We start from the raw sequence: 142,583 nt of genomic DNA on the forward strand, positions 1-142,583 counted from the left end.
GTCTTCTCTGCAGAACCTCTCAAGCTCTGTCAGGTTGGATGAGGAGCATCACTGCACAGCTTTTTTCAGGTCTTTCCAGAGATGTTCGATCGGGTTCAAGTCCGGGCTCTGGCTTGGCCACTCAAGGAAATTCAGAGACTTTTTCCGGAGCCACTCCTGCGTTGTCTTGGCTGTGTGCTTAGGGTCGCTGTCTTGTTGAAAGGTGAACCTTCACCCCAGTCTGAGGTCCTGATTGCTCCGGAGCAGGTTTTCATCCCGAGTGACGCAGTGGGATGCAGTGCCTTCACCAATAAATTGGTCCACATGGAAAACTAAAGGCATAGAAACCATATATGACATGCTAATAGGAAATACATGACAGCTTTAAACAACTATTTTGGATTGACTAATGTAGATATTTTCTTTGTAACTTATTTCCCCCCAAAAATTAGCAATCTTGAGTGAATCCTATTTGAGTCAGAAAATGATATACATATGAAAGGTAAACTATACAAAACCTTGCAGAGAGCCTATCCAACTGACAATCTGACATTTCCACCCACTATATAGACTTTATTTTTTTCTATTGTGTTATTGACTGTATGCTTGTATTTTCCATGTGTAACTCTGTGTTGTTGTTTGTGTCGAACTGCTTTGCCTTATCTTGGCCAGGTCGCAGTTGTAAATGAGAACTTGTTCTCAACTAGACTATCGGGTTAAATAAAGGTGAAATAAAAACAAAAATAAAAATAAAAAATCTCTTAGAAAAAAATATAAACTCTTGGAACCAAGACTTAAAAAGAACTGATACTGGCTCAAGATGGAGGGCATGTTGGAACATAACAAACGAGATTACAGTTAAGGAAAATGTACGTTTTATCCAGTATAAATTAATGTAAGTAATTTATTACAAGAGACAAAATCCACAAATTCTACAGCACAATGGCAGGCAGAGTCATGTATTAAGTGTTAACCTAATAATTACTCAATAATCCATGTATTCTGTGGATGTTATAAAGTGACAAAGTTATGAGCAGGGTGTCAGAAGTATTACAATGTAAATGTACTTTTAACCTTTCTGTCTGCATATTTCAAGACTAGTGCTGAGCAATTAGTGCTTTTGGAGTTCGGTTAGATTATTAAAAAATTATCATGTTTTCGGTTTTGATTATTTTTCTAAAAATAAAATGTTATATGTGGGTTGAATACTGTAACAACACAGAATAAAACAATTCATAAAAGTCCCATGTTGGAAGTGACTGCTCGTTACTGTTTATCACTTATTAACCATCATTTATTTACATTACTTTAGGCCTACTTTCATGAAATAAATTGTTTAAAAACTGAAAAATAACCGAAATATCGGTTAATGGATCAGCACTATAATCACTATAATCAAGATATGGCATTTGAGGGTGCAGTGACATACCATATGGGTTGGATGATACTTTCCTCGTCAATCATCATTAAAAAACATATACTTAAAAACTGGAAATCAACCAATCCTCCGTCATTAACGCATTTGTATTATCTAAAAATGTAAAGTGCGTGGGCTATGGAAAGGAACACAATTGTGCAGTTTGAGGCCATGTGGCTTAAAGTGACGCAGGCACTGGAGATGTGGGTGTGTGCTAGCTAGTGGGTCTGGGCAGGTGTGATGTAGTTGATGTTTGTATAATGTTGTCGTTTGTATGTGTATGTTTTGTGTTGTTTATAAAATACACAATAAAATCTTGAAACAAAAAATAAAAGATCCAATAAAGGTATTTGACATCTGCGCTGGAATTAAAGCTTCTCTGTAGCATTTATCCATGACAGTTATATCTTAATGTAAGTTAGGCTAGTTGGTTAGCGAACAGGCTACCAAGAGCTGTATCTCATTCCCATCAGGTCCAGATTAAGGGTTTGGTTTGATCTCGGACTCGCCTGCTGGTTGGCTCCAAGGTCTCTCCAACCAATACCATCTTCCAGAACGATGATGAAGTTGGGTCTCCTGGTGCTGCTCCTGTCCCTGACTCCATTCTGACTCACTGTGTGGAACAGTAGTCCACAGAGCAGGGTCCCAGATAATAGGAGCATGGAGACACCCACTGTCATTCTGGTTCAAGACCTGGGAGAGTGACAGAGTAAGACAAGACAAAGAACTGATCAAACCTAAGGTCCCAAGAGACACTTTGTAGCAGCTTTGGGTTGAATCATTTAATATTAAAATGATCATGGTCAAGTGCAAAAACAGCACAGGATGAGGACTACTCAGACCCACTGCACACAGACTGCACTGTGACCGTTATCAGCTGGAGGGGGCTGCAGCAGACTGATATAGGACAGAGTTGACTGACTGTAACCCGATCCTCTTAACTCCTGTATTTCCTCATGATTGTCAGTGTCAGTGTGAGTGTGTATGTGTATGTGAGAGAGAGAGAGAGAGAGAGAGAGAGAGAGAGAGAGAGAGAGAGAGAGAGATTCTCACTGGTTTCACACAACATAAATTGAACAGCACACAGGGTTACTGTACAGCGCACAGGTAAGAGTTATGCAATACTAATTGAAGTAAACATTCTGTATCTGACTGAGAAGTATTGATTGAAAGGGAGCAACAAGTGAGCTGGCAAATAATATATCTAGAGTTATATACAATCTAAGTTGCCAGCAGCATGAATGAGTGGGTAGTTCAATGCGGTCATTCACAAACTTGTGCTACCTTTAAATTCAAGTTGTAATTGGAAACTGAGTCTCCGAAAGGGCCTTTCCTCTCCTCATCTCTCTTCTCCTTAAATCATCAAAATATAGGATAAGTGGAAGCAATATGTCAGAGACCAACCCAGGGGATTTGCATTCACCTGTGGTTCTTCGAGATCAGTCCACTAACGGTAAGGCATAAGGCAAGGAGCCTACAGCTCTGTTCTAGTATATTACCTTTTTGGACAGTTCCAAATTAAAAACCTTGTATAGCTCATTCATGAGGCCCAATAATCACCCCTGTAGCCTAGTTATAATCTAGTTATATTTTCATTGTGGTTAATTCTTTTCAATGTGGTTATTTTCACTAACATTAATTGGTGATTCAAATACTTGGACAGCTTATAGCTTACAGTTTATACTCAAATTGGTTAGGTGTGAAATATCTGAAGACTCTAGACAGCCCTAGAACAGGGCCCTTTTTGTAGTCGCGTGGATCAATTTCCAAAGACAAAACAATATATATACTTGTGTGGCCCCTACCCCTATCCCTGCTTTAGAATGTAGGATAACATGACATCATGAGCTAAGACAAGTATTGGTATTATTCTTTAGGCTAAGTCAAGTCTATAGTACTATCTGCTGTTGTCTTTCCTTTGACCATCTTTGGCTGATGGGTTGTCGACCCACACAGATCTATGCACACACACTTTTGATTAAAAGACAGAGACAGACAAGTCAGCACTGCAGAATGAGTAAAGAGAGTTGTGTTGGATGAGTTGCCAATGCCATAGGCTATTGACCAGAGATAGCATTGCTTATTCATTCATTGAGAAAAGGCTAACTGGATATGAGGACTGGCAATAAAGGCGGTGAGTGAGGCAGGTTTATGCGTGTGTGAACACATGATGGTTGTGTATTGACGTTGTGCTAAATAGCGCAGTAGCATTGATTAGGGTCCTTGATACGAAACAAACGTTGATATAGCAGACAGACAGCTGTCCTAAAAAGCCACATTGTTTCCGATGTAAGTAGCATCATAACATTGCCTGAAACGAGAATAGTTTGTTACTAACATATGAGATTGAGAACGATATTTAATATTGCCATTTTGCCATATAACCCACAGGTAACTATTAGTGCTGAGCGGTTAACCGACATCTATTTTTGGGGGGGCGGGGTTGACCGATATCGGTTCAATTACCTGTACTTCAATTCCATTTAGTTCCGTTTTTTTGTGAGCCTAAAGCCCCCTTTCTCTTGAGAGAAATCAAATCATTCACCAGAGAATGAAACGCTGGGCTGAAGGGAGTTTTAGTTTTCATTAAATAAATATTCCGCCTAGTTCAGCCCAGAAAAGTTGTAATTAACTACAATGACCATGATCCATTGCGCCTTATCCGGCTCGGACATAGATGGATACACTTTACGCCTAATAAATTAGGTTAGATACAGACAGAACGCATACAAGGAACAGATAGCATTCGATATGAATGTACACAACACAAGGAAGAAAGATATGGATAGAGACAGATCGTGAAATTATGCCTGAAGTACTTTGAAGAACTAGTAAAATGATTTAATCAGACAGCTCTGCAGGCTAGCCTAGCTAAATAGATGACAGTACAGTGTTGGGAGCAGAGAGAACGTTGTCTGGCCGTTTGGCAGCTACTTCCAGAGCAGCGATGTGATGATGACTTTTAAGGAATGAAAAATAATAGTCATCAAATAACAGCTAAGTAATATACACAACATAAATATTGTATTATTTCATAGTATTTTCCTATTTTCTATTGATGTCAACCCAATGTGGAACTGACAGAGACAATTTAATATTTTAAATGTTTTGGCAATTTAATGAATGTGAACTATTTTGGGCTTGGGAATTTCCATTAAAAAATTATACAATTATAATTTTTTAATGCATTTAATGTTTAAAAAATGTATCAAAATTGAAAACTGTGTTTATTTTCAATAATCAACCAACACCAAACCTACCTCAAAGAGCACTAATCACTCAGCACTAGTAAATGGAAATCAGTAATTGAATTACCGCTTTACGTGCACGACGACGCCAACAATGAGCGTTCACACATATGCTCACAGTTACCAGTGTTACAGTGGCGAGGGAAACTGCAGATCTTTTTTTTGCCCTTCATTAAGTATTCACACACCTTGGCATTTTCCACATTTAAAATTGATTCAATTGAGCCTTTTGTGTCACTGGCCTACAGACAATACCCTATAATGTGGAAGTGGAATAATCTTTTGTTCAAATTTTTCTAAACCAAAAAATGAAAAGCTGAAATGTTTTGTGTCAGTAAGTATTCAACCCCTTTGTTATGGTAAGCCTAAATATGTTCAGGAGTACAAATATGCTTAACAAGTCATATAATAAGTTGCATAGACTGAAATAATAGTTTAGCATAATTGTTTTAATGACTAACTCCTCTCTGTACCCCACATACAATTACAGTGCATTTGGAAAGCATTCAGTCCCCTTGACTTTTTCCACATTTTGTTACAGCGTTATTCTAAAATGTATTTAATAGTCCCCCCCCACCCCCCATCAATCTACACACAATACCCCATAATGACAAAGCAAAAACAGTTTTTTAGACATTTTTGCAAATGTATAAATAATAATAAAAAGCTAAAATACTGTACTTTGCTCCATTCATCTTTCCCTCGATCCTGACTAGTCTCCCAGTCCCTGCTGCTGAAAAACATCCCCACAGCATGATGCTGCCACCACCATGCTTCACCGTAGGGATGGTGCCATGTTTCCTCCAGATGTGACGCTGGACCAGAGAATCTTGTTTCTCATGATCAGAGTCCTTTAGGTGCCTCTTGGCAAACTCCAAGTTGGCTGTCATGTGCTTTTACTGAGTGGTTCCGTCTGGCCACTTTAACATAAAGGCAAGATTGGTGGAGTGCTACAGAGATGGTTGTCCTTCTGGAAGGTCTCCCATCTCCACAGAGGAACTCTAGACCTCTGTCAGAGTGACCATCAGGTTCTTGGTCACCTCCCTTACCAAGGCCCTTCTGCCCCCATTACTCAGTTTGGCTGGGCGGCCAGCTCTAGGAAGATTCTTGGTGGTCCCAAACTTCTTCCATTTAATAATGATGGAGGTCACTCTGTTCTTGGAGAACTTCAATGCTGCAGAAATGTTGTGGTACCCTTCCCCAGATCTGTGCCTCGACACAATCCTGTCTCTGAACTTTACAGACAATTCCTTCCACCTCATGGCTTGGATTTTCCTCTGACATGCACTGTCAACTGTGGGACCTTATATAGACAGGTATGTGCCCCCCCCCCCCCCCCCCCCCAATTATTATTATTTTTTTAAAATGTAACCTTTATTTAACTAGGCAAGTCAGTTAAGAACAAATTCTTATTTACAATGACGGCCTACCGGGGAACAGTGGGTTGTTCAGGGGCAGAACGACAGACTTTTACCGTGTCAGCTCGGGGATTCAATCCAGCAACCTTTCGGTTACTGGCCCAATGCTCTAACCACTGCCGCCCCAAATTGTCCAATCAATTGAATTTACCAAAGGTGGACTCCAATCAAGTTGTAGAAACATCTCAAGGATGATCAATGGAAACAGGATGTACCTGAGCTCAATTTCGAGTCTCATAGCAAAGGTTCTGAATACCTGCTTTCACTTCGTCATTATGGGTTATTTTGTGTAGATTGATGAGGGAAAAAATGTATTTAATTAATTTTAGAATAAGGCTGTAACTAACAAAAAGTGGAAAAAGTTACCTAAGGGCACCTACAGTGGGGCAAAAAAGTATTTAGTCAGCCACCAATTGTGCAAGTTCTCCCACTTAAAAAGATGAGAGAGGCCTGTCATTTTCATCATAGGTACACTTCAACTATGACAGACAAAATTAGATTTTTTTTCTCCAGAAAATCACATTGTAGGATTTTTTATGAATTCATTTGCAAATTATGGTGGAAAATAAGTATTTGGTCAATAACAAAAGTTTATCTCAATACTTTGTTATATACCCTTTGTTGGCAATGACAGAGGTCAAACATTTTCTGTAAGTCTTCACAAGGTTTTCACACACTGTTGCTGGTATTTTGGCCCATTCCTCCATGCAGATCTCCTCTAAAGCAGTGATGTTTTGGGGCTGTTGCTGGGCAACACGGACTTTCAACTCCCTCCAAAGATTTTCTATGGGCTTGAGATCTGGAGACTGGCTAGGCCACTCCAGGACCTTGAAATGCTTCTTACGAAGCCACTCCTTCGTTGCTCGGGCGGTGTGTTTGGGATCATTGTCATGCTGAAAGACCCAGACACGTTTCATCTTCAATGCCCTTGCTGATGGAAGGAGGTTTTCACTCAAAATCCATGGCCCCATTCATTCTTTCCTTTACACGGATCAGTCGTCCTGGTCCCTTTGCAGAAAAACAGCCCCAAAGAATTATGTTTCGACCCCCATGCTTCACAGTAGGTATGGTGTTCTTTGGATGCAACTCAGCATTCTTTGTCCTCCAAACACGACGAGTTGAGTTTTTACCAAAAAGTTATATTTTGGTTTCATCTGACCATATGACATTCTCCCAATCTTCTTCTGGATCATCCAAATGCTCTCTAGCAAACTTCAGACGGGCCTGGACATGTACTGGCTTAAGCAGGGGGACACGTCTGGCACTGCAGGATTTGAGTCTCTGGCGGCGTAGTGTGTTACTGATGGTAGGCTTTGTTACTTTGGTCCCAGCTCTCTGCGGGTCATTCACTAGGTCCCCCTGTGTGGTTCTGGGATTTTTGCTCACCGTTCTTGTGATCATTTTGACCCCACGGGGTGAGATCTTGCGTGGAGCCCCAGATCGAGGGAGATAATCAATGGTCTTGTATGTCTTCCATTTCCTAATAATTGCTCCCACAGTTGATTTCCTCAAACCAAGCTGCTTACCTATTGCAGATTCAGTCTTCCCAGCCTGGTGCAGGTCTACAATTTTGTTTCTGGTGTCCTTTGGTCTTTGGTCTTGGCCATAGTGGAGTTTGGAATGTGACTGTTTGAGGTTGTGGACAGGTGTCTTTTATACTGATAACAAGTTCAAACAGGTGCCATTAATACCGGTAACAAGTGGAGGACAGAGGAGCCTCTTAAAGAAGAAGTTACAGGTCTGTGAGAGACAGAAATCTTGCTTGTTTGTAGGTGACCAAATACTTATTGTCCACCATAATTTGCAAATAAATTCAGAAAAAATCCTACAATGTGATTTTCTGGATTTTTTTTCTAATTTTGTCTGTCATAGATGAAGTGTACCTATGATGGAAATTTCAGGCCTCTCTCATCTTTTTAAGTGGGAGAACTTGCACAATTGGTGGCTGACTAAATACTTTTTTGCCCCACTGTATTGGTAGATAGGTAAAAATAAAAGGCAGACATTGAATATCCATTTGAGAATGGCAAAGTTATTAATTACACTTTGGATGGTGTATCAATGAACCCAGTCACTACAAAGACACCGTCCTTCCTAACTCAATTTCCGGAGAGAAAGGAAACCAATGGTGAGGCCAATGGTAAATTTAAAACAGTTACAGAGTTTAATGATTGTTATTGGAGAAAACTCAGGATGGTTCAACAACATTGTAGTTACTCCACAATACTAACTTAATTGACAAAGTGAAAAGAAGCAATCCTGTACAAAATACAAATATTCCAAAACCTACATCCTGTTTGCAACAAGGCACTAAAGTAATACTGCAAAAAAATGTGGCAAATCAATTCACTTTTGTCCTGAATACAAAGTGTTATGAAAATCCAATACAACCATTACTGAGTACCACTCTCCATATTTTCAAGCATAAAAATAAAATACAAAAAATAAAAATCGTTAAGGACTTGGGAGTTTTTCAGGATAAAAAAGAAATGGAGCTAAGCACAGGCAAAATCCTAGAGTAAAACATGGTTCAGTCTGCTTTCCACCAGACACTAGGAGATTAATTCACCTTTCAGCAGGACAATAACCTTAAACACAAGGCCAAATCTACACTGATTTGGCAAACAATTGGCAATTGTTTGCCAAGAAGACAGTGAATGTTCCTGAGTGGCCAAGTTACAGTTTTGACTTACATTTACTTGAAAATCTATGGAAATACCTGAACATGGTTGTTTAGTAATGATCAACAACCAATGTGACAGAGCTTGAAGAATTTAGAAAATGATAATGGGCAGGTGTTGCACAATCCAGGTGTGGAAAGCTCTTGAGACTTACCCAGAAAGATTCACAGCTGATATTACTGCCAAAGGTGTTTCTACAAAGTGACTCAGGGGTGTGAATACCTATGTAAATGAGATATTTCTGTATTTCATTTTCAATAAATTTGCTAAAATAAAAATAAAAAATAACATTTTCACTGTCATTATGTGGTATTGTATGTAGATAGGAGAGATTATTATTTTTTGAATCAATTTTGAATTCAGGTTGTAACACAACAAAATTAGGAATAAATCAAGGGGTATGAATACTTTCTGAAGGCACTGTATATGTCCAACTTGTACAATATATTAACCTTATATCATAGCCTACTAATAACATTTGCATTATTAACTATGCATTTATTCTCTCTCCAATCCAAGGGGGGAATTATGGTGTAGACAATTTTTAGACGGGGGACATTACTTACTATGCCTCTCTTGAGTGGTATATGGAGGGATATTTTTAAAGACAGAATAAGTGGAAGGATAAGTCATCACCTTCATTAATTAATATATTTCCAGACAAATATTAAGAAGACACAAGATGAATACTGAGTTGTATTATAATGATGCAGACATGCATATTTATGTATTGTAAGACTGAGTTTTATTATAATGATGATCATAAATATTTACATATAAAAGCGTTTCTGCAATAGTACAGTTTGACATGGCTTTATGGTCTCTCTCGTGGGGTATTTTTGAAAACACGAAGTGGAAGGATAAGTCACCATCAGCAATCAAATTATTTCAAGGCAAATATTAAGAAGACACAAAAGAGGAAGACTGAGTACAATGATGCACATTCATATTTACATAGGATATCATCTACTAAGTTGATCATACAGTTTCTATTAAGTTTTGTAGTTTTCCTAGTTTACAGGTGGAAGACACACTTGGGGGACTGAGCTAAAAGATACCTTACAGTATATTTAGAGTCCTGATATTCAGTCTAACAAACAGCTGTCAGGGGAGACTCTATATTGAAACTGTAAATTAGGAGGTTGCTGATAGAGACTGGGCTTTTCTAGGAGTCAGACAGTAGCTGGGCTCTGAAGGTGGCTGACAGAGCCTGGATTGGAATTTGAAAGTCCGGGCTAAACTTGGAAGAAGGCAGACATTGGCTGGGCTCTGAAGGTGGCTGACAGAACGGGCTTGACCTGTCTAAGAGGCAGACAGTCTCGTTTTCCAATTGTTTCTTTTAGTAGCTGTCTTATGTTGTAGCAACTAAACTGTCCCTTAGTGGTAGAGCGTGCTCACTCCCTGGATGTTGTGTGCTCAAGGTTGTATTTGTTCTCAGTAGTTTTTTAAATTAGTATATATCTTTTTCCCCAATTTTGTGTTATCCAATTGCGATACAATTACGATCTTGTCTCATCGCTGCAACTCCCCAACGGGGCTCAGGAGAGGCAACAGTCGAGTCATGTGTCCTCTGAAACATGACCCGCCAAACCGCGCTTTTTTAACACCCGCCCACTTAACCCGGAAGCCAGCTGAACCAATGTGTCAGAGGAAACACTGTTCAATTGACGACCAAAGTCAGCATGCAGGTACCCGTTCCGCCACAAGGAGTCACTAGAGTGATGAGCCAAGTAAATGCCGCTACCTCGGCTGGGTCTGAGGTGCAGGAAGTGGAGATGAATTGGGTTGTTGGAGCAAATGTCTTATCTGCCTGGGCGTGGGGTATGTGGTGGCTGCCCACATCCAACCCGGCTCCTGAGCGATCTGTGGCCAGTTACTGGAGGCTACTTGAAGGGAGCGGTTCGGTGGGTACCCCCCGCTGCTTCTGTCTGCCTTGGTCAAGCACTGCTTGCCTCTCTTCCCAGACTTGGTAATGAAGGTCCGGTCCCACTGCTGTGATCCGGTCCTACGTGGACTTTCGAGACCGGGCTAGCTAAACGAGCGCTGCATAGCGTGTAGCCAGTTTGGCTAACTCGCAGAGGTGAGCTAGCTATTCTTGCCTACTCATTCTAGACTTATGTACACTCAGCTAGCACGTCAGAGTCTACAAACTCAGAATGCTCACGAGCTGCCGGCTACTATAGCGACACATCTGTAGTGGTGTGGAAATGATCCAACCATTATGTAGAAATGATGTTGAATTTAATAATAAACTACATTTATCAATCTGATTCCAATATTATGTGAATAAATGCAACAGGCCGTGTAAGTCTCTGGAGGATCTAGTCAAGGTAGCAAGCCTTGCATCACCTCTCAGTATGCATTTAATGAACATGTGTCTAACTTGCACCGTTATGCAATTATTAAGAGAGTAGATACAAATGGCCAATCCTGGCAACCAATGTTCGAGCATTAACTTATTGAGGCAAGCAGATCAGTGATTTCAAGGTGGAGCCCAAACATGTGCTATGCATAGTGTATATAACAATTACCAACAGACCTACTAAATTATAAACGATAGTCAAATAGTTACTCTGTAAAATGAGGAATGCATTTATTCAATTCAACTAATAACATTTATTAGGGATAATTATGAAAACACAGAGATGAAAGATCAGTGATTTTATAATAAAAAATATTGTATTGGTGAAATATTTGGGTAAGCCTGGCTTCTGTTGGCATCCATGAATACATATGCACGCATCATTGAGAGATTCTGCAGTGCAGAATATCCTAGTTATCACTGTGAAATAATCTGCTTTAACTAGATTGTTTCATTGTGCCATCTTAATGCCATGCAATGAATGGTCAAAGACAAACTTACATTTCTTTACAACAAGAAATTACACATCATTAATCTATCTTAACCTGAGCTTACTTTCTGATTCGGAACTTTGTGTTTGCAATGTTCTTGTTGCTCACTTGAGTCAAGCTGCGAAAAGAGGTAGAAGGCATTTTTGCAAAAGCTATTCTTTCAAGGAGGGGAGAGGGAGGGGCACACGAGAGGGGCGCATTCCATTCCAGAAGATACATGTGTTTTCTGAAATGGAATGAGGCCGGTCTTACTGCGGGGCAGGTGCTGGCATGGCTAAGGTTGCTGAGCAGCATACTGAAATTAGTGGGAGAAGGGTGTATAGACAGTGGGAGAGGGGCGTATAGACAGTGGGAGAGGGGCGTATAGACAGCGGGAGAGGGGCGTATAGACAGTGGGAGAGGGGCGTATAGACAGTGGGAGAGGGGCGTATAGACAGTGGGAGAGGGGCGTATAGACAGTGGGAGAGGGGCACATAGACAGTGGGCGAGGGGCACATAGACAGTGGGCGAGGGGCACATAGACAGTGGGAGAGGGGCGTATAGACAGTGGGAGAGGGGCGTATAGACAGTGGGAGAGGGGCGTATAGACAGTGGGAGAGAGGCGTATAGACAGTGGGAGAGGGGCACGTAGACAGTGGGAGAGGGGCACGTAGACAGTGGGAGAGGGGCACATAGACAGTGGGAGAGAGGCGTATAGACAGTGGGAGAGGGGCACATAGACAGTGGGAGAGAGGCGTACAGACAGTGGGAGAAGGGCACGTAGACAGTGGGAGAAGGGCACGTAGACAGTGGGAGAGAGGCGTATAGACAGTGGGAGAAGGGCACGTAGACAGTGGGAGAAGGGCACGTAGACAGTGGGAGAAGGGCACGTAGACAGTGGGAGAGGGGCGTATAGACAGTGGGAGAGGGGCGTATAGACAGTGGGAGAGGGGCGTATAGACAGTGGGAGAGGGGCGTATAGACAGTGGGAGAGGGGCACATAGACAGTGGGCGAGGGGCACATAGACAGTGGGCGAGGGGCACATAGACAGTGGGAGAGGGGCGTATAGACAGTGGGAGAGGGGCGTATAGACAGTGGGAGAGGGGCGTATAGACAGTGGGAGAGGGGCGTATAGACAGTGGGAGAGAGGCGTATAGACAGTGGGAGAGGGGCACGTAGACAGTGGGAGAGGGGCACGTAGACAGTGGGAGAGGGGCACATAGACAGTGGGAGAGAGGCGTATAGACAGTGGGAGAGGGGCACATAGACAGTGGGAGAGAGGCGTACAGACAGTGGGAGAAGGGCACGTAGACAGTGGGAGAAGGGCACGTAGACAGTGGGAGAGAGGCGTATAGACAGTGGGAGAAGGGCACGTAGACAGTGGGAGAAGGGCACGTAGACAGTGGGAGAAGGGCACGTAGACAGTGGGAGAGAGGCGTATAGACAGTGGGAGAGAGGCGTATAGAGAGTGGGAGAAGGGCACGTAGACAGTGGGAGAGGGGCGTATAGACAGTGGGAGAGGGGCGTATAGACAGTGGGAGAGGGGCACATAGACAGTGGGAGAGGGGCGTATAGACAGTGGGAGAGGGGCGTATAGACAGTGGGAGAGGGGCGTATAGACAGTGGGAGAGGGGTGTATAGACAGTGGGCGAGGGGCACATAGACAGTGGGAGAGGGGCGTATAGACAGTGGGAGAGGGGCACATAGACAGTGGGCGAGGGGCACATAGACAGTGGGAGAGGGGCGTATAGACAGTGGGAGAGGGGCGTATAGACAGTGGGAGAGGGGCGTATAGACAGTGGGAGAGAGGCGTATAGACAGTGGGAGAGGGGCACGTAGACAGTGGGAGAGGGGCACGTAGACAGTGGGAGAGGGGCACATAGACAGTGGGAGAGAGGCGTATAGACAGTGGGACAGGGGCACATAGACAGTGGGAGAGAGGCGCGTAGACAGTGGGAGAGGGGCGTATAGACAGTGGGAGAGGGGCGTATAGACAGTGGGAGAGGGGCGTATAGACAGTGGGAGAGGAGCGTATAGACAGTGGGAGAGGGGCACATAGACAGTGGGCGAGGGGCACATAGACAGTGGGAGAGGGGCGTATAGACAGTGGGAGAGGGGCGTATAGACAGTGGGAGAGAGGCGTATAGACAGTGGGAGAGGGGCACGTAGACAGTGGGAGAGGGGCACGTAGACAGTGGGAGAGGGGCACATAGACAGTGGGAGAGAGGCGTATAGACAGTGGGAGAGGGGCACATAGACAGTGGGAGAGAGGCGTACAGACAGTGGGAGAAGGGCACGTAGACAGTGGGAGAAGGGCACGTAGACAGTGGGAGAGAGGCGTATAGACAGTGGGAGAAGGGCACGTAGACAGTGGGAGAAGGGCACGTAGACAGTGGGAGAAGGGCACGTAGACAGTGGGAGAGAGGCGTATAGACAGTGGGAGAGAGGCGTATAGAGAGTGGGAGAAGGGCACGTAGACAGTGGGAGAGGGGCGTATAGACAGTGGGAGAGGGGCACATAGACAGTGGGAGAGGGGCGTATAGACAGTGGGAGAGGGGCGTATAGACAGTGGGAGAGGGGCGTATAGACAGTGGGAGAGGGGTGTATAGACAGTGGGCGAGGGGCACATAGACAGTGGGAGAGGGGCGTATAGACAGTGGGAGAGGGGCGTATAGACAGTGGGCGAGGGGCACATAGACAGTGGGAGAGGGGCGTATAGACAGTGGGAGAGGGGCGTATAGACAGTGGGAGAGGGGCGTATAGACAGTGGAAGAGAGGGGCGTATAGACAGTGGGCGAGGGGCACATAGACAGTGGGAGAGGGGCGTATAGACAGTGGGAGAGGGGCGTATAGACAGTGGGAGAGGGGCGTATAGACAGTGGAAGAGAGGCGTATAGACAGTGGGAGAGGGGCACGTAGACAGTGGGAGAGGGGCACGTAGACAGTGGGAGAGGGGCACATAGACAGTGGGAGAGAGGCGTATAGACAGTGGGAGAGGGGCACATAAACAGTGGGAGAGAGGCGTACAGACAGTGGGAGAAGGGCACGTAGACAGTGGGAGAAGGGCACGTAGACAGTGGGAGAGAGGCGTATAGACAGTGGGAGAGAGGCGTATAGAGAGTGGGAGAAGGGCACGTAGACAGTGGGAGAAGGGCATGTAGACAGTGGGAGAGAGGCGTATAGACAGTGGGAGACAGGCGTATAGACAGTGGGAGAAGGGCACGTAGACAGTGGGAGAGGGGCACGTAGACAGTGGGAGAAAGGCACGTAGACAGTGGGAGAGGGGCGTATAGACAGTGGGAGAGGGGCGTATAGACAGTGGGAGAGGGGCGTATAGACAGTGGGAGAGGGGCGTATAGACAGTGGGAGAGGGGCACATAGACAGTGGGAAAGGGGCGTATAGACAGTGGGAGAGGGGCTTATAGACAGTGGGAGAGGGGCTTATAGACACGGGGAGAGGGGCTTATAGACACGGGGAGAGGAGCTTATAGACAGTGGGAGAGGGGCCTATAGACACGGGGAGAGGGGCGTATAGACAGTGGGAGAGGGGCCTATAGACAGTGGGAGAGGGGCGTATAGACAGTGGGAGAGGGGCACATAGACAGTGGGAAAGTGGCGTATAGACAGTGGGAGAGGGGCTTATAGACAGTGGGAGAGGGGCTTATAGACACGGGGAGAGGGGCTTATAGACACGGGGAGAGGAGCTTATAGACAGTGGGAGAGGAGCTTATAGACAGTGGGAGAGGGGCACAAAGACAGTGGGAAAGGGGCGTATAGACAATGGCAGAGGGGCTTATAGACAGTGGGAGAGGGGCTTATAGACAGTGGGAGAGGGGCTTATAGACAGTGGGAGAGGGGCTTATAGACAGTGGGAGAGGGGCTTGACTTGACCTGGCTTCTGTTGGCATCCATGAATACATATGCACGCATCATTGAGAGATTCTGCAGTGCAGAATATCCTAGTTATCACTGTGAAATAATCTGCTTTAACTAGATTGTTTCATTGTGCCATCTTAATGCCATGCAATGAATGGTCAAAGACAAACTTACATTTCTTTACAACAAGAAATTACACATCATTAATCTATCTTAACCTGATCTTACTTTCTGATTCGGAACTTTGTGTTTGCAATGTTCTTGTTGCTCACTTGAGTCAAGCTGCGAAAAGAGGTAGAAGGCATTTTTGCAAAAGCTATTCTTTCAAGGAGGGGAGAAGGAGGGGCACACAAGAGGGGCGCATTCCATTCCAGAAAATACATGTGTTTTCTGAAATGGAATGAGGCCGGTCTTACTGCGGGGCAGGTGCTGGCATGGCTAAGGTTGCTGAGCAGCATACTGAAATTAGTGGGAGAAGGGTGTATAGACAGCGGGAGAGGGGCGTATAGACAGCGGGAGAGGGGCGTATAGACAGCGGGAGAGGGGCACATAGACAGTGGGAGAGGGGCATATAGACAGTGGGAGAATGGCATATAGACAGTGGGAGAGGGGCGTATAGACAGTGGGAGAGGGGCATATAGACAGTGGGAGAGGGGCACATAGACAGTGGGAGAGGGGCACATAGACAGTGGGCGAGGGGCACGTAGACAGTGGGCGAGGGGCACATAGACAGTGGGAGAGGGGCGTATAGACAGTGGGAGAGGGGCACATAGACAGTGGGAGTTGGGCGTATAGACAGTGGGAGAGGGGCGTATAGACAGTGTGAGAGGGGCGTATAGACAGTGGGAGAGGGGCACATAGACAGTGGGAGAGGGGCGTATAGACAGTGGGAGAGGGGTGTATAGACAGTGGGAGAGGGGTGTATAGACAGTGGGCGAGGTGCACATAGACAGTGGGAGAGGGGCGTACAGACAGTGGGAGAGGGGCATATAGACAGTGGGAGAGGGGCGTATAGACAGTGGGCGAGGGGCACATAGACAGTGGGAGAGGGGCGTATAGACAGTGGGAGAGGGGCGTATAGACAGTGGGAGAGGGGCGTATAGACAGTGGGAGAGAGGTGTATAGACAGTGGGAGAGAGGCGTATAGACAGTGGGAGAGGGGCACGTAGACAGTGGGAGAGGGGCACGTAGACAGTGGGAGAAAGGCACGTAGACAGTGGGAGAGGGGCGTATAGACAGTGGGAGAGGGGCCTATAGACAGTGGGAGAGGGGCACATAGACAGTGGGAAAGGGGCATATAGACAGTGGGAGAGGGGCTTATAGACAGTGGGAGAGGGGCTTATAGACAGTGGGAGAGGGGCGTATAGACAGTGGGAGAGGGACACAGAGAGTGGGAAAGGGGCGCATAGAGAGTGGGAAAGGGGCACATAGATCAAATCAAATCAAATCAAATGTATTTATATAGCCCTTCGTACATCAGCTGATATCTCAAAGTGCTGTACAGAAACCCAGCCTAAAACCCCAAACAGCAAGCAATGCAGGTGTAGAAGCACGGTGGCTAGGAAAAACTCCCTAGAAAGGCCAATACCTAGGAAGAAACCTAGAGAGGAACCAGGCTATGTGGGGTGGCCAGTCCTCTTCTGGCTGTGCCGGGTAGAGATTATAACAGAACATGGCCAAGATGTTAAAATGTTCATAAATGACCAGCATGGTCGAATAATAATAAGGCAGAACAGTTGAAACTGGAGCAGCAGCACAGTCAGGTGGAAGTTGAAACTGGAGCAGCAGCATGGCCAGGTGGACTGGGGACAGCAAGGAGTCATCATGTCAGGTAGTCCTGGGGCATGGTCCTAGGGCTCAGGTCAGTTGAAACTGGAACAGCAGCATGGCCAGGTGGACTGGGGACAGCAAGGAGGCATCATGTCAGGTAGTCCTGGGGCATGGTCCTAGGGCTCAGGTCCTCCGAGAGAGAGAAAGAAAGAGAGAAGGAGAGAATTAGAGAACGCACACTTAGATTCACACAGGACACCGAATAGGACAGGAGAAGTACTCCAGATATAACAAACTGACCCCAGCCCCCCGACACATAAACTACTGCAGCATAAATACTGGAGGCTGAGACAGGAGGGGGAGGGGGGCACATAGACAGTGGGAGGGGGGCACATAGACAGTTGGAGAGGGGCGCATAGACAGTGGGAGAGGGGCACAAAGACAGTGGGAGGGGGGCACATAGACAGTGGGAGAGGGGCGCATAGACAGTGGGAGAGGGGCGTATAGACAGTGGGAGAGACACATAGACAGTGGGAGAGGGGCACATAGACAGTGGGAGAGGGGCACATAGACAGTGGGAGGGGGGCACATAGACAGTGGGAGAGGGGCACATAGACAGTGGCAGAGGGACACATAGACAGTGGGAGAGGGGCACATAGACAGTGGGAGGGGGGCACATAGACAGTGGGAGAGGGGCACATAGACAGTGGGAGAGGGGCACATAGACAGTGGGTGAGGGGCACATAGACAATGGGTGAAGGGCGTATAGACAGTGGGTGAAGGGCGTAGAGACAGTGGGTGAAGGGCGTAGAGACAGTGGGTGAAATTATGTTGAATATAATAATAAACTACATTTATCAATCTGATTCCAATATTATGTGAATAAATGCAACAGGCCGTGTAAGTCTCTGGAGGATCTAGTCAAGGTAGCAAGCCTTGCATCACCTCTCAGTATGCATTTAATGAACATGTGTCTAACTTGCACCGTTATGCAATTATTAAGAGAGTAGATACAAATGGCCAATCCTGGCAACCAATGTTCGAGCATTAACTTATTGAGGCAAGCAGATCAGTGATTTCAAGGTGGAGCCCAAACATGTGCTATGCATAGTGTATATAACAATTACCAACAGACCTACTAAATTATAAACGATAGTCAAATAGTTACTCTGTAAAATGAGGAATGCATTTATTCAATTCAACTAATAACATTTATTAGGGATAATTATGAAAACACAGAGATGAAAGATCAGTGATTTTATAATAAAAAAGGTTGTATTGGTGAAATATTTGGGTAAGCCTGGCTTCTGTTGGCATCCATGAATACATATGCACGCATCATTGAGAGATTCTGCAGTGCAGAATATCCTAGTTATCACTGTGAAATAATCTGCTTTAACTAGATTGTTTCATTGTGCCATCTTAATGCCATGCAATGAATGGTCAAAGACAAACTTACATTTCTTTACAACAAGAAATTTCACATCATTAATCTATCTTAACCTGATCTTACTTTCTGATTCGGAACTTTGTGTTTGCAATGTTCTTGTTGCTCACTTGAGTCAAGCTGCGAAAAGAGGTAGAAGGCATTTTTGCAAAAGCTATTCTTTCAAGGAGGGGAGAAGGAGGGGCACACAAGAGGGGCGCATTCCATTCCAGAAGATACATGTGTTTTCTGAAATGGAATGAGGCCGGTCTTACTGTGGGGCAGGTCCTGGCATGGCTAAGGTTGCTGAGCAGCATACTGAAATTAGTGGGAGAAGGGTGTATAGACAGTGGGAGAGGGGCGTATAGACAGTGGCTGAAGGGCGTAGAGACAGTGGGTGAAGGGCATAGAGACAGTGGGTGAAGGGCGTAGAGACAGTGGGTGAAGGGCATAGAGACAGTGGGTGAAGGGCATAGAGACAGTGGGTGAAGTACATAGTGACAGTGGGTGAAGGACATAGAGACAGTGGGTGAAGGACATAGAGACAGTGGGTGAAGGACATAGAGACAGTGGGTGAAGGACATAGAGACAGTGGGTGAAGGACAGAGACAGTGGGTGAAGGGCATAGAGACAGTGGGTGAAGGGCGTAGAGACAGTGGGTGAAGGGCGTAGAGACAGGGGTGAGGCGTAGAGACAGTGGGTGAAGGGCGTAGAGACAGTGGGTGAAGGGCGTAGAGACAGTGGGTGAAGGGCGTAGAGACAGTGGGTGAAGGGCGTAGAGACAGTGGGTGAAGGGCGTAGAGACAGTGGGTGAAGGACATAGAGACAGTGGGTGAAGGACATAGAGACAGTGGGTGAAGGACATAGAGACAGTGGGTGAAGGACATAGAGACAGTGGGTGAAGGACATAGAGACAGTGGGTGAAGGACATAGAGACAGTGGGTGAAGGACATAGAGACAGTGGGTGATGGACATAGAGACAGTGGGTGAAGGGCATAGAGACAGTGGGTGAAGGGCATAGAGACTGTGGGTGAAGGGCATAGAGACAGTGGGTGAAGGGCATAGAGACAGTGGGTGAAGGGCATAGAGACAGTGGGTGAAGGGCGTAGAGACAGTGGGTGAAGGGCGTAGAGACAGTGGGTGAAGGGCGTAGAGACAGTGGGTGAAGGGAGTAGAGACAGTGGGTGAAGGACGTAGAGCTAGTGGGTGAAGGACGTAGAGACAGTGGGTGAAGGACATAGAGACAGTGGGTGAAGGACATAGAGACAGTGGGTGGAGGACATAGAGACAGTGGGTGAAGGACGTAGAGACAGTGGGTGAAGGACGTAGAGACAGTGGGTGAAGGGCATAGAGACAGTGGGTGAAGGACGTAGAGACAGTGGGTGAAGGGCATAGAGACAGTGGGTGAAGGGCATAGAGACAGTGGGTGAAGGGCATAGAGACAGTGGGTGAAGGGCATAGAGACAGTGGGTGAAGGGCATAGAGACAGTGGGTGGAGGACGTAGAGACAGTGGGTGAAGGGCGTAGAGACAGTGGGTGAAGGGCGTAGAGACAGTGGGTGAAGGGCGTAGAGACAGTGGGTGAAGGGCATAGAGACAGTGGGTGAAGGGCATAGAGACAGTGGGTGGAGGACGTAGAGACAGTGGGTGAAGGGCGTAGAGACAGTGGGTGAAGGACGTAGAGACAGTGGGTGAAGGGCGTAGAGACAGTGGGTGACGGGCGTAGAGACAGTGGGTGAAGGGCGTAGAGACAGTGGGTGGAGGACGTAGAGACAGTGGGTGAAGGGCGTAGAGACAGTGGGTGAAGGGCGTAGAGACAGTGGGTGAAGGGCGTAGAGACAGTGGGTGAAGGACGTAGAGACAGTGCAGCTGAGCGGAGGAGGTACATATCTCCCCTGCCAATTACAAGCATCATTTACTTTACTTTTCTATGAACTGTGATACCATTTCAAAAAAGGATTTATTGCCCACCTTCCCTACAGAATCGCATGCTCCATCCATGACAGTGTGGGGGTCCAGAGTGAAGCGCTGCATGGGGCCTATCGTCTACACGGCTCCCCCAGATGGTGGCTGGGGCTGGGTGGTGGCAGTCTCCTTCTTCCTGGTGGAAGTGTTCACCTACGGAGTCATCAAGAGCCTGGGCATCTTCCTCCAGGACCTAATGGGGGAGTTTGGGGAGAGCAACAGCCGAGTTTCTTGGATCATCTCCATCTGTGTCTTCGTCATGGCCTTCACTGGTGAGACTTGGGGCAGCGTCAGGGTCTAGGGCTGGGGTGTTTTTGGAGAGCTGCAGGGTGTGCGGGCATTTGTTACTGGCCCAGCACTGATTGAAATAATCAGATTTGTGCTAAGCTGAATCAATGCTGGGCTAGAACGACAGGCGCAGGAGCTCAAAATAAATGCTTTAAAAGGTGACAACACTGTGATAACACTCAGCTACAAAAGGTCAGATGCTCTAAAGTGTGCTAACCAGAGATACCTGTCCCGTTTCAGCTCCTCTCGCTTCTGTGATGACCAACCGGTTTGGCTTCCAGACAGTTGTTATGATTGGTGGACTCCTCGTCTCCATAGGAACCATCGCCAGTGGCTTCACCAAATCCATCAACGAGATGTACATCACCATCGGACTCGTTGCAGGTATTAGAAACACACACACACACAAAATTGACCATCACAACTGTCACAGTGCCAACAGTGTTTCACCAGTGTGCTTGTGTCCTCTTCCCTCCACAGGTCTGGGGTACTGTCTGACCTTCCTGCCCACCATTACTCTCCTGTCCCAGTACTTCTCCCACCGACGCTCCCTGGTCACAGCTGTCGCCTCCACAGGAGAGTCCTTCTCTGTGTTCGCGCTCGCCCCAGGTAAAAGGTCACAAGGGGACTTGAACACTCTGCTTACTAGCTAGCAAAGTTTAACATAAAAAACAGCTAATGTTTCAGTTTACCAACCTTCCCATTCTCTTAATCTTACTTCTCTCAATTGCTTTTTCATTTCACATTAACCCGCATTTAATTTTAGGATGGATTGCAAACCCTGAGCACCATTTGAAACACTCTCCTCTCTGTTCTCCCCTCTGCTCCTCAGCCTTCTCTGCTCTGAGGGACTGTATCGGCTGGCGTTACACCCTGGTGGTGATCGGAGCTCTACAGGGCATCATCATCATCTGTGGAGTTCTGCTAAGACCCATCATCATCAGACCTGGACCAGCCACAGAGACAGAAACTGATGGACTGGCTGACAAAGAGCTGAAGGCTCTGAACACAGAGGAGGAGTACTACAGTAAGGAGAGGTTGTACACTAAGGGCAGTTCATATGCTAAGGATGGGTCTTACACACTGCAGAGGGATAGCAAGCTGGCTCATCGTTACTCCCTGAGCTCTGGAGAGTCTGTAAACTCTGAAGTTCAGTCCCTCCATCACCAGGTCCTGGAGGACGGCAGTAAGGCAGGGGAGGAGATAGACGAGGAGGAGGCGTCTTCACAGAGGTGCTTAGGAAGCAAGGAGAAGGATGAGAAGCAGACACAAACACTATCCCCCCAGAAACTCCTTGACTTCTCCATGTTAAGAGAAGGCAGCTTCATCTGCTACGCTCTCTTCGGCCTTTTTGCCACATTGGGTTTCTTCGCCCCTCAGCTCTACATCATCGAACTGAGTGTGAACCGTGGCGTGATGCGTCACCGCGCCGCCCACATGCTCTCCGCCATGGCCTTTGCCGAGATCTTCGGCCGCCTCTCCATTGGTTGGGTGCTAGGCAGGAAGCTGTTCAGAGGCAGGAAGCCCCTGGTGCTGCTGGGATGTGTAGTTCTGCTGTGCCTGGTGCTGGTGGCCTTTACCCTGGTGTGGGAGTTCTGGGGCCTGGCCGTGTGTTGTGGGTTCTATGGCTTTTTTATAGGCACCGTGTCGTCGACACATATACCCATGCTGGCAGAGGAGGATGTGGTGGGCATAGAAAGGATGTCGTCAGCTGTGGGGGTCTATGTGTTTATACAAAGTTTCGCTGGGCTGGCGGGACCACCTCTGGGAGGTAAGAGATGCATTCAAATCTCTTTTTCACAGACCTCTGTCATGTCACGTCTCTTTTGCTCTCTCTGATATGTAGCATCAGTTTTATTTTCATTGTCATCAAAGGAAAATAACACAAACTTGCTTAATTTGTGCATCATTTTAATGAATGAGTTTGTTCACCATATACAATTTATATTGTGTTCTCTCAGGTGTTCTTGTGGACCTGACTCAGAACTACGGCTCAGCGTTCTACTCCTGTGCGGTGGGTATGAGTCTAGGGGCTGTGTTCCTGGGTCTGGTACGACCAGCCAAGAGAGGCCTGCTCTGCTGCTGCACAACCAGGCCTCAGAGCATTTCCTATTATTCTGTATGTAAATCCGAGACACTACATTTACTATGATATGTTACATTTCGTACGGTATGTATTCATTTGTGGAAGTTCATCATACATATCATATGATACAAATTACAATTCATATTTTATGTTATGAATTTGCAAAACGTATATGTTACGAAATCTCGCTAGGTGGCCAGATTGCTAACATTAGCTAGCTCGCTAACATTAGCTAGGCTAGGAGTTAGGGTTAGGGTTAAGATTTAGGGGTTAGGATAAATGGTTAAGGTTAGGGTTAGCTAAAATGGTTAAGGTTAGGTGAAGGGTTAGCTAAAATGGTTAGGGTTTTTACTTCCAGAAAAATACGAAGTGCTCTGAGACCAGGTTGTACAGCAGGAGGGGGCATCAGAACCTCCCAGAACCCATGCAGGTGGGGCCGGGGAACCCTGTACCTCAGCGAGAGGGGAAGGAGGCCCAGGACAGAGACAGTCCTCAGGACTACCTAGAAGTTAACCTTGATTTGGACCAGAAAACGTTACTGAAAAAGGCCAACAGATGACAATCTCTACTTGAAAAGACATCACAAAGGTCAGAAGGAAATCCCATAAGAGTCGGGTGAACTGAAGTCTCAGTTGAACTAGTGCTGATTGAGATAAATCAGACAAATGTTTGAATAAAGATGTAGACTGCCATGGACTATCTATCCTGTGATTTCAGATCTGGTTTTGGGTGTCTGGAGAGTGGCTCACACTGAACAAAGGAAATCCCAATCACGGCCGGTTATGATACAGCCTGAAATCGAACCAGGGTGTCTGTAGCGACGCTGAAATGCAGTGCCTTAGACCGCTGCGCCACACGGGAGCCCATGAACATGAACACACTGTTTTGGCTCATGGTATTGTAAGAGAGGATACAAATAATATGTAGATACATGAAGTCAGCTGTGAAGAAACAATAACACCATGACATCATGTTGTATTCAATTACTTTTTAAACGTCACTTTACATTTTTTAGACAAAGCAATCACTTGGTACTAATAAAAGATAAATATCACAATAATGTGTAAAGTCATTGAAGTGCTTTGAATAGAAATGTACATTCTAGGATCTTCCTCTCATCCTAGTGTATATTCATAAATCATATACATTTCCTGAGTGTGACCATTCTAGAATTTAGAGGTAAATCTGGAGATTCTATTATTTCACTTCATCCAGAATCTCCAGACACCTCCTGAGCCACTGTCTGAAGGTCTGGAAGGGCAGAGTGGGTTTGGGACAGTAGGGCTCAGAGTCTGACTAGGAGATAGTGGGCTGTCCAGGGCTAGCTGTTCCCCCCTTCTCTATCCATCGCAGCAAGGTCTGAGAGAGACGAGATATACAGTGTGTTTGGAAAGTATTCAGAACCCTTGACATTTCCCACATTTTGTTATGTTACAGCCTTATTCAAAAATGGATGAAAATGTTTTTTTCCCCTCATCAAACTACACACAATACCCCATAATGACAAAGCAAAAACTTTTTTAAATTGATGCAAATGCATAAAAAAACTGAAATATCACATTTACATAAGTATTCAGACCATTTACTCAGTACTTTGTTGAAGCACCTTTGGCAGTGTTTACAGCCTTGAGTCTTCTTGGGTATGATGCTACAAGCTTGGCACACCTTTGGGGAGTTTCTCACATTCTTCTCTGCAGATCCTCTCAATATCTGTCAGGTTGGATGGACAGCATTGCTGCACAGCTTTTTTCAGGTCTCTCCAGAGATGTTCGATCGGGTTCAAGTCCGGGCTCTGGCTGGGCCACTCAAGGACATTCAGAGACTTGTCCCGAAGCCACTCCTGCGTTGTCTTGGCTGTGTGCTTAGGGTCTTTGTCCTGTTGGAAGGTGAACCGTCGCCCCAGTCTGTGGTTCTGATCGCTTTGGAGCAGGTTTTCATCAAGGATCTCTCTGTATTTTGCACCGTTCTTCTTTGCCTCAACCCTGACTAGTCTCCCAGCTATACCGCTGAAAAACATTCCCACAGCATGATGCTGCCACCATCATGCTGCTGCCACCATGCTTCACCATAGGGATGATGCCAGGTTTTCTCCAGATGTGACATTTGCCATTCAGACCAAAGAGTTCAATCCTGGTTTCATCAGACCAGAGAGTCTGGTTTCTCATGGTGCATGGTCTTTAGGTGCATTTTGGCAAACTCCAAGCGGGCTGTCATGTGCCTTTTACTGAGGAGAGGCATCTGTCTGGCCACTACCATAAAGGCCAGATTGGTGGAGTGCTGCAGAGATGGTTGTCCTTCTGGAAGGATCTCCCATCTCCACATAGGAACTCTAGAGCACTGTCAGAGTGACCATCAGGTTCTTGGTCACCTCCCTGACCAAGGCCCTTCACCCTCGATTGGTTAGTTTGGCCAAGCAGCTAGGAAATGTCTTCCTGGTTCCAAACTTCTTCCATTTAACCCTCATGTTGTGTTTGTTTCATGTTTAATTAATTGTGTTAATACATATATTATCACCTTATGTTGTGTTAGATTTATCAACAGATTTATTTTATTTGATCAATTTTAGAATAAAGCTGTAACTTTGGAAAAAGTCAAGGGGTCTGAATACTTTCCGAAGGCACTGTAGCCACTCCAGAGTCACCCCATTACACTGTAGTATGGGAAATAGACTGGCTGAATGCTCCAGGTGGTTGGAACCCTGTATGACACACTGCATCCACTGGCAGTATTTCACCCCGAATATGTGCCCTATCTCATGGGTGACCATCTGGAACCAAACAGAGGAGGGATAGGCATAAATGTAGGGGATAAGACTGAACCAATAACAATCCATTTCTAGACAGGGCCAAAGATCAGACTTATGTTCAATAGGCCACCCTAGGACAATAGGGATTGATACTGAAACTGACACCATTTAATAACTCTGAGCTGGGTTGTAGCATGAACATTGCAAGGTGCTCGTGATAAGAGTGCTGTAGTAGCCCTTAAACACAGAGTAGTCTCCCCGACAAGGCCTGATACACGTAACTCCTGATGTAGAAGTTGTCGTCGTACCTGGCAAAGCTGAAAACTCCCATTCCTGCAGAAAGAAAATGTTCAGTCAATGTATCATTTTTGTTTGAGTAACATGCTGACCACACCGCCTGTGTTTGCGCGTGTGAGCGTTGCAAAATATATGTACACATTCACGTTATTCAATCATTTCATCCAAACTGCTTGTTTGGATGAAATGTCCTGCCTCTCCCATCTCCTCATTGGTTTTTAGGAGCATATACCCATGTGGGTGATTGAAAGATGAACTGAGGTCCACAGTCCAGTTGGTGCTGCTAATGCAACTTAAAGTTGGTTGTCAACTGCCATATAAAGTCTAAAGAAGAAGAAGACTGAAGAGAGATTACTAGAAACTAGGTTTCCCCTTTTATTTGTGGATTAATTGTCAGAGTAGAGAACACATGATTTTGTGTGATTCAAAATGGGTCAGAATTCTACAAAAATCTAGAAAAAAAAGGACCTTGTGCATTTCAGGTAAAATAAAACCCAATGTTTATATCCCAGGACAAAGTAGCTAGCAACAACAAGCTAGCTAGCTAAATGTCCATACATTTTCATGTGTTTAGACCTGTCCCCAAATAAATATATTGGTTCAGATATTTTTTTTGTTGATCGGGTCTGGTGTGGAAGGACAAAATCAACATGCGCGCAATAGCGCATTAGGATGCACTTGGGTGCCCAGTGTAGTCAGCATGTAAAGCACCACCTACTGGTATGTTAGAGTTAGAGTGAGAACAAGTTCAAGGAAAGCACCAGTCTCTCTGTAGTTGAATAAATGGTGATGATTTTGTCTGGATGCACACACCATGCCAGAGGGTCCCCAGGATTACATTTAAGGGAGTATTACAGATAACAACTTTCTTTACAGCTCTGGTGCAGTTCAAGCAATGGGATACCTCCATATTATAGGAATACAACTACATTCAAGTGTGTGTGTGTTTAATTACCTTCAGTGAGAGAGGCCCGTCCAAACACAAAGTTCCAGGAATCTTTGGGGTAGAGATCTATCACGGTGATGCCCATGATGCCGAAGGCATCATACGGTTTCCTCTTCTGAAGAAACCGCAGCAAATCCCCTGAAAGAAACAATGACAACCACCTTTCATTTATTTATTATTTTTATACCCACATCGGCCAGTTGAGGGCCTCATAACACCTGAGAAACCCCCCACAAAGCGGAACCCTGGCCCATGACCCGGTGTCGTGAGCTGGTTTCTCTCACCTGCGTGGATCTGTAGGTTGTGTGAACTGCTGTTGACCCTGAAGGCACAGTCTGTGGCAGCAACGGTAACTGGAGGCAACAGCTTAACCACCAGCCAATAATAGAAGGCCTGGCAGTAGTCCCTCAACCACCTCACGTACCGGCCTGTCCTCTGCCTCCCTAAAGGAGCCTGGGAAACAACACACACAGAGATGGGTAGCTGAATAGTACCACTCAATGTTTCACATTGCATTATTTCGGTGGAGAATCCTCTCCCATATAGCTCTGTGGCACACCAACTGTAAAATGTTGTCCTCTATTGGTTTCAATGGAACATGCTGGTGTTTGTACTCTAGCCCCGAATGCTGTGTGTGTGATCTTTGCACCTGACTCAGAAGGAAATAAAAAGTAGGAGATGCACTGGTAGTGTATGCCCTATTTGTGGTTCTTGTTCTGAGCACAGAGTGGCAAACTAGGTGCATGCACGCCTCTTTGCAAGAGGTTCAAGTCGTGCATGCTCTGTATTGGCTGCTACACTGCCTTTAACTGTGGCAGTTCAAAGATTCTATCTTTCATGACCTTTAGCTTTAGTTGAATCCATGTAGCTGCTCCCTTAACTCTGATTACTTACAGTAGCTGATGTGTGTGGCTCAACAGTAGTGGTCAGCTCAATCACCCACAAATGAGTTTGTTGTCCATGGTGCACCAGCTAATGGCATCTGAATGATTCACTGTTATTTTCAGAGGACTGCAGGGAAACTGTATCTCTGTAAAAAAGTATTAATAGGCCATAGAGCTTGAGAGACGGCTAAAACAGAAAGAGTGTGGACCCACCTACCGATGATCTGTAGGTAGATAGTACTGTGACCCTTGATGGGTTTGCTGCGGTAGGGGTTGCTATAGAAACTCTGGAAGTCCTGCGGCTCCTCTGGGTGCGAGTGGATCCAGTCCGAGTCAGAGTGCACAGTGATGGGCCGGAACAAGGACCCATCCCCCAGGCAGAGACACTCTTCCAGGAGCCTCCGCTCTTCTCGACTGTACTTATGGTAGCGATCAGTCAGGTCACAGCGGCTGGACAACAGGGCTGTGCGATGTGTCTCTGCGGGGTGCTGGATCACCTGCATCTGTGGAGCAGCCAGGGGAAGGTCAGGAGAATGTGACATACGGTGAGGTAAGAGTATGATGAAGTTGCCCAAAAGGCCTAGACACTGTAGCTCCCTCCTAATGGTATTGGTTAGAGGTTAATATCTGTACCTTGGGGCATCTTCCAGAGCCTTGTATGGCACAGGGACAGGTGAGAATAAGACTGAATTTACACAGGTTAGACAAAGTTTATGAGTGGGGCTGAGGCAAAATAAACTAAAAGCCTTCTGACATTCTTAATAAATATAGCATATTTGCTTTTTGTCTGTTGTCTTTAAGGTGAAGGACAAGTTTACAAATGAGGATTGTTTAAATAGTCCCTATAATTCCATACCTGGTGGAGGAATAAAAATAACTTCTAATGCCTCTTCATGCAACCACCAGTAACATCCATTCTTTTCATTCACAGGTAGATAGGATCACAGTGCATAACACTAGGGACCACACAATGCAGGCACATTCTGTTCCCATATAAAGTTTGAAAAATAACTTTCATCACAATAATGGAATTTCATAGAAAATATAAATATTTGTAGAACTAAAAGGTTGTTTACCTGCGACAAGTTAACAGGGTAACTGCCTCTCTGATAAGCAACATGTAGCCTACTGTAGAGTTTGCAGATGCGCAATCGGTAGGTTTCAGGTTATTGGATCGTTACGTCATCAAACGTCACGTTAACACTTTCAGCTGGGGCTTTTTGCTAGCAGCAGAACACTCGCTAGCTTGATCAGATTTTAGTATTGTATTCTTTCTGATCTGTCATCTCACCAATACCGAATGATAGTTTGACTGCTATCAAATACTACCAAAACTCGAGTTAAATTGACAGATTGGAGGAATCTCTCGCTTGTTTCGTTATAAGTTTAGCTGGTTAGCTAGCTAAAGTAGCTTATAGCTAAATAGTTTATAACGGCGGAAAGAGACGATGAGACGTTAACCGAGAAGTAACTTGTTTACTGACATAATCTGCATACATACTAGGATAGTGACAGTTAATGCTAAATTATCAAGACTAACCAGTCAATGGTTGTTTCCTTGCTAACCAAAGAAGCTGTTCAACAAGCTAACAACCAGATAAGATCAGAATGCCCTGACTGGTCGTGCGCGGAAAGCTCTGCTGTACGTACGAAAATAGATTTTTGCTCGACCAAAAGTTGTGAGGGAGAGGAGTCGTTCCTTTACATCCGAACGTGCTCAGAGTCTTCTTTGTAACCAAAACAACCCACTGACAATCGTCTGCCAAATGTTGACAGAAAACAGGTGAGTGTTTTTCTTACAAAAATACCTTATTTGTATTTAATGTATTTAATAAGGATCCTCATTAAATGTGTTCCCTCAGGCCACTACTCTACAACCACATATATACAATGCAAAATCCATGTGTGTGTGTCTCTTCAGTCCCTGCTGTTCCATAAGGTGTATATTTGTATTTAAAATTTAAAAAATCTGATTCTACTACCTGCATCAGTTAGCTGATGTGGAATGTAGCCATGACTCTATTTAGTAATGTGCGTCTTTCATAATCTGTTCTGGAGTTGGAAGAGACCTCTGGCGGCATGTCTTGTGGGGTATGCATGGGTGTCCAAGCTGTGTGCTAGTAGTTTAAACAGACACCCCTGTGCATTCAGCATGTCAACACTTCTTACAAAAACAAGTAATGATGAAGTCAATCTCTCCTCTACTTTGAGCCATAAGAGAATGACATGCATATTATTGTTAGCTCTCCGTGTACATTTAAGGGTCAACTGTGCTGCTCTGTTCTGAGCCAATTGTAATTTTCTTAAGACCCTTTTTGAGGCACCTCACCACATGACTGGACATTAGTACAGGTGCGACAACACTAGGGCCTGTAGGACCTGCCTTGTTGATAGTGTTGTAAAGAAGACAGAGCATCACTTTATTATGGACAGACTTCTCCCCCCACCTTAGCTACTGTGGAATCAAGATGTTTTGACCATGACAGTGACAATCCAGGGTTACTCTAAGAAGTTTATTCACCTCAACTTGCTACCTTTTTACGTTATTCTTTACAAGATTTAGTTGAGGTTTATGGTTTAGTGAATGATTTGTCCCAAATACAATACTTTACATTTAAAAAATATATATTTAGGACAATATATACTTTTGCCATCCATTCTGACTGCAGCTCTTTTTTAAGTCTTGAATTGATTTCACTTGCTGTAGTAGCTGATGTGTATAGTGTTGAGTCATCCGCATACATACACATTGGCTTTTCTCAAAGCCAATGAATGGCATGTCATTACTAAAGTTTGAAAAATGTAAGGGGCCTAGACAGCTGCTCTGGGGAATGCCTGATTCTACCTAGATTATGTTGGAGAGGCTTCCATTAAAGAACACACTCTTAGACAGGTAATTCTTTATCCACAATATAGCAGGGGTGTAAAGCCATATCACATACCTTTTTCCCGCAGCAGACTGATCGATAATGTCAAAAGCTGCACTGAAGTCTAACAAAACAACTCCCACAATCATTTTATAATCACTTTATCTTCCCTCCAGGCCTGAGGACACACACTTTCTTGTAGGCTTAGATTGAAGATATGGCAAATCGGAGTGGCAATATCGTCTGCTATTATCCTTAGTAAATTTCCATCGAAGTTGTCAGACCCAGGTGGCTTGTCATTGTTGCTAGACAACAGTAATTTTGTTCACATTTTCAAATTACAATGCTTGTCTTTCATATTTTGATCAGTTGTACTTGGATGTTTAGGGTCAGTGTTTGTTGCTGGCATGTCATGACTAAGTTAGCTAATCTTGCCAATTAAAAAATCATTAAAGTAGTTGGCAATATCAGTTGGTTTTGTGATGAATGATTCATCATTCATTCTGATTCAATGAATGATGGAGCGGAGTTGCCTTTTTGCCCAATATTTAATTGAAGGTACTCCAAAGTTGTTTTACTATCATTATTTATATAATTAATCTTTGTTTTATAGTATAGTTATTGAATTACCATTAACCTCGGTGGCCAGTGTTACATTTGTTAATGTCTCAAGTAGGCTAATTGATCTCTCTGCATATCAGTTTAACTTGAACAATATTTCACATGGTTGTTTTCTTCCCAGATAAGTTGTCATACTCATGGCTGAAAATTTGAGCACATGCCTGCTCCTATAACTATAATGCTGTGGCTGAGATAGCCTCTCTCTCTCCCACACACACACAATGCATTCGGAAAGTATTCAGACCTCTTGACTTTTTCCACATTTTGTTACCTTACAGCCTTATTCTAAAGTGGATTAAATAATTGGTTCCCCTCAATCAGCGCACACTACCCAATAATGACAAAGCAAAAACAGATTGATAATTCTTTGCAAATGTATTATAAATCAAAAACTGAAATATCACATGTATGTACAGTACCAGTCAAAAGTTTGGACACACCTACTCATTCAAGGGGTTTTCTTTATTTTTACTATAAAGTTCTCATTTACAATTGCGACCTGGCCAAGATAAAGCAAAGCAGTTCGACACATACAACGACACAGAGTTACACATGGAGTAAAACAAACATACAGTCAATAATACAGTATAAACAAGTCTATATACAATGTGAGCAAATGAGGTGAGAAGGGAGGTAAAGGCAAAAAAGGCCATGGTGGCAAAGCAAATACAATATAGCAAGTAAAACACTGGAATGGTAGTTTGCAATGGAAGAATGTGCAAAGTAGAAATAAAAATAATGGGGTGCAAAGGAGCAAAATAAATAAATAAAAATTAAATACAGTTGGGAAAGAGGTAGTTGTTTGGGCTAAATTATAGGTGGGCTATGTACAGGTGCAGTAATCTGTGAGCTGCTCTGACAGTTGGTGCTTAAAGCTAGTGAGGGAGATAAGTGTTTCCAGTTTGTAGTATGTACAGTGCCTTGCGAAAGTATTCGGCCCCCTTGAACTTTGCGACCTTTTGCCACATTTCAGGCTTCAAACATAAAGATATAAAACTGTATTTTTTTGTGAAGAATCAACAACAAGTGGGACACAATCATGAAGTGGAACGACATTTATTGGATATTTCAAACTTTTTTAACAAATCAAAAACTGAAAAATTGGGCTTGCAAAATTATTCAGCCCCCTTCAGTTAATACTTTGTAGCGCCACCTTTTGCTGCGATTACAGCTGTAAGTCGCTTGGGGTATGTCTCTATCAGTTTTGCACATCGAGAGACTGACATTTTTTCCCATTCCTCCTTGCAAAACAGCTCGAGCTCAGTGAGGTTGGATGGAGAGCATTTGTGAACAGCAGTTTTCAGTTCTTTCCACAGATTCTCGATTGGATTCAGGTCTGGACTTTGACTTGGCCATTCTAACACCTGGATATGTTTATTTTTGAACCATTCCATTGTAGATTTTGCTTTATGTTTTGGATCATTGTCTTGTTGGAAGACAAATCTCCGTCCCAGTCTCAGGTCTTTTGCAGACTCCATCAGGTTTTCTTCCAGAATGGTCCTGTATTTGGCTCCATCCATCTTCCCATCAATTTTAACCATCTTCCCTGTCCCTGCTGAAGAAAAGCAGGCCCAAACCATGATGCTGCCACCACCATGTTTGACAGTGGGGATGGTGTGTTCAGGGTGATGAGCTGTGTTGCTTTTACGCCAAACATAACGTTTTGCATTGTTGCCAAAAAGTTCAATTTTGGTTTCATCTGACCAGAGCACCTTCTTCCACATGTTTGGTGTGTCTCCCAGGTGGCTTGTGGCAAACTTTAAACAACACTTTTCATGGATATCTTTAAGAAATGGCTTTCTTCTTGCCACTCTTCCATAAAGGCCAGAATTGTGCAATATACGACTGATTGTTGTCCTATGGACAGAGTCTCCCACCTCAGCTGTAGATCTCTGCAGTTCATCCAGAGTGATCATGGGCCTCATCCAGAGTGATCATGGGCCTCTTGGCTGCAAAGTTTAGAGGGACGGCCAGGTCTTGGTAGATTTGCAGTGGTCTGATACTCCTTCCATTTCAATATTATTGCTTGCACAGTGCTCCTTGGGATGTTTAAAGCTTGGGAAATCTTTTTGTATCCATATCCGGCTTTAAACTTCTTCACAACAGTATCTCGGACCTGCCTGGTGTGTTCCTTGTTCTTCATGATGCTCTCTGCGCTTTTAAGGGACCTCTGAGACTATCACAGTGCAGGTGCATTTATACGGAGACTTGATTACACACAGGTGGATTGTATTTATCATCATTAGTCATTTAGGTCAACATTGGATCATTCAGAGATCCTCACTGAACTTCTGGAGAGAGTTTGCTGCACTGAAAGTAAAGGGGCTGAATATTTTTGCACGCCCAATTTTTCAGTTTTTGATTTGTTAGAAAAGTTTGAAATATCCAATAAATGTCGTTCCACTTCATGATTGTCGTTGATTCTTCACAAAAAAATACAGTTTTATATCTTTATGTTTGAAACCTGAAATGTGGCAAAAGGTCGCAAAGTTCAAGGGGGCCGAATACTTTCGCAAGGCACTGTATGTATTCCAGTATGTAGAATAATAGTGAACACAACAAAACTATGAAATAACACACATGGAATCATGTAGTATCCAAAAAAGTGTTAATTAAATCAAAATATATTTTATATTTTTCAAAGTATCCACCCTTTGCATTCCAAATAATATAAAATGTTATTTGTCACATACACATGGTTATTTTTAAAAATTTGTATTTATTTTACCTTTATTTAACTAGGCAAGTCAGTTAAGAACAAATTCTTATTTTCAACAACGGCCGGAACTGCCTTGTTCAGGGGCAGAACAACAGATTTGTACCTTGTCAGCTTGGGGATTTGAACTTGCAACCTTTCGGCTACTAGTCCAACACTCTAACCACTACGCTGCCGTTAGCCGATGTTATTGTGAGTGTAGCGAAATGCTTGTGCGTCTAGTTCCGACAGTGCAGCAATATCTAACATGTAATCTAACAATTCCACAACAACTACCTAACACACACACAAATCTAAGTAAAGGAATGGAATGAGAATATATACATAAATATATGGATGAGCAATGACAGAGTGGCATAGACAAGATGGTATAAAATATATTACTCATCTCATATGTATATACTGTAAGATATTATTATTATTATTAAAATGACTAGTGATCCATTTATTAAAGTGGTCAATAAGTTCAAGTCTGTATGTAGGCAGCAGCCTCTCTGTATTAGTGATCGTTGTTTCAGTCTGATGGCCTTGAATAATAAGCTGTTTTTCAGTCTCTTGGTCCCAGCTTTGATGCACCTGTACTGACCTCACCTTCTGGATGGTAGCGGGGGGTGAACATACACTGGCTCGAGTGGTTGTTGTCCTTGATGATCTTTTTGGCCTTCCTGTGACATCGGGTGCTGTAGGTGTCCTGGAGGGCAGGTAGATTGGCCATGGTGATGCGTTGTGCAGACCGCACCACCCTCTGGAGAGACTTGCGGTTGTGGGTGGTGCAGTTGCCGTACCCGGCAGTGATACAGCCCGTAAGGATGCTCTAAATTGTGCATCTGAAAGTTTGTGGGTTTTAGGTGACAAGCCAAATTTCTTCACCCTCCTGAGGTTGATGAGGCGCTGTTGCGCCTTCTTCACCACACTATCTGTGGGTGGATTTTGTGTTTCTTGGCCCACGCAAGTCTCTTCTTCTTATTGGTTTCTTTGCAACAATTTGACCATGAAGGCCTGATTCACGCAGTCTCCTCTGAAAAGTTGACGTTGAGATGTGTCTAATTGAAGTCTGAAGCATTTATTTGGGCTGCAATCTTAGGTGTAGTTAACTATAATGAACTTATATTCTGCAGCAGAGGTAACTCTGGGTCTTCCTTTCCTGTGGGTCTTCCTCATGAGACCCAATTTCATCATAGCGATTGGTTTTTGCGACTGCACTTGAAGAAACTTTCAAAGTTCTTGAAATGTTCCTGATTGACTGACCTTCATGTCTTAAAGTAAAAATGGACTGTTGTTTCTCTTTGATTATTTGAGCTGTTCTTGCCATAATATGGATTTGGTCTTTTACCAAATAGTGCTATCTTCTGTATACCACCCGTTAGTGACACACCGATATTACATTTTTGACCGATATCTGATATTTTCCTTAGCAAAAAAAACGAAACCGATAACACACATATGGACACAGCTGTCAGGAGGGGGGCACTGCATCTCAGTGCAGGAGGCGTCACTGCAGTCCCTGGTTCGAATCCAGGCTGTATCACATCTGGCCGTGATTGGGAGTCCCATAGGGCGGCACCCAATTGATTATTTTGTTGGCATTTACTTATGCCCCCATTACCAGTAAAGCAATCAACCTATTTCTTTCACTTACTTGCTGTGCTATTTTGTCGTTCATTTGTTCAGTCGTTTCATTCTCAACCAGGATTTCATCATGCATGTCAAGCAGTGAAGTTTCAGCTCTGTCTGTCCGTTGTGCCTCTTCCTCGGTGCGCACTGTCACTGTGTCCATTTCCATCTTGTCCAGCTGCGAATATAGCATTTCACGGAAACTCTGTTTCTTGTCTGCATTGAAGTAGCGGTCCTTGTACATAGCATCGAACATGGTGGCGACACAGTAAAGAGAGAATTCCGCCGAATCGCTTGTTCACAGCCTGAGTGGGCAGTTTTGTTGCTGGGGCAAACTGTTGTCAAGGGCAACTGTTTCATTTGCCAATGTGGGCCAGTAGGAACATCCACCTTGTCTGGAAAAGGGGCCATATTCACTCCATAGAAACTAGTCAGCACTAACGTCGCACACTAGCTGCTAGCTAACTGGTTAGCTTAACATTGGCAAAGTCAGAATAGGCGTGCGCACTCCAGTGTTGTGACAGAATCGGTGGCATTAGAATTAGAATACGAATACTACACTGAACAAAAATATAAATCAACATGAAAAGTGTTTGTTTCATCAGCTAAAAAAAAAAGATCCCAGAAATGTTCCATACACACATAAAGCTGATCTCAAATGTTATGCACATTTGTTTATATCCCTGTCAGTTTTTGTTGAGCAGGTGTTTCAATGTCATGACAGAGGGCATCGCGTCTGCTGCAGGTGCAGTTGATGAGCTTATTTCTCAAGTCAGTTGTTTGAATGGAGCTAGCTAGTGTATTCATGTTTCTAAATTTCAACCATGTTTTCAAATGCCATTGAAATGGCAGCAGTGGAATGACAACCAGCATATTCCTGAGCGTGCAATACGACTTTCCTCCGTACGAAATCCTCAACGACCCACTGTGCTGTCAGACTCCGCATGCTCATGGGGCTGATATCGCTGGTCCAAATGTCAGTCGTGAAGGTAATAGCAGTGACACCTATTACTGTGCAACTACAGTAGGGCAACATCTGAAAAATAGTACCAACATTTAAACAAAAGTGTACCGGTGCTCGACCAGTTGGCGAAAGCCAACATCACCCACGACAGAGAACGGCAATGAATTCCATTATCTTGGCTTTAATGGATTTCGCCTTTGAGTTGTCTCTCTGAAATGTTCTTACTCTTTCAAATGACTGCTCGATCCACACAGCAGACGTGGGCTAGGTTAGGAATGCTGTGTTACACGTGTAGTGCAACATTTTAAGTGGCATCATTATGTCATGTACCTACGTTATATACAAAGATGTTCTCTTCTATCTGTGTTATATAGGTATGCACGTCAGCTTTGACATCGGTTTTTCACATCAGCATTAAACTAGACATCGGGCCGATACCGATGTTGGCATTTTTAGCTTATGTCTGTCGATTCCGATATGTTCACCGATATATCGTGCATTCCTACCATCCATACCTTATCACAACACAACTGATTGGCTCAAACACATTAAGAAGGAAAGAAATTCCACAAATTAACTTTTAACAAGGCACACCTGCTAATTGAAATGCATTCAAGGTGACTACCTCATGAAGCTGGTTGAGAGAGTGCAAATAGTGTGAAACGCTGTTATCAAGGCAAAGGGTGGCTACTTTGAAGAGTCTCATAAAATATATTTAGATTTGTTTAACACTTTTTTGGGGGGTTACTACATGATTCCATATGTGTTATTTCATAGTTTTGATGTCTTAGTAAAAAATAAAGAAAAACCCTTCGATGAGCAGGTGTCCAACCTTTTGACTGGTACTGTAAGTATTCAGACCCTTTACTCAGTACTTTGTTAAAGCACCGTTGGCAGTGATTACACCTTCGAGTCTTCTTGGGTATGATGCTACAAGCTTGGCACACTTGTATTTGGGGAGTTTCTCCCATTCTTCTCTGCAGATCATCTCAAGCTCTGTCAGGCTGGATGGGGAACGTCGATGCACAGCTATTTTCAGGTGTCTCCAGAGAAGTTTGATCGGGTTCAAGTCCGGGCTCTGGCTGGGCTTTTAGGTGCCTTTTGGCAAACTCCAAGCGGGCTCTCATGTGCCTTTTACTGACGAGTGGCTTCCGTCTGGCCACTCTTGGTGGAGTGCTGCAGAGATGATTGTCCTTCTGAAAGGATCTCCCATCTCCACAGTGGAACTCTGGAGCTTTGTCAGTGACCATCCGGTTGTTGGTCACCTCCCTGACGGCCGGCCAGTTCTAGGGAAAAACACCTGGAATTTTGATTTAATCATTTTTAGAATAAGGCTGTAACGTAACAAAATGAGGAAAAAGTGAAGGTCTGAATACTTTCTGAATGCACTGTACACCCACTTTCTCAATATGGGCCTAATAAAATATGCCATTTAATAGAAGCTTTTATCCAAAGCAACTTACTGTATACATGTTATGTATGAGGGGCCCCAGCAGGAATCAAACTCAGTCCTTGGCATTGCAAGCACCATGCCCTATTGACTGAGCAACACAGGCACAAACTCACTCACTCACTCCCTCCCTCCCTGGCCTCTCTGTCACTGTGTACAGGAAGCGGCGGCGGGGTGGAGACAATGAGGGGGACCAGCTGGCGAAAAGGTCAGGAGGGGGACAGGAGGGTCACGCCCTGGTGTCCAAGCTGGGCCAAGATGTCTGGGACTCTGAGGTGACAGGACACACACACACACACACTTGTGATGGTTTGTGCAAAAAGTATTTTCTATAAGTCATTCCTGTTTTCTCTCTCTCTGCTCCAGTCATCCGGCAGTGACAGCAGTAGTGGTATCAGTAGTCCTGAGAGGGCAGGGGGAGGAGCCAGCACCAGCACATGTACACAGAGCCAGAAGAACTGCACTTCCCAGGGTCTCCTCAGTCCCTCGCAAGAAGACCCTTCAATTTCCTCGTTGAGTCTCTATGGCGGCAGCACTCCCTATGACCACATCAACAGTGTCCTGAGGGAGGCCCATTTCAGCAGTCTGCAGACCAGAGGTCAACCAGGATCTACGTGACCTCAACTCACCCCTGACCCCCGTTGCCCCAACTGGGCAAGGTCGGTTCAGGTAGAAGTTGCCCGTAGACTCAAATCTAGAATCAACTTACGTCAGATTTGTGTCTAGGAGCAACTTCAACCTATTGTCATCCATGACATGGCAGATGAGGATATACATCCTTTGGGCTCAGGGCCAAATCCATACCATCGTCCCTGTGCCGTACATCTTACATACATGAAGCACACCTACATATCCAATGGCCCGCCCACTGTGGTACTACTATATACAGTATGTATGTACTCCAGCACTTTACTGAGGGGGTCTACTGCTCTGTGCTAGTGTCCTTAAATGAGTGACTTCTTGTTGGACATTAACATCGCCACTGGTGCTATCTACTGACGGACATTTGTATGAGTGTCTAAAGTGCTTGCTGTATCCTAATTAATAAAGAGAAGCACTTTTCTGCCTGTTAATTTTTTGTCCAGGCCAATACTCATCATGCTGTTTGCTGAGTGTGAGTTGGTGTTGATTAGTCACTGTGGTTACCTTCATCCTCCCACCACAAAAAAATTAGGGGACCATGATTATACTCACTTGCACAGAAGTATTTTTTCTGTGACAACAGGCCACATTCTCCATTGTTCAGAATGTTCCAATGGAAATGAGCTTTTTGTTTCTCCCGTTCTTGATAGAGGAAACTGTTGAGTGTGAAAAACTCAGCATCATTGCAGTTCTTGACACAAACCGGTGCACCTGACACCTACCATACCCCGTTCAAAGGCACTTAAATCTTTTGTCTTGCCCATTCACCCTCTGAATGACACAATCCATGTCTAGGCTTAAAAATCCTTCTTTAACCTCTTCTCCCCTTCATCTTCACTGATTTATCAGGTAACATCAATAAGGGATCATAGTTTTCACCTTGTCAGTCTGTCATGGAACGAGCAGGTGTTAATGTTTTGTACACAGCGTATTTGTTAGGTAATTGACATCTGTGCTGCTCATGACTACCAAATGTTATTAGAATTGTATCTTACAATACCATTCGAATAACTTGAGTTGTACTTTTGTAATGTTAGTTAACCTGACCCAGAATTCCAGCCAAACTGACCAACTAAACAGCCTCTGGTAGAACACAAATCAAGGGTTTTTATAAGATACAGGACTGCATTGCAAGAATGTGTAGATACTAACCCTGGCTCACTTCCATTTAAAACATACCAAATTCCATGTATTTTCCAATAGAGAAAGTCAGGGAGATGTTTTCCCACTAGTGTGTAGGAGTCATTAGGTAGAAGTCTGCCTAAATGATTGACGCCACCTTTGAGCTGCTCTCATGTCTTAATTAAGCATGACTAATGCTGCCTTGGCCCGCTGTTGGTTTAACCACTATTTAAACAGACTGCTTTTCAATAGTGTTTTTTTGTCCTTTTTTAATTTTCCACATTCTTGTTAATTTGGCAATAGTTAAGAGTAAAGTGCATCTGGAACATCTTCAAAAGGACACATGAAAAGTAAGCATTGTCTCTTGAGAAAAATCAACAAAGTATCTCAATTAAATAACTTTACACACTGAACATTGTTTTCATGGAAAGAGACTCGTACACATGAATGTATTGTTCATATCATACATAATGAATTGTTCTTATCTGCTTGAAAAATTATATGTACACATTTAACAGTAACAATGCGCCCATATAAATTACGCTTTGTTTGTTCTTAAACTACCACTGCACAGACATTGTAGGCCTAAACAAACCAACAAGAGGATAATTACGGAACAGTTGAGACAACATATACTGCAGGCATTGAGGTGGACTTGGGGTATTGAAAACAGTATGGGTAATAATGGATAATGAAACCTTAACATTATAGTACAACAGACATGATGCCATAAGAACACAGATTTCCACACACCTATGGAATGTTTACCAACTAACTCAAAAGATCAAAACTAGTCCCTCATCTCTGCAAAAGCTTATTGAAAACCTTCAACATAGCGGTCACCTGGCTGATGTTTGATTGGATATTCCCCTAAATCTGCTCTCCACTCAAGGTGGAAAAGGCTTTAATGACTTTCATCAGGAGATGTAGATTACTGGATGTAAGTCCTAGGATGTAGGTTACCGTTTGTGGCCTGGGACGTAAATTACTCTGTCATTCCTGGGACGGCTAATCTGTGCACCTTACACCTCCCATGCCACACGCATGCCTAAACCAGTGTCATTAAGTCTGTTTGCCAATGTGTGTGTAAAACTGGATCTGTGTGTAGTAGAATCATCTGGAATTAGGTAGATCCGCCTTTCCTTACACAGACAAACGAAACACATGACCAGTATTACACGTAGCAGGTACAGTAGGCTTCTAGATTGAGAACATGATTCTCAATACGTCACAGACATCCATCCTAAGACTCAGTCTCAGACAGCCGGTCCTGGCATATCTCTAGAGGCAATTTGGCTGCTCCCCCTCCAAACACCTCCACATCACTGTCCAGCCAGGACACCACGTTCCCGGGGGTGTAGGAGGAACAGTTGGCCATGGTAAGGATGTCGGCTGGCTTCAGGACCTTGTCCCAGATGTTAACCTGGCTCAGCTCGCCCACAAAGGCCTGTGTGGCGTCAAAGCGCCCGCCCACCACGTCCTGTTGAGGCCATAAACAACAGGCCTCGTTAAAAACAACATATCACTGTGTGGACTGCCAGGCTGAGCCAGACAAACTTGACCTGTCTGGTCTATATTCGCTCTAAAAAAAATGTTCATTTATTTTCTCATGTAACTGATCTTTAGGATTTTTGTTAGCGATGGGGCTTTTCAAATTTGGTCTACACTCTAGAGCCTATAGCTCAGTACTCATAGTCATGGCTAAGAACCTGTACCATTCAAATCTGAAAACCTGATGTGCTTTTGTAAACCAAGAGTAAAATAGGCTAAATATTTCCCATACAAATATGTAATTGTGTATCCTACAGATAAGGGGCGCTAGTCAGCAGACTCACCTGTTCCTGCCCCAGTATGATGGCTCCTCCAGGCTTGATGCAGTGCCAGGGGGCCAGGTTATCCCCTGCCCCCAGCTTCTGACCATCCTGGTAGGCTTCCCACAGACCATCCCTGGTGGTCCAGGTGATACAGATGTGTTGCCACCTCCCATCACGCACTGATAGAGGCAGCTGAGCCACCTGGACAGGTAACATAGGAGAGGAGCGTAAGGTAGGTACAGATGCTTACAAACAGAAAGGAGAAATACACATTAGATTGAGGAAGGTTAGGATTTGGTAAAGCTGGTAAAAAAATTAAAATCAGCAACCGCATTAAAGCCAGATCTAATTTAAAACCGACTCCTGTCAATAACGGTAGGCTCTCCCACAGATCAGCGATACTGAGAATCACTGAGTCCTTGAGTCATTTAGAGTGCCCTTACCTTGTCATTGATGAGCAGCTCTATGGGGTTGTTGCCCCACTCCATGAGGACAATCTCATTGGCCTGTCCTGACACCCCATAGGAGAAGGGGGTGCCTATGCCAGGGCCGGCGCTGGACCGCAGCCACATGCACAGAGTGAAAGAGTACATCTCAGGAAGGCTCTTGGCCATGCGGCCGTACAGATAGTTAGTACGCAGGGGGAGGACCAGCTTAAACTGCTCGGGGGACTTGAACCCACTGCCACCTACAGAGAGAATAATGGGAGAGTTGTCTATGAAGTCACTTATACACAAATTACGAGAACAAAATGATAAGCCAACGTTTGTCAGATTTGATCTGAAGCCTCAGGTGTTTACTGCAGTGGGGTACAGTATGTGAGTGGCAGTGATTGGGTCAGTTAGTGGGATAGTTGATAGAATGAATGATTCATTGTGTTTACAATGTGTGAGTCTCCCGGTTTGTGCTGCAGGTGTGTACTACTGTCATCGGATTGTGTACACAGACATATGTTTGTGCGTATGTCTGTATGCGTCTGTCATATCTTTCCTTTTCCAGTGATTTACCTTTCTCCAGCTCATTGATCCTGGTCAGCAGGGAGTTGAGGGTGCTCTCTGTCTTCTGCCTGTGGGCTGTGGTCTCGTTGTAGAGCAGAGACTTCTCTTCTTCCAGGTTGTTGACCTTACTGAGCAGCTGTTTTTCCAGGTCTCCCAGCCTGTGCTGCAGCAGGTCTCGCAGCTCGCTGGGGAACAACGCTCCCGACATGTTTGCTCTCTGCTGCTGCTGCTGTGGGGACAAGATGGAGACGTCATTAGACAATTAAATAAGTGGAGACAATACAAGAACTATTAGTGACCATCTAGAATATTATAGGCTACAGGCCGCAGACAGTCTGTGGAGGTTGATAGACTTCAGGTCAATTTGTATTGAGGTCTGAGATGTGCTGCTTCCCGTCTCTTATGTTTGTCACCTATTTAATGTGTGTAATTTTCAAAGATCATTGGCTGAGTGGAAATCGGCTACACTGTGTGTAGGCTAGTATGTTATCAGAAGGCCCAGGAGTTGTTTTCCTGGCCACATGACTCTGGCCCCTTATTGTAACTCATGGAGAACATTGGGTCTCTCCAATTGTCTCACCAGTTTCCTAAGCCTGTTAATGCATAATGAGCTTAAACACCATCTACTGTGTGGTTTAGCTTGATACCGTCATGCATTTGTTTCCCAATGTACTTTTACTGCATGGCCTAATGGGGATTACCTGTGGTTCAGGAAGCTCTAAACTAACAGATGGTACTACACCTACACAAGCTAGGATTGGATTTACTGAACTTGTGTTTCGATCTGGAATGAAACAGCTCTGCAAGAGACCTAAATATCCCAAGAAACACATTATATCCTTGGTCATTTGAATGAGCTGCTTTTATTAAGAGCTGATGCATTTGTTGAGTAAGGTGACATAGGGACCTTAATCACTGGAAGGTAAAGGAGATAAAAGGCTCATCCATTTAGGGTATGCCTCCACATGGTGGCAAAAATAGAATATTATAGGCTACAGGCCAAAATGGGAGCAAATTTAATGGCCACAAAGTTGACCACAGCAACAGGTGTTCACTTTGGACAATCATGCAAGGGGCAACTATTTTAAACATTAGGCCTATTTCAGATGTATTTAAATCACACTGGTGACGATAATTTTCAGCACTCCCTTTCCATGATTTAGGAACCAAAGAGTAATTTATGGTTACTGTCCCGTGTCTTACCTCTAGGTTCTCCAGTCGGTCCTTCAGACTCTGCATGGTTTTACCGAGGTTGTCGATTGTATCATTGGGATCTCTGGGTAAATCTCCCATTGTGTTCTGATTATTTTTACTCCAAGATCCACCACTTTCATACTTCCCTTCCTCGGAGGCTGACTCGCAGAGGGAGAGCTTGGTGGTCAGCTCGTTTATGGTCCCAAGTTGGTTGACTATCGACTCTTTCTGTTGGAGAACCGTTTCACTGAGCTGCATGACTGTGTTCCTCAACACTTCCTCCTGAGCCGCCGTGTTTGGTTCGCGAACTACGGGGACCAAACAAGTGTCAGCGCCAATGGTCATGGCTCGGCATAGGAACCGGGCTCCCGTATCCGGATTGTCATCCTGTCCACGCACAAGCTTCTCATAGCCCAGGCCCAGTGCGTAAAAACACAACAATCTCAACAGAGATAACATACCAGGGCAGTATTTTGGTCGTTAATCTTTAGTGAAATAACGGGTGGCGCCTAACCGATTATTATGCCTTTCAAATCCGGTGCGTAAAACACGCCGAGAAAGCGGTAATCTACTCGGAATACCATAGTCAATCTCGAATTAAACGATATATATTGTTTCAAAACGTTATCATTCCATACAAAGTACAATTTTGAAAAGTAAAATGTAGGCGATGGTAAAACCACATGAGTCTGGGTTAACGCTCAAAGTTTCCATGCCTTCAATCCGCATTTAATGGTGCTTTAAGGACAGCGACCATGAGTTAAGAAGATTACTGTCAGATGTATGGCGCGATTGGATTGGTTGTAGTATGTTGCCATAACTACAGTCCGTATAGGTAGGTTCTGTATGATGGACAAGTCATTTTTGAGTTGTATCTAACTGGTACTGTATGATCATTGACCAATCATTCGAAATAGATGCTATAACAATGTCCAATATTCCATATCCTTATAAAAACTATAGTATTAAATAAATTAGGGAAAGGCTTCACACATATGGTTCAGATCCATCAAACACCAGTACTAAATGCTCAACTGGGATCACTGGTGAAAAGATAGGTAGGTGGGATTTCCACTAGATAGCCAATTTTGACTTCGTGACTCAGCTATATCGTAAAAATTCATGAAAACATAAATGAGCTTTATGGTCTTAATTTAAGGTTAGGCATAAGGTTACCAGTGTGGTTAAGGTTAGGGTTTAATGTTAGGTTGAAAATCATCAAACTTTAAGAAGAGAAATTGTAGAAATAGGCAGGCATTATAAATTTGTGGCTGTGGTAACTAGTGAGTACTCTGACACCACCAATGGAAAGATCCAGAACCGCCTGGCATATGATATACTAGACACTGAAAGGACGATGATGGAAAGGAGGAGAGCAAAGTTGATGGAATGATGAAAAGGGAGGTGAGTAGAGTTAACAAGGAAACAGATGTCTAACAGGACCAAATAAGGATATAAATTGTTGCTGTTTTAACATTGCCATCATGCACACCGATTAAGTCAGCCTGCCCTGGTCTCAAAGACATAGTACATGTAAATCCGGGACACTCAAATTAGTAAAAATGTGTTACAGTTTGGTATGGTTAAATAAGACGGAAGGTTTCTTATTAAGGCAAAAAACGGAGGGAGGTTGGTTGGGCATATAACGCGAACATCTAGCAACCCAAAGGTTGCGTGTTCAACTCTAATCACGGACAAGTTTAGCATGTTAGCTAATTAGTTACTTTTTAGCTAATTTGCAACTACTTAGCATGTTGTTAGCTAACCCTTTCCCTAACCTTAACTGCAACCCTTTAACCCAACTCATAACCTTATCCCTAACCCTAGCATAGAAAACGTTAGCCAGCTAAATAATGTTAGCCACCTAGGTAACGTTACCCACAACAAATTGGAATCATATCATACATTTTGAAAATTGGTAACCTATTCTACGTCTTGCGAATTCGTAACATATTGTATTACTTCCAAGTCCGTAACATATATGAATTGTACATCTTAACATATCATACGAAATGGGTGATGGACATCGACAAAATGAATACGTAACATATACTAAAAGGAGTGTCTCGAATTTACATACAGAACAATATAAAATGTTCTGAGACCAGGTTGGCCCTAAGAACACTTGGTGTCAACCAATGTTCATGATAAAGGATGTGCAGGTAAACAATTAGTAGCATCACCTTCGTGGTCTGACTAAAATCTGGAAGACAGTAGCATCTAAATAGCAGGACAGATGAGGAAGACGGGAAGCTCTGTACCACAGTGGGGTTGGCTTTTGATATGGCATCGAAACGGTCACTTAACAGCCAATTAGTGATTTGTGCTTTGCGTGTATACAGTACCGGTCAAGGGTTTTTCTTTATTTTCTACATTGTAGAATAGTGAAGACATCAACTGAAATAACACATCGTTTCCAAACCTGAATCATGTAGTACCCAAAAACTGTTAAACAAATTATAGTTTATATTTGAGATTCTTCAAAGTAGCCACTTTTCTACGGCTGGCCATGCTTTCCACCTGGCTACCCCTACCCCGGTCAACAGCACTGCACCCCCCACAGCAACTCACCCAAGCCTTCCCCATTTCTCCTTCTCCCAAATCCAGTCAGCTGATGTTCTGAAAGAGCTGCAAAATCTGGACCCCTACAAATCAGCCGGGCTAGACAATCTGGACCCTTTCTTTCAAAAATGATCTGCCGAAATTGTTGCCACCCCTATTACTAGCCTGGTCAACCTCTCTTTCGTGTCATCTGAGATTCCCAAAGATTGGAAAGCAGCTGCGTTAATCCCCCTCTTCAAAGCAGGGGACACTCTTGACCCAAACTGCTACAGACCTATATCTATCCTACCCTGCCTTTCTAAGGTCTTCGAAAGCCAAGTCAACCGACCATTTCGAATCTCACCATACCCTCTCTGCTATGCAATCTGGTTTCAGAGCTGGTCATGGGTGCACCTCAGCCACGCTCAAGGTCCTAAACGATATCTTCCTATTTCGCAACAAAGCATCCTTCACTCATGCTGCCAAACATACCCTTGTAAAACTGACCATCCTACCAATTCTCGACTTCGGCGATGTCATTTACAAAATAGCCTCCAATACAATACTCAACAAATTGGATGCAGTCTATCACAGTGCCATCCGTTTTGTGACCAAAGCCCCATATACTACCCACCATTGCAAACTGTACGCTCTCGTTGGCTGGCCCTCACTTCATACTCGTCACCAAACCCACTGGCTCCATGTCATCTACAAGACCCTGCTAGGTAAAGTCCCCCCTTATCTCAGCTCGCTGGTCACCATAGCATCACCAACCTGTAGCACGCGCTCCAGCAGGTATATCTCTCTTGTCACCCCCAAAACCAATTCTTTCTTTGGCCACCTCTCCTTCCAGTTCTCTGCAGCCAATGACTGGAACGAACTACAAAAATCTCTGAAACTGGAAACACTTATCTCCCTCACTAGCTTTAAGCACCAGCTGTCAGAGCAGCTCACAGATTACTGCATCTGTACGTAGCCCACCTATAATTTAGCCCAAACAACTACCTCTTTCCCTACTGTATTTATTTTATTTATTTATTTTGCTCCTTTGCACCCCATTATTTTTATTTCTACGTTGCACATTCTTCCACTGCAAATCTACCATTCCAGTGTCTTACCTGCTATATTGTATTTACTTTGCCACCATGGCCTTTTTTTGCCTTTACCTCCCTTATCTCACCTCATTTGCTCACATCGTGTATAGACTTGTTTCTACTGTATTATTGACTGTATGTTTGTTTTACTCCATGTGTAACTCTGTGTCGTTGTATGTGTCGAACTGCTTTGCTTTATCTTGGCCAGGTCGCAATTGTAAATGAGAACTTGTTCTCAACTTGCCTACCTGGTTAAATAAAGGTGTAATAAAATTAAAATAAATGAAAAAGAAGGTACGGTGGGATTCGAAATGGTCGGTGATATGTTTGTTAACTTGGCTTTCGAAGACCTTAGAATGGCAGGGTAGGATAGTTATAGGTCTGACAGGACTCTGCAGGCTATCTCTGCAGTAGATTGAAACTCCACCCCCTTTGGCAGTTCTATCTTGTCGGAAAGTGTTCTAGTTAGGGATGGAAATTTAAGGATTTTTGGTGCATTTATAGGACATGGGCTGCACTAGCAGGGCTGACATTTGACGAACTGACTTGTTGGAAAGGTGGCATCCTATGACGGTGCCATGTTGAAAGTCACTGAGCTCTTCAGTAAGGCCATTCTACTGTCAATGTTTGTCTATGGAGATTGCATGGCTGTGTGGCTGAAATGGCCAAATCCACTCATTTGAAGGGGTGTCCACATACCTTTGTGTATATATAGTGCATGTAACATATCATACTAATTTGACTGTCATGGAAATCCATTTACTATGTTACGTTTACCACTGAGTTCAGGTTGCAACCAGCTGGACATTTTTCAAGTCAGATTATGAGTTGAGCTGAGTACAATGTCACAATGATCTTCAGTCAAATATCTTTACAGTTCAACATCAATGTTAAAGCTGCAATATGCAACTTTTTGGGCGGCCTGACCAAATGCACATATAAATATATGAGTTATAGATTTGTCATTCGCATTGAAAGCAAGTCTATGAAGTCTGTTCTATGTGCACTATTTTTATGCTTCCCGTTCTTAAATTTCGTTTTTGTGTATTTTACTTTCGGTTTTGTACACCAGTTTCAAAAAGTTGAAAATACTATATTTTTGGTTATTGAAAATACATTTCACAGCGGTTTAGATGGTACAAAGATTCTTTGCACTTATTTTGTTTTGCAACAAAATGAAATTAGGCGAACTTTTAAAATTGTACCAACAGGAAATGGCAGAGTGATTTCTTCATAATCCATCTTTCAAGTTTGTCAATGTTACATAAAGCTCTATACACTTCGTCATATAAACACAGCTTTTCCCCGACTGCCCATCCAAGCCATGGCAGAGTGCTGTATGGGCCGGTCCTGCAGTAAAGCACATTTGTAGCTTGTGTGCTGATTTTAAAATGGACTGTCTACACCTCAATATTTTATATGTATGTCTACAGACATGCAAACTGAACTCTACATCGTTTGTATTCATATGCAAATATTGGGAATTAAATAGATATTAGACTAAATATGATAAATAGCTCATACAATGTAGTTGTGTGTTGTTTTGGTATCTCAAATATGTTTCACACTCTTATTTGACGTCCAACGCGGGATGGGCGGGGCTTAGGAGAAAGGAAGGTCTACCTCGGTAGCTCGGGCGGGGCTGTTCCTGAATAGTCAGTTGTCTCGAAAGGCACAGTGCGCTCTTCGGAACTTAATACAGATTTCATCCGGTTAGGAATGTAAATTGTTATGTAAGAGTTTGGTAAAAAAGAGAAGTAAAACGTGCATTTTTCATGACAGAGTCATAACCTGTCATTCCTACCTTGAATCATTCCTAAGGTAAGTTCGCTTTCTTTGACTGCATAACATCTAGTTGTTTTTCTCCTTTACATTGCCTTTGTTTTGTGTCAGTTTTAGGTTAATGTGGTCAAAGTTAATACATCAGAAAAAACGAATCATATTTATGCAGCATTCATACTCATAGTCAATCCTAAGCATATTCCTAGGTAGAAGTCACTTCATACTTAAACTTTTTCTAATACCTAAGTAGGTATTCCTGTGCCTTACCAGATACACCAGTAGCCTGAAGATATTGTTCTGCATATCCAAGCGTGCATTGTAAAACCTGTTGCCTAGACACTTTTGTTTTGAGTCTGTTTGTGGTTTGACCTGTAACTTGCGCTGGGGTCTCAGTAATAATTTTAATGACAGGTTTGTGATATCCTTTGGTGTCCTTGGAATAAGTGAACGATGTTACCCTCTCTGCAAAGTGCATCTCCAAGGTAATCGCCTCAGAAGCTCGCACGACACGTTGCTTACTGTAGCAAAATGGCTTCTATTAATTACAGTGCAGACAAAGGCTTTGAACAGTTGTGTGGTAGTTACTCAGTTGATGATGATAAAGATCACCACATAACTCTCACAGTGCCTTCAGAAAGTATTCACACCTCTTGACCTTTTCCACGTGTTGTTGTGTTACAGACTGAATTTAAAATGTATTTAATTTAGATTTTGTCACTAGCCCATAATGTGAAAGTAGAATTACATTTGTTGTCATTTTCACAAATTCATAAAAAATGTCAAGCTGAAATTTCGAGTCAATAAGTAAACTGAACAAAAACATAAACACAACATGTAAAGTGTTGATTTCATGAGCTGAAATAAAATATCCCAGACATGTTCCATACACACACAAATATTATTTCTCTCATTTTGTGCACAAATTTGTTTACATCCCTGTGAGTGAGCATTTCTCCTTTGCCAAGATGATCCATCCAACGGACAGACGTGGCATATCATAAGCTGATTAAACAGCATGATCATTACACAGGTGCACCTTGAGCTGGGGACAAAAGGCAACTCTAAGATGTGCAGTTTTGTCACACAACACAATGCCACAGATGTCTCAAGTTTTGAGAGAGCGTGCAATTGGCATGCTGACTGCAGGAATGGCCACCAGAGCTGTTGCCTGACGATTGAATGTTCATTTCTCTACCATAAGCCTCCAATGTCGTTTTAGAGAATTTGTCAGTATGTCCAACCGGCCTCACAACCACAGACCACGTGTAACCATGCCAGCCCAGGACCTCCACATCTGGCTTCTTCACCTGCGGGATCGTCTGAGACCAGCCACCCCACAGCTGATGAAACTGAGGCATATTTTTGTCTGTAATAAAGCCTTTTTGTGGAGAAAAACTAGTTCTGATTGGGTGGGCCTGTTTCCCAACTGACTCCACCCCTGCCCTGTCATGTGAAATCCATAGATTAGAGCCTAATTTATTTATTTCAAGTGACTGATTTCCGAACTGTAACTCAGTAAAATCGTTGAAATTGGTGCATGTTGCATTTAAAAAATAAATTTGTTCAGTATATTTAACCCCTTTTGTTATGGCAAGCCTAAATAATAAGTATTGACTCAGTCAATTTAATTCATTTTGAATTCAGGCTGTAACACAACATGTGGAATAAGTCAATAGGTATGAATACTAACTGAAGGCACTGTATTTGAGAGCTGTCATTCACTGGCATCTCACTATGGAGTACTTTCTCGGTCAGGGATGGGCAACTGGCCCCAGTTAGAATGGTAGAATTCACAAGGTGAAATTTGGTTGTGCATGAGTAGCTTTTCACTTGTTATGCCTGTCACTGACAGTCAGTCAATTATCCCATGTCAGCTACCATTTTTTAGATTGGTAAGTTAGCTGGAGAGACTATCTAAACTTCTAGTAATCATGATCATATTACCGACCAGGAAGCCCCCATTGATTTTGTTAGTCACTGTCATTCAGATATCATATTAAAAACTGCAAATATTTCTTCCCTCCCCATGGCAAAAATGTGTTGAATTATATATAGGAAATGAGTTACAGTATAAATTGCTGAATCTTCTCTCCGCCTCATGGCAAAATGAGTAGAATTACAGGAAATTAACTCAAACTTGTATTCTCTCTGCTGTCAAGAGGGGAACCAGTCAAATGTTTTGCCCGCAAGGTAGGGATGGGGGGGGCAACAAAATGTAACTTAGGGCCAGCTCTGTATTCATGTGGGAACGCAGACATGTGAACCACTGCGGCCCCTCATGATGAGTTCAGATTTTGTGGTCCCCACCCCGATCGAAGTGGCCGATCGCTGTTCCAGGTTATACACTGTTGGCTGACTTGTCTCTTCACCTCTGTAGACTCCCTCCCCTGCTGGACAGTCACAGTCGGTGTGAGGAGAATGATGAGACAATGAGTGACGTATCCATATCTAGTGCCCTACACTTAAGACCCCATAGTCAACTCAATTATCCAGAAGTCCTCAACCAGAGCAGGATGGCCAATAGAGAGCCACACGGCAGCCAAGAAGAACCACCGTCAAGATCCAGCCCAAACTGGCCACCCCAGGGCCTATGTGCTGGCTACAGCCCCCAGACTCCCTACCCCGGACAGGAAGAGATGTGTCTGAGTGCCCTGGACCACCAGAGGTACGCCTGGCTGAAATCCAGCTTTGACAACAGCAGGGACGGACGCACTGGAGGGCAATACTCAGACAGCCTGCCATCCTACTCATACCCACACTGTGTAGACTTTGCCAGTTGCCCAGTAGAGGAGGGCTATCATGACCAGGATAAATCCCACCACTCACTCCCTGGGCGATACAGCCCCAGCATCAGTAGCCTGGAGCAGCCATACTCTCTGCTCTCCTGCCCACCAGAGGCTGCTCTCCGCTACCCTTTCCTTCCCCCGTACCCTTACCCAACTCAGGGCCCGGTCTGCTGTGCACAGTGCCCTGCACAGGTGCTCGGAATGGGCCCTGTCCTACAGCTCGTTCCAAGGCCGAGTTACCACCGTCCACCCTACTATGGTGAGTTCCAGTCCCAGTCATATAGGGGGGTGGGTGTGTATGTACAACTATATTTAGTGTATTGAGTTGCACCCCCCTTTGGCCCTCTGAACAGCTTCAATTCGCCGGGCCATGGACACTGCAAGGTGTCTAAAGTATTCCACAGGAATGCTGACCCATGTTGACTCCAGTGCGTCCCACAGTTGTGTCAAGTTGGCTGGATGTCCTTTGGGTGGTGGACCATTCTTGATACACACGGGAAACTGTTGAGCTTGAAAAAAAACCCAGCAGTGTTGCAGTTCTTGACACAAACCAGTGCGCCTGGCACCTACTACCATACCCTTCTGTCTTGCCCATTCATCCTCTAAATGGCACACATCTCTAGGCTTAAAAAAATACCTCTTTAACCCGTCTCCCACTGCTTGAAGTGGATTTAACAGGTGACATTAATAAGGGATCATAGACTGACCAGGATAATCCAGGTGAAAACTATGTCATGGAAAGAGCAGGTGTTCTTAATGTTTGGACACTCAGTGTATGTCACAAGCATCCCAGGCCATATGTGGCATCCTATTCCTCAGAGGCACTCCTATTTTGGCCTTCCACCTCATAAAATGTTAGATCATCCACAGTGCATGCAGCAACATATTATGTCTATAAACAGGTTCCCATCCAACCTTTTTTATGTGAGTAAAGTACATGTCAGATAAAAATGTCATGACAGGCCTGATGGAAACGGAACATTTGACGGTAAACTTTCCAAATGTCGACAAAACGAAATACGCTAGACAAGGTGGGATCTTTTTGAGTCGGTAAAAATGTATATTGTGAGAAATAGTGATGGAGGTGCCTTATGATGGCTATTAGATCAATATTTGCACATATCGAAGTAAACTTGGAGTCATGTGTGGACATGGTGTGTGTGGTCCTCCCACTACGACTCCCCGCTACAGATTAAATAAATTATGATGAACTTCACAGGGTGGTGAAGGTGCTAGGTGATGAGCTTGATTCTCCTTTCCATTAAAACATTTTCTGGTGACAAGCTCATCGATGCTTTCCTGCCGTTTGACAAATAACAATAACCTTGCTCTTTTGCCCATAATAATCTCATCATGTAGTCCATACCTGCACTGTATCTGTGAGTTGTTGCCTAGAGTGCGTGTGCCAAGACCAGAGTGTGCACATTCGCTATATAACCCGGCAAAAATTGTGACAAAACCATTAGTAGAGTTGAAAATGCGATGGAAACCTATTTAACTTGTACTTTATTCGGTACATGGGAATTGAACCGCAAAAGTTACTTTCATGTGCACTACGTCATCAAGCACAGCCTCCGCAAACAAGTCAATTTGATGGAAACACATCTCTGGTGGGAAAATGCTGTTATTGTTTTATGTGGGTTTTAGAATATTCCCATGGAAGTTTGTCATCAATTGGATGGAAACCTAGCTAATGACAATTAAAATGATACTCTTTGTATGTATTTGTTACTATATATGTGTTTGTTACTATATATATATATGTGTGTGTGTAAGCATTTATGTCTACAAAAAAATGAGTACCAATCAAAAGTTTGGACACCTTCAAGGGTTTTTCTTTATTTTGACTATTGATGAGACTCCACTGGTCACTATGAAATTGTATTTGTCACATGCGCCGAATAAAACAGGTGTAGACATTACAGTGAAATGCTTACTTAGAAGCCCTTAACCAACAATGCAGTTTTAAGGAGAAAAAAAACGAAATATAACAAATTATTAAGGAGCAACAATAATGTCTTTATATTTACTATTTTCTACATTGTAGAATAATAGTGAAGACATCAAAACGGTGAAATAACACATATGGAATCATGTAGTAACCAAAAAAGTGTTAATCAAATCAAAATATATTTTAGATTGTTCAAAGTAGCCACCCTTTGCCTTGATGACAGCTTTGCAACACTCATAGCATTCTCTCAACCAACTTCACCTGAAATGCTTTTCCAACAGTTTTGAAGGAGTTCCCACATAGGCTGAGCACTTGTTGGTGGCTTTTCCTTCACTCTGCGGTGGAGGCCAGGTCATCTGATACAAAACTCCATCACTCTCCTTGGTCAAATAGCCCTTACACAGCCTGGAGGTGTGTTTTGAGTCACTGTCCTGTTGAAAAACAAATGATAGTCTCAATAAGCGCAAACCAGATGGGATGGCGTATCGCTGCAGAATGCTGTGGTAGCCATGCTGGTGAAGTGTGCCTTGAATTCTAAATCAATCACGGACAGTGTCACCAGCAAAGCACCATCACACCCCCTCCTTCTCCATGCTTCATGGTGGGAACCACACATGCGGAGATCATCTACTCTGCATCTCACAAAGACACGTCAGTTGGAACCAAAAATTTGGACTCATCAGACCAAAGGAATGGACAGTCTATTGTCCATTGCTCGTGTTTCTTGGCACAAGCAAGTCGATTCTTATTATTGGTGTCCTGTGGTAGTGGTTTCTTTGCAGCAATTCGACCATGAAGTCCTGATTTTAGACTGTCTTCCCTGAACAGTTGATGTCTGTAACTTACTCTGAAGCATTGTTTTTGGAATGCAATTTCTAAGGCTGATAACTAATGAACTTATCCTCCGCAGCAGAGGTAACTCTGGGTCTTCCTTTCCTGTGGGGGTCCTCATGAGAGACAGTTTCATCATAGCGCTTGATGGTTTTTTGCGACTGCACTTGAAGATACTTTCAAAGTTATTTAAATGTTCCTGATTGACTGACCATCATGTCTTAAACGAATGATGGACTGTTGTTTCTCTTTGCTTATTTCAGCTGTTCATGCCATAATATCGACTTGGTTTTTACCAAATAGGGCTATCTTTTACACTGCTGCTACTCTCTGTTTATCTTATATGCATAGTCACTTTAACAATACATTCATGTACATACTACCTGAATCAGCCTGACTAACCGCTGTCTGTATAGAGCCTTGCTACTCTTATTTTCAAATGTATTTTTGTTGTTTTATTTCTTTACCAACACACACACACTTTTTTTTCCTCCGCACTATTGGTTAGAGCCTGTAAGTAAGCATTTCACTGTAAGGTCTACTACACCTGTTGTATTCGGTGCACGTGACAAACTTTGATTTATCTTCTGTATACAACCCATACCTTGTCACAACACAACTGATTGGCTCAAACCTATTAAGAAGCAAAGAAGTTCCACAAATGAACTTTTAACAAGGCACACCTGTTAATTGAAATGCATTCCAGGTGACTACCTCATGAAGCTTATTGAGAGAATGCAAATGGTGTGCAAAGCTGTCATCAAGGCAAAGGGAGGCTACTTTGAAGAATGTCAGATATAAAATATATTGTGATGTGTTATTTCATAGTTTGTCTTCACTATTAGTCTACAATGTAAAAACCCTTGAATGAGTAGGTGTGTCCAAACTTTTGACTGGTACTATTTTTAAAATAAATAAATAAATATATATATATATATTGGTGTCATCAGGTCCGGACCACTGCAGACATCAAGATGCAGCTGGCACCACTCAAAGGTGAGTTGTCTAACTAACCCATCTTTTACATTTGTTTTTACAATGAAGGCCTACCAAAAGGCCTCCTGCGGGGACGGGGGCCTGGGATTAAAAATAAAAATAAATACAACGAATCCAATATAAATATAGCAAGGCAGCAACACATAACAACACAACATGATAGCAACACAACATAAAAAAACATGGTAGCAGCACAAAACATGGTACAAATATTATTGGGCACAGACAACAGCACAAAACATGGTACAAACATTATTGGGCACAGACAACAGCACAAAAGGCAAGAAGGTAGAGACAACAATACATCACACAAAGCAGCCACACCTGCTTTGAATGAAGAGATTGAGATAAAACTGCCCAGTTTGAATGTTTGTTGCAGCTCGTTCCAGTCACTAGCTGCAGCGAACTGAAAAGAGAAGTGACCCAGGGATGTGTGTGTTATGGGGACCTTTAACAGAATGTGACTGGCAGAACGGGTGTTGTATGAGGGCTGCAGTAGATAACTCAGGTAGGGGGGAGTGAGGTCTAAGAGGGTTTTATAAATAAGCATCAACCAGTGGGTCTTGCGGTGGGTTTACAGAGATGGCCAGTTTACAAAGGAGTATAGAGTGCAGTGATGTCTCCTACAAGGAGTAAAGGTGGCAAATCTGATGGCCGAATGGTAAAGAACATCTATCCGCTCGAGAGCACCCTTTCCTGCCGATCTATAAATTATGTCTCCGTAATCTAGTATGGGTAGGATGGTCATCTGAATCAGGGTTAGTTTTGTAGCTGAAGTGAAAGAGATTTAAATTTAGCCTGCAGCTTTGATATGTGCTGAGAGATGTACAGTGCACCATCTAGCCATACTCCCAAATACTTGTTTGAGGTGACTACCTCAAGCTCTAAACCCTCAGAGGTAGTAATCACACTTGTGGGGAGAGGGGCATTATTCTTACCAAACCACATGACCTTTGTTTTGGAGGTGTTCAGGACAAGGTTAAGGGCAGAGGAAGCTTGTTGGACACTAAGAAAGCTTTGTTGTAGAGCGTTTAACACAACATCTAGAGAAGGGCCAGCTGAGTATAAAACTATCATCTGTGTATAAATGGATGAGAGAGCTTCCTACTGCCTGAGCTATGTTGTTGATGTAAATTGAGAAGGGCGTGTGGCCAAGGATCGAGCCTTTGTGACAGGCAGTGGCTGAGACAGCAGATTTTCTGACATTATACACTGCACTCTTTGAGAGAAGTAGTTAGCAAACCAGGCCAAAGACCCCTCAGAGACACCAATGCTCCTTAGCCGGCCCACAATAATTAAATGGTCTACCGTATCAAAAGCTTTGGCCAAGTCAATAAAAATAGCCACACAATATTGCTTAGAATCAAGGGAAATGGTGACATCATTGAGGACCTTTTTAAAGTTGCAGTGACACATCCATAACCTGAGTGGAAACCAGATTGCATACCAGAGAGAATACTATAGACATCAAGAAAACCAGTCAGTTGATTATTGACAAGTTTTTCCAATACTTTTGATAAACAGGGAAAAATAGAAAAATGCCTATGACAGTTAGGATCAGCTTGATCTCCCCCTTTAAATAAAGGACAAACTGTGGCTGCCTTCTAAGCAAAGGGAACCTCCCCAGAAAGGAGACAGGCTTGGCGATGATAGGGGCAACAACCTTAAAGAAGAAAAGGTCTAAACCATCTGACCCAGATGTTTTTTGGGGGGGTCAAGTTTAAGGAGCTCCTTTAGGAACTCCAACTCAGTGACTGCCTGCAGGGAGAAATCTTGTAGCGGGGCAGGGGAAAAAGAGGGAGAAGCATCGGGAAAGGTCGCATTAGAAGGGGTGGGAGATGAGGAAATGTTAGACGGGTTCTGATGTTACAACTTCCCCTCAATGTTTTACTTCCTTGGTTACATTTTAAAAAACTGTCTTGTGTAAACGATGACATCTGCAACAATATCAAGCCATTTGAAGAGGATGATTTAAGGAATGCATACTGTAAATTCTTCAACAGAGAAGAGTTCTGACAATCTAATTATGTCAATTACATGTAATATACTCTATTTCCATTGGAACAGGCATGTGCTTCTTTTAATAATAACGTTTTCGGTTCCGGACTCTGCGTGCCACTGAAGTCGTACACAAACAGTACAGGCCGTAACACAGCGTTAGCTATAAGGTGGACACCACAGGAGGCTGGTAGGTGGAGCTATAGGAGGATGGGCTCATTGTAAAGAATGTAATTAATGGAACGGTATCAAACACATCAAACATATGGAAACCACACGTTTGACTCATTCCATTCCATCCATTACAATGAGCCCGTCCTCCCATAGCACCTCCCACCAGCCTCCACTGGTGAACACACATAATAGGTAATGGTTTAGTACAGACCAATAGACAAGGGTTCCAAGCAACCAAACAGAAAGTGGGAACTCATATCTAAAAGGCCAATGACTGCCTGGACAATTTCCCCACGAGAGATGCATGAAGTATTGGCTCAGTTAGAGCATGGCACTTACAACACCAGGGTTGTGGGTTTGATTCCCACGGGGACCAGTACGGGAAAAGTACAAAAATGAATCCACTCACTACTGTAAGTCGCTCTGGACAAGAGCATCTGCTAAACGACAAAAATGTCAATATAAATTACTCTTAATGTAAGTTACATTGTCAAGTTCTTGACTGGCACTATGATTTGGCTTGTCTCTCCCATCACAGTGAGAGCTTTGCCCCCCAACACAGACAAAGTGACAGACCTGGGAGTAGTACACAGCTGTCATTGGAGCAAAGTAAGTGCTGTACAGAGTATGGTAGACCAAAACTGCCAATAGTATCAACATGGAATTCATTGTGTTTTCTTACTAGCACTGACTTTGCAGATAGTTGCTTTATTAAGGAACATTTTTACTTACTATGATTGTGATATGTGGTTGTCTCACCTAGCTACCTTAAGAGGAATGTGACTAACTGTAAGTCGCTCTGGATAGGAGCATCTGCTAAATGACAAAAATGTAAAATGTTTGTGCTATTATACAAATACGAGTGATTACACACTTGTTTCTGTTGGTCCATACTGTGTGCTATTTAAGTAACATGTTATTTGTTTATTTTAGGAAAGGTCTTTGTCACCTATGAGAGAGACAGCGACAACCATTTTAAAGAGACCATGAACTTTGTTTCCCTGCTGCGTCACAACGGCTTTGACACTAGTGTAAGGTTACTTTTTACAGTTCAGAATCAAAGAATTTCACTTGCCATTTACTGATATAGTAGTATATTAGTGCTGTTTCTCTTCCTGTATGGTTTCAGGTGGATGTATTTGAGCAGCAGCTCATAAGTATTAGCGCCATTGACTTCATGGAAAAATACATCAACGAGGTAAAATGGCTGATTCAACCTCAGATGACTTTGACAAGATGGTAGAAATGCGTCTTAACCTTTTAATCAATGCTATGTTACATCACAAATGAAGTCAAGTTAGCATGTGTCAACATGAAGAGGCTGAGGGCTAATCCTTTCTATCTTTACCTTCTCAGAAATATTACCTTATCATCATTGTTATCAGTCCCAAGTATCATGAGACCGTAACGGGGGCTAATATCTATATGGAGAAAGACGAGAGGATGTTACACACAGTCTATATCTATAAGCAGGTGAGCTTATGGCAGTCCATAAAGAAACCTAATGATAATCTATCAAAAATAATGTTTTCATCGATTTCATGCTTCACTTCTAGAAAGGGATATGAAAGTGTGACTATGTTACAGCTGCAGAATGAGTTCATTCAGAATGGATGCCAGAACTTCAGATTCATTCCCATACTGTTTCCAGGAGCTAAAAAGGTATTGGATTTATGTGGAAATTAATGTTGTTTTTTTAAGCACTAAAACACTTTACTAGGAAACTGAAAGACAATAGCTCTTATTTACTGAATTCAGTAAGATCAATGGCCTCTTTCTAGCAGCCTCTCCCCCTCTAGCCCATTTATACCATGCGCTAACACCACTGGAGGTTGGTGGCACCTTAATTGTGGAGGACGGGCTCATAGTAATGGCTGGAACGGAATGAATGGTATCAAACACATGAATTCTATGTGTTTGATAGCATTCCATTTACTCCATTCCAGCCATTATTATGATCCGTCCCCCCCTCAGCAAAACGATTGTACCCACTTTTTCAGATGTGTCCACACGTGCTATTAATATGTGTCTTTTCTGTACACTGTGTCTGTATTGTGACCAGATTTCCTGGTCCCTCCCTGTATGCAAATTATATGACAGATATTGTTTAAAATTAATATGTATGATTTATTTTAAGACACATTGATGCCACAAGTCAATGGTGACAGCTGTCAATGGTATTAGAGGGTGGGAAATTATGATTTAAATGGGTTCACTGTTCAGATCCGTTTACACTTGTACAATATCCAGACACAATGCGTGCCTGACTACCTCCAGAGGTGGGCAGGAAGATCTGATCACAATCAGATGCTTCTTTTAATCGTCTACACCTATCTAAAAATGTGGGCACAATCAGAATGTGGACAAGATCAGGACAAAGACTGCATGTTAGAACCAAGTATAAACAGGTATTCTGTCTGTCTCAGTGCCATGTTCCTGCCTGGCTCCAGAACACTCTAGTCTACACCTGGCCAAAGGACAGAGACGACATCCTACGTCGACTGATGAGAGTGGAGAAGTACAACCCTCCGCCTGTTGGGGAGCTACCCACCATCGTCTCCACCCCCCTCTAGAACCACAGCCTGTTGGGTTTACTTTACAGTGAAGTCCAGTCATGCTGTTGTTCCATCAGGACTGGGTCCTAATCCCAGCCTTTTTTGGGGGTGAAGGCACTAGTGTTATTCTAGGGAATTTGTGTTTCCATAGCTATGGCTGGCTGAGTGACACAAAGTTGTGAAGCACATAATCAACAACCTCTGAATACTCTTGTCTTTTGGGAACATCTGTTGCAGTATTCTGCCCAGGGAGGTTGCAATAAATTGGATTTGATTGATATTTACCCTGTCTTATTTCAGTTGGTTTGCTCCCTATAAAACTACTATGACATGCATCCAAGATGAGTGAATAAATAGAACATTGTTTTACTAAATAAATGTTTTCCCTTATGGAAATACTCTTTTAAACGGAGGCATTTTGACTAGGACTTAAGTCACGACTTTCATGACTCGACCAGTGATGACTGTCAGTTTCTCTCTCTCTCTTGCATGATTCAACATGCTAGCTACAACAGCAAATGTTACATAGTTACTGTACTAGCAGTCTAGCCTTACTTAGCTTTCTATCTGATGAAGAATTACTTTAAAGATTGTTGGACCGCAGCTTTTAGCACTGCCAAGTGACTTGGGACTCAAGTATAAAGGACTCTGTGTTGGACTCCAGGTATAGTGACTCAGACCCCGCTGGGCAGTGATTGAGTACATAGGCAATTTTGACAGGTCGGTCCATCGGCAAAGAATATCTGCATCTGAAATGGTGCACTATCACAGGTGTCAAACTCATTCCAGAGACTTCAATGTCTGTGGGTTTTCACTCCTCCCTTGTACTTGAATGATTAAGGTAATTGATTAGTTAGGACCTCCCCTCCACCTGGTTATCTAGGTCTTAATTGATTAGTTTGACAACCAGGTGAGGGGAGGTCCTAAGTCTTCGTTTGACAATAATTGAAAGGAAGTAACAGACCAGCAGACACTCGGACCTCCACGGAGTTTGACACCCCCTGCCCTATAGTGACATGGTTAATGTTATATGGTATCCTTGGGACATCCTGACCCTAAACCTTTTAAATGTAATCTTTCAATGAGGTGATGTCAGAGTTGTGATGTCCCATAGGCACTTTTCCATAGTGACATACCTGTTATTCTTGTAGTGCAGGAATGTGTTTTTGTTCTAACATGGGCCCCCTCCGGGCACATAGCAAAGCTGAACCACATATGAGACAACTCCCTGCTGACTGAAAGACCCACTAGATTACCTAACTTCTATGACCTGACTTTCCCCTGCCCCCAATGTTTTCAATCCAATTTAAAACACATGCAACAAATGTGAGCTGGTAGATTAGTCAGCCCACACTGGAGAGGGGACATTTGATTCAAAACATTGCAGTGCCATGGTCCCATGGGGAGTTGAATATTAGGCTGTGTTTATACAGGCAGCTCAAATCTGATATTTTCAGATATTTTTCAGAGCTGATGTGATTGGTCTTTTGAGCAATTAGTGAAAAAGGATCAGAATCGGGCTGCCTGTGTAAATGCAGCCCTAGTGGCATATCCAGAGACCAAAAAACTACTGAACAGATAACACATTTCTGACAAGGGAGGAATTGCAGTGAATCAGATCCATTTATTTAACGCCTGTAGGGCGGGATGCTGCTAATGTTATGTAATGGCCCACCATGAAAGGCCTTTCTTCTACTTATTGCTGCAACAAACAGCAGGTTTTATTCTAGTCACACAGTGGTGCAACAGCATGGCTTTAGTTGAAATAGACACAGTATCACCACTGAATGTACCAATATGCTTTCAATCTGTCATATACTGTAGCGCTCTGACCAACAGACAGGACATAGAGAAGGACAACTCCTCGTCAAACATTAATTCATTATATTTCACTGAGGTTTTGGCAAATCGTTCATGCAATCTACAACCAGTCCCAATCCTATTGAATGTGAATAAAGAGTAGAAATAAAACACACTTGTGAAATAACACTCAATGTTTATATTTAAGGTGGTAAGAAGGGCACCTAGTGCCAGAGAAGAGCGGAAGACACATCCCACTGGGCACAGATGTCAATTCAACATCTATTCCACATTGGCTCAGTCATTTCATTGAAATGACGTGGAAACAATCAGTGTTTGCCCAAGTGGATTACTCTAACATAAAATCATTGTAGTGCAAAATCCTGAGTCAAAGTAACCATTAACTAGCTCGAAAATGACCTCACATTTGTTAAACATAACTCTGCAAACTGAACATACCCCAGGCATACTGAGTTTTTACCTCTGGGGATTATTATGGAAATTAAGTTAATATAACAACTCACAGCGAACATTGCATACCTTCAGGACTGGGAGCTGGGCACCCCTGACAAATTGTAGTCATGTTTTCAGAGCAGAGATGCCTATGGTGCCATGATCCTAAACATTCCTGTTCTGTGTTGGAGATCAGAGGTTAAGGAAAGAGAAGGCTGATTGGCTGCTGGTGGACGTGAGGTCGTACGTAGGCGTTGTATCGCTGTCATCGACACAGAGTAGCGGTGTGTTTGTAGGGGTAACACTCAGACACTCCCTCCCGTCTCTCTTTTCCACCTGAAGCTGCAGATCTCCATTCCTCTCTGTAAGGGTTGATGGACACACAGACGTCCCTCTGGCCACCAGCTCCATGCCACTGAACAAAGAGAGTCTACCCCCACAGGGCTGCTCGATCTGGGGGTCCGTGACTCGGAATGGGTCCCTCTCTGTCTGGAGCTCTGAGTCTTTAACTGTAACATTTGAGGTGAGCTGGGTCTCACCAGTCCTAAACCCAATCTGACTGTCCATGAACTCTTCATCCTGATTAGCAGACCCTCTCTCATCATCAAGGTTGAGATTTAGTAACCTCTCAGATGTACCCCTTTGGGCCCAGCCCAGGTCAGGCAGGGGAGGGGGTTGAGCTTGCCCCCCAGGTGACTGCTCAGTCTCAGGGTCTCTCCCTCTGTGATGGTTAAAGACCGTGATGTCACCTGGGCGTGTTGGCAGTAGCAGTGCGGGACTTGTGGGAGTGGGGGGCTGGTCCGAGGAGGATAGAGGATCACCATTGGCTGCTGCTGCATCACATCCGGCACCAATGATTGGCCCGCCCATCAAAGCCTTAAACTGACGAAGGATCTGGAAGGCAAAACCATCCTATTTTACAATGCAAAACTACATAGTGTATATACCAAGAGTCAACCATCGTAGATCATCATCTTCGATTATAACACCCAGGCTCATCACACTCTGCCTCTCTGGTGTTTGCTTATTATTAAAGGTGCCCTATGCAGAAATCACCCTGCCATTCCCTGGTTGCTAAAATTCTAATAGTTCGCTTAATTTCAGTTTGTGACAAAACAAGCAATATAGTGTAGAGAATCATTGTTCCTTGTAAGCTGAGTTTCAAGTTCCTTGGTGTCCACATCAGCAATGAACTATCATGGTCCAAACACACCAAGACAGTCGTGAAGAGGGCACGACAACGCCTTTTCCCCCTCAGAAGAATGAAAAGATTTGGCATGGTCCTCAAAAGGTTCTAGAGCTGCAACATCGAGAGCATCCTGACCGGTTGCATCACTGCCTGGTATGGCAACTGCTCGGCATCTGACCGTTAAGGCGCTACAGAGGGTAGTGCGAATGGCCCAGTACATCACTGGGGCCAAGCTTCCTGCCATCCAGGACCTATACAATAGGTGGTGTCAAAGGAAAGCCCATTAAATTGTCAAAGACTCCAGTCACCCAAGTTATAGACTTTTTTCTCTGCTACCGCACAGCAAGCCTTCAGAGCATCAAACTAACACACAGGTCCTTTCTCAGCTCCTGTCTGCCTGTGGTGGAAGCAGTCACACACTTCCCATAAACTGCAGCCTGAGGAGAACAAGATATTCAGAAGGAAGTATTTTGATAAGATTTTAGAGGATGACTTCACTGGTTAGAATAGATAAATCTATGGTCCAAGTCATTTCTAGTCCACACTCAGTTTCCTCTTGATTATTCCCTAAGAGTCCCCATAGCAACATCGGGGGCCACTGGCACCATGCATAACAATTGAAGACAAATTCCTTGGCAGGCAATTCCTGTCCTTCCGAGTTCTCCCACTTACATACGGTACATCAACAAAAGTATGTGGACACCCCTTCAAATGAGTGGATTTGGCTATTTCAGCCACACCCGTTGCTGAAATGTGTATAAAATCGAGCACACAGCCATGCAATTTCCATAGACAAACATTGTCAGTTGAATGGCCTTACTAAAGAGCTCAGTGACTTTCAATGTGGCACCATCATCACCTTTTCAACAAGTCAGTTCGTTAAATTTCTGCCCTGCTAGAACTGCTCCGGTCAACTGTAAGTGCTGTTATTGTGAAGTGGAAACGTCTAGGAGAAAGAATGGCTCAGCCGCAAAGTGCTAGGCCACACAAGCTCAAAGAACGGAACCACCGAGTGCTGAAGCGTTAAAAGTAGCCTGTCCTCGGTTGCAACACTCACTACTGAGTTCAAAACTGCCTCTGGAAGCAACGTCAACACAAGAACTGTTCGTCAGGAGCTTCACACAAGCCTAAGATCACCATGTGCAATGACAAGCGTGGGCTAGAATGGTGTAAAGCTCGCCACCATTGGACTCTGGATCAGTGGATATGCATTCTCTGGAGTAATGAATAACACTTCACCATCTGGCAGTCCGACGGATGAATCTGGGTTTGGTGGAGGAGGAATAATGGTCTGGGGCTGTTTTTCATGGTTCGGGCCCCTTGTTCCAGCAATGTTGCAATATTTTGTGGAAAGCCTTCTTTTTATTTATTTTTATTTAACCTTTATTTAACCAGGCAAGTCAGTTAAGAACAAATTCTTATTTTCAATGACGGCCTCGGAACAGTGGGTTAACTGCCAGTTCAGGGGCAGAACGACAGATTTGTACCTTGTCAGCTCGGGGATTTGAACTTGCAACCTTCCGGTTACTAGTCCAACGCTCTAACCACTAGGCTACCCTGCCGCCCCTTCTCAGAAGGGGGGGGAAACCAACTCCATATTAATGCCCATGCTTTTGGAATGAGATGTACGACGAGCAGGTGTAAATCGAAAGTAAAAAAGACGCAAAAACAAAACTTAAGAACGGAAAGCATAGAAATAGCACACAGAACAGATTTACCGCTTCGTAGACTTGCTTTCTATTTGAATTTGGTTTGGTTGCCAAAAAAGTTACATATTGCAGCTTTAAAAGGTAATAACTAGACTGTGTTACCTTGATGGTCTTGTTGGCTACAGGCCCTGGAGGTCCCTCACTCAGCTGGACCAGCCTCCTCTGGGTCACCCCGAAGATTTGCTCCAGAGACAGCAGATCAGAGGTCATGAGACAGGCCACAGCACACAGCGCCCTCTGGTGGGAAGGAGGGAAGCAGCACATTCACACATATTTGAGATTTGATGTTTATTTTTCAAGAGAAACCTGGTCAAAATAGCAGCACATTCAAGACACATATATTGACTGTACCATCTGGGCAGTCTGTGACGGGTCCTGCAGTCTGCGAGAGAGCAGCTCCACCACCACCTCACAGTTCAGAGTGGAACACCTGGGGACAGATGGGAGGGAATTAAAACATCCAAAAAAACACTGGACAAAAATCAAGGTGAAGGCAGACTGGAACAAAGGTCGAAGCCAATGCTCTAATAACATGCAACCTATTGGTCTGTACTGACTCCTTGATGAAGTGCTGGTTCTCCTCTCTGGACAGGAAGACCTTGGAGCCCTCAGTCATCCTTCTGATCAGCGCCATCTCCTGCCCACAGTCCCCTAACTGCATAGCCTCCACCCTGACAGAGACAGGTAGATGGAGGGAGAGAGAGGGAGACTCAGCATGGTTGACTCATTTAGTATTTTGCTGGTAAAGACTTTTTATATCATGTAATATTTCCACCGTTCTGATAGGTCTCCGGAGCTCTCCCTACTAGCTCCCGATTGGCTACCGGTGCCACCCGAATTGCTGCTACCGCCCCCCGAGATCTGGCAATGGTCTGCGGTCTCCTGACAGGAGTTGTGGGAGGAGCAATGGCTGCTGTCAATCTCCTCCCAGCCCCCACCCACCTGCCCTGGACACCGCTGGGAAACTAAGAGTAGGGGAAGAGAGAGAGGGAACAGGCCAGGATTTTGAGAGAAGTACAGGAGAAGAAGGCTTTCAGTCCTGTCAAACATATGTAACAACTATGTAATAAAAGCCTAACGATCTAATCAATAAAACACCTTTGGGTCTGTGAGGAGGCACAGTGTAGGCACATGCTGGCACTGCCACCTCTACGGGGCCCGAAGGCGCCAGCACCGCCCGGTAGTGGTTGTCATGGAGTCGGATACCCTGGTGTTCCATCGGGGGCAGGACGGCACTGGCCACAAACTCAGTAGCCTTGCGGATCTTGTCCATCAGGGTCTCACCACCTGCCGGAAAAAGGACGTGATATGGATTTGACTGGGTGTATTTGAAATCTACTCAAACAGGTCCACTGAGCCACATGAAACCAAAATGGTGGCCTTGTTGCTGCCACCTACTTGTTGTGTTCTTCCCTGGGCTGTAGCCAAACCCCTGCATTCTGGATCCGTGGGCAGACTCTGACCCCATGCCTGGAACGAAAGACCTCAACGATAAAAGACAACCATTGTACTTGTGTGCCTGCCTTTCCCCACTCTTCCCATCCACTCCCTCTTTTCCACCTGTCTCTTCCTCACTCCTCCCTGCTTCTTTCTTCTTCTCCACCCTCCCTCCTTTTCTCTTCCTCAATCTCTCTGTCAGAAGGATTGGTTTAACTTGATTGTAATTGAGGTCACATCCATTCATTCAGTAGCCAGATGTCTGTCCTTAGTAGCAGTATTAGGTCAGAGATTGTTTGTTAACTAATAAGAGAGATACACATGCAATAACAACACAATGTACTCACCCATGTTGACCATGGCTAGTTTGCATGGAGACGTGCTGCTCTGGACAGAGACTGTCTCTGTGAAGAGTAACCTGGCTAATTCCTGAAGACCGATAAAGAGAGAGAGTTTGTGACTTTCAAAAAGACGCATTGGGGGATAGTAATTGTTTTTGACATTGTTTAGGCTCACCTGTGCCGTGGCCCTCACTTTCTGGTACATAGCGGTGCCATGGATGGGGTCAAGAGGACCACTGTAAACTGATATTCAGCATAACACACAGATTCAGTATAACACTCATAGCTCTCCGAAACCCTACTGTCATAAAGAGAAGGATGAAATGGAGACACTGAGATGCATTAGTGGTCACATCATCATCATCATCTCACCTGAGGCCTGCTGGATGAAGGTGGAGTTCCGTCTGAGTTCCGTCAGAAAGTGAGGTGATCCGTGACCACAGAGATGGACGAAGATCTTCAGAACCTGGAAGGACAGAAACGATGGAAAGGGAAGAGGCACAGGAGGAACAGATGAATAGCTGATATGATATATGGTGAAGATTAGCTGCATTCTTCTACATGATTCCTCTTCAGCCTCAGTTAACAAATCAAGGTAAAATTCAGTGTTTGGGAGCTTCTTAATGCAGCTGAAAGCCTGGTAACCTGGCTAGCTGAGCTCACCTTTATTTTGACATGGCAGGATTCTACCTGCAGCCTCTCCAACAGGTACTCCAACAGGCACTGACCACACCCAGTGGACTCCTGGGAGATTTCTGCAGCGCCAGGAGGGTAAAGGATACAAACGGTACTGTCTTTGGGTTGACATTGAAAATAATAGGATCTCACTAAATGATCTTTAATATCAGAACACTGTACTGTATCAGCATACAGTGGGAGGTGATGGGGATAAAAGGATACTTCCGATGTCTTCAAAGAGGTAGCCAGGACAGGGCTTTTCGTCATCTGCTGTTGCTTTCATCAGAGTGGGAACCTGAGAGGGTAAGAGATCATGCATAGATTGGCCAACAATGAACACCAGAATAGACCATTTAGCTAGGATTTGTGTCATTTTATGTTTGGGTTTATAGCGAAAAGCACAGGGTGGTGGGTCCAGCGTAATACACTGTGGGGAGAAATCATACCAATTGACAACAGCGTTAAAGTCTTATATAAGTCTGACAAACGATTTCTGTCCTGGGAGTGTGATATCATATGATGTGCTAGCATGCTAACGTTAGCTAACTAGGTTGCTGTGGTACAGTAAACAGTGGGCATAATGGGATTTACAAAACAATGTACTGTTCCCCCATAAAATGACATATACGCATTATATCAAAATGTTATTTGCAAGTGTTTATATAGGAAAATAACACCTACTTTCTGAAGGAAAGATAGTCGTTCCATGAATGTTGCCATGATTTTGCAATAACTGGAGGCTACACATCTCTTCCTTGGGACAGACAACGAAGGCGGGGTCTACAATGACAGGTAGCCAATCAAACAACTATGGGTAGTACTCATACGATACCATTGGTCCAAAGCTTTTGCGTAAGGGTAACCATTGGCAAATCCAAAAGTCCACAATCCATATTGCCCTAACAAATCACGTTCGTAGATTGCATGCATGTCATTTCCTGATTCAGGGTCAACAACATGGCGCTGTCCATGGACTATGTCATCAAATGGTTTGAGTGATATTTTCCTACGAGTGCCATCTATTTCTATGGTACTTACTTAATATTGTACAAGAGCTTATGCAGAGGCATTAGATCGTTATTCAATTGATTGTATTCGTAGTTTTTTTTTTCCATCGTCAAAGACTATTGATCAAGTGTCTACCTATTGTTCAAACGTGTGGACTCGCAGTCGAGAGAGGATGAGATGGTTTCCAGAGCTGTTTGCCCAGTGTACTGGTGGGGTGCGTATGTAGCTACTTGCTAGCTACCTAACAAATAAGGGCACTGTAGCCATTCATAATCCAAAAGCATCTATACCTCAGTGGTCATCATACGCTACATGACCAAAAGTATGTAGACACCTGCTCGTAGAACATCTTATTCCAAAATCATGGACATTAATATGGAGTTGTTCCCCTCTTTGCTGCTACAACAACCTCCACTCTTCTGGGAAGGCTTTCCACTAGATGTTGAAACATTGCTGCAGGGACTTGCTTCCAGTCAGCCATGAGCATTAGTGAGGTTGGGCATTGATGTTGGGTGATTAGGCCTGGCTCACAGTCAGCATTTCAATTCATCCCAAAGGTGTTTGATAGGGTTGAGGTCAGGGCTCTGTGCAGTCCAGTCAAGTTCTTCCACACCGATCTCAACAAACCATTTCTGTATGGACCTCGCTTTGTACACAGGGGCATTGTCATGCTGAAACAGGAAAGGGCCTTCTTCCAACTTTGTGGCAACAGTTAGGGGAACAGCTTCATCTAGAATGTCATTTGTATACTGTAGTGTTAAGATTTCCCTTCACTGGAGCTAAGGAGCCTAGCCCAAACCATGATAAACAGCCCCAGACCTCTATTCCTCCGCAATATGCCTTCAGGCAAGTAGCGTTCTCCTTACATCCGCCAAACCCAGATTCATCAGTCGGACTGCCAGATGGTGACGCGTGATTCATCACTCCAGAGTGTGTTTCCAATTGTGCCGACGCTTGGCATTGCACTTGGTGATCTAAGGCTTGTGTGTGGCTGCTCGGTCATGGAAACCCATTTCATGAAGCTCCTGACGAACAGTTATTGTGTTGACGTTGCTTCCAGAGGCAGTTTGGAACTCGGTAGTGAGTGTTGCAACCAGGACAGCGGTCCCGTTCTTTGAGCTTGTGTGGCCTACCGCTTCGCGGTTGAGCCGTTGTTGCTCCTAGACGTTGCCACTTCACAATAATAGCACTTATAGTTGCCCGGGGCAGTTCTAGCAGGGCAGAAATTTGACTAACTGGCTTGTTGGAAAGGTGGCATCCTACGACGGTGCCACGTTGAAAGTAACTGAGCTCTTCAGTACGGGCCATTCTACTGCCAATTTTTGTCCATGGAGATTGCATGGCTGAGTGCTCGATTACACCTGTCAGCAGCGGGTGTGGCTGAAATAGCCGAATCCACTCATTTGAAGGGGTGTCCACATACTTTTGTTGATGTACTGTATGTAAGTGGGAGAACTCAGAAGGACAGGAATTGCCTGCCAAGAAATTTGGCTTCAATTGTTATGCATGGTGCCAGTGGCCCCCGATGTTGCTATGGGGACTCTTAGGGAATAATCAAGAGGAAACTGAGTGTGGACTAGAAATGACTTGGACCATAGATTTATCTATTCTAACCAGTGAAGTCATCCTCTAAAATCTTATCAAAATACTTCCTTCTGAATATCTTGTTCTCCTCAGGCTGCAGTTTATGGGAAGTGTGTGACTGCTTCCACCACAGGCAGACAGGAGCTGAGAAAGGACCTGTGTGTTAGTTTGATGCTCTGAAGGCTTGCTTTGTTTACAGCAGTGAGTGGCATATTACAGGGGTTTCATTGTACATTTGATCAAATTGTCTGTTTTTGATGTATCAAATTGTCTTGCAGGCCAAGAAGAATCTTCAACACAACCAGGCAATGGACCCAATGTCCCCTCCATGTTCCATGAACATCATATAGTACTGTATCAGTAATGTGCTGGCAGGTGCTGAAAGACTTCTTGTCTCACCTGTTTAAAATTGGTTTCAGGGGTAATGCCAGGACAGTGTTTGGACAACACTCTTTTCAATAATGCTTTAATGTCATACTGTGTACTAACATGGAGCCCACTACCGAAGACTTGTAGGACTGTGTCTTTATAATATAATGTCCTTTATGGCTCAGTTGGTAGAGCATGGAGCTTGCAACGGCAGGATTGTGGGTTTGTGTCCTGGGGTCACTGATACGTAAAATGTATGCACAGCAAGGATGACTTAGTCGATTTGGATAAAAGCATCTGCTAAATGGAATATTGTTATGTAAATATGTGTATGGGGTCGCTTTTGTTCATGTACACAACACATTTTGACAACTGAAACTATTTTGCACATTTTCAAAAAATACAATGAGTTGAAAGCTTTACAGAAAAATAAACTCTTATTCTAAAGAAGTCATGAGCAGTTATGAAGCCACTATTGATGTCCTCTCTCTGTGGAGTCCATTTCATTCTCTGTCCTTATAATAGCTACAGCACAGTGCACCATTGTAGAAGTCAAAGCCACTGTTTCAAATGCTACAAGAACAGAGAGATGACAATTAAATTGCATAAATAAACCACCTCTACAAGTATTCCAGTATTTTGCCTTACATTGTCACCATGAGAGAAGCCATTCCTACTTCATAGGAAACATTCAGCCAGGGTTAAGGAAACTTCCATTTACATCAATACAGTTACTCACTTTGGCCCATTCATTTCACTACAAGTTACAATACAAGGCACAAAGCAGTGGCACCCACACACACACACAGGATATGACTAAACAAAATAACCACATTACTTTAAGTCATGGAAAACATCATGTATGAAAGGTGGAGAGAGTAGAACCAGAACATGGAATGTAGAACCAGAGTTATGGATTCAGAACTCCTTTGTGGGTAAAATGTTTGGGAATTGTACAAAACATTATGGACACCTGCTTTTTCCATGACAGACTGACCAGGTGAATCCAGGTGAAAGCTATGATCCCTTATTGATGTCACTTGTTAAATCCACTTCAATCAGTGTAGATGAGACTGGTTAAAGAAGGATTTTTAAGCCTTGAGACATGGATTGTGTGTGTGCCATTCAGAGGGTGAATGGGCAAGACAAAATATTAATGTGCCCTTGAATGGGGTATGGTAGTAGGTGCCAGGCGCACCGGTTTGAGTGTGTCAAGAACTCCTTTACTGCTGGGTTTTTCACTCAACAGTTTGTGTGTATCAAGAATGGCCCACCACCCAAAGGACATCCAACCAACTTGACAACTGTGGGAAGCATCCCACTGGGGCGCTTTTGACACCTTGTAGAGTGGAGGCTGTTCTGAGGACAAAAGGGGGGTTGTTGCAACTCAATATTAGGAAGGTGTTCTTAATGTTTTGACCAGTCAGTGTAGAAATAAGGCTACACTATACAACACTACAGTAGCAGTTTGTACTCATCAAAATGGAAGTCTGGTTTAAAATCGAGAGGAAAATGTAAGCAAGGAAGCTAACCGATTTATCCTTAATTAAATGTACTATGAATGTTTTCCAAAAATATGTCAGAAAAAGCAGCATGAGAACATTTAGCTACGTTCAGAAAATAACATATACACTATTTACAGCTCACAATAACATACATTTCAAAGGGCTTAACAAAAGCACTACAGTAACAAAAACAACCACAAGTCATCTCTACAGAGCCAAAACGAAAACTCCACATCACCTAGAAGTATCAAGAGATTTAAAGTGACTCAAACGCAGCCATTGGATAGCCGGATAGGTGGTGCATTGCTCTCTCAAACACACAGGACAAAAGGAAACTTGGCATGTGGTATTGCATAGCTTAACATACATTACAGTAGAGCATTGAGCTTCTTAATAAAAAAAACTAAAATAAGTTAATATTTACATACAAATCTATTTTAAATAGATTTATGGCAGCATAATACAGCAAATTATTATAGAATAGTCTACAATATATTTGATCATTGCTACAATATCTTTATCATCACTATATCTGCAATGTCTTCTGGAATCATGGAAGGAGGATGCTAAAAAAAATAATCCTATTTGGTAGAAGAACACAGACTAGGGTCAAATGAAGACACAGGCAGCCCAATGCTGATCCATCTTCAGCCAATAAATGGTATTATGACCAATCAGATATTTTGCAAATAATTGGTAAAAAGCCAGAATGTTCCCTATAACAATCAATGCACCTCACACACTCACAATCCTCCTGTACTGGTCAGGTATTATGAAGACAGGTGGTAAGGCAGAGTATGATCCATGGAACATGACTGTGTGTGGGAGAGAAAGAATGTGTGTTGTGAATAGTATGAACGCCTGTATAACTACCAACTGTACATGTGTGTGTGTGAGAGAGAGAGAATAGGGTGTGCACATTCTAACCAACTATATGCGAGTGTTTGTGTAAATACAGGGATTTGCACAGTCCAACCCAACTGTCTGTGAGTGTATGTTATACCGTATTCATGTGCGTGTATACCGGGTAGCCTAGTGGTTAGAGCGTTGGACTAGTAACCGGAAGGTTGTTCAAAGCCCCGAGCTGACAAGGTACAAATCCGTCGTTCTGCCCCTGAACAGGCAGTTAACCCACTGTTCCTAGGCCGTCATTGAAAATAAGAATTTGTTCTTAACTGACTTGCCTGGTTAAATAAAGGTTAAAAAAAATTTACAAATGTAAAAGAACACTCCCAGTTACTCGTTTCTCTCAAGCTCAGAGGTCTGTTTTATCTGGCGTGTGTGTACCAGTGCTCCCCGAGTGGCGGTGCCTCCAGGGCTGCATGGAGATCCCACCCCCCCATGTCCAAGAAGGGCTCCAGCCCCAGCACACCCCTCCTGGAACCCCCAGCCTCCCCTACCCCTCCTACCCCCAGGGCTCTCCTCCTCCTTCTCAGGTCCATGTCTCCTTGGTCCCTGGCCTTCTCCTGGACCCCCTGGTCCTGGGCTTTGTGGGTCTTCTCTTCAACAACATCGCTGGAGTCTGACTGGACGGTCGCCCTCTCCTTCAGGTCCCGTCCACTCTTCTTCACAGCCCCTAGTTCTTCTCCTAATCCTGGTTTGACAGGTCCTGGCCCAGCTGGAGCCAGAGCCTGCTCCTCCCGGGCCTTGATGGTGCTCTCCAGCTGTGCCAATTTCTCCTTCTGCTCCTGGTCCTTTTTCTCCTTCTCCGCTCTCTCCATCACCTCTCTCTCCATCTTCTCCCACTGGATCCTCCCTCACTCCGCTCTCTCGCTCTCTGCTCGCTCCTTTTCCAGCCTCTATTCCCTCCTTCTCTACTCTGGAGTTTTCGATCTCCAGCTCTCTCGACAGTTTCTCCCTCCTCTACCTATCCAACCGTTCCTCCTCCACCCTCCGCCGCACCACTCTATCAATCCTCACTTCCTCCAGTCTCTCTTTCTCCTTTAACTACCCCGTCCTCAGCTTTGGCAGGTGGCAGCTGGGCTGGTTCTACCTTCATCCCCTCTGTCACCTCCTGACCCAGAGGTTCTCCCCTAGCCCCAAGGTCCCTCTCCTTAGGGGCCTCCACCTCTGCCACGATTGCTGCCTCAGCCAAAACGGGCCGTTTAGGGACCTCCAGAAGTACTTCTTGTTTGGCAATAACAGAGGCAACCACTTTGAAGACCTGCTCTTCTGCACTCTTCTCCACAGGGAGGACCTCATTGTGGGGCTGGATGTGAGGCTCGGCCCCTCCGGCCTGTGGAGCTCCAGCGGGCTCCCCAGGCTCCATGGTGTCTGAGGCCAGGGCAAGACCACCTTGAGCTGGGTCTTTGGGTTTGGATGCGCCCCCCTCCTCCTGGACCCCCTTCTCTGCATCGGCCTCTGAAGCTCCATCTGTCGTAATACAAAGATCGTTATTTACTTTTTAATAACCAAACACTTAGATACACATCACAATATAAAGACAGAACACGTATGAGAGTGCACACGCTGTGCGTCTGTACCGGTCTTTCTGGGGTGCATCTCCTGGTGCTGTTCCTGTATGACAGCCAGTAGTTTCTCCTGCTGGTCCAACAGTCTCTTCTGCTGCTCCTGCTGCTCCTTTATAACCTGCAGCAGAGCAGCATGGTCCAACTGACCCTCTACATGGGGGAGACAGGGTTAGAACACACCAAACACACACAGGGGGAGTCAATTACAAGTGGGTTGGGTTGAATATACCATTCATAAATCATATATTTGGAGGTATTGGAGGGAGAAAGGGTATTCGATTTATCCAGACAAACAGTATAGGGATGTGTTGAAGGGTGGGGGGGGCTAGCGAAGGGATAACTCAGTCAAATTAATATTGGGTATGGTTGCTACAAACAACAACAGTTTGGACAAGGTGGGGGTCCTGTGTGAGAGGGGGTGAGGTGGTTTAGAACTTGAGGGTTATGGCCATTTGGGTTAGGGGGACACAGGATTAGAACGGTGAGTGACGATGTGAATACAGAGAGTGAGAGAAACACTTTGAACACACTATACAAACATGAGTTATCTATCCAAAACAGAGATGTATGGATAAACCACTACTCCAATCCTTTTGTCTCTATAACAAATAGCAAAAACATATACATGATCAAATACAAATCTTAGAATCAATCAACTATTAAAGACAACCAGATTCTCCAATTACATTTATTGAACTACAGGAACCCTCCAACCCAAAAAGGTCTGTGGTGTTGATGATATCCTCAATGAAATGATCAAATATACAAACTACAAATTCCAATTGGCTATACTTAAACTTTGTAACATCATCAGCTCTTGCAACTTCCGCAATATTTGGAACCAAGGACATATCACCCCAATCCATGAAAGTGGAGACAAATTTGACCCCAATAACTACCGTGGGATATGCGTCAACAGCAAACTTGGGAAAATCTACTCCATCATCAACAGAAGACATTTCCTCAGTGAAAACAAAGTACTGTCAAATTGGCTTTTTACCAAATTACCATACAACAGACCACGTATTCACCCTGCACACCCTAATTGACAAACAAACCAAAACGAAAGCAAAGTCTTCCCCTGCTTTCTTGATTTCAAAAAAGCCTGACTCAATTCGGTATGAGGGTCTGCTATACAAATTGATGGAAAGCGGTGTTGAGGGAGAAAAATACAACAGTGCGTGCTTAAAATGGGGGAAAAAACACATTTCTTTCCACAGGGCCGTGGGGTGAGACAGGGATGTACACTACCACTCAAAAGTTTAGACACACCTACTCAATCAAGGGTTTTTCTTTATTTGGACTATTTTCTACATTGTATAATAATAGTGAAGACATCAAAACTATGAAATAACACATGGAATCATATAGTAACCAAAAACATGTTAAACAAATCCAAATATATTTTAGATTCTTCAAAGTTTCCATGATAACAGCTTTGCACACACAAGGCATTCTCTCAACCAGCTTCATGAGGAATGCTTTTCCAATAGTCTTGAAGGAGTTCCCACATATGCTGAGTACTTGTTGGCTGTTTTTCCTTCACTCTGCGGTCCAACTCATCCCAAACCATATCAATTTGGGTTGAAGTCGGGTGATTGTGGAGGCCAGGTCATCTGATGCAGCACTCCATCACTCTCCTTCTTGGTCAAATAGCCCTTACATAGCCTGGAGGTGCATTTTGGGTCATTGTCTTGTTGAAAAACAAATTATAGTCCCACTAAGCGCAAACCAGATGGGATGACATATCGCTGCAGAATGCTGTGGTAGCCATGCTGGTTAAGTGTGCTTTGAATTCTAAATAAAATCAGACAGTGTCACGAACAAAGCACCCCCCAAACCATCACAACTCCTCCTCCATGCTTCACGTGGGAACCACACATGCGGAGATTATCCAATCACCTACTCTACGTCTCACAGACACGGATGTTGGATCAGATCAAAGGACAGATTTCCACCGGTCTCATGTCCATTGCTCGTGTTTCTTGGCCCAAGCAAGTCTTCTTATTATTGGTGCCCTTTAGTAGTAGTTTCTTTGCAGCAATTCAACCACGAAGGCCTGATTCACAGTCTCCTCTGAACAGATGATGTTGAGATGTTTATTTGGGCTGTAATCTGAGGTGCAGTTAACTCTAATGAATTTATCCTCTGCAGCAGAGGTAACTCTTTGTCTTCCTTTCCTGTAGCGGATTATTAAACATAAGAATGAGTGTGAGTTGTTGTCAGAACCCAGCTCGTGAGAAGTGACAGAGTTTTTATAGGACCAGGGTCCAAATAATAATAATCAATAATTTTGCTCTTTATTTAGCAATCTTACATATAAAACCTTAAAATTGTTAATCGAAAATTGTGAATAACTCACCACAGGTTAATGACAAGGATGTTCTCGAAAGGATGCACATAACTCTGCAATGTTGGGTTGTATTGCAGAGAGTCTCAGTCTTATATCATTTTCCACACACTGTCTGTGTCTGTATTTAGTTTTCATGCTAGTTATTAGAGGTCGACCGATTAATCGGAATGGCTGATTTCACGTTTTCATAACAGTCGGTAATCTGCACACCGATTATGGCCGATTACATTGCACTCCACGAGGAGACTGCGTGGCAGTTATGCCTGTTATGCGAGTGCAGCAAGGAGCCAAGGTAAGGTGCTAGCTAGCATTAAACGTATCTTATAAAAAAACTATTCATCTTAACATAATCACTGGTTAACTACACATGGTTGATGATATTACTAGTTTATCTAACTTGTCCTGCGTTTCATATAATCGATGCGGTGCCTGTTAATTTATCATTTAATCACAGGCTACTTCGCCAAACTGGTGATTTAACAAGCGCATTCACGAAAAAAGCACTGTCGTTGCACCAATGTACCTAACCATAAACATCAATGCCTTTCTTAAAATCAATACACAAGTATATATTTTTTAAACCTGCATATTTAGTTAATATTGCTTGTGAACATGAATTTCTTTTAACTAGGGAAATTGAGTCACTTCTCTTGCGTTCTGTGCAAGCAGTCAGGGTATATGCAGCAGTTTGGGCCGCCTGGCTCGTTGCGAACTGTGTGAAGACCATTTCTTACTAACAAAGACCGTAATTCATTTGCCAGAATTGTACATAATTATGACATAATATTGAAGGTTGTGCAATGTAACAGCAATATTTAGACTTGGATGCCACCCGTTAGATAAAATACGGAACGGTTCCATATTTCACTGAAAGGATAAACGTTTTGTTTTCGAAATGACAGTTTCCGGATTTGACCATATTAATGACCCAAAGCTCATATCTGTGTTATTATAAGTAAGTCTATGATTTGACAGAGCAGTCTGACTGAGGGATGGTAGGCAGCAGCAGGCTCGTAAGCATTCATTCAAACAGCATTTTCCTGCATTTGCCAGCAGCTCTTCGCTGTGCTTCAAGCATTGCGCTGTTTATGACTTCTAGCCTATCAACTCCCGAGATTAGGCTGGCAATACTATAAAGTACCTATTAGAACATCCAATTGTCAAAGGTATATGAAATACAAATGGTATAGAGAGAAATAGTCCTATAATAACTACAACCTAAAACTTCTTACCTGGGTATATTAAAGACTCATGTTAAAAGGAACCACCAGCTTTCATATGTTCTGAGCAAGGAACTTAAACGTTAGATTTTTTACATGGCACATATTGCACTTTTACTTTCTTCTCCAACACTTAGTTTTTGCATTATTTAAACCAAATTGAACATGTTTCATTATTTATTTATTTGAGACTAAATGTATTTTATTGATGCATTATATTAAGTTAAAATAAGTGTTCATTCAGTATTGTTGTAATTGTCATTATTACAAATATATATACACAAATATATATTTAAAGTTTTTTTTATAAAAAATCAGCCGATTAATCGGTATAGGCTTTTTGGTCCTCCAATAATCGGTATTGGTGTTGAAAATCATAGTCGGTTGACCTCTACTAGTGATTGCAGAGAATCCACTCTCACTTACAGTTGAAGTCGGAAGTTTACATACACCTTAGCCAAATACATTTAAACTCAGTTTTCACAATTCCACAATTTTATCGTTGTAAAAATTAATATCACCACTTCATTTTAAGAATGTGAAATGTCAGAATAATAGGAGAGAGTGATTAATTTCAGCTTTTATTTCTTTCATCACATTCCCAGTGGGTCATAAATTTACATACACAATTGGTATGGTAGCATTAACTTTAAATTGTTTAACTTGGGTCAAATGTTTCGGGTAGCCTTCCACAAGCGTCTCACAATATGTTGGGTGAATAGTCAGGTTTGTAGGCCTCCTTGCCCGCACAGGCTTTTTCAGTTCTGCCCACAAATTTTATATGGGATTGAGGTCAGGGCTTTGTGATGGCCACTCCAATACCTTGACTTTGTTGTCCTTAAGCCATTTTGCAACAACTTTGGAAGTATGCTTGGGGTCATTGTCCATTTGGAAGACCCATTTGCGACCAAGCTTTAACTTCCTGACTGATGTCTTGAGATGTTGCTTCAAAATATTCACATCATTTTCCTACCTCATGATGCCATCTATTTTGTTTAGTGCACCAGTCCCTCCTGCAGCAAAGCACCCCCACAACATGACGCTGCCACCCCCGTGCTTCACGGTTGGGATGGTGTTCTTCAGCTTGCAAGCCTCCCCCTTTTTCCACTAAACATAAAGACGTCATTATGACCAAACAGTTATATTTTTGTTTCATCAGACCAGAGGACATTTCTACAAAAAGTATTATCTTTGTCCCCATGTGCAGTTGCAAACCGTAGTCTGGCTTTTTTATGGTGAGTTTGCTGAGCGGCCTTTCAGGTTATGTCGATTTAGGACTCGTTTTAGTGTGGATATAAATACTTTTGTACCTGTTTCTTCCAGCATCTTCACAAGGTCCTTTGCTGTTGTTCTGGGATTGATTTGCACTTTCGCACCAAAGTACGTTCATCTCTAGGAGACAGAACGCGTCTCCTTCCTGAGCGGTATAACAGCTGCGTGGTCCCTTGGTGTTTATACTTGCGTACTATTGTTTGTACAGATGAACGTGGTACCTACAGGCGTTTTGAAATTGCTCCTAAGGATGAACTAGAATAGTGGAGGTCTACAATTGTTTTTCTGAGGTCTTGGCTGATTTCTTTTGATTTTCCCATGATGTCAAGCAAAGAGGCACTGAGTTTGAAGGTAGGCCTTGAAATACATCCACAGGTACACCTCCAATTGACTCAAATGATGTCAATTAGCTTAACAGAAGCTTCTAAAGCCATGACATAATTTTCTGGAATTTTCCAAGCTGTTTAAAGGCACAGTCAATTTAGTGTATGTAAACTTCTGACCCACTGGAATTGTGATACAGTGAATTATAAGTGAAATAATCCTTCTGTAAACAATTGTTGGGAAAAGTACTTGTGCCATGCAGTAGATATCCTAACCAACTTGCCAAAACTATAGTTTGTTAACAAGACATTTGTGGAGTGGTTGAAATGACTCCAACTTAAGTGTATGTAAACTTCCGACTTCAACTGTAGGTACAAGGTTGCAAAGGGCATCAGTACCTTAACAGCGCGATTTGCCAAGGCAGGATAGTCTGAGCGAAGCCCGATACAGAAATCTGGCAGTGGCTTCTGATTAAAATCAGTTCTCACAGAACCGCTTGTTGCAATTTTGATGAGGCTCTCTTCTTCAGATATAAGTAAGTGGACTGGAGGCAGGGCATGAAAGGGCTAACAAATCTAGTTGTTGGTGTCATCTGTTTCGGGAAAGTACCTGCGTAATTACGCAACCAACTCACTCAGGTGGTTCGCTATATCAAATGTGACATTGTCCGTAAGCTTGAGTTCATTTGCACACAAAATATGATACAATGATGGAAAGACCTGTGTGTTGTCCTTGTTAATGCAGACAGAGAAGAGCTCCAACTTCATAGCCTCAATGTTGTCCCGCACACTGATTATAGTTGCGGAGAGTCCCTTTAAATCCTTGATTCAGATCATTCAGGTGAGGAAAAAAACCACCCAGTCGTGTGAAAAACTCATCATCATGCAAGCAGTCAGACAAGTAAAAATGATTGTCAGTAAATAAAACTTTACGCTCGTCTCTCAATTTTTAAAAAACTTGTCAATACTTTGCCCTTGATAACCAGCACACTTCTATTTGTTGTAAAAGCGTTACATGGTCGTTGCCCATATCATTACATAGTGCAGAAAATACATGAGAGTTCAGGGGTCTTGCGTTAACAAAGTTAACCATTTTCACTGTAGTGTCCAAAACGTCTTTCAAACGGTCAGGCATTCCTATGGCAGCAAGAGCCTCTCGGTGGATGCTGCAGTGTACCCAAGTGGCATAGGGAGCAACTGCTTGCACGTGCGTTACCACTCCACTATGTGGCCCCTTCTTATTAATGGTATATGTTGCTTTTACACGTCTTACTTCTCGAAAGTCGTCTCTTGCTCAAATAACTCCTGTGGCTTATTTTTCAAATTGGCATGTTTTGTTTCTAAATGTCTGCGCAACAGTGAAAGTTTCATAGAGTTGTGAGATAGTACTTTGCACATATAACACACTGTGGCTGAGGAAAGGCACTACTCCCGATATAAGTGAACCCCAAATCAATGTAGATCTCATCATATTCGATGGTCCAACGTCCCTGTCTGTTTGGTGCTTTCCCTGGTAAGGGGGCGATAGCTCTTTGGCTGTATCAGATTCACAACCCTCTGTGTCCATGCTAGCTGGGCTAACAACAGATGTAGAATTACTGATGCTAGCATTGGATGTGCTCGTGGAAGCAGAACAACTTGTGTCGTCGACAGGTGAAGTACTGCTGGTAGTAGCAGTATGATGTCCTAGTAGTAGTAGCAGTACTACCAGTAAAGCTGGTATGGGTCTCTATGGACACATCTATCAATTGTCGAGCAAACGGAATGACCAGCAGCTACGTTTGGCTACATACGGACCGTTAGTGGAATTCCCAAGAGAGAGTAACGGTTAATGCGATTGGATGTTAATTATTTGACTAGGCTACCTGTATTTGACATTGTGTTGTTATTTCACTGAACACTAGATGGTTTCATTTTATTTTTGGCAGTGAAACGAAGCTACTCAGGCCAGAGAAAAAAAAACTCACCCAAATGTTATTGTTATAACATAATTATTGTTATGTTATTTAAAAAATACATGTGAATCACATTTTTATTTGGCGTACCCCCGACGGCATTGCACGTAGTACCCCAGTTTGGGAATACCTGCCCTAGAGCACACAACAAACTATACATACCTCGGCCTAAACATCAGCGCCACAGGTAACTTCCACAGAGCTGTGAACGATCTGAGAGACAAGGCAAGAAGGGCCTTCTACGCCATCAAAAGGAACATAATAACATTCGACAAACCAATTAGGACCTGGCTAAAAATACTTGAATCAGTTATAGAACCCATTGCCCTTTATGGTTGTGAGGTCTGGGATCCGCTCACCAACCAAGAATTCACAAAATGGAACAAACACCAAATTTAGACTCTGAATGCAAAAATCTGCAAAAATATCCTCTGTGTACAATGTAAAACACCAAATACATGCAGAGCAGATTTAGGCTGATACCAGCTAACTTACAAAATTCAGAAAAGAGCCGTTAAGTTCTACAACCACCTAAAAGGAAGTGATTCCCAAACCTTCCATAACAAGTAGAGAGAATGACAGAGCGACAGAAGGCGAGGGATGAGTTCATACCTGCAACCAGCTTTTTTAATCACTGTGACAGGAGCCAGTATACAGGAAAAGAAACGAGAGAGACAAGAGTTAGAGGAGAGAAACCAAAAACCTGATGTGGAGGATCCTGAGTGAATCAACCCAAGTCTGTCTGTCAGTCAGTCTACCCTGGTCTTACCCGTCTGTCAGTCAGTCTACCCTGGTCTTACCCGTCTGTCAGTCAGTCTACCCTGGTCTTACCCGTCTGTCAGTCTGTCAGTCAGTCTACCCTGGTCTTACCCGTCTGTCAGTCTGTCAGTCAGTCTACCCTGGTCTTACCCGTCTGTCAGTCTGTCAGTCAGTCTACCCTGGTCTTACCCGTCTGTCAGTCTGTCTACCCTGGTCTTACCCGTCTGTCTGTCTACCCTGGTCTTACCCGTCTGTCTGTCTACCCTGGTCTTACCCGTCTGTCTGTCTACCCTGGTCTTACCCGTCTGTCTGTCTACCCTGGTCTTACCCGTCTGTCTGTCTACCCTGGTCTGGTCTGTCTGGTCTGTGAACTGTTAACCCTGGTGCTTGTTCTGTACTTCAAACCTACTCTTATTTTTATTTTATTTTTATTTAATCTTGCTTATCCTTAGTGCAATTTCCACTCCTCCACTTACCATCCATCTTGTCCTCCACTCCTCTCTCCTTAACCTCTGGAACAGCAGCCCCCTCTGCTGCCACGGGAACCACTGCTTCAGCAACTGGGGCCGCCGGCTCACCTAAACCACATGGTCAAAGGCCAGGTGTCCAACACATCTACAGCCAATCAAATCACCGAGAGCATCTGAGATGATTGAATGTTCTGGATAAAGACCAGTCATACTCACGTTTCCCAGCAACCTCTGGGGCTTTGGCCGCATCAACCAGCGCCTGCTCAGCCACCACATCCTTCCCAACAAGCATTGGGGCAATTTTCTCCACTTGCTTTAGGGTTGGGACTTCCTGTTTCTTCCCCGCCCCCGGGTCAGGCTTCTCCAGCACCGCATTGGACTGCACCTCGGCTCCTCCCACTTCCACCTTTTTCACCAACAAAGGAAGTTTCTCCTCCTCCTCTCCTCCCTCTTTATTCTTCACCTCTTCCTGGTCCGCCACTCCTTGACCCTCAGACTCTTCTCCTCCCTCTGCAGGTTGGTTCTCCTCCTCCAGCTCTGCGTCATTCTTCCTCTTCTCTATCTGGACCTCATCATGGGGGATGGGCGGCTCGTGCCGATGGGCCTCCCCGTCAGGTACCGCCACACCTGGAGGAGGGGGAATACACACAGCTATAACACATGGAGTTTCAGGTGTTGCTGTAAATAGTATTCTGACAAACAACCCATCACTAATAGATTATTGCTTTTCTTCTATGTTCTAGTCTAGTGGATTCCCTCTGGTTCTATAGGGTTCCCCCTGGTTCTATAGCATTCCCCCTGGTTCTAAAGGGTTCCCCTGGTTCTGTACCTGCATCAGGGCGGTCCAGCTGCACTTCCTCCTCCTCCTTCCTGTCTGGAACTCCTTGTTCAGGTCCTTTGATCTGGGGTGGCTCAGTCTGTTCCTGCTGTCTCTCTACTGGATGGACTGGCTCTAAAGCAGCAGGGGCCTTATGCCTCTCCACCAACACAGGCTTCACCTCAGGCTGTTTTGCTACCACCGGCTTCTCTACTGCTGGGAAGGAACCATTTGTTTGTATGTGTAAGAGCCACTAGATGGCAGCAGAAATCCAAGCTATAAAGAGATGCAACACTAATACGGATCTACAATACAACCTAAGAGAATGAGAAGGGGACAGAGAAGACAGACAGCAACAGAGAGCGAGACAGAGAGAGCGAGCGAGACAGAGAGAGCGAGCGAGCGAGACAGAGAGCGAGCGAGACAGAGAGAGCGAGCGAGACAGAGAGAGCGAGCGAGACAGAGAGAGCGAGCGAGACAGAGAGAGCGAGAGAGACAGAGAGCGAGACAGAGAGAGCGAGCGAGCGAGAGAGCGAGCGAGCGAGACAGAGAGAGCGAGCGAGCGAGACAGAGAGAGCGAGCGAGCGAGACAGAGAGAGCGAGCGAGCGAGACAGAGAGCTAGGGAGAGAGACAGAGAGCTAGGGAGAGAGACAGAGAGCTAGGGAGAGAGACAGAGAGCTAGGGAGAGAGACAGAGAGCTAGGGAGAGAGACAGAGAGCTAGGGAGAGAGACAGAGAGCTAGGGAGAGAGAGAGAGCTAGGGAGAGAGAGAGAGCTAGGGAGAGAGACAGAGAGCTAGGGAGAGAGACAGAGAGCTAGGGAGAGAGACAGAGAGCTAGGGAGAGAGACAGAGAGCTAGGGAGAGAGACAGAGAGCTAGGGAGAGAGACAGAGAGCTAGGGAGAGCTAGGGAGAGAGACAGAGAGCTAGGGAGAGAGACAGAGAGCTAGGGAGAGCTAGGGAGAGAGACAGAGAGCTAGGGAGAGCTAGGGAGAGAGACAGAGAGCTAGGGAGAGAGACAGAGAGCTAGGGAGAGAGACAGAGAGCTAGGGAGAGAGACAGAGAGCTAGGGAGAGAGACAGAGAGCTAGGGAGAGAGACAGAGAGCTAGGGAGAGCTAGGGAGAGAGACAGAGAGCTAGGGAGAGAGACAGAGAGCTAGGGAGAGAGACAGAGAGCTAGGGAGAGAGACAGAGAGCTAGGGAGGGAGACAGAGAGCTAGGGAGACCCATGCTTCCATTATCGTTCATCTGCAATAAACAGGAAACAGGTGTGGAAGGAAGTAGATGACTGTATCAGTCAGAGGGAGAGAGAGAAAGAAAGACAGTGATAGAGGTAGAGATGGAAAGAGGAGAATGGAAGGAAGGATGAGGCTGTGTGAACTGTCCTTGCTCCAGTGTGTGTAACTCTCTCATTTTTATGACCCCCCCCCCCCCCTCTTCTCTTACCCAAACCCCGGCCCTCCTGTCTCACTCATCTCTCCCCTCATTTCCTCTGTCTGTTCCTCTGAATCTTCTCCCTCTCCCTTATCCCGTTACAGGAAAGAGATAGCAGGCATTTCAGCTGCCCAGGAGAGGGGGAAAGAAAAGGAGAGAGGGAAGAGGAAAGAGAAAATGAAGTAGGAGAGGGGGAGAGCGAGATGGAGGGGGGGGGGGGGGGGGGGAGAAACCACCGGAGTTTGAAGAGCATCACTCTGGATCCATCAATGTCAAAGGCTGCTCCTCTTATCCTCTACCCAGTCTGTCTAGCTTTCTGTCAGTCAAACCTTCAATATATTCCCGCATTGATAAAGGAATTTATATGTTTAAGGTAATGACTAAAGTATTCCACCCTGAAACGGTATAACTGTTTGAAATGTATTAGAATTATAAGGCTATAATAATGTGTTGGAGTCATAATTCAACAATGTGTGTGACTAGGCCATTGTGTTACTATTTTGCAATATGAGCTGGGTAGACATTCAAGGACAACTGAACTGTCGACTTGTGATAAAGATGAACCATGTTGCAGAAGGGTGATAAACAATGTATGTTAACTTTGGAAAAATACAGCCCACCTAAAGAGAGATGGAGTTTCTACTGATGTGAGTTCTTATGTGTGTGTGAGGTATAAATGGCTATGTGCATTGTATGATTTTCAGATTACTCTCTGAATAAAGGATGGATCTATTGCAGACTGGGGACTTAGTCTAATTCTTCATTAACCAGGGTCTTACAAACCTCTGGGAATTGGTCAAAGTTATAAAATAGTTCAGTTAGAATATTGGGATAAAAATTCTCATGACATCCATTTATCTGCAGTTCCATCTTTCTTTGTTTTAAGATTGCTTTGACCTTTTGGCTCTTGGTCTCTCTACTCTCACCAAAACTGACATCAAAATGTGATCTTTGGAGTTCGGAGCATCTAGGACTTAGAACTGAATAGAACTGAATAGAATAGCTGACTCATGGAAGGAACATTGTAATATGGTCCATACCGTTCAGTAAATCAGCCATGTCAGGAAGGACTCTCAAGATGGCACTCTTGTCAGCTGCAGGGGGAGGAGGGGCATGCTTGGGGGTGGAGTCACTGGCTGAGATTGACACCGTGGTGAAGGTGCTGACCAGCAAGATGCCTAACCCAACCCACAACACCAACTATAGAGAGAGAGAGATGTTGGTCAGTGATGAGATTAGTCGAGATAATGCATGTATGTATGCATGCACGTACGTACAGTGGGGCAAAAAAGTATTTAGTCAGCCACCAATTGTGCAAGTTCTCCCACTTAAAAAGATGAAAGAGGCCTGTAATTTTCATCATTTCAACTATGACAGACAAAATGAGAAAATAAATCCTGAAAATCACATTCTAGGATTTTTAATGAATTTATTTGCAAATGATGGTGGAAAATAAGTATTTGGTCAATAACAAAAGTTTCTCAATACTTTGTAATATACCCTTTGTTGGCAATGACAGAGGTCAAACGTTTTCTGTAAGTCTTCACAAGGTTTTCACACACTGTTGCTGGTATTTTGGCCCATTCCTCCATGCAGATCTCCTCTAGAGCAGTGATGTTTTGGGGCTGTTGCTGGGCAACACGGACTTTGAACTCTCTCCAAAGATTTTCTATGGGGTTGGAATCTGGTAACTGGCTTAACTGGCTTCTTACGCTTCACAGTAGGTATGGTGTTCTTTGGATGCAACTCAGCATTCTTTGTCCTCCAAACACGACGAGTTGAGTTTTTACCAAAATGTTCTATTTTGGTTTCATCTGACCATATGACATTCTCCCAATCTTCTTCTGGTTCATCCAAATGCTCTCTAGCAAACTTCAGACAGGCCTGGACATGTACTGGCTTAAGCAGGGGGACACGTCTGGCACTGCAGGATTTGAGTCCCTGGCGGCGTAGTGTGTTACTGATGGTAGGCTTTGTTACTTTGGTCCCAGCTCTCTGCAGGTCATTCACTAGGTCCACCCGTGTGGTTCTGGGATTTTTGCTCACTGTTCTTCTGATTATTTTGACCCCACGGGGTGAGATCTTGCGTGGAGCCCCAGATCGAGGGAGATTATCAGTGGTCTTGTATGTCTTACATTTCCTAATAATTGTTCCCACAGTTGATTTCTTCAAACCAAGCTGCTTACCTATTGCAGATTCAGTCTTCCCAGCCTGGTGCAGGTCTACAATTTTGTTTCTGGTGTCCTTTGACAGCTCTTTGGTCTTGGCCATAGTGGAGTTTGGAGTGTGACTGTTTGAGGTTGTGGACAGGTGTCTTTCATACTGATAACAAGTTCAAACAGGTGCCATTAATACAGGTAACGAGTGGAGGACAGAGGAGCCTCTTAAAGAAGAAGTTACAGGTCTGTGAGAGCCAGAAATCTTGCTTGTTTGTAGGTGACCAAATACTTATTTTCCACCATAATTTGCAAATCAATTCATTAAAAATCCTACAATGTGATTTTCTGGATTTTCTTTTCTAATTTCGTCTGTCATAGTTGAAGTGTACCTATGATGATAATTACAGGCCTCTCATCTTTTTAAGTGGGAGAACTTTCACAATTGGTGGCTGACAAAAATACTTTTTTGCCCCACTCTATGTATGTATGCATGTATGTATGTATGTACACTTGAAGTCGGAAGTTTACATACACTTTGGTTGGAGTCATGAAAACTCTTTTTTTCAACCACTCCAAAAATGTATTGTAAACAAACTATAGTTTGGCAAGTCGGTTAGGACATCTACTTTGTGCATGACAAAAATAATTTTTCCAACAATTGTGTACAGACATTATTTCACTTATAATTCACTGTATCAGAATTCCAGTGGGTCAGAAGTTTACATACACTAAGTTGACTGTGCCTTTAAACAGCTTGGAAAATTCCAGAAGGCTAATTGACATAATTTGAGTCAATGGGAGGTGTACCTGTGGATGTATTTCAAGGCCTACCTTCAAACTCAGTGCCTCTTTGCTTGACATCATGGGAAAATCAAAAGAAATCAGCCAAGACGTCAGAAAAAAAAAATGACTTAAGGACAACAAAGTCAAGGTATTAGAGTGGCCATCACAAAGCCCTGACCTCAATCCATAGAAAATTTGTGGGCAGAACTGAAAAAGTGTTTGTGAGCAAGGAGGCCTACAAACCTGACTCAGTTACACCAGCTCTGTCAGGAGGAATGGGCCAAAATTCACCCAACTTATTTTGGGAAGCTTGTGGAAGGCTACCTGAAACGTTTGACCCAAGTGAAAAAATGTAAAGGCAATGTTACCAAATACTAATTAAGTGTATGGAAACTTATGACCCACTGGGAATATGATGAAAGAAATAAAAACTGAAAGAAATCATTTCTGATATCTCACATTCTTAAAATAAAGTGGTGATCCTAACTGAACCAAAGACAGGGAATTTTTACTAGGATTAAATGTCAGGAATTGTGAAAAACTGAGTTCAAATGTATTTGGCTACGGTGTAAGTAAACTTCCGACTTCAACTGTGTGTGTGTGTGTGTGGTACCTGTGCGGTGAGTCCATTCTTCTGGATCTTTCTGTAGATGAGGGCAGGGCAGATGAAGCAGATGAGGGAACCCATGGTGGCTCCAGTCAGACCCAGGATGGTCTCCACTACAGAGGGAGTAGCATAGACAAACATTAAGTCACACAATCCACTTGCATGGCTAAAGCCACATCCTGTCAGTGTACCACATGAGTCTACGTGTCAGCCAGGTAACAATCCTCATTCTACTCTTCCAACCCACCTGGCCCATGGCCCCGTTCCAACCCACCTGGCCCATGGCCCCGTTCCAACCCACCTGGCCCATGGCCCCGTTCCAACCCATCTGGCCCATGGCCCTGTACCAAATGAACCAGAAACCTACCCCCCTTAATCTAATCTAGCACAAGCTTCACTCTCAGACCCTGTGTTTCAAGCCAGTACCAATCTCTCCTCCTGGGAACCCAGGCCATATTATGTGCCTCAGATTTAGTGTCTGTTTCCCCTCTGAGTCCCCCCATCACTCCATTAGCCTGATTAGGTACACACACACACATACGCTGGTGTGTGTGTGCGTGTGTCCCTACCCAAACACAACCATAACTAATAGATGAATAAAACATGCAAACTAACCCAAACCTCTAGATCATCGTTACAGAAAACACACAGCAGAGACCTCTAAAGAACAAGTGTGCGTGCGGTTTGTGTGTTTTGTGGGGGGGATATGAGCCAGAGAGGGCGTGTGTGTTTTGTGGGGGGGATATGAGCCAGAGAGGGCGTGTGTGTTTTGTGGGGGGGATATGAGCCAGAGAGGGCGTGTGTGTTTTGTGGGGGGGATATGAGCCAGAGAGGGCGTGCGTGTTTCGTGGGGGGGATATGAGCCAGAGAGGGCGTGCGTGTTTTGTGGGGGGGATATGAGCCAGAGAGGGCGTGCGTGTTTTGTGGGGGGGCTATGAGCCAGAGGGTGTGTGTGTCTGGGTGTCTGAGAAGAGAGAATAATAGCTCTATAAAAGGTGTGATTTAAGGAGTGGGTTAGAGTGTGACATTCACTGAGTCGTAAACTCATATTCACACAGCCTGTGCTACAATGCACGACACAACACACGCACCTTAAAGACCTGCAGTCACACATACACAGTCACACACACACACACCATTGGGGATGAGGATGCCTCCCAGCATGGTTCCGAAGACGATGGCGAAGGTGATCATCTTAAAGCGCAATGGAGGCATGTACCCCCCTGCAGTAAACGTCCCATCCTTCTGCTGAGGGACAAAAAGAGGGGAGAGAGAAAGATTCATTATAACAGTGTTGTACAGTAAAGCTCTTCCAGGTTAGGTCATTATAATATCATATCACTGTTCACAGTGTGTCTCCGTGTGTTTGGATTTACTTTCCTTGTGGGGACCAGATAGTAAAACAAGGACAACAGTGGGTCCCCACAAGGAAACAGACTATTTTGGGTTTGGGGGTTAGATTCAGAGTTTGGATTACAATTACAGTTAGTGTTTTGGTTTAGGAGTTATGATTAGGTTTATAGCTCAGACACACATTGTCAAACGTTTGCCTGCCGACAGTACTTAGCACCTCTGAATAGTGTCAGCAGTCAATCTCTTTTGTGTCCACACAGCAAAGATCTTGAAATCGTCAGCCACTCAGCCTTGTTAAAATACTCCAAACCAGAAGGTGGCAGTAGCATTGTTGGGCAATGCATGTCCGTGTCTGTTGCTTCATGGTTTAGTCAAATGTTAGATACGCTAATATTGCTATTGTTATAGAAAGCCTTTGTTGATACTAGCCAAAAGGCCACAGCTAGATAACTAGCTAGCAAGATGACAAATAAACTATTTAATTAATTCTCCATAATCGCATACAGCCCATAGATACATGTTTAGCTAGCTAGCTAACGTTAGCGAAATTGTTAACATGATACGCTTGCTAGCTAGGTAAAGACACCGCATTGACTTTCGGCAGCCAGCTACAGGCCGCTGCTTCATGCAAACAAATCAATTGTGATTGCTATAGTGGCCAGATAGCTAGCTTGGTAAAGCATTTAGTGTTGTGTGCATTGTGCTGCACTTACCACCCCTTTCACTTCATATGAAGTGTGTGACTGCCTTTCTCAGTTATCAAGGTAACATTAGCTAGCTAGCTCACAAACGAATAAGTTAGTGCACATAATCAAACCAAACAAAAAATGTATTTATTTAAGCACAAAAATCCTTTGCTAGATGTAAAGACTTGCTCTAGAAAAAAAATGCATTATGCAGCTTTGTTTAAGATAGAACGATTCGAATGAAAAGGGTGGATTGTACGGGAAAATGAGCCTTCTTTTCCCATTTTCCTGGTCACTTCTGTCAGCTCCTCCACGTGGAGGTTTGTGTGCTTTGATTGTCTCAAAGTCAAGTTATCGGCCACTGCCGAGCACTGCGATTCTACAAGTAGAAACTTCAGGTTCGTCTGTACACAGCAGGTACGTATTTTTATTCTAGCAAGAGAAGGAATGGCCTCCTACTGTGCTAAGTGCCTATTGGCACCCAAATTCTCAGTGAATTTCATGCTTTAGGGAAAATATAATTTTGAATGGGAATAAATAGTTTGGTCTCCACAAAGACAGTAAAATAAACGTGTGCGTGTGTTTGCGTGTTAGGGCTGGGAATTGCCATGGGCCTCACAATATTATCACGATCCTTAGGTGCCGATATGATATGTATTGCGATTCTCACGATTCTATATGTATTGTGATTCGATACTGTGAGTTTACTGCGATTCGATGTTCCAAATATATTGCTGCTGCAGAGGGACAAGAGATGGCCTACAGAGCTAAGCTATGAAGGTACAAGCTAGCGCAAAAATATTGTTGCAATATTGTCAAAAAGATACATCGTCAAAAATAATATTTCGATATCTAACGGTATCGATCCCCCCCATCACTAGGATGTGTGTGTGTTGGTGTGTGTTAACCTGCATGTGTGTATATAGTCACCTGTTGTTCGAACAGCATGGTGTTGATGGCCTGTCTACAGGGCAGTATCATCATGGGAAAGCCCACCGCCACTGACATCATGAAGCCCACCCGGATCATCTTAGTCACCGGGTTAGAAGGGAAGTTCATCAGAACGTTACCGGCTATGTCGTCCGTGAAACTGACGTAGCCAAAGAATCCCACCTAGAGAGGAGAGGATGGAAGGGTTCATAAGAAACGGAATAGAGCTAAGCACAGGCAAAATTTGGTTAATTCTGTTTTCCAACAGACACTGGGAATCAAATTCAACTTTCAGCAGAACAACAACCTAAAACACAAATATGCACTGGAGTTGCTTACCAAGACAACATTAAATGTTCCTGAGTGGCCTAGTTACAGTTTTGACTTAAATTGGCTTAAAAAAAAATCTATGGCAAGACTTAAAAACGGCTGTCTAGCAATGATCAACAATGTGCACATATTATACAATCCAGGTGTGGAAAGCTCTTAGAGACTTACCCAGAAAGACTCACAGCTGTAATCGCTGTCAAAGGTGATTCTAACATGTATTGACTCAGGGGTGACAATTCTTATGGAAATTAGATATTTCTGCTTTTAATTTTAAGTAAATATGCAAAAAAAAAAACTAAAAACATCTTTTCACTTGGTCATTGTGGGATAGTGTGTGTAGATGGGTGAAAAAACAACAATATTTTTTTTTATTTTCAATTCAGGCTGTAACAACAAAATGTGGAATAAGTCAATGGGTATGAATACTAACTGAAGGCACTGTAACACACACCTAAACCATTGTGCAGTATAGAACAATGTACTGTACTATGCGGCGAAGACATCGGGATAGGTAGTGACATCATCAGCGTACACCACTCACCGTGATGTAGAAGGTGGTGACGACGTTGAGGGAGGTGGTGAAGATGGTGCTCATGCGTTTGATGGAGGGCTCGTCCAGACTGTCGTAGGTAGGCAACACCTGCCTGTAAACAAAACAACCAGCCCACAATCTACAGCTGCCACATCAGACTGGACCGGAGAGCTCAAGTTTCAGGACAAACTTTATAGGCTACTAGAGAAGTAAAGCGTCAAGACTTTGTGGATTATCAAATGTTTCAGGGGTCTTAAGATAATCATTTGATCAAAATCTAAAATATTCTAGGCAGAGAACAAGACAGACAAGGCAAACCATGAGGGTAAAAAGGTGAATTGTCTGATAGTTCAGATCTCTAGTCATTATAGATGATTAGATTGAAAAGTGAGGATCAGGGGTGAAATCATTTGTCCAATGATTGCACTCAAAACGGAAACAATTTGCAACGAAAATGAGTTTATATTGAACAAATGTAGGTAGGTCCCTCCCTGTTTTGTACCGTTTGGTTCAGTCTGGTTTCTAGTGAATACACCCCAGCATTTGTATCATATCACATAAAACACATGCTAAACAGATGTCATGGAGAGAACAGCTGATTTCACAAAAAGTATTTTGTATTTCCATGATCTGGTAGGTAGAGTGGGTGAGAAAGACTTGTGTGTGCGCGACACAAGTGTGTGTGTGTGTGTGTGTGTGTGAGAGAATGAGTGGGCACTTTACTGCACTGTATGTCAGTGCTGGTTATTACCTCTGAGAAACAAAGAGAGAAGGGGCTGTCTGTCATCGAGCAGCACTGTTATTAAAGAACAGGCCAGCAGCACTGTTATTAAAGAACAGGCCAGCAGCACTGTTATTAAAGAACAGGCCAGCAGCACTGTTATTAAAGAACAGGCCAGCAGCACTGTTATTAAAGAACAGGCCAGCAGCACTGTTATTAAAGAACAGGCCAGCAGCACTGTTATTAAAGAACAGGCCAGCAGCACTGTTATTAAAGAACAGGCCAGCAGCACTGTTATTAAAGAACAGGCCAGCAGCACTGTTATTAAAGAACAGGCCAGCAGCACTGTTATTAAAGAACAGGCCAGCAGCACTGTTATTAAAGAACAGGCCAGCAGCACTGTTAAAGAACAGGCCAGCAGCACTGTAAAACAAGCCTGTAAAAGGGGAACTTACAGGCCTTCTACTTTACACCTAGTGCTAGCCTGGAGTTAGAACATTAGAACGTTTCTTGGCAGTCTTTTTTACACTTACTCGTGTGTGTGTGTGTGTGTGTGTGTGAGAGAGAGAGAATAGTTACTGTGTCTCTACTGCATTCTCTCCTTCTGTGGTTTTTATGAGTGTGCAGCACTGTCCCAACGGTGCTTTTCCTTGACGCCTGTTTAAACTCAGGAACTATTCCATCTTATAGCCGAGGGCAAATCAAACAGCGTACTGGTACTACACCTCAAACCTGTACATTCTCTCAATAGATCGCATTCCATTGTTTTTCATTCCGTTTACACCGTCTGTAAAATAGTCCAATGGATGTTTTTTCATTTGGTTCATACGGTCTGTAAAACAGCTTTCAATACACATTTATTTGTGTTATTCCTGCTAGTAAAATTGAAAGCGACTGAAACTAGCACCCAAGCACATGGGAAGAGTTAAACACATAGTCTTCATATTGCTTATCTTGTTTTGTTTGAATCCACAGCAGTATCACAGAGGGACATTTTCATTAGTGTTAGTCTATTCTATGACTGCTCAGTTTCATAACTCTATAGTCTTGTTGGTTAATAAAGATGTTAAATCATGTTGTAACTGAAAGTAAACAGCTTTAATAAAAGGTCATAAAAAGCATGTGTGTTGAAAGCTGTTTAAATCAGTGTGTCGTAAGATGGCCGCCATCCAGTGGTCTGATTAGTGGTTTGGCTGGAGCAGCGCTCCGCTCGCTGTTTCTCCATTGGCCAACAGAGGGCCCTGCCAAATACCACTCATCACCGCCAGACTGCGACAGGCCCACACGTGCATGCACACAGGGACAGGTGTGCGCGCTCTCTCTCTCTCACACACACACACTGATGAGAGCAGTGTTACCTCGGTGAGATAATTATTAAAGCCTCGTTCCAGCACCAGTCAGCCTCACCCATCCAACACCTACCTCACCCTCCCCCACCTCACCCAAGCACCTCCATACTCACATACAACTCCTTAAAAAGACACTTCATACATGCAAACCTCCAGTGCGCGTCCCAAACTAAGTTAACCCCAAAATCCCAACCCAGTCCAACCCCAACACACCCCTAACCACAACCAGAATCCCCACCCCTTCCCCTCTGCAGCTCAGGCACCACGGCGATGACAGAAGAGAGGAGGCAGCGACAGAGCATGCAGATGGAGGTGAAGGAGGAGGGATGGATGGTGGGAGGGATAGAGGAATGGGTGGATTATGCCATAGAGGGGGGAGACTTTTCTCCTCAAGATCTCCAATCAACATCTCGTATTCAGGCTTCTCTTCAACAGCCAAACTAACCAGCAAACTATGACGTTTTAATAAAAAAATAGATTTTCCGGGGCGAGAATGCAGCTCTTGAAATTCATACCGAAACAATATTCTGCACTGTTAGACAGATCCACTTACAGCACTGTGTCCAGAAGTAGCAGTAACTGGTGGAAGGACAGGGAATGAAGAAGCCAATTGGTTAAGCATGAAGCTGTGAAAGTGCAACAGCAAATCAGCAAACTCCCTTACAAACATCCCAACTCTCCACCCAAAAACTCTGTCTCCATCCCCTTGCAGACTAACCACCCCTATAGCCTTGGGGTGCAATCGCAAATTCACTCTGGCTATCTACTCTGGCTATCTACTCCAATTTCAGAGGACTCTCATCTGAGTGTGCCAGAGAGCAGAATAACTGATGAATTTAAGAACGTGCAACACCCGTTGAATATGGCCAATGTCAGTAAAAGTCTGCACATTTTTTTAAATGAAATTGTTGCCAGCAGCACAGTTACAGTCACTAGCACATTTCAACATATTAGGTGCAGCATGGATCACCACCTGAACTATCAAGTCCATTCTACCCATTATTGTTCTGTCTCTAGACTCTACATCCTGGTCATGTTCTAGGTTGAATATGACAAAGGTAAAGACAAGAGGGTTCTAATATCCCATAACACTTTGCAACAATTGGTTTAGCTATGCTGGTAGTTTGCTGCGGTGCTGGTAGTTTGCTGCGGTGCTGGTAGTTTGCTGCGGTGCTGGTAGTTTGCTGCGGTGCTGGTAGTTTGCTGCGGTGCTGGTAGTTTGCTGCGGTGCTGGTAGTTTGCTGCGGTGCTGGTAGTTTGCTGCGGTGCTGGTAGTTTGCTGCGGTGCTGGTAGTTTGCTGCGGTGCTGGTAGTTTGCTGCGGTGCTGGTAGTTTGCTGCGGTGCTGGTAGTTTGCTGCGGTGCTGGTAGTTTGCTGCGGTGCTGGTAGTTTGCTGCGGTGCTGGTAGTTTGCTGCGGTGCTGGTCCCAGGAATCTTTTTATTTCTCAAAAAGCTTTCACATGGAATCATAACTTGTCCTAACCTTTATTATCTTCAACCTAGGTCATGTTCAATTGGCACAAACAGGACCTTTTAAGACGTATTGGTAGGTAGGTACCCCTCCATTTGAAAAAAGGCGGTGTCTCACATTTTTATGCCTAATGAACACAACCCCTATCCTATCACCCTTTCAGGGACCAGGATACAATACGTGCTACGGAATACGATTCGTACTAATGCGCTGGAAGGGCGGACAGGGACTGGGAGGTACTTACGACTGACAGGCGAAGGCCATGCCACAGATAGGGAGGCAGCAAAAGATGCCGTCCCAGCGCACCATACTGACCCGCCCCAGCCAAAAGCCACTGAGTAGCCCGTGTTTGAATGAGGACAGCACCATCTGAGGGAGGGAGGGAGGAGAGCAGGGGGAGTTACGGCATGAACCAAAAGAGGAGGAGGAGGAGGAGAGAAGCTGAGGGCCTGTCTGATCATGAGTGAAAGAATGAAAAGGGGAGGAACTGGGAAAATAAATTTGAACAAAATAAAAACATTAGACAGAAAACGCCATGCTGATGAAAACTATTTTGCTCCTGCTCTAATAATGCTGTGACGATATCAGAATAGTCTCTGACCTGTTAGAGATTTACACAAGCCCAATGCCCAGCTAGTGCGGGCTGCACGATTCATTTCATTTTAAATCGGGATTGACATGCGCAATATCCATATGACAAGAGGCTGCGATATTACCAAACAGCCATCTGTAACACCAGTTTCTCTTTACTTTGATTTATTGCTCCAGTTGACAGAGTACTCTCGCTATCACTCAAGCAGGAAGTGCCTTGTGCTCCAGATTCACTTTGCATGCATTGACCAACAGAATGCAGTCAACAGATTGTTCCAAACAAGAAGAATGCAGCTTTCCACTTCGCTTCTTAACATAAACACACGTTTTCTATATTATACTGTTTGTTTGTGTAACTTGCCCTTTGAAAAGCACTAATTAGTTGGTCTTAGCAATCTGCAAATATGACTAAAGAATTTATGTTTGTCCCTAATGCTTGGGCTCCCGAGTGGCGCAGTGGTCTAAGGCACTGCATCTCAGTGCAAGAGGAGTCACTACAGTCCCTGGTTCGAATCCAGGCTGTATCACATCCGGCCGTGATTGGGAGTCCCATAGGGCGGTGCGCATTTGGCCCAGTGTCATCCGGGTTTGGCCATCATTGTAAATAAGATTATTTTCTTAACTGACTTGCCAAGTTAAATAAAGGTTAAAAAAAATGATGCTAAATCCACTGAGATAGAGGAAAGGTTTGCTAGCAAGATTTACCCTACTACAGACCGATACCAGTGGTGGAATATACCAGCATTGTTTGTGCAACAGCTTGTTCTTCATCAGATAGGAAAAGGAGAAGAACATTCAAAAATCTTTGTCTGAATGTACCCATGTACACGGAGTACACAAAACATTAAGACCATCTCCCTAATGTTGAGTTGGTCCGTGTGGACTCCAATGTGGACTCCAATGTGGACTCCAATGTGGACTCCAATGTGGACTCCAATGTGGACTCCAATGTTGACTCCAATGTTGACTCCAATGTTGACTCCAATGTTGACTCCAATGTTGACTCCAATGTTGACTCCAATGTTGACTCCAATGTTGACTCCAATGTTGACTCCAATGTTGACTCCAATGTTGACTCCAATGTTGACTCCAATGTTGACTCCAATGTTGACTCCAATGTTGACTCCAATGTTGACTCCAATGTTGACTCCAATGTTGACTCCAATGTTGACTCCAATGCTTCCCTCAGGTTGTCAAGTTGGCTAAATGTTCTTTTGGGTGGTGGGCCATTCTTGATACACACAGGAAACTGTTGAGCGTGAAAAACACAGCAGCGTTGCAGTTCTTTGACACAAACCAGTGTGCCTGACACCTACTACCACCTACTACCCATTCAAAGGCATATTAATCTTTTGTATTGCCCATTCACCCTCTGAATGGCACACACACACAATCCATGTCTCAAGGCTTAAAAATCCTTCTTTAACCAGACTCATCTACACTGATTAAAGTGGATTTAACAAGTGACATCAATAAGAGACCATAGCTTTCACCTGGATTCACCTGGTCAGTGGTGAAAAAAAGTCTGTCAAAGAAAGAGCATGTTTTGTACACTCAGTGTATATACATCTAATAAGGGTCACATGGGAAACACTGACCAACCATTCGGTTCCTACTGTCACAAACATCTCCTCCCTTACTTTTTCCATTCGCTGTCATGCCAAACCGTATTCCAACCAGAAAATTAGAATGATCATTCTATTTATATAATTTCAACGGTTTACCCAAATCGCAATTGGATTTTGTGCAGCCCTAAAAACTACAACGCAGAATGTTAAGACTGATCAAGAAATTAAATACAGTGGGGCAATAAAGTATTTAGTCAGCCACCAATTGTGCAAGTTCTCCCACTTAAAAATATGAGAGAGGCCTGTAATTTTCATCATAGGTACACTTCAACTATGACAGACAAAATCAGAAGAAAAAAAATCCAGAAAATCACATTGTAGGATTTTTAATGAATTTATTTGCAAATTAAGGTGGAAAATAAGTATTTGGTCAATAACAAAAGTTTCTCAATAATTTGTTATATACCCTTTGTTGGCAATGACAGAGGTCAAACGTTTTCTGTAATTCTTCACAAGGTTTTCACACACTGTTGCTGGTATTTTGGCCCATTCCTCCATGCAGATCTCCTCTAGAGCAGTGATGTTTTGGGGCTGTTGCTAGACAACACAGACTTTCAACTCCCTCCAAAGATGGGGTTGAGATCTGGAGACTGGCTAGGCCACTCCAGGACCTTGAAATGCTTCTTACGAAGCCACTCCTTCGTTGCCCGGGCGGTGTGTTTGGGATCATTATCATGCTGAAAGACCCAGCCACGTTTCATCTTCAATGCCCTTGCTGATGGAAGGATGTTTTCACTCAAAATGGCCCCATTCATTCTTTCCTTTACACGGATCAGTTGTCCTGGTCCCTTTGCAGAAAAACAGCCCCAAAGCATGATGTTTCCACCCCCATGCTTCACAGTAGGTATGGTGTTCTTTGGATGCAACTCCGCATTCTTTGTCCTCCAAACACGACGAGTTGAGTTTTTACCAAAAAGTTATATTTTGGTTTCATCTGACCATATGACATTCTCCCAATCTTCTTCTGGATCATCCAAATGCTCTCTAGCAAACTTCAGACAGGCCTGGACATGTACTGGCTTAAGCAGGGGGACACGTCTGGCACTGCAGGATTTGAGTCCCTGGCGGCGTAGTGTGTTACTGATGGTAGGCTTTGTTACTTTGGTCCCAGCTCTCTGCAGGTCATTCACTAGGTCCCCCCGTGTGGTTCTGGGATTTTTGCTCACCGTTCTTGTGATCATTTTGACCCCACGGGTGAGATCTTGCGTGGAGCCCCAGATCGAGGGAGATTATCAGTGGTCTTGTATGTCTTCCATTTCCTAGTAATTGCTCCCACAGTTGATTTCTTCAAACCAAGCTGCTTACCTATTGCAGATTCAGTCTTCCCAGCCTGGTGCAGGTCTACAATTTTGTTTCTGGTGTCCTTTGACAGCTCTTTGGTCTTGGCCATAGTGGAGTTTGGAGTGTGACTGTTTTGAGGTTGTGGACAGGTGTCTTTTATACTGATAACAAGTTCAAACAGGTGCCATTAATACAGGTAACGAGTGGAGGACAGAGGAGCCTCAAAGAAGTTACAGGTCTGTGAGAGCCAGAAATCTTGCTTGTTTGTAGGTGACCAAATACTTATTTTCCACCATAATTTGCAAATAAATTCATAAACAATCCTACAATGTGATTTTCTTGATTTTTTTTCTCTCATTTCGTCTGTCATTGTTGAAGTGTACCTATGATGAAAATTACAGGCCTCTCTCATCATTTTAAGTGGGAGAACTTGCACAATTGGTGGCTGACTAAACTTTTTTGCCCCACTGTGTGCATTTCTGAGGGGCAGATGTTTTGATCGGTACTGCATTTACGGTGTGTATCTGCTTCCCATATTGAGCTCCAGAGGACCAGAGAGAGAGAGCTCCAAGAGCATCCTCCACATCAGAAGATGGTAGTTGAGGGGGGCAGAGGTTGAGCAACCACTGTAAACCCCATTGCCTCCCAACCATAGACACCAGAAACACAAACAACCTAAAGAGTAACTTTGAAGAGGGGACAGGAAATGGAAATGCGAGGACTGGAGATTAAGAAGGAGGAGGCTATTAGTGGGGGAGAGTTGAATTTCTTCCCCTTAGCGTTGGAGTTGATAGCTTCCCCCAGGTCGGAGTTCAAGGGTCCTTTCCATGGTTACTTACGGGTGACAGCAGAAGGTGGTGGCGATAATGGGCAGGCACTGTATGACGCCCCTGACCCGCCACAGATGAACATGCTCGAACCAGGAGCCTGAGATCAGGCCGTAACGCAGAGAAGACATGACTATCTACAGCAGCCAGCCAGACAGCAGTCAGTAGCAACATAAGAGAGGAAGGTAGAGAGAAACAGTCGCAGAGAGGAAGGTAGAGAGAAACAGTCGCAGAGAGGAAGGTAGAGAGAAACAGTCGCAGAGAGGAAGGTAGAGAGAAACAGTCGCAGAGAGGAAGATAGGGAGAAACAGTCGCAGAGAGGAAGGTAGGGAGAAACAGTCGCAGAGAGGAAGGTAGGGAGAAACAGTCGCAGAGAGGAAGGTAGGGAGAAACAGTCGCAGAGAGGAAGGTAGGGAGAATCAGTCGCAGAGAGGAAGGTAGGGAGAATCAGTCGCAGAGAGGAAGGTAGGGAGAATCAGTCGCAGAGAGGAAGGTAGGGAGAAACAGTCGCAGAGAGGAAGGTAGGGAGAAACAGTCGCAGAGAGGAAGGTAGGGAGAAACAGTCGCAGAGAGGAAGGTAGGGAGAAACAGTCGCAGAGAGGAAGGTAGGGAGAAACAGTCGCAGAGAGGAAGGTAGGGAGAAACAGTCGCAGAGAGGAAGGTAGGGAGAAACAGTCGCAGAGAGGAAGGTAGGGAGAAACAGTCGCAGAGAGGAAGGTAGAGAGAAACAGTCGCAGAGAGGAAGGTAGAGAGAAACAGTCGCAGAGAGGAAGGTAGAGAGAAACAGTCGCAGAGAGGAAGGTAGAGAGAATTGGAAAGGAGGTGTCGGCAAGGAAGGGAAGGAGTCGGCAAGGAAGGGAGGGAGTCAGGAATGACAGTGAGAGAGAGAAGGAAGGAGGAGAGGAAGGAAGATACATCACAGTTAGAGGGTTAGTGGTCTGGACCAGGGTGGGCGGTGGTCGGGGCCAAGACTGGGTCTGGTTCTAATCCCAGACACCACAGTACTCCAACTCACAGTGGTGTTCAGTAGAGATGTCATGGTTTTACTACAGGAGGTTGGGGCAGAGCACATGATAGCACTACACTATACTAGCACTATACGATACTACAGTAGCAGTGGTAAAGGCTAACTGTGTAAGCAGTGCAAACACTACAGAAATAGACAGCGACAACAAGATTAACAACAATAACCCTCCCAACCTCAATTCATTTCACAATGGGGTCAAAGAAAAGGCAAGGGAGTCACACTGTCCACATCCCTTATTCTATCAGTGTGAAACAGGATAAGAAAGTTAACACATATCATCAAACTTGGTATTAGAAAGAATTAGTAATCTATTGAGTTACATTTCTGCAAGTAAAACTCTGAACATTTACCCCATCTGAACAGGACTCTCTTTTACACCAGGCAGTCCTGTACCCCTACCTGTTCCCCGCTGTGGTTTTGGTCTCACCGTGAACATGAAGAACATGTAGAACATGAGGGCCATGGCAGAGAAGGACTGGATAGATGACATCATGTTCCTCAGCAGACTGAGAGGCAGCACGATGAACAGAGACACCGCCATCAGCAGCAGCACACGGAAACCAAATGACACCTGCAGAGGGCGGGACACAAGCTCTAACCAATCCTATCACACATATAGTCAGTTCAAACCAATCAGCAACAGTACATGGAAATGTTCAATTGAATGTTTGCTACGTTGTGGAACGGTTTGTACTGAACGACACATTTCCCCAAAACCTCTTGTACATTCTTGAATAGACTGAGGTATTATTGCTCCTTTTGTTGGGTGTGCCTTGGTGATGGCAGGGTGTGGCTGGGTGATGGCTGGGCGTGGCTGGGTGATGGCTGGGCGTGGCTGGGTGATGGCAGGGTGTGGCTGGGTGATGGCTGGGCGTGGCTGGGTGATGGCTGGGCGTGGCTGGGTGATGGCTGGGCGTGGCTGGGTGATGGCTGGGCGTGGCTGGGTGATGGCTGGGCGTGGCTGGGTGATGGCTGGGCGTGGCTGGGTGATGGCAGGGTGTGGCTGGGTGATGGCAGGGTGTGGCTGGGTGATGGCAGGGTGTGGCTGGGTGATGGCAGGGTGATGGCAGGGTGTGGCTGGGTGATGGCAGGGTGTGGCTGGGTGATGGCTGGGTGTGGCTGGGTGATGGCTGGGCGTGGCTGGGTGATGGCAGGGTGTGCCTTGGTGATGGCTGGGTGATGGCTGGGCGTGGCTGGGTGATGGCAGGGTGTGGCTGGGTGATGGCTGGGCGTGGCTGGGTGATGGCTGGGCGTGGCTGGGTGATGGCTGGGTGATGGCTGGGCGTGACCGGGCATGGCTTAAAGTAATGAGTGAAGTATGTAAATTGCAGTGTTCCCCAACCTACAACCTCCCAGTTTTTCAACTGGCAGTTAAGTACAGCACCGTTTCCGTTGAACAAATACATTTTTTGGTGCTGAACGCAGCCCTGGGGAGGATGGGACAGGAAACTAATCAGACCAATCATATCACACGGTCAGTCCTGAGAGTGTACATCCAATCAGAGCATTTATGAATGTTTATGTATTGTTTATGATGACATTCTAATTTGTCTATATGCAGGTGATTTATGATGTGCTGTTCATACGTAAAACTAGGTTACGGAAAAAGGGATTGTATTCTCTGGTTCTATTCTCTGATTGTATTCTGTAACTCAAAACTCATGACTCCTACCGGTAGGCCCAACAACTGGGCAAAGAAATTAGAGCCCAGGTCAGCGATGACGACATAGAAGGCAATACAGGTCCCCAACATCAGACCTATCATACTGTAGAGAGAAAGAGAGAGACAGAAAGAGAGACCAGGAGAGAGAGGGGACAAAGTGAGAGAGACATTCAGACAATAGCGAGGCTCTAAAGACACAAGATATACAGTGCATTCAGGAAGTATTCAGACCCCTCAATGTTTTCCACCTTTTGTTACGTTACAGCCTTATTCTAAAATTGATGAGGGGGAAGGAAAAAAAGGTAATCAATCTACACACAATACCCCACAATGACAGGTTTTTATACATTTTTGCAAATTTATATATATATCTTTTTTTAATGAAATATTTTTTACATTTTATTTTTACACAACTTTTCCCCCCCAATTTCACGGTATCCAATTGGTAGTTACAGTCCTGTCTCATCGCTGCAACTCCCGTATGGACTCAGGAGAGGCGAAGGTCAAGAACAGTGTGTCCTCCGAAATACAACCCAGCCGAGCCGCACTTCTTCTTGACACAACGCTCGCTTAAACCGGAAGCTAGCCGCACCAATGTGTCAGAGGAAACAACGTAAACCTGGCGACCATGTCAGCGTGCATTGCACCCGACCCGCCACAGTAGTCGCTAGTGTGCGATGACACAGGAACATCCCTGCTGGCCAAACCCTCCCCTAACCGGACAACGCTTGGCCAATTGGGCGCCACCCCAATGGGTTCCCAGTCGCTGCGACAGAGCCTGCATTCGAACAAGGATCTCTAGTGGCACAACTAGCACTGCGATGCAGTGTCTTAGACCACTGCGTCACTTGGGAGGCCCTGAAATATCACATTTACATGAGTATTCAGACCCTTTACTCAGTACTTTGTTGAAGCACCTTTGGCAGCGATTACAGCCTTGAGTCTTCTTGGGTATGACGCCACAAGCTTGGCACACCTGTATTTGGGGAGTTTCTCCCATTCTTCTCTGCAGATCCTCTCAATCTCTGTCAGGTTGGATTGGGAGCGTTGCTGCACAGATATTTTCAGGTATCTCCAGAGATGTTCGATCGGGTTCAAGTCCGGGTTCTGGCTGGGCCATTCAAGGATGTTCAGAGACTTGTCCCGAAGCCACTCCTGCATTGTCTTGGCTGTGTGCTTAGGGTCGTTGTCCTGTTGGAAGGTGAACCTTAGCCCCAGTCTGAGGTCCTGAGCACTCTGGAGCAGGTTTTTCTCAAGGATCCCTCTGTACTTTGCGCCATTCATCTTTCCCTCAATCCTGACTAGTCTCCCAGTCTCTGCCACTGAAAACCATCCCCACAACACGATGCTGCCACCACCATGCTTCACCATAGGGATGGTGCCAGGTTTTCTCCAGGCGTTACAATTGGTTATAGCTTGGTTTTTGCTCTGACATGCACTGTCAACTGTGGGACCTTACATAGACAGGTGTGTGCCTTTCCAAATCATGTCCAATCAATTTAATTTACTACAGGTGGACTCCAATCAAGTTATAGAAACATCTCAAGGATGACTAATGGAAACAGGATGCCCCTGAGCTCAATTTCAAGTCTCATAGCAAAGGGTCTGAACACTTTGTAAATATTTTATTTTTAATAAATTTGCAAAAATGTCTAAAAACATGTTTTAGCTTTTTCATTGTGTGGTATTGTGTGAAAAAATGAAGAAAAAAAAGCATTTAATCAATTTTAGAATAAGGCTGTAACGTAACAAAATGTGGGAAAAGGGATGCACTGTACATCGCAACTAGTGCTGACCCCATTTAGTTGACTGGTCGATTGTTTGGTCAATAGGCTGTTGGTCGACCGAGATTAGATTCATTTTGTCGAGCTGGAGCAATACATATAATATATAAATATAATATATATTACAAATCATTCAAAAGATTGGGGTCACTTAGAAATTGACGTACAGGCGTACAGAGGCCCATTATCAGCAACCATCTCTCCTGCGTTCCAATGGAACGTTGTGTTAGCTAATCCAAGTTTATCATTTTAAAAAGGCTAATTGATTTTTAGAAAACGCTTTGCAATTATGTTATCACAGCTGATTAAAGAAGCAATAAAACTGGCCTTCTTTAGACTAGTTGAGTATCTGGCGCATCCGCATTTTTGGGTTTGATTATTGGCTCAAAATGGCCAGAAACAAAGACCTTTCTTCTGAAACTCGTCTGTCTATTCCTGTTCTGAGAAATGAAGGCTATTCCATGCGAGAAATTGCCAACTAACTGAAGATCTCTTACAACGCTGTGTAATACTCCCTTCACAGAACACAAACTGGCTCTAACCAGAATAGAAAGAGTGGGAGGCCCCGATGCACAACTGAGCAAGAGGACAAGAACATTAGAGTGTCTGTTGATGTTCTGTGGTGGTTGCTGCAGCAGGGAGGAGAGAGAGACAACACTATAAACACTGTTGATGTATGTGGTGGTCGCTGCAGCAGGGAGGAGAGAGAGACAACACTATAAACACTGTTGGTGTTCTGTGGTGGTCGCTGCAAGCAGAGAGGAGAGACAACACTATAAGCACTGTTGATGTTCTGTGGTGGTCGCTGCAGCAGGGAGGAGAGAGAGACAACACTATAAACACTGTTGGTGTTGTGCTGGTCGCTGCAGCAGGGAGGAGAGAGAGACAACACTATAAACATTGTTGATGTTCTGTGGTGGTCGCTGCAGCAGGGAGGAGAGAGAGACAACACTATAAACACTGTTGATGTTCTGTGGTGGTCGCTGCAGCAGGGAGGAGAGAGAGACATAACTATAAACACTGTTGGTGTTGTGGTGGTCGCTGCAGCAGAGAGGAGAGAGAGACAACACTATAAACACTGTTGGTGTTCTGTGGTGGTCGCTGCAAGCAGAGAGGAGAGACAACATTATAAACACTGTTGATGTTCTGTGGTGGTCGCTGCAGCAGGGAGGAGAGAGAGACAACACTATAAACACTGTTGATGTTCTATGGTGGTCGCTGCAAGCAGAGAGGAGAGACAACATTATAAACACTGTTGATGTTCTGTGGTGGTCGCTGCAGCAGGGAGGAGAGAGAGACAACACTATAAACACTGTTGATGTTCTATGGTGGTCGCTGCAAGCAGAGAGGAGAGACAACATTATAAACACTGTTGATGTTCTGTGGTGGTCGCTGCAGCAGGGAGGAGAGAGAGACAACACTATAAACACTGATGTTCTGTGGTGGTCGCTGCAGCAGAGAGAGACAACACTATAAACACTGTTGATGTTCTGTGGTGGTCGCTGCAGCAGGGAGGAGAGAGAGACAACACTATAAACACTGTTGATGTTCTGTGGTGGTCACTGCAAGCAGAGAGGAGAGACAACACTATAAACACTGTTGATGTTCTGTGGTGGTCGCTGCAGCAGGGAGGAGAGAGAGACAACACTATAAACACTGTTGATGTTCTGTGGTGGTCGCTGCAGCAGGGAGGAGAGAGAGACAACACTATAAACACTGTTGATGTTATGTGCTGGTCGCTGCAGCAGGGAGGAGAGAGAGACAACACTATAAACACTGTTGATGTTCTGTGGTGGTCGCTGCAAGCAGAGAGGAGAGACAACATTATAAACACTGTTGATGTTCTGTGGTGGTCACTGCAGCAGGGAGGAGAGAGAGACAACACTATAAACACTGTTGGTGTTGTGGTGGTCGCTGCAGCAGAGAGGAGAGAGAGACAACACTATAAACACTGTTGGTGTTGTGGTGGTCGCTGCAGCAGAGAGGAGAGAGAGACAACACTATAAACACTGTTGGTGTTGTGGTGGTCGCTGCAGCAGAGAGGAGAGAGAGACAACACTATAAACACTGTTGATGTTATGTGCTGGTCGCTGCAGCAGGGAGGAGAGAGAGACAACACTATAAACATTGTTGATGTTCTGTGGTGGTCACTGCAGCAGGGAGGAGAGAGACAACACTATAAACACTGTTGATGTTCTGTGGTGGTCGCTGCAGCAGAGAGGAGAGAGAGACAACACTATAAACACTGTTGGTGTTGTGGTGGTCGCTGCAGCAGAGAGGAGAGAGAGACAACACTATAAACACTGTTGGTGTTGTGGTGGTCGCTGCAGCAGAGAGGAGAGAGAGACAACACTATAAACACTGTTGGTGTTCTGTGGTGGTCGCTGCACCAGAGAGGAGAGAGACAACGGGTGCTAGTCAGTCACTCAGCGTCTTTAAAAAAAATAACACACAGCACAGCAAGTCTTAGCCCGGTCCGGCACAATCAAATAATTTGCTGGTCGGACTCCCTCTAGTCATTTGTGTCTTAATGATTTAATCAAACCAGGTGCTTAATACATCAGACAAGCTCAGTGAATATAGTTGAATTCATTTTGATTTGATTAAAACACATTGGATGTGTCAATATATGGAAAATACACATTTAAAAATGTCAAAAGAACAGACAACTCTTGTCTGTCTGTTTTTATTCAGGGACAGCACTAATTGCAAAAGCATTGGCTCTCAAAGGAAAGGACACCTACCTGGTCTCCACCAGTGTTTTTCCTGGTTTGCCGTAGGCATGGAACGCTAGGCCAGCATAGGTCCTGCGTTTGGTGCTGCTGGCCGTGTGGACCAGAAACATACATGACTTGTGGGTCATCCACGAACAGAAGAACAGCAACAGAGTCCCCAGCACTATCCCACACTAGAGAGAAGCAGAGAGAGGGAGATGTCAAAACTCTCAGCAAATAAAGCAATCTGTCATACACATTTCATATTGACAGGTGCATGACGAGGGACTAAAGGGGCAATTCAATACAAAGGTGTTAACATAAGAAAAAAATGGATCCACAGCCTGTATATTACACCTGTTAGGATGCGTGGAAAGGTAAACACGGAACATATGGTGCCTTATTCACTGTCATATGTCACACCAGTAGGTTATCGTGAGTTCACAAATAAGTTATACACACTGTATAAAAAAACTAGATCTGCTATAGGAATATTCGTTTGGCCGGTGTGAGATAGCGGTACCTGTTTGAAACAGAAAGGCATGGTCAGCACGCTCACTCCAACGATGCTGTTGACCACGTTCGTGATCAAACCCCAGTTTGAAGCCGCCACCGTCATTTTGCACGGTTCGATGTTTTTCACCACCCAAAATCGTTCACCGAACTAGCTAGCTATGTTGAGAACAGGAAATCGCTAGCAGTGGCGGCCGTTATCTGGTCCAAGTTGCGATGGTGACAGTAGTTGAATCCGGTGACTGGTTTGCTTTTTCCAAAACTTATCCCTCAAGTGTTTGTGACGTGACGCTTGTAGGCTAGCGAACTTGGAGAAACAACAACAAAACATCACTGCATCTACCGATCAGATCAGGCAAACTAGATCATTCAGCTAAAATATGTATGAGACATTTCGATTAAATAAAGTACGTTCATCTGCATGGTGCATGTGCGTTTAAAAGGACAGTTTGACAACTGAAAGGAAATCGAACTGTTGTTACAAAAACTGGTTAACCGTACGTAGCTATCGTATTAGCTACGTTATCATCGGTGATTATTCTACTTTGATCCACTGTGTTGGAAAATAGCGTTATAAATGTATATCCATCACATAACATTTGATATATTTACCATGAAACAGACGACTACAAAATCTTCGAAAATCACTTTTTCCTGAATGCTTTACCAGGAAGTATGAATCTCGCTCGACAACTCCTGACAATACAACAAACAAAGTATAACAACTGTGCCTCGTGATGCATTTGGAAGGTTTAGGTGCCCTCTAGCGGCCAGGCGTGTTACTGCAGTTCAAAAGGGTAGTGTCCCAAGATGCAATACATTAATTGCCTTTAAGCATCCGTGACAACTTGAAAAAAAACTCCAGGTTCATGTTACGAATGACTGTCTGGCATTTTTCAGTTAGTGTATAACATCTGAGAAATTATAAATTTGTCACATGATCATGGTGTAGCCATTTTTCATAATTACTTTCTATTTACAAAGTGCAGGAAGAGATTGAATAGGCCTACAGTAGAGACTTTGTTATCATCACAAACACACAGCCACAACTCGTCCCAAATTAAGTGAAAGCGACAAACATACAGATGACATCCATGATGTTCTGTTTTTCTAAATCCCTTAGAGATTCCAGGAGGACGGGAAAACAGGAATGGTTGATGTGGGAGCTGGAATCAGAGCAATAGAATCCTGACTCTGAAAGAGGTTTCTACTAGGTTCCCTAGACGCGAATTCGAGGTACATTTTGTGTGTTTCTTCCTGTTAGGATTGGGGGAGGGTAAACTGATCATGGGTCAGTTTGGTTAAGGTTAACATCCACCCTGAGCCTTAGCTCTGTTGAGGTGGTTATTTTGTTGTCTGGCTAAAAAGGTGGGGGACCAGGGGAGGGGAATGACCTGACCACTTTACCCCAGCTAGGGCTCTGGTCTCTGGGGAAGGGGATTTGAGAGGCAGGGATCCGATGGAGCTTTGGGGGGTGGGAGAGAAGGGGAGAGAGAGCAAGTGTGAGTGAGTGAGTGTGTGTCTGTGAGAATGTGCGAGCATGTGTGTGTGTGTGCGTCAGGGAGGTAGGGGAGGTTAAGACAGGAAAAGCCTGGACATTGTGCTCCAGTGACCCCTCAAAATCAATGTGACAGACTGGTTGATTGGCTGGAGGGTCCTGTCTGTCCACACCTAATCCCTCAAGGCAGGTCCATGACCTGGGTTGGGATAGGGCTGGTGTGTGTGTGTGTGTGTGTGTGTGTGTGTGTGTGTGTGTGTGTGTGTGTGTGTGTGTGTGTGTGTGTGTGTGTGTGTGTGTGTGTGTGTGTGTGTGTGTGTGTGTGTGTGTGTGTGTGTGTGTGTGTGTGTGTGTGTGTGTGTGCAATGAGGCTGGTAGGTGCGAGCTGATATCGTGGGTAGTTGCCTTGGCAAGACTGGCAGAGGCAGGACAAGGTACATGGGCAGCAGTTGTAGTTGGGGGAATTTTTCAGAGGGCACATTTCAGGGCAGATTTGGGAGGATAACCCAGTCGGGTGAAATTAGACACAGGCATCTGGATTTGACCTCCTGACCTCTGGGGGTGACCACAGGTCGCGGTGGGGTCGCGGGGCACAAAGCAGAGCACTAACCCCTGAGAGGTCAAGCATGAGGGCGGCTGAATGGAGGTCTTTGTGGGGCCAGGCATGCACACAATATCCTATGAGCACCGGGGGTTTGAGGTCCTGAGTCTGCCCAGGAAACCAGTGTACAGAGAGGAGGAGAGATGTGTGTGTGTGTGTGTGTGTGTGTGTGTGTGTGTGTGTGTGTGTGTGTGTGTGTGTGTGTGTGTGTGTGTGTGTGTGTGTGTGTGTGTGTGTGTGTGAAAGAGAGAAATAAAGCAAGAGATACAGGACCAGTCTAAAGTTTGGACGCACCTTCTCATTCAAGGGTTTTTCTTAATTTTTACTATTTTCCATATTGTAGAATATTAGTGTAGAATAGTACATATAAAACTATGAAATAACACATATGGAATCATCTAGTAACCAAAAAAGTGTTATAAACAAATAAAAAAATATTTAATATGGTAGATTCTTCAATATTTTGCAGATCATCTGAAATTTTCATTACAGCAACACTTCTCGTAAAAACTAGTAGAGAAGCAGTTGATCTCTCGTCAACCCTCAACCAGGAAAGACAAACAGATCCTAAAGGTAGATGGATGATTTTAAATATGTTACTGGACCATAAACAGTTATGGCTTTATTAACCTATACGTTCCAAATAATTATTGATCCATGCTTGTTTGAAAATATCTATAATCATTTAACAAACCTACAAGCAATGCAAAGCTCTATTATTATGGTAGGAGATTATAAAAAGGTTTAAATACCTCAATGGACCATAAAGGAAATCATACTACAATCTATCACCCTCATGCTCTTAAAGAAATCATGAATGTCATGGATATATTGGAACTAGTGGATATATGGAGGCTTAAATATCCTGACCTAGTGAGATATACATGGCAGAGGGTCAGTCAAGATAGTTGTCTTGACTACTTTCTCATGTCATTCTCGTCAAAAGTTTAACAAAAGTGTTGATAGGGGACAGAATGTGGCGAACCATCACATAATTGGCATATATATTACTCTTACAGAATTTCCACGTGGGCGAGGATATTAGAAATCTAATCAAGCCTATTTGAGGATAACTTGCTTTTAATGAGGACAGAATCATTTATAACAGACTTTTCCCGACATAACATAGGTACAGCAGATCCCCTTATTGTATGGGACATTTTTAAATGTTGTAACGTTCTGGGTGTAGTGGGTGAGAAGTCAGGTGCAGGAAGCAGAGAGTTCAGGGTCGTGCTAATTTAATGCACAACCCCACAAAAACACAGGGCGTATAACAAAACAAACGCCCCAAACACGGGGACTTAAACTGTCCAGCAAAACCCACGAAATGGGAAACACGTAACCCACAGACGTGCACACAAGTTACACAAAACAATCCCGCATAAAGAGCAGGCGGGCCGGCTGGCTAATAAAACCCAACTAATCAGCAAATACACAACAGGTGTAACCAATAAACAGACAAGGAGGGGAAGGAAAGAATCAGTGGCAGCTAGTAGGCCGGTGACGACGACCGCCGAGCGCCACCTGAACGGGAAGGGGAGCCACCTTCGGTAGGAGTCGTCACACCCCCTCCCCCCTGACGCGCGGCTCCCGCAGCGCACCGACACTGGCCTCGAGGTCGACCTGGAGGGCGAGGCGCAGGGCGATCCGGATGGAGGCGATGGAAATCCCTCAACATCGACGGATCCAAAATGTCCCCCACCGGTACCAGCACCTCTCCTCCGGACCGTACCCCTCCCAGTCCACGAGGTACTGCAGGTCCCTCACCCGGCGTCTCGAGTCCAGAATGGCCCGTACGTGTACGCCGGGGACCCCTCGATGTCCAGATGGGGAGGAGGGACCTCCGGCACCTCACCGTCCTGCAGGGGACCAGCTACCACCGGCCCTACAGGAGAGACACATGAAACGAGGGGTTAATACGATAATAGGAAGGGAGTTGTAATCGATAACACACCTGGTTTATTCTCCTCAGGACTTTGAAGGGCCCTACACACTGCGGCCCCAGCTTCCGGCAGGGCAAGCGGAGGGGTAGGTTTCGGGTCGAGAGCCAGACCCAGTCCCCCGGTTCAAACACAGGGGCCTCACTGCGGTGGCGGTCAGCACTCCTCTTCTGCCATCCACTGGCTTGTTGGAGGGATTCCTGGACGGCCCTCCAGGTCTCCTTAGAGCGCTGCACCCACTCCTCCACCGCAGGAGCCTCGGTCAGGCTCGGAAGCCATGGTGCCAGGACCGGCTGGTACCCCAACACGCACTGAAATGGGGACACGTTAGTAGAAGAGTGGCGTAGTGAGTTCTGGACCATCTCAGCCCAGGGGATGTATCTCTCCCATCCCCTGGCCGGTCCTGGCAATACGACCGCAGAAACCTACCCACCTCCTGGTGCACTCTCTCCACCTGCCCATTACTCTCGGGGTGATAACCGGAGGTCAGGCTGACCGAGACCCCCAGACGCTCAATGAATGCCCTCCATACCCGGGACGTGAACTGGGGACCCCGATCAGAGACGATGTCCTCCGGCACCCCATAGTGCTGGAAGACGTGAGTGAATAATGCCTCCGCAGTCTGTAGGGCTGTAGGGAGACCGGGCAACGGGAGGAGACGGCAGGACTTAGAGGACCGATCCACAATCACCAAAACCGTAGTGTTCCCCTGAGACGGGGGGAGATCGGTCAGGAAATCTACGGATAGGTGAGACCATGGCCGTTGTGGAACAGGGAGGGGTTGTAACCTCCCTCTAGGAAGGTGCCTAGGAGCCTTTCTCTGGGCGCATACCGAACAGGAAGAGACACAAACCCTAACGTCCCTAGCCAAGATGGGCCACCAATACTTCTCCCGGAGGCCCCCCACTGTCCTTGCCACCCCAGGGTGACCCAAGGAGGGTAGGATGTGAGCCCACCGAATCAGTTGGTACCGGACACCAAGCGGCACGTACTTCCGCCCAGCCGGATACTGAGGAGGCGCGGGCCCCGCTCGTAATGCCCGCCCGATGTCCGAGTCCACCTCCCATACCACTGGTGCCATCAGCCTCGAGGCGGGAAGGATGGGAGTAGGCTCGGTGGACCGATCCTCCGTGTCGTAAAGGCGGGACAGTGCGTCAGCCTTTACGTTCTGGGAGCCCGGTCTGTATGACAACGTAAAATGGAATCAGGTGAAGAACATGGCCCACCTTGCCTGACGTGGGTTCAGTCTCCTAGCTGCCCAAATATACTCCAGATTCTGGTGGTCGGTCCAGATGAGAAAGGGGTGCTTAGCCCCCTCAAGCCAGTGTCTCCACACCTTCAGAGCCCTGACCACCGCTAACAACTCCTGGTCCCCCACATCATAGTTACGCTCGCCTGGACTGAGCTTCCTCGAAAAGAAAGCGCAGGGGCGGCTATCTAGGGAGTGCACGGGAAAGGAAGAATCTATCGGCACAAGCGGAACACCTAACTTAAGGGCGAGTCCACGATCCATAAAGTTCCCAGCTGCACCTGAATCGACTAGCACCCTATGCTGGGAAGAGGGGGAAAAAAATCAAGATAAACATGTGTGTTCTAATCAACTATTTGCAGTATTACCACAAAAATGGAAGAGGCAAGTAGAAGTGGGAAAAGTAAGGAACTCATCTGTTAGCCCTGCATTAAATACCAAAATTTGTTAAAGAAAATTGTAATAAATAAAATAATATGCCAGTTTCGTTTAAGGACCAAAAAATTGATTGCAAAATATAGATTGCAAAATAGTTGGGAAGAGATTTTCGATGTACCGATTCCATGGCACATGGTTTATGAACTGATACGCAAAACCAGCTGCATTAAGTACTGCAGTGCATCTCCTCCTTGTGGACTGCACCAGAATTTTTGCTGTGAGATGTTACCAGACTCTTCCACCAAGGCACTTGCAAGTTCCCGGACATTTCTGGGGGGAATGGCCCTAGCCCTCACCCTCCGATCCAACAGGTCCCAAACATGCTCAATGGGATTGAGATCCGGGCTCTTCGCTGGCCATGGCAGAACACTGACATTCCTATCTTGCAGGAAATCACACACAGAACGAGCAGTATGGCTGGTGGCATTGTCATGCTAGAGGGTCGTGTCAGGATGAGCCTGCAGGAAGGATACCACATGAGGGAGGAGGATGTCTTCCCTGTAACGCACAGTGTTGAGATTGCCTGCAATGATAACAAGCTCAGTCCGATGATGCTGTGACACGCCGCCCCAGACCATGACGGACCCTCCACCTTCAAATCGATCCCAATCCAGAGTACAGATCTCAGTGTAACGCTCATTCTTTCGACGATAAATGCGAATCCGACCATCACCCCTGTTGAGACGATACTGTGACTTGTCAGTGAAGAGCACTTTTTGCCAGTCCTGTCTGGTCCAGCAACGGTGGGTTTGTGCCCATAGGCGACGTTGTTGCCGGTGATGTCTGGTGAGGAACTGCCTTACTACAACAGGCCTACAAGCCCTCAGTCCAGCCTCTCTCAGCCTATTGCGAACAGTCTGAGCACGGATGGAGGGATTGGACGTTCCTGGTGTAACTCAGTTGTTGTTACCATCCTGTACCTGTCCCGCAGGTGTGATGTTCGGATGTACCGATCCTGTGCAGGTGTTGTTACACGTGGTCTGCCACTGCTAGGACGATCAGCTATCCATCCTGTCTCCCTGTGTCTACCTGTAGCGCTGTCTTAGGCGTCTTACAGTACAGTTGCAATTTATTGCCCTGGCCATGTCTACAGTCTGCATGCCTCCTTGCAGCATGACTAAGGCACGTTCACGCAGATCAGCAGGGACCCTGGGCATCTTTCTTTTAGTTTTTTTTCAGAGTCAGTAGAAAGTCCTCTTTAGTGTCCTAAGTTTTCATAACTGTGACCTTAATTTCCTACCGTCTGTAAGCTGTTAGTGTCTTAACGACCGTTCCACAGGTGCATGTTCATTAATTGTTTATGGTTCATTGAACAAGCATGGGAAACAGTGTTTAAACCCTTTACAATGAAGATCTGTGAAGTTACTTGGATTTTTACAAATTATCTTTGAAAGACAGGGTCCTGAAAAAGGGACGTTTCTTTTTTTGCTGACTTTGTTTAGGTTCAGAACTTTTGTGAAACAGCACAGTTAAAAAAGGCAAATAGAAACTGGATGGTCATCAGAAATAGATGCGACATGTTAGAGGAAGGACAGGAGAAAAAAATATATATAACTATCGTAAAATAGATTTTGTCCATAAAATGTATATAGTATGTATAAGTTGGAAATAGAGGCCTAGATATTGTTGTTCACTAGTTTACTCCAATTAGGGGAGGGGTAGTAGGGTTAGTGGAGAACAATAAAGGAAAACATACTTTACCAATCAGCTGCGCAGCATGACTTTTTTTCCACCTCTTTTGCATTATTTCTTTGAATCATATAAATATTAAATTCATCATCAATCCAGGAGGCTGAAACAGTTTCTTAACAATTGCATGTTTCAAATCAAATCAACATTTATTTGTCACGTGCGGGAGTTGTAGCGAATGAGACAAGATAGTAACTACTAAACAATTGGACACCACAAAAAGGGGGTAAAATTGATTTTAAAAAGAAATAAAAGAAAAAAAAGACAGGCTATAAATGTAGCGAGGCTATAAATGTAGCGAGGCTATAAATGTAGCGAGGCTATAAATGTAGCGAGGCTATTAATGTAGCGAGGCTATAAATGTTGCGAGGCTATAAATGTTGCGAGGCTATAAATGTTGCGAGGCTATAAATGTTGCGAGGCTATAAATGTTGCGAGGCTATAAATGTAGCGAGGCTATAAATGTAGCGAGGCTATAAATGTAGCGAGGCTACATACTGACACCGGTTAGTCAGGCTGATTGAGGTAGTATGTGGGTCAGAAGTTTACATACATACATAGTTGACTGTGCCTTTAAACAGCTTGGAAAATTCCAGAAAATGATGTCATGGCTTTAGAAGCTTCTGATAGGCTAATTGACATAATTTGAGTCAATTGGAGATGGACCAGTGGATGTATTTCAAAGCCTACCTTCAAACTCAGTGCCTCTTTGCTTGACATCATGGGAAAATCAAAAGATATCAGCCAAGACCTCAGAAAAAAATAGTAGACCTCCGCAAGTCTGGTTCATCCTTGGGAGCAATTTCCAAACGCCTGAAGGTACCACATTCATCTGTACAAACAGAAGTACGCAAGTATAAACACCATAGGACCATGCAGCCGTCATACCGCTCAGGAAGGAGATGCGTTCTGTCTCCTAGAGATGAATGTACTTTGGTGTGAAAAGTGCAAATCAATCCCAGAACAACAGCAAAGGACCTTGTGAAGATACTGGAGGAAACATGTAGAAAATTATCTATATCCACAGTAAAACGAGTCCTATTTCGACATAACCTGAAAGGCCGCTCAGCAACGAAGAAGCCACTGCTCCAAAACCGCCATAAAATAGCCAGACTACGGCTTGCAACTGCACATGGGGACAAAGATCGTACTTTTTGGAGAAATGTCCTCTGGTCTGATGAAACAAAAATAGAACTGTTTGGCCATAATGACCATTGTTATGTTTGGAGGAAAAAGGGGGAAGCTTGCAAGCCGAAGAACACCATCCCAACCGTGAAGCACGGGGGTGGCAGCATCATGTTATGGGGATGCTTTGCTGCAGGAGGGACTGGTGCACTTCACAAAATAGATGACATCATGAGGTAGGAATATTATGTGGATATATTGAAGCAACATCTCAAGACATCAGTCAGGAAGTTAAAGCTTGGTCGCAAATGGGTCTTCCAAATGGACAATGACCCCAAGCATACTTCCAAAGTTGTGGCAAAATGGACAAGGGCAAAAAAGTCAAGGTATTGGAGTGGCCATCACAAAGCCAAACTATAGAAAATGTGTGGGCAGGACTTGGAAAGCGTGTGCGAGCAAGGAGGCCTACAAACCTGACTCAGTTACACCAGCTCTGTCAGGAGGAATGGGCCAAAATTCATCCAACTTATTTTGGGAAGCTTGTGGAAGGCTACCTGAAACATTTGACCCAAGTTAAACTATTTAAATGCAATGCTACCAAATACTAATTTAGTGTATGTACACTTCTGACCCACTGGGAATGCGATGAAAGAAATAAAAACTGAAATAATTAATGCTCTCTACTATTATTCTGACATTTCAAATTCTTAAAATGAAGTGGTGATCCTAACTGACCTAAAACAGGGAATTTTTACTAGGATTATATGTCAGGATTTGTGAAAAACTGAGTTTAAATGTTTTCGGCTAAGGTGTATGTAAACTTCCGACTTCAACTGTATATTTATATGGGCTATTCTTAGCCCTTTTCTGGGTAGCTTATCAGAGAAAGACATATTGTAATATGTAAATAAATAAGTAAAATAAAACACTGTTTAGGTAATAGTCAGTCAATCAGGCGCTTGTGAGCATCAGTGGGTGTATGTATGTGTGTGTATATGTGATGCTGGGTTGAAGCTACTGACCCGGAAGCTAAGCTCTCTGATTCCTCCCAGGCTTTGGGACAATGGGTTGTGTGTGTGGCATTGATTGTAACTCTTAAAGAAAAACATGCATATTGCTGTGTGTTCAAGAGAGAGAGAGAGAGAGAACCCTCTGCTCCAGTAATCACAGAACGCATGCATATTGCTATGTGTTTGAGAGAGAGAGAGATAGAGAGAGAGAACCCTCTGCTCCAGTAATCACAGTTAATTACAACGCAGCATTAGCCCTGGCCTTGAATGGGGTTTTCAACCAGCCTCTTATACAGAGAGGGAGAGAGAGACTGCATGGCTCTGTCTGTCTAACTGAACATTGCCTACCTTTGTCCCTCGCCCCTCTACATTCTATTAACCCCCTGTCATTTGACCATCAGTAATACACTGGGGTCTTGAAGCTAGGCCCTAACAACCACTCTGCTCATAGGCTACTAAGCTTCAGATAGAAGGAAGGAATGGACAAAATATGTATTTTGGGCTGGATGGGTAGGTCTGGTGTTGTCGTGGTTAAATGGCCATGTAGAATCTGAATTTAATAAGCTTTAAAATGCTTTTTTTTACTTGGAATTTCAGTGAGTTCTTGTTCATTCTGTCCTTGAAAAATGGAGAGTTATGTTCTAAGTATTTTGGTCATGAGAAATCTTGTTAATACTTTTATTAACGCCGGCAAGTCAATGTTTTCTGATAAAGTTATAAGGTCAAAGATGTACAGATAGTGTGTGGAGCGGGAACTTGGGACAGTAAAAGTGTCAGTGTAACATTCTTGATAAGGAGAACAACCAATCCTCCATCTCACACTCTTCTCCTATACGAATGGTCCCTCTTTCTCAGCATCACCTCTTTTAGGCCTGAACACACACACACACACGCACACAAAAACACGCACACAAACACATACACATGCAGAAACACACTTTCAGGAACACACATACACACATAGGGATACACAGTCACACACACATAGAGAGAGACGGTATATTACCCTCTGGGGACAGTGTGCAGTGTGAATGGCGGAGACTGTTACCTGTGTGAGTGAATGGAACAGAGCGTCTGTGTGGATTCATGCTTGGTCTCCTCTGCTAAACCCACTAAAAGGCGCAGTGTGTCTGACATTCCTGCCCACCCCTGTGATGTGTGTGTGTGTGTGTGTGTGTGTGTGTGTGTGTGTGTGTGTGTGTGTGTGTGTGTGTGTGTGTGTGTGTGTGTGTGTGTGTTGATGAGCGTAGTTCAGTGCGAAAAGGGAAGACATTCCTTCACATTTAAAGTCTCTTTGGTGGGGTTTGCGGGATCTAGGGATGATAATCTACACAGGCTTTTCACTTACTGACCGGCCGGGGTGTAACTGAAGTGGAAAAACTCAATAATTATACCAATTCCTAAAGCATCTAGTCCCTCTGTGCTGAATGACTACGGCCCTGTTGCCTTGACATCCTTAGTAATGTAATGCCTTGAGAAACTTGTGAAAAGTCATATTCTCGAGAAGTTCCTCGATCCATTTCAGTTTGCCAATCAGCACAGCAGAGGAGTTGATGATGCCATTCTTAGTCTCCTCAACATGGTCTACAGACATCTAGAGGGTGCCAAATCTCATGTCAGACTTTTGTTTGTTGACGTTTCTTCTGCCTTCAACACAATCCAGCCTTCCATTCTGGCACAGAGACTCATTTGGGACTTCTCCTTAGATGGGGGGCTGGTTTTGTGGTCACAGCGGGTCAAAATAGGTCCCCATGTGTCGGATATACGCAATACCAACACAGGCTCTCCTCAGGGATGTGTTTTCTCCCCACTCCTGTACATTTTGTACACTAATAGTTGTACTAGTTCCCATCCTGACAGACACCTCGTTGAGTTTGTTGATGACACTGCCTTGATCAGCCTGTTTCATGAAGATGAGGAACATCATGGCCCGGTCCTAGATGACTTTGTAGAGTGGTGTGACGAATCACACTTGGTCCTCAATACCAACAAGACCAAAGAGATGTGCATAGACTTCAGGAAGCATACAACACCTAGCTCTGCAACATCTATCAGAGGACAGATCATAGAGATTGTAGAGGAATATAAATATCTGGGTGTCCTCTTGGACAATAAGCTTCAGTGGAGTAAATGTACAGACCTGATCTACAAAAAGAGTCAACAGAGACTGTACTTTCTCAAAAAGGATCTTTTGATGTTAAGTGTACTGTACTGACTGCTTTACAAATCTTTCATTGAGAGTATTTTAACTTCTTGTATTGTTTGTTGGTTTGGCAATGCCACTGTCAGCCAGAGAAATATGCTGAAAAGGATTATCAACACAGCAAGCAAGGTACTTGGAGTCAAACAGACAGGCCTGGATGAGATCTTTAAGGTCAGGGCCCTCCACAAGGCTCACCAAATCATTTTAGACCCAAGCAACCCCCTGTACCCAGACTTTGTACAATTCCTCTCTGGGCACAGGTATAGGGCACCCCTCGGTAGGAAAAACAGAACTGTGCCAGGTGTGATATCCCTCCTAAATAGCTTGGGTTAATGTTCCTATCAACCCAGTAAGGCCAGCAGCCTAATCTCTTTTTATTGCTAGGTAACTGTTATGAAAGTTGTATTGTCAATTTGTTTTTTGTTATTTAAAAGCCACTTTAAATGTGTACATGACACTGCAACCAAATTTACCCATGGGAACAATAAAGTCAGTGTAGTAAAGTAAAGAAGTCACTCGGTGACTAGTGGAAATGAACCCTGTCGTATTTCTTCTAAATTGACACCACCCCCACTGCCTCTAATGTTACCCCTCCCTCCCTCCCTTCATCCCCTCACTTCCTTCCTTCCCTCCACCCTTCCATTCCTCTTTTTCATAACTTAGTCTACCAACACTGTGTGATTGTACTTTAGGTTCATTCCACCTCAAATAGCACAAGAAGATTTCGACACCCTTCATCTCAGATTGTGCTGAAATCATTTCTGTAGTTAGAAGTAGACTAAATTAAATATAATTAGCTCTCTGAGAAATTTAGCTAATTGATTGCACCAAATTGGCAATTTATTTATTTTATATCAATTTTAAGGGGTGGCGATTAAAAAATTTGGCGATTTTAATTTATAGGATTCAAAGTCTTCAAATCTTCAATAGCTATAGTATCAAACATTTGATTTAGAACATCATTCTTCCTAACAATGAGTAAGATCTTAGAGATCCAATAAAATGATCAAAAGCCACCCAACAACCCCCCCTAACAACCAGTATAGTATGGAGCTGTGGCTTGGAGTATTGCTTCTTCATCCTATTGCTTCTTTATCCCTGTGACTCTGGGGGGAGGGGAGGAGAGGAGGGGGGGATTAGCCATTGAAGTTGCTTGCATTTTTTACAATAAATTAGTGTGAAAGTACACCGGTTTTGCCCACTAGATGTCGCTGTTCCTGTTGCTGTTCCTGCCACTTTTATACATTTTGCTGTCTTGTGTTTATTAAATGGATCACAACATTTTCTTTGCGACTTTGGGTAAAAAAAACAAGTATAATAAAATAAATGTATTCCCACTTTCACTGAGTTAGAATACCTCATGATAAGCTGCAGACAATACTAATTACCGAGAGTTTTCATCTGTATTTTTGATAGCTGTCTATTTACAACCACAGTCTATTTGCCCAGTGACACGAACCTACCAGATGAGTTAAATGCCTTCTATGTTCAGTTCAAGGCAAGCAACACTAAAGCAACACCATGCATGAGACCACCAGCTGTTCCGGAGGACTGTGTGATCTCGCTCTCCGTAGCCGATTGACCTATAAACAGGTAACATGTTTCACCATAGTCCCTGTGCCTGTCCCTGTCCCTGTGCCAAAGAATGCCAAGGTAACCTGATTAAATGACTATCGACCAGTAGCACTCACATACACAACCGGTCAAACATTTTAGACAACTTACTCATTCAAGGGTTTTTCTTTATTTTTACTATTTTCTACATTGTAGAATCATAGTGAAGACATCACAACTATGAAATAACACATATGGAATCATATAGTAAATGAAAAAATTTTAAACCGTCCGTAAGGCGCTACAGAGATTGGTGCGGACAGCCCAGTACACCACTGGGGCTTAGCTCCCTGCCATCCAGGACCTCTTTACTAGGCGGTGTCAGAGGAAGGGCCTAAAAATTGTTGAAGACTCCAGCCACGGAAGCGATAGACTGTTCTCTCTGCTACTGCATTGCAAGAGGTACCACTGCAAATCTGGAACCAACAGGATTTGGACTCACTGGACTCTACCCACACACTGGACTCTACACACACACTGGACTCTACACACACACACACTGGACACGCGCACACATGCATACTGACGCCACACACACACTCACACACACAAACACACAGACACACATAACATGCACACACATGCATACTGACCCCACACACACACTCACACACACAAACACACAGACACACATAACATGCACACACATGCATACTGACCCCACACACACACACTCAAATCAAATCAAACTGTATTTCTCGCTTGCGCCGAATACAACAGGTGTGGACCTCACCATGAAATGCTTACTTACAAGCCATTAACCAACAATGCTGTTCAAGAAAGAGTTAAGAAAATATTTACAAAATAAAATAAAGTCAAAAATAAAATAAAAAAGTACACACACACATTAAAACACATGAATGTTTTTATAAACAGGAAATATCTCTTTAATACCAGTAAATAGAATAGAAACACAGTCGTTCATTATCCCCTGCGAACCCTGACCTCATAATGTAGCTGCCTGTCCCCAGCGAACCCTGACCTCATTACATGGCTGCCTGTGCCCAGCGAACCCTGACCTCATTACATGGCTGCCTGTCCCCAGCGAACCCTGACCTCATTACATGGCTGCCTGTGCCCAGCGAACCCGACCTCATAACATGGCTGCCTGTCCCCAGCGAACCCTGACCTCATTACATGGCTGCCTGTGCCCAGCGAACCCTGACCTCATAACATGGCTGCCTGTTCCCAGCGAACCCTGACCTCAAACATGGCTGCCTGTTCCCAGCGAACCCTGACCTCAAACATGGCCGCCTGTGCCCAGTGAACCCTGACCTCATAACATGGCTGCCTATTCCTTGCGAACCCTGACCTCATAACATGGATGCCTGTTCCCTGTGAACCCTGACCTCATAACATGGCTGCCTGTCCTATTTCATGATAAACATGTACAACAGTAACATTCATTATCTCCGGCGAACCCTGACCTCATAACATGGCTGCATGTCCTGTTTCATGATGAACATGTACAGCAGTAGTGGACATTATGTACCGCAACGTAAACAGATCATGATGGAGGTGGATCTTCTTTATAAGGGAATGTCAAATGTATTACACACTTTTTTTTAAAGGTTCCAAAAGGGTTCTGTGTTTGTCCCCATAGGAGAACCTTTTATGGTTCCAGGTAGAACTCTTTTGGGTTCCATATAGAACCCTCTATTGAAAGGAGGGTTCTACCTGGAGCCCAAAAGCGTTCTACCTGGAATCAAAAGGGTTCTACCTGGAGCCAAAAGGGTTTCTTCAAAGGGTTCTCCTATGGGAACAGCCAAAGAACCCCTTTTGGTTATAGATAGCACCTTTTTTTCTAAGAGTGTAGAAATTGTGCAATAAAGATAACCTTGACATGTGTATGCTTAACTCTGAATGTGTGTGCTCTTGGTTCCTGCACATAACATATTTGTGTTTCGTCTGTGTACTCAGCACTCCATAAATGTTTGTCCTCTCCAACCCTGGCCACACTAAACACTTTACAGTCCAGATGATCCATCACCGCTCCCCTCTTCTCCCATGCTCAGTTCTAGTCTCGTATTGCTTTCTTCTTCCCTCATCCAAATTCAGCTGTGTAATTCTCTCTCGGAGGACCTGATTGATCTGCGTCCTACACGTTTGAGAAACATCAACTGGGTAAAGGGGTATTTTAAGTCAGAGAGAGAAAAGAGACAGAGAAGAAAGGGAGGGAGGGAGAAGAGGGCGAAGAGGAGAAAGGGAGGGAGAGGGGGGAGAAGAGGAGAGCAGTACCACTGTGGTTTAAGAAGAAAAGACACGGGTTCCCTTTGTGATTACATATTCCGCTCCTCTTTCTGAACAGAAGAGAAACAAGGTGGCTTTACTTTTCCACATTTAGCCTCTGCCAAGGACTCCTTCTGTCTGTTTTGCTCTCTGTTTTTCTCTCTCTCTCTCCATCTCGCTCTCTCCTTCTTTCTTTTTCTCTCTCTCTCCTTCTCTCTCTCTGTCTCTATTTCTCTCTTTCTCGTTCTCTCTCTCTCTCTCTCTCTCTTTCTCTCTATATATATCTCTCTGTCTCAATCCAATTCAATTCAATTCAAGGGGCTTTATTGGCATGGGAAACGTGTTAATATTGCCAAAGCAAGTGAGGTAGATAATAGACAAAAGTGAAATAAACAATAGATATTAACAGTAAACATTACACATACAGAAGTTTCAAAACAATAAAGACATTACAAATGTCATATTATATATATAAAAATACAGTGTTGTAACAATGTACAAATTATTAAAGTACACAAGGGGAAATAAATAAGCATAAATATGGGTTGTGTTTACAATGGTGTTTGTTCTTCACTGGTTGCCCTTTTCTTGTGGCAACAGGTCACAAATCTTGCTGCTGTGATGGTACACTGTGGAATTTCACCCAGTAGATATGGGAGTTTATCAAAATTGGATTTGTTTTCGAATTCTTTGTGGATCTGTGTAATCTGAGGGAAATATGTCTCTCTAATATGATCATACATTGGGCAGGAGGTTAGGAAGTGCAGCTCTGTTTCCACCTCATTTTGTGGGCAGTGTGGGCACATAGCCTGTCTTCTCTTGAGAGCCATGTCTGCCTACGGCGGCCTTTCTCAATAGCAAGGCTATGCTCACTGAGTCTGTACATAGTCAAAGCTTTCCTTAAGTTTGGGTCAGTCACAGTGGTCAGGTATTCTGCCACTGTGTACTCTCTGTTTAAGGCCAAATAGCATTCTAGTTTGCTCTGTTTTTTTGTTAATTCTTTCCAATGTGTCAAGTAATTATCTTTTTTTTCTCATGATTTGGTTGGGTCTAATTGTGCTGTTGTCCTGGGGCTCTGTGGGGTGTGTTTGTGTTTGTGAACAGAGCCCCAGGACCAGCTTGCTTAGGGGACTCTTCTCCAGGTTAATCTCTCTGTAGGTGATGGCTTTGTTATGGAAGGTTTTGGAATTGCTTCCTTTTAGGTGGTTATAGAATTTAACGGCTCTTTTCTGGATTTTGATAATTAGTGGGTATCGGCCTAATTCTGATATGCATGCATTATTTGGTGTTCTACGTTGTACACGGAGGATATTTTTGCAGAATTCTGCATGCAGAGTCTCAATTTGGTGTTTGTCCCATTTTGTGAAGTCTTGGTTGGTGAGCGGACCCCAGACCTCACAACCATAAAGGGCAATAGGCTCTATGACTGATTCAAGTATTTTTAGCCTGATCCTAATTGGTATGTTGAAATTTATGTTCCTTTTGATGGCATAGAATGCCCTTCTTGCCTTGTCTCTCAGATCATTCACAGCTTTGTGGAAGTTACCTCTCTCTCTCTCTCTCTCCATCTCTCTCTCCTTCTCTCTCTCTCTCTCTCTCTCTCTCTCTCTCTCTTTCTCTTTATATCTCTCTCTCTCTCTTTCTCTCTCTCGCTCTCTCTGTCGCTCTCTTTCTCTATCTCTCTCTCTGCCTCTCTTTCTCTCTCTCTCTTTCTCCCACTCTTTCTTTCTCTCTCTGTGTCTGTGTGTCACTACTCAACATGTATTAAATACAAAATTCTATGTAGTTATGGGTTATTCTATGCAACTCTATGTAACATTATGTGCATCTCTATGTAGCCTTATGTAGTCCTGTGTGCCCCCTGCCTCTCTGGTAGTAGCATGATGTATTAGGAGCCCTCTCCCTCATTCTGCCACTTAAAGATCATCCTAATTTCTCATCATGTCACTCACTGACACACACGCTGACGAACACACACACACACACACAACTGTCCATCAACCCACCCCCATCCCCGTCCCCTGCCATAGTTATATGCTTCACAGAATTCTCAAACTACACACACACATACAGACACACACACCTCTGACCCTATTTGGGGTCAGATAGACGGGAACCAAAATGAGTTCCAAATGTTGGCATTATTTATTATTGGGTATCCTCTCACTGTACAAATCCCTGACAGATGTTTGCCTCTGTGCATGTCTGTGTGTGTGTGTGTTTGTGCGTGTGTGTGCGTGCGTTTGTCTGTGTGTGTCTCTGTGTGTATGTGCGTGTGTGTGTGTGTGTCCCTGTGTGAATGTGCGTGTGTGTGTGTGTTTGCATGTTCGTGCTTCTGCGTGTGTGTGCTTGCATGTTCGTGCCTCTGCGTGTGTGTGTTTGTGTCTGTGTTTGCATGTTCGTGCCTCTGCATGTTATGACCAATTACAGTACAGCATACACTACAGGTGTTACAGTTCGCTGATATGACCCTCCCCTTGACACACACCCTCCCCTTGACACACCCCTAACCCTCCCCTTGACACACTCCCAACCCTCCCCATCCATCCCCACCCCTCCCTTGACACACAGGCTCCCTTTGACACACCCCTAACCCTCCCCTTGACACACTCCCAACCCTCCCCATCCATCCATCCCCACCCCTCCCCTTGACACACCCCCTCCCATTGACACCCCCCAACCTCCTGTTGACACACCCCCTCCCCTCCCCTAGACACACGACCACCCCTCCCCTTGACACACCCCCTCCCCTCCCAGTCCATCCCCACCCCTCCCCTTGACACCCCCCCCCTCCCAGTCCATCCCCACCCCTCCCCTTGACACCCCCCCTCCCAGTCCATCACCACCTCTCCCCTTGACACACCCCCTCCCCGTCCATCCCCTCCCCTCCCCTAGACACACCACCACCCGTCACCTTGACACACCCCCAACCTCCCCTTGACAAGGCCCCAACCCAACCCAACCCTACCCGTCCATCCCCACCCATCCCCTTTACACACCCCCAACCCCCCTTGACACACCCCCAACCTCCCCTTGACACACCCCCAACCTCCCTGTCCATCCCCACCCCTCACCTTGACATACCCCTCCCCTTGACACACCCCCTCCCCTCCCAGTCAACCCCACCCCTCTCCTTGACAAACCCCCACCCCTCCCCTTGACACACCCCCATGCTACAAGCTTGGCACACCTGTATTTGGGGAGTTTCTCCCATTATTCTCAGCTGATCCTCTAAAGCTCTGTCAGGTCGGATGGGGAGCGTTGCTGCACAGCTGTTTTCAGGTCTCTCCAGAGATGTTTGATCGGGTTCAAGTCTGGGCTCTGGCTGGGCCACTCAAGGACATTCAGAGACTTGTCCCGAAGCCACTCCTGCGTTGTCTTGGCTGTGTGCTTAGGGTCGTTGTCCTGTTGGAAGGTGAACCTTTACCCCTGTCTGAGGTCCTGAACACTCTGGAGCAGGTTTTCATAAAGGATCTCTCTGTTCTTGGCTCCGTTCATCTTTCCCTCAATCCTCCCAGTTCCTGCCACTGAAAAACATCCCCACAGCATGATGCTGCCACCACCATGCTTCACCGTAGGGATGGTGCCAGGTTTCCTAAAGACGTGACGCATGGCATTCAGGCCAAAGTGTTCAATCTTGGTTTCATTAGACCAGAGAATCTTGTTTCTCATTGTCTGAGAGCCCTTTAGGTGCTTCTTGGTAAACTCCAAGTGGGCTGTCATGTGCCATTTATTGAAGAGTGCCTTACGTCAGGCCACTCTACCAAAAAGACCTGATTGGTGGAGTGCTGCAGAGATGTTTTTCCTTCTGGAAGGTTCTCCCTTCTCCACAGAGGAACTTTGGAGTTCTGTCAGAGTGACCATCGGGTTCTTGGTCACCTCCCTGACCAAGGCCCTTCTCTCCCGATTGCTCAGTTTGGCCGGGCGGCCAGCTCTAGGAAGAGTCTTGGTGTTTCCAAACTTCTTCCATTTATGAATAAAGGAGGCCACTGTGTTCTTGGGGACCTTCAATGCTGCAGAAATGTTGTGGTACCCTTACCTAGATATGTGCTTCAACACAATCCTGTCTCTGAGCTCTACGGACAATTCCTTCGACCTCATGGCTTGGTTTTTTCTCTGACATGCACTAACAGTGGGACCAAACAGCTGTTTGCCTTTCCAAATCATGTCCAATGAATTGAATTTATCACAGGTACACTCCAATCAAGTTGGGGTATTGTGTGTAGATGGATGAGGAAAAGAATAAGGCTGTAATGTAACAAAATGTGGGAAAAGGGAAGGGGTCTGCTGCTTTTTTTATGCTGCTTTTATGCTGCTTTCAAAGCACTTTTACGAATATCCATTTGTCACCAATAGAACATGATATTGTTCACACTCACTCTATCCATACTCCTCTGCCTCCTCCTTCCCTCATCACCATGTAGTTTGGTGTCTTTACCAGTAGGGGGTGTCCCAAAGCATCCTTTCAGTCTCTCAGCCAGAAGGAGAAATCATTGGAGGATAGAGTGAGGTTGCCCATAGATTCTGATTTAAGGTCAGTTTCATGTTTTCACATGAATGTTTAAGTTTAAGCTTGGGGTAGGAGAAACTGTGGGAGATCAGTATCTAAGTTTTTCTTAAGGTTCTTACGTTTTTCAGCTGGAGACCCAAATGAGAAATATACTGTCCTCTAACGACCCAAATTAAGTAGAAATAGTGTGTGATTCTAAATGTTTACTCATAACTCGCGACCGACCTCTCACATGCTCAGGTCCCACACCATAGTTTAAGAAACCCTTATCCAGGGACAACTTAATCACCCTACATTCCAGTTTCTCATCCCATTCCCACCTCTTGCAATCTGGAATCGAACCAGGGTCTGTAGTGATGTCTCCAGCACTGAGGTGCAGTGCCTTAGACTGCTGCCCCCACTCGGGAGCCCCCACTCGGGAGCCCCCACTCATGGCAGCGCTGGATTGTTTGAGATCCCAACCGAGTCATCTGTTATGTCACCTGACCTCACCCTGAACTCTCTCTGACACACATACACACACACACTCTCTCAGGCTGATGTCATTGCAAACAAAGAATCACCTCCTGGAGAGGGCTGGGGCTGCAGCAGTGTGATCTTCTACTATGATGTCATATTGGTGTGTGCATGTGCGTGTGTATGTGACTGCACCACAGAGAGTAGGGGTGGGACTCTTTCAGTTTGATTAGTTAGGGGCCTCCACATTATATAATTGAGTGTGTGTGTTTTTGTGAGTGTTAGTGTGTGTGGTGTGTGTGTGTGTACCCGTGTGAGCGTATGTGTGTGAGAGAGTAGGAGGCCGGTTGAGGTTCCTGCACATAGGCTAAACAACCACTTGTGTGAGTGTTTCATTCATTTCATCGGCAGGTATGGAAGGGGAGAGGTACAGAGAGGGAGAGGGGTGGCATATGCCATGCTTGTCAGCTGCGGGAGGGGTCGTTTCGACCCAGTGACACTCCACTGATACCCTCCACCTCCCTCACCCACACACACAACCTCCCCCATCTAAACATCTGGTTTAGCCATTGTTCCCGCTCTCTACTGACACACTCCTCCCCCCTACTCCTCAACCCTCGCTAACAGTATCTGTGAAGTTACAAACATCAATAGTAATTAGGACTGTATTAAATGTCCGGCTTCATAGGGAAGATTGATCTTAAACAACCCACAACCGCAAACTGCACTAATTGTTGGAGGTAAAATTACACTGATTTACAATAAAAGGCTGATTTGATGGAGATGACTGTGTGGCATCACCGTTTCTGTCAGAGAATTAGAAGTCTTTCTGTATAGATTTTAATGAAGCCATATCTGATACTTTGTTGCATCAGCTAGACAAGTTGTTAAGTATATTAGAAAAATCGTTAAAGTATGATGACAAGCTTATCCTTTTCAGAATGTTTTATTGACGTCAAACTAGAGAAAAAGAGTATACATAAAGGGGTCATAAAAAGCATCTCACAATAAACTTTTCAATGCTACATTTTTCTATGCCAAATGCCATGAAATTAAATGTTTGCATTTGTGCCATGGGATTCAAATGAAGTGAATAAAGCATTACATCTGAAGAAAAAAAGGGAGAAGTTTAGAAGGTCAACTTTTTAAAATAGTGACAATAACAGACAGGAGGTAGGGATGTTTCTTTCTTTTGATTGTCTGTGTATTTAAAAAAAACATCTCATGGTCAAGCACTCAGCATACAAAGACAGAAGGCTAGCAACAAGCATCCTGTCTCGACCCAGACAATGTAGCTGGGGGGGTAGTTTTGATGGGGAAGGGGGCGGGTGAGATAGGATCCCAGAGAGCTAGCCACACTGACTGTACAACCTGAATAAAAGAAGACGCAACTCGAACTAGAATGTTTGTGTGTCTGTTAGTGCCAGACCATACCCCTCCCCCTCTACATACTCACAAAACATATGCACACACACACACACACATTAATTCTCTCTGTAGTGGCACGGTCTCTCCACTCCCTATCATTGACAAAGTAAATATCCAACACGTGAGGATGATAAATGAACTATCCCACACCGGATCCACACGTTAGGAGAGACTCACTACCATTCCCTCACCCTCACCCTCTCTCCCTTCTCTCTTTCTCTCCCCCTCTTTCAATCTCCCCACCATTATGCATCTTATTTTCTCTCCCCCATTCTCACTTTTCTCTTCACTTCTTCTCTCTCCCCCTCATGCACTCTTACCCCAGCAATCCCTCCCCTCCCCTGACCCTGTTTACCTCCCCTGTCTCCATCCTTCCTCTGAAAGCCACACACCTCCCCCCGTCATCTGCCCCAGTGGCCCTCTGGCTTGTCAGTCTCGGCCCTAGCCTGCACTGCTGCTGCCAGCTACCTGGTACTGCAGCCAGTTATATACTGCTGCCAGCTACCTGGTACTCTGTGTCTGGGATCTGGTGCGCCCTGCCTTGGGGCTGGGATCTGGTACTCCTTGCCTTGAGGCTGGGATCTGGTGCTCCCTGCCTTGGGGCTGGGATCTGGTGCTCCCTGCCTTAACGCTGGGATCTGGTGCTCCCTGCCTTGGGGCTTGAGTCTGGTGCTCCCTGCCTTGGGGCTGGGATCTGGTACTCCTTGCCTTGGGGCTGGGGTCTGGTGCTCCCTGCCTTAACGCTGGGATCTGGTGCTCCCTGTCTTAAGGCTGGGATCTGGTGCTCCTTGCCTTGGGGCTGGGATCTGGTGCTCCCTGCCATGGGGCTGGGATCTGGTGCTCCCTGCCTTGGGGCTGGGATCTGGTACTCCTTGCCTTGGGGCTGGGGTCTGGTGCTCCCTGCCTTAACGCTGGGATCTGGTGCTCCCTGTCTTAAGGCTGGGATCTGGTGCTCCCTGCCTTGGGGCTGGGGTCTGGTGCTCCTTGCCTTGGGGCTGGGATCTGGTGCTCCCTGCCTTGTGGCTGGGGTCTGGTTCTCCCTGCTTTGGGGCTGGGATCTGGTGCTCCCTGTCTTAAGGCTGGGATCTGGTGCTCCCTGCCTTGGGGCTGGGGTCTGGTGCTCCTTGCCTTGGGGCTGGGATCTGGTGCTCCCTGCCTTGTGGCTGGGGTCTGGTTCTCCCTGCTTTGGGGCTGGGATCTGGTGCTCCCTGTCTTAAGGCTGGGATCTGGTGCTCCCTGTTTTAAGGTTGGGGTCTGGTGCTCCCTGCCTTGGGGCTGGGGTCTGGTGCTCCCTGCCTTGGGGCTGGCGTCTGGTGCTACCTGACTTGGGGATGGGGTAGGTAGGTGTGTGGTCACTAGAATCTCCCCATGACCTTAACCTCTCACACTGCCATCTGGTGGTGTAATGGTGTATAGCTGTGTGTGTGTTAGGGGAGGGTGCAACAAGTACAAGGCCTAATGTGATTTAATCTCTTTATTATTGCTATTACAATTACATTGTACATTACATTGTACCACAATAGAATAACACAAAATAACATGAGACTCTACTGCTTTTCAATACAAACCATACATTAGAATAGTTTAGCATAGAATTGTTGATAATTGGAAATACTGAAACTCTGGGAGGTCCACAACCAATTAAATACGCATCACTGCTCTTCTCCCTACACCCAAGATAGAGAAAGAGAGGAGAGAGAGCGAGCTAGAGTGAGAGATAGAGGGAGGGTGGGAGAGAGGGAGGGAGAGAGCAAGCTAAAGTGAGAGATAGAGGGAGGGTGGGAGAGAGCTAGAGTGAGAGATAGAGGGAGGGAGAGAGCTAGAGTGAGAGATAGAGGGAGGGTGGGAGAGAGAGAGCGAGCTAGAGAGGAGGTTGGGAGAGAGGGAGGGAGAGAGCTAGAGTGAGCGATAGAGTGAGAGATAGAGGGAGGGTGGGAGAGAGGGAGGGAGAGAGCTGAAGGATCAGTAACAAAGGATTTGCATGTGCTGATCTTTTTTAAATTATTTTTTATTGCTGTCAAAACATTTGTAGTGGGATTAAAACAGGATAGAGGGTGGAGGAGAGGAACAGGAGACATTCAAGAGGTATAAAACGCCTCTCCTCCAGGGCCCACACCGCTGAGAGGTGGGGAAGGAGAGAAAGAGGGAATGAAAAGAAAGAGATAGGGAAGAGGAGGCATGTACAGACGTGCACGTCTGACAAAAGACTTGACATAGCCTAAATAAATGCAATCTAATTTACAGTTTACATAGGGAATCCTATATACTTGTTCAGGCAATCATTAAATTCAAAAAACCTACCTGTCCCTGTCATATTATAGTAAAATATGTGCTTCATTTCATTATGTAATTTGGAAACATCATACAATGAAGATTTTATATTGTTTGCTCCATAGCAAACAATTACACCAATTACAGACTCAAAAATCTACATTTAAAAAAGAAAAAATCACAAAGGCCATTGCCACTGACAGGGGCGTCAATTTATACATATTCCAAATTCAACATTGTTCATTTAAGAAATGTAAATTCTATAAAAGGTGGAAGGCTATTGGTGAGATCTTAGATACTTGTATTTATTAATACAAATCTTACTTTGAAACTCTAAATACATTTGACCCATTGAAACAGTCCAAATTTGAATTGTAAATAAAATAGAACCCCCAGATATGCTTCTGATGCACGTGCTCAATAGGCCTATATTCTAGCTACCTCAATAATATTTATTCCCAGTTCTTAACACGACTCGTCTCGCCCTGTTAACATGAATGTGTCTGCGAAATTAAAGTCTGAAGGAGAGAAACATTGAATCGATTTTCTTGTTTTATCACATTATGTTTTTCTACACGCACGAAGTAATTGTGGAAGGCTTCTGTGTGAACATATCACCGTGCATCTGCAAATTAATAGCCCTCGTTTGTATATCCACATAGAACAAACGGCTATTGAAAGTGCTTGGTTGGATCCATGGAAGCCGAAACTTGCAACAGCTTGGGAAATCCATAGTTTACAATATTGAAGCCAGAATGATGAAACCCTCTGTTCCATTAACGAAGATTTAGCTGAAGTTATTCCATTAGATAAGTATGATTTTATATCGTATGTAGGCCTACTTCTAAAATACCTGAGGGCTTGAAGGTAGCCCCCCTGTCGCTCTCTCTCACCATCGTTCAGCTCTAAGGCCTGGGAAAGAAGCCCTGCCTGTCAGGCCACGTCCTTTCCCTTCTGTTTGTAATTATTGTTTACACTGTTTAACGCTCAACCATATTTTCCCTGTTCTCATTTCACGGTCGACAGCTACGAAATGATTTTGTTATTCACAAATGTGTAACTAGATAGCCTACATTTTTTATTTTGCAACGTCTGTGCTCTTTAATAACTATCAATCTAGCAATAAAACAATTTGACCTTAAACACTGACGCCTTGAAACAAACCTGGTTATTTAGACTGGAATTTGCAACAAAAGCGAGAGATGGTTTACCAGCGAGACTAAATGTGGTAAATGTAGCCTATGCATATTTTACATTACGATGTTGCCTATTATTTTCATTTAAAGGATCCTATAGGGTGTGAGAACGACTACAATTTATCATTCATTGCAGTAAATCGCAGCAGAGACTGCATTTAATTGACGTTGTATTGTATTTCTTAGCTGGGCGCCGTATGCCTATAGGGTGGGGATTGGGGATTCACTCTCCGCCCGTCCCAACTCAGCGGGGTGGCGAGAGAAGCCCCCGCCGCGTTGGAGGCCCCCTTCCCCCGCTGCAGGCAGGTAGCTATTCTGCCTTGCTGCCCACCAAACAATCAACTAGTAGCGAGGGAAGGACGTTATCTTGTATCTTTGAGCACGGGTAGTTCTGTCCTGTCTTGCATAAGTAAAATGTATAGCCCTATCATTTTGAAAATGACACTCAATCAACATCGAGAAATATAACAATTCTGATGCAGATGTATCCCCGAGGCAGAGTAGTGGACGTATTGTAGCCTAGCTGAGACAGTAATGATTTATCTATGCAAATACGGCAACTTAATGATCTAAACTGAAATATATTGCCTATTCGACGTGGCTGCTGCTTTCCTCTACGGCCCACACTATCTCCAATCTCCACTATTGTAAATCACACAACCTCTTGTGGAAAGTTTGTTCGTAATACAAAACATGGTGCAGTTAGTTGTATCAGGCGAGATGGTAGCAATGCTAGTATAACGCCCATATAAGCAGCTCATAGGCCTATTCGTGGAGAATTCCCCAAGCTGTGTAAAATAACGCGCTCTCTTGGCCTACCCCTCTGCTGGCGCACAAATCATGTTTTAAGAGTGCTGGATTTCATTCATATTCAAGAAGCTTTCAGTTTACAAATCGTACGTGCATCAAGGGCCAGCGTACAAAATGGGCGTTTGGAACGCGGGCCCTCAAAGGACATAACCTATACCCCTACGGAGTCTGAATAGACCTTACTTTTGATTTCAAACGTTTTCTTCGCATGGGTGCTTCTCATGAAACAAATGTGGTTGTTCAGAGACATTGTATATGCCTATATGCAGTATATTATTGCAAGTTACATGCCGTGGTTTTATAGGCTATAGCTTCCTACCTATGTCGAATTTGTTGATTAGAGCCCGACCGCATTACATGATTCTGCAAGTATCATGGCTATAATTGCTCTCCCCCCTCAGAGTGGCCTAGTGTTGATTTAGACAATTCTTGAATACTATATATACTTTTTTTTTCATCTTTACACACGCCCAAAAAAAATCTAAAATGTGCATTTTGGAATTATTTGAGTAATCTAAATATATGTATTCCATTGCTCAAAACAATATTTTACTGCAGAACACATTTCTCGAGGCATATCTCAAGTACCTTGTAGGCTACATCTTTGTAAACTGGGAAGTGTTCATGGAGCCAGACACTTTTATGTTTTGCACAATGTGGATCTACGGTGAGAGGTCGAACTATCTTATGTTGTTGGATTTGCAATCTATAAATGGAGTAAAAATAGGTCATACTCATAGTCTTGAAGATATATACCCTGTTGGTGTATGCATTTGTGTTTCATATTTGTAATCTTTTTTAAATGTTGTTTGTTGATCCTCAGAACTAATAAATGTCATATTTGTCTAATGAAATGAATTCATTAATGTGTGATGTACTAGATTTACTATAGGCCTACGTTTTATATACATTATAGGAATATATACAGTATATATATATACACACTTGTAGTTAGGTGGTTATTGCATGCTAAAGAAATCCGTTTTTTTAAGATACTCAGGGTTTGGACTATAGCCGACATTGCGATTCTGTAGATATTGTTTTTAAGTAATCTCTTCTAGGTTATTTTTCTTCATATAATACTGTCAATGTTAACTCTAACGAGGTAGATGTGAACATGTTGATATTCTCCTCCTAATATATTTAAGGTTGGGTCCGGTCTTCGGTGTTATTATTACAACTATTATCGCGTCATCAGTCCATAGTCAAAAGCCCCCCTCCCTCCCGTCGCAGTCACTTCGAATTAACTTCATAACAACCGTGCACCGGCCTCTGCGTGAGCCTCCATTACATTCCTCCAAAACTTTACGTTCAAACAATCTGACAAAAAAAGAGCTAGAGCGATTTCTAATTTGTCTCAATGCTCAGTTGTGGTAAATCAAACGCACACCACACAATGCAGACTTGTGTGTGTATATGTCGTTCATAATCGACAATAAACACACATTTGATTCTGTGCATGGTAGTGTGGAAGGTGGAATTCTGTTTAGGTCAATATGAAACCAACTACTCAAACCGTAGTATGTGGTAAAACGATATGGGAGAAGATAGTTTTGAAACAAGACGGTATTATTATTATCATGATCATTATAATAGGCTACATTTATAACAACGATTTGTATCCATTTTGAACGGTATAACGTGGCTTTGTTTTTGCAATGTGTTTACACCAAGTCCTGTTTGTACTAACAAGACCATTTAGAATTGGAGTTGAAAGCTGCCTTTTGTAGCCAACTTTTTGAAATATTCTAGTGGCAACTTGACAACAGTGGCTTATTTTTAAACATGGGAAAATTAAGAAAGAGATACTTTTCTAAAATGGTTTATTCTTAGATCATATATAGGCTTGATTGTAATGCAGAATAAATTGTAGGCTTATCAAATAATGCAGTGTCAACGACTTTTCAATATGAATCAAATGAATGTGCATGCAGTGTTGGCAAACTTAGTCATGGTTTTGAATTATACTGAATAATACTCACACATTGAAAACATATGATGAGAAATTAGTTTGTGAAGTGAAATTGAAGTAGTCTTATCTATAAACACATTGTAAAATAAAACAAATCTGTTAAGTCTGAAATAAAACCTTCTAAACGTTTTATCCTCCAATAACCATTTTGAGGGTCACACTATGCTTAATGTATAACCAAATATAGTTGATTGTATTATCTATGAAGGCTACACACAAAGGATTTCAACATGGCGAAATGAGGCGCGCCAACCCCGCCCGTCTGATCGATTTGAAGGTTTTTATTGCAGTGGCTTTTACGCCTTCAATGCACCAATGTCTCCTACAGGAGTGAAAGGGCACTTTCACAACAATTCGAAATATCTTTTTAGTATATCATGGTTAGTATTATACTAAGTTTGATCTTTAAAATATAATTACATGTATATAGTGAAATAAATCGAATTAAAAAATCTAATGCAATAACACAACGTATAATTATTATTTATTTTAAATTGAATAGAAACGCGTCCTAAACAACATTCATTTTCATGTTAAATGATACTAACATACACATCATTTAAATATTCTCGATTTAAGATAGTTTCAACTTTTTTCTTAGGTAGCCTGGTAAGATTTCTCAAATTGTCCATATTATAGTAATATATGCATTACAATACCTACATTTTCAAACTAATTCTAGCAGTTATATTAGCTTTTTCATGCTATTTTTTTTATTTTTATGCATTTGATATTCTGCAAAGACTATGCAAATTATAAAATACAAAATACATTCTGATTAATGAATTAGCTCTGCAATCTGCATTTGAACTATAAATGAATAATATAATAGCCCACCTTTCCTTGTTAAAATCAATCCTTTGCAGCTTCGCTTGTTATTTAAAAAAATATTTCCCATAAAGCGTCACAATTTATTTGCAACTCCTATAGCCTACATGTCAACGCGAAGTAGATAGATAAAGCGCAATTGTTCAATTTTCCCGATTTAAACTCATTCCGAGCTGTCAGCCTGTATGTAGCATGAGGAGAGAGCACCAATGCAGCTCAAGAATACAAATAAAACACATTATGCAAAAGCTTGTTTGAATCTCGCGCCCTGTGGGGGGGGGGGGGGGGGGGGTTGTGTCGCGCGCATAGTCTGCGTTCCTGTGTTGTTGTATAATTCGAATATGAAACCATCCCTGGTATTTCCCGGTAGCTTCGCATGTTCCTAACGAAAACACACACGTTACCCGACTAAACGGGTTGGCTTTCTTCCGTCTTTCTAAGTAAAAATTGGTTGATTTTGGGCATCGATGGTGCCGTGTCCAATGTCCCCATCCCCCCTCTCTGAAAATAGAGCAGTTTTCCGCAAGACGACTGTCCTTTGCCCTAAATTCTCCCATACCGAAGACCCATATGCCCTCTTTGGATAAACGAGATCCTCCCTCGCTGCGCTGATCCATCCTGTCCCGGTCCATCTGTGTGCTTTACCTCTCTCTTCGCGGTGTAGCCCTATCCATATCGAAACACCGCCATTACCTCTGCGCGAGTGTTCTCGCAGACTGCACAGCATCTGGGCTGTCAGCGCAGAGACTCGAAGAAGGGGATCTCCCCCTCCCCTTCTCTTCTCTCAGCGGAGCCGTAGAGGACGAAAAGAGGGGGAGGGGAAGCCCGCGCTGATAGCTGGAGGGAGCCCCGGTACGCAGAGAGCTGAGCTGTGTAGGGTTTGTAATCGTTGCTACGAAATCCCGCATGAGGGCGCGTGGATTAAAGGAGGATCTGCATATTCACGCGAGGAGAGAAGAGTTGAGGTGGCAGCTGGTTTGGGGTTAATTCTCCCTGTTACTGTATTATTATCCAATCCATGTATGGATTATATAATACTTTATAGAAAACCTTTAGCCTGTAATCCATGATGAATTCTGATTTTTCGTTATGATTCAGCATTGGCCTTAGGACAGACAATATCCACCATAAAAAATAAAAGTATAGCTCCCCCTAACTAAACACACACACAAACAAACATTTCCCCTCCCATTGCACTTGACTCCCGAGTGGCGCAGCAGTCTAAGGCACTGCATCTCAGTTGAAGAGGCATCACTACAGTCCCTGGTTTGAATCCAGGCTGTATCACAGCTAGCCGTGAGTCCCATAGGGTGGCCCAGTGTCGTCTGGGTTTGGCCATGGTAAACCGTCATTGTAAATAAAAATATGTTCTTAACTGACTTGCCTAGTTAAATGAAGGTTAAATTGAAAAATATATATATCTTCACACTCCCATGTTATCAGAGCATTAGCAGCTGTTCAGTGTTCTGCTGCAGCTCTCAGATAGACAGTTATTGTAGATGTGAACAGAATACTTTTACAACACAACTGGAGCTAGAACCCTAACAGCAGCTAAGTCATGCTGTGTTGAAGCAGTGGATATATGAAAACCTGTGTGTCTCATCTTGTGTGTGTGCGCTCACTTGTATGGAATGTGGTAAGAGTTTATGCACACATTCTCTGTCTCTGTCTCTGTCTCTCTCTCTCTCTCTCCCTCTCTCTCTCTCTCTCGCACACACACACACACACACACACACACACACACACACACACACACACACACACACACACACACACACACACACACACACACACACACACACACACACACACACACACACACACACACACACACACACACACACACACACACACAGCACTGTAAGTTAAATAGTCTAGTCCACCCTTAGAAAAGCAGTGTTTTCAGTCCAGTGCTATAGGAGCTGGATTGGGGGTCAGGGGTCAGGGGTCAGGGGTAGGTGGTGCTATTTCAGATAAATCCTGTAGGGTTGCTGAACAGTCAGTCCTCACCTATGTAAATGCACCCCTGAGGGCAACAGATTTATCTGCAAGAGGACGGTTCAATCCCCTCAGCCCCGCACTTCCACACACCTTCCCCATATACGCTCAAGCACACACACGCACGCACGCACACACACACACGCACACACACACACACACACACACACACACACACACACACACACACACACACACACACACACACACACACACACGCACGCAAACAAACATTTCCCCCTCCCCATCACACACACTGTGACACCTCTTCCCCCCACAAACACAAACACATCTTCAGTATACCCCCCCCCCCGTCACCCGTCACCCCATTTCCCCTTCCCCTCAGTGTTGAGATGGATGGTCCATGTGCCTTTTGTCTGGATGTAAATCTACTTTTATCCTGAATTCACTCTCTAAAAGGAGATAATAATTTGACACTAGCCTGCCGCTGATCCACTCGCATGTATACTATTGAGTAGATTCTCACTGACAGTGACATCGCTGATGATCTGATGTGGATTTAGATGGCATGTTGGTATGTTTTGGTTTGGTTGGTGATGTCAGAAGAAGATGGCAGCAGGATCAACATCAGCTGTTGCTGAGGCAGATCTGTTATGTGATTAAATGCTACCCCGTCCTCACTCCTAAACCTTAGTGGGTCTGGTGGAATTAAGCAAATCTTTCGTTTGGGACCACACACATACACACACACACACACACACACACACACACACACACACACACACACACACACACACACACACACACACACACACACACACACACACACACACACACACACACACACACACACACACACACAGTGCTCCATATTCAGTCTCCTGTGGAATGGAAAGGCAGCAGGGACAGTGGAACGATGGGGTCAGGGGTACAGAGGACTAGGGGTTAAGGGGGTAAAAGGAGCTTGTGTGGGACTATAGGGGGTAGGCGTGTTGGGGGATAGAGGCTGCGTGGGGGGTTCAGTGCCATTACCCTAGGACAAGCAGCATGGCAACATTACCATGGGTACTAACATTTTATCAGCAGCTAACTCAGTCAGGTTGTTTAGAGGTATAAGTGTGTGTGTGTTTCTCCCCCTCCTCTTTTAGTGGACTTACTTGCTGTCCCGTATAACTCAATGTTCCCGGAGGCCCATAAACCCAATCTATGAAATATCACCCCTCCGTTTCACGTCAGGAATACGCTCCACTACGATACGACTGATGTAAAAAATGAATCTGAGGAAGAGGCCACCTGTTGCCGGGCACGACAGAGGAACATGGAAGTAGGAGACGAGCAGTGGGACGGAATTATGGGATGGCTGTTTTTAATGCAGCAGCTCATGTAAAATCAAAATACATGTCACATGAACGTATTTAGGTATAGCTTTATGGAAAGCCTATGCTGATGTTCAGGGTCATCGAAAGGGTAAGAGAGATTCTGTATTTTAATTCCCTTCTTCGAAAAGTCTTGAATTGTTTCTTTTTCAAATAGTTTTTCAAATTTAATATTCTAAGAACTGTTCAGAGTTCTAAGAACACTACATTTCCCAGTCTCGGGACCATGTTGTGGCGGGACTGCTGAGGTGATGCCCGGGTCGACTGGCGCTATCTGGAAATCTGCCCCGGGCTTCAGAGAGATGGAGACAGATCAGATGGAGCAGAAATGAAAGAGGAAAGGAAAGTTGGAAAAGAAGAGAGAGATGGAGAGAGTTGGCTCTTTGTCGGGACAAACCGATTGGATCAGCGTTTGTGTTGACCTCTCACCCCACAGCTGGATCTGAAACAGTTTCGGACACAAACTTCCTTTTCTTCTCTCAGCGGGCAACGGCTGCGGGGTGGCCATCGCTATCAATCACATGACGTACCCCAGCCATGCCCTTCCTCGTGATGCTGTTGCAGATTTGAGGAGATAGGAAGATAAAAGAAGAAGAGGTTTTTAATGAAGGAGCGGAGAGAGTGTGAGAGAGAGAGGGACAGAGGAAGGGTAGACAACAAGCAACTGCATCAGCAGACGGAGGAAGGGTGACAATGCATTCATTGTCTCTGTCCCGAAGGCTGCATCAGCAGCTGCAATAAAAAGAGCTTAAACCCTGGAGAGGAACGATAGATGGGATGGAGGGATGGCAGAGAGGGCAGAATGCCTCGCATGGCCTTTAACAGATGTCTCTGTTTGCGGCCTCACCATCTTCTACTGTAATAATACTATTTTATGCGGTACATGGATAATGTGAATAAGTAAAAGGGGAAAATACCTATAGCCTCAATAAAGGGAAGCTGTCAGCTTGACCATCCTGTACTGGGCTGTACTGGTCTGTACAGAGGCTTCAGAAATTTGGGCTTTTGCCCTGGCGAGCTTCTTAACTGTGGTCCTATCAGACTCTTTTCTATGCCCTCTGTCTGTCTAGCCACCCACACAGCCACATATCATGGGCTCACATGTTCTGATGGCGGGAGGCCCAGTGTTTCCGTATGTCCATTCCATGACTGTTTCTGCGTGTGTTCTACACCGTTCTATACTGACCTGACGGCAAAAAAACTAGGACAAGTAAAGTTCATGGTTGAACAGAACTCTGTGTGTGTTTGCATATGGTCCTTTTCCAGCGCAGGCTCTCTCTCTCCAACTCTAGAGAGCTCACATGACCATGTGTTTATTTGCAAGGCTGATGCCATGTCTCTATGGGTCTTAACTTACCCATAGATAATGATCTGGTGTCATTTTTCCCATTTCACCCCTAATGGATAAGGTTAAGACATAGGCAGAGTTAAGCGGATCCTACATCTGTGCCTGAGGGCAACTTTTACCCAAAGTATCCGGTGACACCTTGAAGTGTTTTCCGTTTACCAAGGAGGAG

At 44.3% G+C, this 142,583-nt stretch overlaps 7 protein-coding genes and 1 long non-coding RNA gene across 18 annotated transcripts; 4 read left to right on the plus strand and 4 right to left on the minus strand.

Moving 5' to 3' along the window:
* The first annotated feature begins 2,063 nt into the window (after positions 1-2,063).
* Positions 2,064-24,043, plus strand: LOC109900042 (monocarboxylate transporter 7-like). Of its 2 annotated transcripts, XM_020495762.2 has the most exons (9): positions 2,064-2,503; positions 2,770-2,849; positions 20,630-20,884; positions 21,141-21,284; positions 21,381-21,509; positions 21,733-22,671; positions 22,862-23,019; positions 23,345-23,574; positions 23,704-24,043. In XM_020495762.2, the coding sequence occupies exons 2-8, from the start codon at positions 2,786-2,788 to the stop codon at positions 23,543-23,545; spliced, it is 1,890 nt and encodes a 629-aa protein (XP_020351351.1). In that variant the 5' UTR covers positions 2,064-2,503; positions 2,770-2,785; the 3' UTR covers positions 23,546-23,574; positions 23,704-24,043. The 2 variants fall into 2 exon arrangements, with proteins under 2 accessions (XP_020351351.1, XP_031691115.1); XM_031835255.1 differs by lacking the exons at positions 2,064-2,503; positions 2,770-2,849 and adding an exon at positions 4,054-4,397.
* amz2 (archaelysin family metallopeptidase 2) lies at positions 22,799-29,264 on the minus strand. 2 transcript variants are annotated; one of them, XM_020495781.2, is made up of 5 exons: positions 28,936-29,264; positions 28,077-28,362; positions 27,260-27,428; positions 26,985-27,113; positions 22,799-26,065 (listed from the first exon to the last, which is right to left on the minus strand). In XM_020495781.2, the coding sequence occupies exons 2-5, from the start codon at positions 28,227-28,229 to the stop codon at positions 25,971-25,973; spliced, it is 546 nt and encodes a 181-aa protein (XP_020351370.2). In that variant the 5' UTR covers positions 28,230-28,362; positions 28,936-29,264; the 3' UTR covers positions 22,799-25,970. The 2 variants fall into 2 exon arrangements, with proteins under 2 accessions (XP_020351370.2, XP_020351371.1); XM_020495782.2 differs by having other exon boundaries at positions 25,282-26,065; positions 27,260-27,410; positions 28,054-28,362; positions 28,936-29,042.
* Positions 29,004-39,190, plus strand: LOC109900057 (protein FAM104A). The gene is made up of 3 exons (XM_020495780.2): positions 29,004-29,642; positions 38,252-38,366; positions 38,458-39,190. Exons 1-3 carry the CDS (start codon positions 29,626-29,628, stop codon positions 38,707-38,709), a joined length of 384 nt encoding a protein of 127 aa, XP_020351369.1. The 5' UTR covers positions 29,004-29,625; the 3' UTR covers positions 38,710-39,190.
* A 917-nt stretch (positions 39,191-40,107) lies between these two features.
* Positions 40,108-44,808, minus strand: LOC109900047 (neuronal pentraxin-2). 2 transcript variants are annotated; one of them, XM_031835257.1, is made up of 5 exons: positions 43,871-44,808; positions 42,677-42,893; positions 42,113-42,357; positions 41,691-41,870; positions 40,108-41,335 (listed from the first exon to the last, which is right to left on the minus strand). In XM_031835257.1, the coding sequence occupies exons 1-5, from the start codon at positions 44,318-44,320 to the stop codon at positions 41,099-41,101; spliced, it is 1,329 nt and encodes a 442-aa protein (XP_031691117.1). In that variant the 5' UTR covers positions 44,321-44,808; the 3' UTR covers positions 40,108-41,098. The 2 variants fall into 2 exon arrangements, with proteins under 2 accessions (XP_031691117.1, XP_020351356.1); XM_020495767.2 differs by having other exon boundaries at positions 42,677-42,896; positions 43,871-44,802.
* A 346-nt stretch (positions 44,809-45,154) lies between these two features.
* Positions 45,155-60,853, plus strand: LOC109900048 (adapter protein CIKS). 3 transcript variants are annotated; one of them, XM_020495768.2, is made up of 10 exons: positions 49,138-49,317; positions 49,690-49,760; positions 51,656-52,323; positions 55,797-55,842; positions 58,553-58,623; positions 58,948-59,045; positions 59,144-59,212; positions 59,371-59,487; positions 59,602-59,676; positions 60,441-60,847. In XM_020495768.2, the coding sequence occupies exons 2-10, from the start codon at positions 49,729-49,731 to the stop codon at positions 60,585-60,587; spliced, it is 1,323 nt and encodes a 440-aa protein (XP_020351357.1). In that variant the 5' UTR covers positions 49,138-49,317; positions 49,690-49,728; the 3' UTR covers positions 60,588-60,847. The 3 variants fall into 3 exon arrangements, with proteins under 3 accessions (XP_020351359.1, XP_020351358.1, XP_020351357.1); XM_020495770.2 differs by lacking the exons at positions 49,138-49,317; positions 49,690-49,760 and adding an exon at positions 45,155-45,265 and having other exon boundaries at positions 60,441-60,853; XM_020495769.2 differs by lacking the exon at positions 49,690-49,760 and having other exon boundaries at positions 49,113-49,317; positions 60,441-60,853.
* tepsin (TEPSIN adaptor related protein complex 4 accessory protein) lies at positions 53,873-69,084 on the minus strand. Of its 3 annotated transcripts, XR_002256545.2 has the most exons (14): positions 68,858-68,936; positions 68,399-68,471; positions 68,162-68,253; positions 67,871-67,964; positions 67,674-67,741; positions 67,505-67,586; positions 67,119-67,190; positions 66,819-67,007; positions 66,496-66,685; positions 66,278-66,391; positions 66,072-66,150; positions 65,823-65,957; positions 62,910-63,716; positions 53,873-54,446 (listed from the first exon to the last, which is right to left on the minus strand). XR_002256545.2 is itself a non-coding variant. In XM_031835254.1 (13 exons), the coding sequence occupies exons 1-13, from the start codon at positions 68,894-68,896 to the stop codon at positions 54,273-54,275; spliced, it is 1,401 nt and encodes a 466-aa protein (XP_031691114.1). In that variant the 5' UTR covers positions 68,897-68,939; the 3' UTR covers positions 53,884-54,272. The 3 variants fall into 3 exon arrangements, 2 of the variants coding, with proteins under 2 accessions (XP_031691114.1, XP_020351350.1); XM_031835254.1 differs by lacking the exon at positions 62,910-63,716 and having other exon boundaries at positions 53,884-54,446; positions 68,858-68,939; XM_020495761.2 differs by lacking the exon at positions 53,873-54,446 and having other exon boundaries at positions 62,439-63,716; positions 68,858-69,084.
* A 19-nt stretch (positions 69,085-69,103) lies between these two features.
* LOC109900059 (uncharacterized) lies at positions 69,104-71,756 on the plus strand. Its single transcript, XR_002256546.2, has 3 exons — positions 69,104-69,398; positions 70,862-70,969; positions 71,047-71,756. It is a non-coding gene; the product is annotated as an uncharacterized LOC109900059 (long non-coding RNA).
* slc38a10 (solute carrier family 38 member 10) lies at positions 71,664-109,390 on the minus strand. 4 transcript variants are annotated; one of them, XM_031835253.1, is made up of 17 exons: positions 109,277-109,390; positions 108,675-108,971; positions 108,182-108,345; positions 103,663-103,756; positions 102,418-102,561; positions 100,976-101,100; positions 93,105-93,207; positions 92,234-92,416; positions 90,401-90,512; positions 89,271-89,377; positions 86,756-86,915; positions 84,295-84,498; positions 83,682-84,092; positions 83,472-83,573; positions 82,849-82,870; positions 75,126-75,263; positions 74,728-75,015 (listed from the first exon to the last, which is right to left on the minus strand). In XM_031835253.1, exons 2-17 carry the CDS (start codon positions 108,768-108,770, stop codon positions 74,841-74,843), a joined length of 2,340 nt encoding a protein of 779 aa, XP_031691113.1. In that variant the 5' UTR covers positions 108,771-108,971; positions 109,277-109,390; the 3' UTR covers positions 74,728-74,840. The 4 variants fall into 4 exon arrangements, with proteins under 4 accessions (XP_020351345.1, XP_031691112.1, XP_031691111.1 ...); XM_020495756.2 differs by lacking the exons at positions 82,849-82,870; positions 100,976-101,100 and adding an exon at positions 96,881-97,005 and having other exon boundaries at positions 71,664-75,015; XM_031835252.1 differs by lacking the exon at positions 82,849-82,870 and having other exon boundaries at positions 71,664-75,015; positions 84,295-84,495.
* Between the last annotated feature and the right edge of the window lie 33,193 nt (positions 109,391-142,583).

The sequence above is a fragment of the Oncorhynchus kisutch genome, linkage group LG11, assembly GCF_002021735.2.
Source record: "Oncorhynchus kisutch isolate 150728-3 linkage group LG11, Okis_V2, whole genome shotgun sequence".
NCBI classification, from domain to species: Eukaryota; Metazoa; Chordata; class Actinopteri; order Salmoniformes; family Salmonidae; genus Oncorhynchus; species Oncorhynchus kisutch.

Excerpts from the sequence above, each read along its gene's own strand:
- LOC109900048 (XM_020495768.2), top strand. The coding sequence starts at position 49,729 with ATGTTACCCTCTCTGCAAAGTGCATCTCCAAG. Across the intron at positions 58,624-58,947 it reads ACAGCTGTCATTGGAGCAAA|GAAAGGTCTTTGTCACCTAT; the intron begins GTAAGTGCTGTA and ends TGTTTATTTTAG. Across the intron at positions 59,677-60,440 it reads TGTTTCCAGGAGCTAAAAAG|TGCCATGTTCCTGCCTGGCT; the intron begins GTATTGGATTTA and ends TGTCTGTCTCAG.
- LOC109900047 (XM_020495767.2), bottom strand. The coding sequence starts at position 44,320 with ATGTTATCTCTGTTGAGATTGTTGTGTTTTTACGCACTGGGCCTGGGC. Across the intron at positions 41,871-42,112 it reads AGCTGCTCATCAATGACAAG|GTGGCTCAGCTGCCTCTATC; the intron begins GTAAGGGCACTC and ends TTACCTGTCCAG. Across the intron at positions 41,336-41,690 it reads TCATACTGGGGCAGGAACAG|GACGTGGTGGGCGGGCGCTT; the intron begins GTGAGTCTGCTG and ends TGGCCTCAACAG.
- LOC109900042 (XM_020495762.2), top strand. The coding sequence starts at position 2,786 with ATGTCAGAGACCAACCCAGGGGATTTGCATTCACCTGTGGTTCTTCGA. Across the intron at positions 2,850-20,629 it reads TCGAGATCAGTCCACTAACG|AATCGCATGCTCCATCCATG; the intron begins GTAAGGCATAAG and ends CCTTCCCTACAG. Across the intron at positions 22,672-22,861 it reads GGCGGGACCACCTCTGGGAG|GTGTTCTTGTGGACCTGACT; the intron begins GTAAGAGATGCA and ends GTGTTCTCTCAG.
- amz2 (XM_020495782.2), bottom strand. The coding sequence starts at position 28,362 with ATGCAGGTGATCCAGCACCCCGCAGAGACACATCGCACAGCCCTGTTG. Across the intron at positions 27,411-28,053 it reads GGTGGGTCCACACTCTTTCT|AGGACAGGCCGGTACGTGAG; the intron begins GTTTTAGCCGTC and ends TTAGGGAGGCAG. Across the intron at positions 26,066-26,984 it reads ACGGGCCTCTCTCACTGAAG|GAATGGGAGTTTTCAGCTTT; the intron begins GTAATTAAACAC and ends TTCTTTCTGCAG.
- slc38a10 (XM_020495756.2), bottom strand. The coding sequence starts at position 108,770 with ATGACGGTGGCGGCTTCAAACTGGGGTTTGATCACGAACGTGGTCAAC. Across the intron at positions 103,757-108,181 it reads AAAACACTGGTGGAGACCAG|TATGATAGGTCTGATGTTGG; the intron begins GTAGGTGTCCTT and ends TTCTCTCTACAG. Across the intron at positions 75,016-75,125 it reads GATGCACCCCAGAAAGACCG|ATGGAGCTTCAGAGGCCGAT; the intron begins GTACAGACGCAC and ends GTATTACGACAG.
- LOC109900057 (XM_020495780.2), top strand. Across the intron at positions 38,367-38,457 it reads AAGATGTCTGGGACTCTGAG|TCATCCGGCAGTGACAGCAG; the intron begins GTGACAGGACAC and ends TCTCTGCTCCAG.
- tepsin (XM_020495761.2), bottom strand. The coding sequence starts at position 68,896 with ATGGCAACATTCATGGAACGACTATCTTTCCTTCAGAAA. Across the intron at positions 68,472-68,857 it reads GACTATCTTTCCTTCAGAAA|GTTCCCACTCTGATGAAAGC; the intron begins GTAGGTGTTATT and ends TTACCCTCTCAG. Across the intron at positions 66,686-66,818 it reads GCCTCCTCACAGACCCAAAG|TTTCCCAGCGGTGTCCAGGG; the intron begins GTGTTTTATTGA and ends CCCTACTCTTAG.